The 101,214-nt window shown below is 36.0% G+C and overlaps 3 protein-coding genes across 6 annotated transcripts in view; 2 read left to right on the top strand and 1 right to left on the bottom strand.

The window, feature by feature from the left end:
• Positions 1-1,954: 1,954 nt before the first annotated feature.
• On the bottom strand, positions 1,955-46,997 carry LOC142348630 (uncharacterized). 4 transcript variants are annotated; one of them, XM_075400041.1, is made up of 6 exons: positions 46,857-46,976; positions 46,064-46,363; positions 39,432-39,588; positions 39,083-39,228; positions 38,241-38,363; positions 1,955-2,193 (listed from the first exon to the last, which is right to left on the bottom strand). In XM_075400041.1, the coding sequence occupies exons 2-6, from the start codon at positions 46,250-46,252 to the stop codon at positions 2,170-2,172; spliced, it is 639 nt and encodes a 212-aa protein (XP_075256156.1). In that variant the 5' UTR covers positions 46,253-46,363; positions 46,857-46,976; the 3' UTR covers positions 1,955-2,169. The 4 variants fall into 4 exon arrangements, with proteins under 4 accessions (XP_075256156.1, XP_075256153.1, XP_075256152.1 ...); XM_075400038.1 differs by lacking the exon at positions 1,955-2,193 and adding an exon at positions 34,441-34,935 and having other exon boundaries at positions 46,885-46,997; XM_075400037.1 differs by lacking the exon at positions 1,955-2,193 and adding an exon at positions 34,441-34,935.
• Positions 46,998-54,137: 7,140 nt separating this feature from the next.
• LOC142348629 (uncharacterized) lies at positions 54,138-81,615 on the top strand. The gene is made up of 2 exons (XM_075400036.1): positions 54,138-54,532; positions 79,020-81,615. The coding sequence occupies exons 1-2, from the start codon at positions 54,415-54,417 to the stop codon at positions 81,539-81,541; spliced, it is 2,640 nt and encodes an 879-aa protein (XP_075256151.1). The 5' UTR covers positions 54,138-54,414; the 3' UTR covers positions 81,542-81,615.
• A 7,854-nt stretch (positions 81,616-89,469) lies between these two features.
• LOC142348054 (uncharacterized) overlaps positions 89,470-101,214 on the top strand; it is a 21,093-nt gene continuing 9,348 nt past the window's right edge. The window contains exons 1-4 of the mRNA XM_075399220.1: positions 89,470-90,099; positions 90,898-90,992; positions 97,071-97,207; positions 97,610-97,866. Coding sequence (XP_075255335.1) covers positions 89,910-90,099; positions 90,898-90,992; positions 97,071-97,207; positions 97,610-97,866 — 679 coding nt within the window. The 5' untranslated portion in view covers positions 89,470-89,909. The remainder of the gene's footprint in view (positions 90,100-90,897; positions 90,993-97,070; positions 97,208-97,609; positions 97,867-101,214) is intronic.

Genomic DNA, 101,214 nt, shown 5'->3' with positions numbered 1-101,214 from the left:
AATTACGGGTTTTCGTTCAATCCCTTTTTACTGAATTACTAGAAAAAGAATTAAACTGACTAGACAATCTTGGGCGAAAGAGAAGTCACTTTAAAACAATTCGTTTTTATTTGCAGAAAAACTGCCAGTCCTCTGGGCCCAGGTTCGACTGCCAATTTCGAGAATTGACACTGTTTTTGATCTTCCGAGAGAAAACCATTGCTAGATACATCAGAAAGTGATCACCTTTTCTCAGCCGTGAATTTAATGATTTTTGAGATGATTCAACTGAAGTTATGGTTCCGGCGATTGCATATCTAAGGTCAACATTTTGTTGGTTAAACTTCGAACCTGAAATTATCTCATTGTTTGAAACCATATAGCAACAATGGCTTGAAAAGACTGGCTATAATTTGTAGTCACATCCAAAGAAAACTATTTTTCTTCAGAAATTTTAGAACTCGATTGTTAGTTAATTTACTGTGGAATATCTTGAGCGCAATAAAAAAATTAACAGGACAGACATGCATCTGTTCCTATCGAAAAGGCAAATTAATAGGTTAACCAAGCGTAAAGCATTTAAATCTTACATCGATCTGCAAGGGGTTGTGGAAAAATTTTAATGCACTATCGATGCTATACCAGCAGTTGTATAACTTACCAATTGATAATTTTGTTAGAAACCGATGAACACAACGAAGATTTGAAACAGCGCCAAAACTCTTGTTTTTGACTAGAGTAACTTTTTCAGCCACTCTTTTATCGCCACTGATATGTGAAGAGTGACCAGAAAATATTTCAGAAAAGAAAGATTCGCTAATAAGCTATTGTATGGCCTAATTTGAGTAACTGTTGTATCCGCAAAAAAAAGTTTAAAAATATTGTCAACAAGGCTTTTGATGACCTCCGTGGGTTATCCAACGTCTCGACTTTGCCTCGAAATTTGATAACTTCTTGATAACAATAGCAAACGTGCGCTCAATGCAGCGACAGGTGAAAATTCAATTGATTAAATAACTTGCCACCATGCAAAGAAGAGTATACAAATATCGTCAAGAATACTCGCGAAACACTTCTTTCGGGTGAGAATACTTTTTACGCTACTCTTTTCTCGCCACTTTTGCTACTTGATGTGGTCTTAAAACGAGTAGAAGATTTTTGCAATAAACGAGGCAGTACGGTTATTTATGCAAAAGAAAAATTAAGGTCACTAAGCTGAAAATTTATCATAATATTCAATACCTGAAGACCTTTAATGTCTATAGATTTTGGTTAGTCAGACTTGGTCAGATTGAGCTCGGCTTCAGGTCGTCTTTGTTTAATTACTCGTGGTTAACCGTGTGTGCCTCTACTTTTAGACTATTGGTGAGAGACACATTTTCTTTTTCAATCACCATAATGTACGCTTAAAAATAATTATGTCTACCTAGCCAGAATCCAGCATCTCCGTGCGTAGGAAGTCCCTTGCTGATTGCAAAATCTCGAATGTCTTCTAGGTAAACCTTGACAGCGGCACCATTTTAATTCTAGTTTATTTTGCTGGAAAAAACCGTGTCCGGACAAAACAGACAGTCCTAGACAAAAGAGTCACAGACAAAAAGTCTTCCCAAATTCCAAAATATTCCCAGACAAAACAGTCCCGGACAAAGTATTACAATTATAGCAAACAAAATAGTACCGAAAATATATGAAAACAATTGTAAATATAATCTACCATCAATTAACAAACATAGGCTGAGTTAACCTTCTGAATGCAAAGTTTTTAATCGAAAGAAAATAGGATTTGTCTGCTTTCTTGGTACCATTTTTTCTGGGAGTATATTGCTATTGGGGAGTTTTTCCGGGACTGTTTGTCTGTTCGGTGAGAAAATTATTGGGCCGAGGGCTTGTTTTCAAGTATCTCAGAACTAAATACTTTATAAGAAAGGTACCTTCAAAGAAAAAGCCATAAATAAAACGGTGCCTTTTTGGACATAACTACTGGAAAAGCTTTGTAGTACATATTTTTACATTCCTGGACTGCCTGGGAATACGTCAGAAGTCCTTTGGATAGATCCACTAGTCCATAGCATGGTGATAAGGGGGAGCCAATTATATTCTCCAGACCAGATCCAGGCGGGCAAGGAACTTTGTATCCGGACTCTTCTGTTACTACTATCAGAAATGCCAAAAAGATGCAGGCAATGTTAATCACTCGATGATGATGATGCATACCTGAAAAAAAGCGACGACTTTTTGCTCGGTAATGTGCGTTCATGCATTAAGTTCCGACCCCGCTCATTATTATTTTTGGCATAAATGTCTACCATTTGAGGAACCGAAAACCCACAAAAATTCAAGTATTTTCTTCAAAAATTGAGGAGTGAGCAAAGAATTGTCTCCAACGGAAATACTTCAATGAAGTAAAAAATGCGGCATTAGATGATGACATCTTCCGTTATTGAGAAAGCGAGGCAAGACGAACAACAAAAACAAACAACAACAACAAACATTAATTAGATCCGCAACTCGATGTCCATTAAAAAAAACTTAATAAAAAGTCAAGATATCGTCAGATGAAACTGAACCTGAACAAAATAACTTAGAAAAGATATGAAAGAAAAGATTTTAACTTAGAAAAAAAATTTAACTAGAAAAGATATGGGACCAGTCCATAATAAGGTTCGGTTACATTTAGACAAAAAAGAATAAAAATAGCAAAGTTAAATATTTAGCTGATATTTTCAAAAACAATTAATTTCAAAGTAACGGAAACCATTATTACCACCAATGCCTATATAGAAGGGCATTGGGACCTGCATGTATTTAATTTTTTTGCATTTACAAAAATAACAACAAATAGAGAAAACATTAAAAATTCAATTGGAACTTGCGAGAAAACGCCGTCGAAGAAGTAGGGCCATAAGTTGCCTATCAAAATAAGTTTGGTTGCGCCTTCTGTGATTGCCAAAATGTGATATGAGACCTGTCATTAATGTAATTATGTAAAAAGTAGACAAATAGAAGAGAAAAATGGGTAAAATTAGGAAAAATAAATGTATTTTTGGAAAACAATTATTTTCAAAGCCGTGAAAGCCATTAGAATACAAAATGAAATAAATAGTTTTTTTTAATTGTCCCAAACAAAAAGGAGATCTACAGTGGTTCAGAATATGTTTCCATTTACAAAAGAACCTCAGAAATAGATAAAAATCAAACATGAGTTTACTTTTTTCATACGAAAAACACGTGTCGAAGCCAGCAAAGTCATAACCAAGGCTTTAAAACTTAAGGTTTATGCACGTGCGCTTTCTCTTGCCGCCAATGTGTCTTGTTATGTGATCTGTAATTAACGAGACTACATAACAAAAAAATACAAAAAGAAACAAAACGCTGTTATGAAGAGTGTTTTTTAAAGCAACTGTTTTTACAGTCACGAAAGCCATCAGTCATGAAAGCCATCAGTCTTTTCAAATTAGACTGTAGGCCAGTCTTATCCTCCGTAAAAAGGCAATGACACCTGGCTTTCTCCACGGTTTTTCGAACGACCAGAAGACAAATTGAAAAAGTCAGTTAGTGATAAGAGTAAAAACAACTCAATTAAATTCTTCGAGAAAGTGTCGTCGAATCGTTTCAACCATAATAAGTACCTCTACTCTAAAACGATATCTTAACGCGTAGAACTGCAAAAAGGACTATATTTTAATTCAGCAGAAAAAAAAGAAACATTTTTTTGCTGACACTAAGCTACATGTTGGCAATCTTCAAAACCATTGTTCATTTAAAAATCAAATAATTCAAAAGAATTCAAAACAACCACAACGGTTTGAAGAAAAAAATACGAAAATTGCAACTGCGTAGGAAACCAGTTGGACCTATCACTAGTGAGTTTTGATTTGAATTGTTTTTTCTTTAATTTACATTGAAAAAAATTGAGATTTTTTGAGAAAAATTTATTTTGGATTGCAACAGTTCAAGTTAAGACGGAAAAAACCTTGCTATTGCTTTTCGTCCATTAATAGCACTTAATCGTTTTTAAGTTTTGGATACTAAAGATTTAGACTAATTGTAACAAGAAAATCAAGCTTATTGCTGCGTTATTGATAATCATCGAGAAAAAGTAGCAAAAGACGACAAAACTTTAATTCCAGATTACTCTCAATAGAAGTGGAAGTAGGACTAGCACCATTTGAAGATTACAAAGATTGCGTTAATGGCCTTAGGTTGAGAACTTCCAGCAAATTTAATCACGGTCGACCAAAGAAGCTGATTTTGTGCACCTTTCGATGAAAAAGTCTGGGTTTTAAAATTTTAGCTAAAACTTTAGCCAAAAAGCTGATCGTTAGAAAAAAATTCGGGAAAATTCGAACAAAAAGAACGCATATCAGTCTCAATGTTCACAAAAAATTAAACCTCGATAAATCTCTCTAGAAAACGAAATTCAAAAAATGCTTTTTAATTCCATATTCTACGCTGGACGGGCTTTTTAATGACATCATTAGCAACACACTACGGTTAAAATATCGATCGGTCAGAATTGACTGAACATTAAACCTATTTGAGTATATAGCTCGTCCCCCCTCTCTCAGGAGAGGTCAGATCAAAAAAATATTGAGACAGGTATTCAGATAATTCTGATAAACCTTGAATGCGTCCTGATCAAAATATTGAATTTCAAAGCAAATTTAGCGAAGTATGAGAAATTGTACAAATTTTGCAACAAGACTTCGTCAATTAAAGCACTTTCAGAAGCAATCCGTAAAACAGAGTCTCATTTGTGAGCAGCTTTGTTGGCTGTAAGCTTGTAAATCGAAATATAGTTAATTTTCATAGTCTTTGGTTTTGATATTATGAAAAAAAACCTTAAGCTGCTTATTTGTAATCAACAAAGTTTGAAATAAACAGCAGAAGAAGGCAAGGTCGATCGTCTATCTTTTTATTCAACTGGGGTTCTGCTGTGAATTTCTAATCGAAATTGTTTAATTTAAACGCATTTCAAAAACAACAAAAATTGGTTCAGAACTTTTTCGGAGACTGGTATCTTCGAGCCATATCAAAATTTTGCTCAATCTCTATCAATTGAACTTTTTGGAAGTGCTCGCGTTTTCTTGTGCTTCCTTTTGCAGAGCTTTTTCGGCAAGTCATCTTCTTCCGGTACGAAACGAAAACAAATCAGCAATAAAAACTGCACCCAATATTTAATCCAAGACTTGTCAAGTCTTGGCAAAAACTTGCTCGGGACTTGACCATTCATGGTCGAGACTTGCGCAAGACCTGTTAAAGTTTGTCCGAAGCTTGACTCAAGACTTGCCAAGACTTAAGACATGTTTAGGACATGCCAAAATTAAAGTTTGAAATGATCAGAGCTCTGATGCAGTACTGATCCAGGACTGACAATTTAACTGAATAGGTACTGGTTACAAGTTTATTTTCAGGACGGGTTTTTTAATTTTTCCATAAGGTTTTGCGAATATCAACAAAGTTCAGGAAAGGGACTCCTCTACATAAAAGTTGCAAAAGAAAAGAAGGCAGTTAAAAATGAAAATTACTATTTTTAGACAGGGAACCGATGTTTGATCTGACGTAAACAATGTCATTTTACCCGATAACTTTTGAAGATAATTTTTTGACCTTCAAAAAATCTTTCAATATCTCTGGCATAGAAATTTCATTTGATTTTCTCTTATTTACTTCACTCAAGGAAACATCACAAAAAACAAAATAAGGCCATTAAAAAGTACCAGAGCAAAAAGCTTGAAAACATTTCAAAAAACAACAGAAAAAATAATTGTGCAGTTTGAAATACGGAACTGCGCCTATGCATTAGGTATCAGTTGCATAAGAACTGTCAAGAGGGCATGTGAAATATCACTGGTGACTTTTGCACATCTCCATTTCCGAGAACAGATTTTCCAGTTCTATAACAAAATTACCATAATGATAAGAATAACAGAGACGCATTTTAGAGTGATTTTTTTCTGTTATGTATATCAGAAGCCGTTCTTCTCTTTTCAAGAAAAAATCCTAATAGCATATGTAAAGATGCTTACTTGTTTTTTTTTAGTTTTTTTTTTAAATTTATTTAGTTTCTAGACGAGGCTACTGATGAGGTTACCTTGAACAGATAACTGGTAGAAGTGAAACATTTTAAAGAAGCAATTCGCATAGTACACAGGCTACTAAAACTGAGTCATTAATATGTAGGTTAATCGAAAACGATTTTTAAAAAGAAAACATTTTGATTGTGCGAGAGTAACTACGTTTAAGTGAACCTAAAAATCTTTTTAGTGCAATTCAGGATACAAACAATTGCTGAAACTTTTATGTGCTGTTTTCACAACCGTTTAACTTAAAGTTCTGTCCATTCTGCTCTTTTAAATTGTCGGCCACAATCAAAATTAAGTTCTCAACTTGAGGTCCGAAACAATCTCAGTCTATCAATTTAGTTGTTTCGCACAGCGCGTACACTTAACGCAATATCGAAGGAGGATTCACTTCATCTCATACTTGTCTATTAAAGTTGATATAAAATGCAGTTGTAGATTAATTATTTGAATATGGCAACTGAACACGAGATGGAAAATAAAGAGAACGAATCTCAAAAAACAAGAGTCACCTAATACGCAAACAAATAAGTTCTCGATGCGGGAATCAGAGCAACAGACTTAGGTGTGAAAACATAAATAAATTGGGGTAGTTAATGTACTTAACCTGACTTCTGATAATCGTTCTTAAAAATGAGTACAACATTAAATTAACTACAATGTAATTGAATTTTTTTTCACTAAAATAAAATGAGTTTACTTTGTACAACATCTCCTTTTTTGACATATTTAAACAACCACCGGTGAAAAAATTTTACATAACAATATTGAACACATAACAAAATTTATTCACCGGTTTTATAACAATTAACAAAAATTGATTGGATAGGATAGCCGGTGAAAATACAAAATTAAATGAAGTTTAAGTTTTCAAAGTTATATTCCATATGGAAATCTCCCTCATCAATAATTAAGTTATCATCGGGACTGTTATCCGTTGGTCGAATTCGTGGGTCCGTGGGAGGTAATATAAAGATGACTGGCGAAGAACATGGATTTGGTATCGGCTAAACTTGTGCTGCCGTATCGATGATTGATTGTACTACTGAAGGCTGAATAGATTCGATGTCGCCCACTTTATATTTCCGTGTTGGTTGCAGTCAAAGTGGGGTGCACAAATTGAATTATTGAATTCGCCAGAAAAATTTTCTTGGTCGAATACATATTAATTAGGGCTCTTTCTTGTTCATTTGCCAGTTTTTGAAATGACTTATTGGCGAGACTCAGTAGGTAGGAGCTGAAGTCTATGAGATGCGCATTTCATGAGACGTAGGCGACAATTCTGGGGGAGCCTTTTGAGGAGCTGATGTTGATAGAACTTGCACTTCGTGAGATGCAGGTGATAATTATTGCGTGGTATTTGTTGATGGAGCTGTGATAATAGGTTGAGATTGGCCGGAACTTTCGGCATACGAACTCGCAAAGCGCGAGCAATGTTGGATTTGTTCGATGATACTCCGCTTGCTGTAACTCACTTGCCGTGCTTCATCTTTCGATTTTTTTCTGGATACTTGTAAATTCTTTTGTGTGGCTTAATAACTTCGCTTTTCTGTACTTCTCAGGGAGAAGATGATGTATTCTGAGAGCGTCGTCTATCTTTCATCATTAATACCAAGTTTTGCATTATCGCTATTGCGCACCGCAACATCTAGTTTTTTGGGTGCGCGATTGACAAGATGTTGTATTGATCTGTCTTCTGAACTACAGTTTCAGGGGCCAAAACCTCAAAAATCCGTCCAAGTTATTTTTGTGTCTTATGTTAGGGTGAGGTTTTTGGGCTATATTGATTTGAACTGCAGATTTTAAACAAGATTGCACAGTTTTGAGGAGCGAAGGAAACGGGTTTTCCTGTCTGTGGCGTTTCTTTCTCTCCTTTGGGCATCTTGTGTAGCCTTACACATTTTTCTTTCCAGTTCCTCATCACTGCGGTTTGCTCCCCCCGTGCTCTTCGGGACAAAATTTGTTGGGGTTTTTCGTTTCCTCGTCTCTATAGATTTAAAATTTTAGGTGTTGTGCTAATATGGCTAAGCGGAGTGTTGGCACAACGACAAAAGTGGGATTCGAAGCGCGAAGTCCCAGTAGTTTCGTGTTTGCATATGCTAAGCTAGTATATTAAGGTTTTAAGTGCTGCTTTAATGGTGAAAGAATTTGTTTCTTTTTGTGCTTTTTCAGTACATGCAGGGCATTGCTTCATAGTACAAAATAAATATCTTCTGTAAACTAATTCCCGGTGTTCCTTTGCTGGGGCTGGAATTAAATTTTTATGATTTTTTTGTAAAAGATTTCTACTTGCTTTTCTATAAGACAGCGAGGTTGGTCAATTCTTAAAGATCAAGGAACTCCGTGAAATTGTACATAATTGTCTAAAAATTTATTTTTTTTGAAGTGTTTGCTTTTTTAAAAAAAAACTATGCGTTTGAATATTTTGTAAAATCTGTCAATAAATGTTAAAATATGTAATTCCTGCTCTTTTCCATTATTGATAGGGCCTGCAAAATCTATTTGCATTTCTTGGTTAGGGACAATACTTGGTTTATGAGATTGATATTGCTTAGCTGGTATTACGGATTTAAGGTTATTACCAATCTCAGTGCAGGATTAACGCTCTATTGAATGGACAAGAAGATCGCTGTTCATGTATGGCCACCCAAAATGTTGGGCCATACAAATCATTTTCCAGCTGCCCTGGGCGACTGGTATGTAGGTCCTTGACGAGGGCTATTTTGAGTACATTGGCCAATTTCTCGTCCACACACACACACACACAACCACTACCAACTGCGAGGTCACTTCAATAGCTGCGTTTATAGGGGTTTACTTGTTTTAACATGTCCTCGTCGCCTCGTATCATACAATCTCTCACTCCCTTGAGCACTGCGTCTTTGCTCGTCAAAGATGCCATTAGATTCCTGTTAAACACTTTTCCGACCGCTTTCTCAAAGGACAAAACTTGAGGGCTATTTGTCAGAAAATTGCTTAGATTAGATTTTGATGGCGATTCGTAGGGCGTATTTGGTATGATGTCCGTAGTAAAAGATATGCGAGGCGAAGTTGGGGATGAAAATTTGGGTGCGGACTTCTATTTCATTGCTGAGATTTAGCTTAATGTTGAGGATTTTGAGGTTCAATTTTTTAAACAATTTTCCGACTTGTTTAAAGCGTTAGAATGAGCGAAAATTAAAATTTTATTGATTACTAATTAAGCACGTGAATTATTTAAAAATTTGAACTTTGGTGTTAATTAGGAAAGAAAAGTGTGCATTGAGCTTGACTGACAGATCAGAGTGGTTTATTTCATTAAATTCTTGTGGGTTTTGATAGATGGTGGCCGCTTGAGTACTATTTCGAGACGCTAAATTCGGTATTTAAGGGGTATTTGTAGTGTAGAATGAATACTATTAATAGTATACGCTGCAAGTGAGGGATTATTTGATAAATAATAATTGTGGAATGCAACATTGATTTTATGATTTGAAAATGATTTCCTTTTGTATTTGGACTGGAGTTTTGCTGGGCAAGTTCTAATTTAATTTGAGTTAAGCGTACTTGCGGTGCATAGTTGGTACCTAAATTATGATTTTGCGAATCAGATATTTTGTCCAAAAAGAATGTATTGTGATGAAGAGTGGAAAGAGTTTTTTCTTCTACACTACGTTTTGCAGTAAGTCAGCATCTGATTGTATTTCTGATAACGTAGAGACCAAAATTTCTTCATCAAATTTTGAAAAACTTTATGTTGGTTGATATGGGTTACGAGATATATAATCTATTAGAACAATTTTGGAGCCAAGTAAGTGCTCAATTTTAATTGGTACTGGTAAAAGACAATCAAACCACCGTGACAAACGACTATAATAAGATTTGTTGAATGATGTTCTTTTGAAATTGAAAGAAGAGCTTGATGTTTGGTTCAAAACTGAAAAGTCTTTTCCAAAAAGCTAATTTTAAAACTGTTCGATAGACCAGACTACTCCGAGAAATTCTAACTCTTTAATACTGTATCGTTCCTCATTAATATCTAAAAATCTAGAAGTAATTAATATTGGTTTCAAGCCATCAACAGTCAGTTGTTCAAGCGCTGCTCCGAGGCCGGAACGGGAAGCGTCACTTTTATCACGTGTTTCGAAAAGCGGGTTGTAGTGAGTGTTCTCAGTGTGGTTTGCTATGCAACTTTTGACGGCAATAAAACGAATCTGGTCTCCAGTCTAAGTATATCTAGTTTATTTTTGAGTTAATGGTCTTGGAGTGTTTCAGAGTAGAGCTAGGTTGGGAATAAATTTACTAATATAATGTACGGAACCGAGAAAAGAACGAAGTTTATTTAATTGTATTAGGAGGTTTAAAAGCAAGAATGGCAGAGGTTTTAGATTCGAGAGGGTATATTCCTGACTGAGTTATATTGTAACCTAACAACAAAATTTCTTCTTCAGCGAATTGGCTTCTTGGTAAACATATATGAAGGTTATGTGCATCTTATTTTTCAGGACAATCTGTGGCTAATTAAAAAGATTTTCTTCGGAACCTTTGCTTGCAATCATTATATCGTCAAGAAAACAGAAGGTGTTTTTGAGGCCTATGGGGTTAAGATCTATAGCTTTTTGGAACTCGGAAAGCATTTTGTTCAGTCCATAAAAAACAGAATAGGTGAATTTTGTATCGATACGTTCCCGTCATGTCACCACTTACAAAACAAAGATAGAGTGTTTTGCCGTATCAGTGTGAGGATTTAACTGACTATAGGCATATTTATTATCTAGAAAAGAAAATTTTATCAGATGGTTCCATTTTGTAATCTGTAAGTATTTGAGATATAAAATCTACCAGTGTTTCAATATTGGTCATCTGATGCATGTTTTGTTGATAAATTTGTTAAGAATTTTTTGAATCGAGAGCTAGTTTTATCTTTTTGTCACTTTTGACCGTAAATAAAATGGCTGAAAGACAATATTGATCTTAACACTTATTAAATTTTCTGTATGTCTTCTTTGAGTAGTTTTTCTCTTTAAGTAGTTTTTAAATTTCGGTATTAACTCTGACATCTAAATTGATAGGTCCTCTTCTACTTTCTTGATATTTTGATTGAAAATGATTGTGAAAAATTGACTTGACACTTTAAACATTAGATCGTCCAATAAGTGAAATAAACTTTGGAAGGCAGTTTGCTATTCTGGTTACAAATTCACACTGAAAAGTGATATTTTTGATCATTTTACTTTCGATTGAGTTTAAAATTTGGGTAACTGATATGCCGAGCGGATCAAACATATCTCTGCCAATGTGTGGTTTTAGGCCGTCTCTGACTACAACAACTCCAAACTCCAGGATCTTCAGTTCGTGAATTATTGCTTTCCATTGGCATCTGCATCATGACAATTACAGGAGTGGGCTAATTTCCTGAGGTTTTGATATCTCTAGAGGATGCAGTTGTCAGCGATTGTAAAAGAGGTGAGTTGTTAAAGATTTTGGAAGCAAGTGATTTGTTAAGGATACTATAAACACTTGCAGAGACAATTATATGGCGCACTTTTGATTATCCAGTACTTAGTTTCAATATGACGGGTATTGCTTGCAATGCCGGCCAGCATATTGTCATCAGAACTATGGTAATCGAATTCACATTCCAGGTAAAAATTCATGTTAAAAACAGCATTAACAGAGTTGTAGATTGTATTATCAGCAATTCAGTTCACATTGGAACGGGCAGTTTTTGTAGAGGTAGATTTGGGTTTATGACACACACGAGCAAAGTGGTTCTGGAGACCGCATTTGTAAAAGTTTTGCGCTTAGCAATAATTTTGTCCCCAGGGTTGTCTGACCAAGTGAGGCCTAAATTTCCCGCGCTGTTGACTCGACGGTCGAATTTGTACTGGAGAATTTTTTAACGTTTATTCGAATTACGAAATATGCGTTGTTTAATAGAGCATTCAATTGTAGATTAGACTGACTGTTAGTGATTTGTAGTTGGTTTTGCTCACCAACTCCATATTAACTGCCCAACGTCACGCTTGGAGAGATTTGACTGTTTCTTTCAATAACTCTTTCTGAATTTCAGAATCTTGCATGTTGGCAGTAAAGAGGTCTCTGATTAAAGTATTTTTTTTGGTTTCCAAGTTCACAGTTCTCTGACAACACCTTCAGTTTACCATAGAAATGGTCAAGAGTTTCTCCTTTTGTTTGTTTTCTTGTAAGAAGCATATCTCTAACAAATGTGATATTCCTTGGTCGAATGAATGCCTCCTCAATGATTCGCCAAAGTTCTGAGGTAGCCAATGTATCCAACTTGACGTGCTATATAAAATCCTCCTTCATTCTGTTCCAAGGCTAAGCTATATCATAGAGACGGATTTTCGGTCCGCTTGGTTCAAGGTTTATTACCACACATGATCCAAATTTCAATTTGTCATTGACAGCGATTTTCCCAATTAATCTTCATTGCTGCACTACTAGCTAGTCTCTCACGTTCTGATTGAACAGCTGATCCTTGAACGGTGTCTTCGTATATCGAATCGAGTGGAAGTTGTACTTGTTCTGGTTGAGGGCAAAATTGAATGTCTAAAGTGATGTTAACTTTAACTAGGAGGGCCAACTTCGCTTGTATCTGCCACTTTTCCCATTTGAGAGGGGATACGAGCTTGGTTTCTCCCAAATGGGCTCTATTCCTAATTGAATTCGTTTTTGAACAACTGGCTGCGCCATGTCGTACGCAATCAATATTGTGTACTGAACTTGAGGTGCGAACTGTCAGTCTATCAATTTAGTTGTTTCGAACAGCGCGCACATTTAAAGCAAAATCAAAATAGGATTCGCTTTATTAGCTTTAAATAGGATTCGCTTTTTTACGATTCGGTCTAGGATTCGCTTTTTTTAGGATATCGAATAACCTATATCACACTTGTCTACAAAACTTGAAAGCAAATACAGTCGTAGGTTAATTGTTTGAAATTGACAACCAAACACAGGATGCAAAATAAAGAGAATGAGTTTCGAAAAACTAGAGTCACTTAATACGTCAACAATTAAACTCCCGATGTGGCAATGACAGCAACAGACTTACGTGTGAAAACATAAACAACTTTGGTTACTAAATGTACTTAACCTGACTTCTGATAATTGTCCTTAAAAATAAGTACAAAATTAAACTGATTACAACAATGTAGATAAAATTTACTGCACTAAATTGAAATGAGTTTACTAGGTACAATATTACCCAATTTTTGGCGATTTTAAAAGAACACTTTTTAAAAAACTTTGAAAAACGATATTGATAACACTAATACTTACTCAACGGTTATATAACATTTAACAATATATTTGTGGGTTACCATAGCTAGTGTTAATACTCAATTATTTGAAGATAATTATTCAAAGTTATATTCCACATGAATATCTTACTCATCTATAATAAAGTTATCATCGGGACCGTGATCGGCTGCTCCAATTCGTGGGTCCTTGAGGGGTACTATACAAATTACTGGCGAAGGACATGGGTTTGGTATCTGTTAAACTTGTGCTGACGTAACGATGATTGATTGTACTACTGAAGGCCGAAGAGATTCGATATCGCCCACTCGATAACTCTGCCTGGGGTCAAAGTGGGGTGCACGAAATTGTGGATTCGCCAGACAAAATGTCTTGGTCGAATCATCCATAATAATTCAGGCTCTTTCTCAATCTTTTGCCAGTTTTTGGTATGATTTATTGGCGGCCCTCTCTAGGAGCTGAAGTCAATGAGACGTAGGCGATAATTCTTAGGGAATCTTCCGAGGAGCTGATGTTGATGGAAATTGCACTTCGTGAGATGTAGGTGGTAATTATTGCGTGGTATTGGTTGGTTGAGCTGTGATATTCGGTTGAGATTGGCCGGAACTTTCGGCATATGAACTCACATAGCGGGAGCAATGTTGGATTTATTCGATGATACTCCGCTTGCAGTATGACGTTTGCGATGCTTCGTCTTTCGATCTCCTTTCTGGATACGTGTAAATTCTTTTGTGTGGCTAAATATCTTCGCTTTTGTGGCTATCTATCTTCGCTTTTGTCTCAAACAGACGAGAACCTCGCTTGTTAATGTAATCTTGAAGCTTCGTCTTTCTTTCATCTCATATACCAAGTTTTGCAATATTGCTATTGCGGACCGTTACATCTAGTTTTCCGGTTTCGCGAATGACAGAATGGCGTTTTGATCTGTTTTCTGTACTTCAGGTACTTCAGGTCCAGGCGCCAAAACCTGTACTAAATTGCTTCATTAAACTTAAATGGGTCTACTATGTACAACAAAAACAACTATAATATAACTCAGAGCTCTTTTCTGGCTTGACTTGCTGCAGCTGGTGGACATTTTTGAAGGAAACATCCTGCTTTGCTGTGAGACAGAGTCAAGAGTTTCTTTCTGGTCACTTTTCAATCTAATTTCCTCGATTTCCGCTGAAACGTGAAATCTACTTTTTATCGGTATCAAGAAATCAGAAAAAGACATTTTCAAAGAACAACGAAGATAATCTTCAAGTTCAGTTAAAATCTTTTTACACATTTCATTCCTTTTATTGCTGAGCTTTAAGTTACATCATTAATTCATTTTTTAATTTGTCACTTAATGCAATCTTTATCTCGACTTTTTGGGTTTCGACTCCAAAACAACTTTGACTCCGATGTTGTTAGAAAACTTTTTTTAAGAAAAATATAGAAACCGTAGATATTTAAAAAACTGAACGCTTAATGAGTCGGTGCTGATTTGAACTCAAAATTTGGTTTTATTCAAAGTATGTGGCACTTTTAAAAGTTTTTCAGTCATACGTAGTTTTTTGGTACCGTAGTGCATGGAAATTTATAGTGCTGTTGCGTGGTATGCAAATTCGTCATTTGTTGAACTAGCGAGAGTTGATAATCAGTCATTTTTTTAGCCCCCATAGCTTATCCATGACACAAAAATGAAATTTATTTGTATAGGAAGGTTCTATGTTGAAGATATGACAGTTACATAACTATGCTTTTAATATTCTAACTCCAAAATGTTCGATAAGATTTTCAAGTACTTTTTGACAAAAAAATGCACTGACCGTCTCTGAACTATTTAATGACGCAAATTTCCACAATCTTTCGACACTAAAACCATTGTAAGTGGAATAGACGTTGGTTTTGTGAATTTGGCTAACAATAATTCACAGAGCTCATTCAATATTTCCTTAAGCAACCTGGAAAAAGTAAGTTGTTTATTTTAAATTTTAAATGTTTATTTTAGTTTTCTACTTTTGTCAGATTAACAATTAAAATATTTCTTTACAGACTAGTCAATATGGCACAGGTTAATAAACAAAAGCTAGCTCCGCTATTTGAAACCTTTGTTGTTTATTGTTTTACAAGGTTACAACAGATATCAAAGTTAGAAAACTTCTGAGAAAACAAGACTCACATTTCTTTTGCATTAAAAACAGAACTGTGCGCTCAATTTACAATTTATAATTGGAAGATTTTCCCCGTCCGCTTCATGAAAAAGAGACAAAAATACCAACAAAAGCAAGAAAAACAATGCTGACATTACAGCAGGAAAAATGTTCCTCCGTTGATCTCCTAGCCCCCGCTTTACGTACGCAAAAGTTGTCATTAAGCTGAGAAAAACGGATCCATTTTGTACATCCAACGTTAGTGGGGCATAATTTTTGTGTCCCCAATGCCACTTGTTTATTATAGGTGAATGCAAAGTAATCCGAACAAAAAGTCAGCAGAAGTAAAAGCTGTAGTATTACAGAGCTGCTATAAATGAACGGATATTTAATCCCTCCCCCCAAAACGTATTCACCCTCTTTTTTACCCGATTTTCTATCAAATTTATGGTTGAATTTCAGTACTTTCACTTTATTTAACACAATTTAAACCAAAATTCATCCCCCAAAACCGACTAGCACTAATTTTCATACAATTTTCAACAAATTTATGGTTAAATTTTGGCATTTTCCTATTAAAGAACCAAAATTCAATCGGATACAATCCCCACAAAACATATTCAACGTAATTTTTACCCGATTTTTATCAAATTTGTGAATGAATATTGGTATTTTCACACTATCTATCTAACACAATGTATGCCTGAATTTATCCAACCAAAACCTAAATTTGACTCAAAAATAATCTAAATTTGAATCAAATTTTAAGAAATTTACGGTTAACTTTTATCATGTTAACTGTAAAAAAACGAAGTTTAACCAAACTCCCCCCCCCCCCCCGAGTGCGTTCGGCGTAAAACATATCCAATTTTCACCAAATTTTCACAAATATAATTTTTTATAGGCACACCTTTAAGCCAAATATTAATCTGATTTTTCCCCCTAAACAACAGATATTCAGTCATTTATCACAAAACTTTGAGAAAATAAGCCACTTGGACAGTAATAATTTGCATTTCTGGCCAATTAATAAGCAGGTTATTGTAGAAGTTCACAATTTTAACGCGGATTTTATGCATTTGAATCTTATAGCATTTTAATTCCAGCAAGAAGGCTCGTAAAATAATACGTTGAAGCGTAAGCTAAAAAAAATCCACCGTAAATAAATGTTCATAGCACAGAACAAAATGGTAAATATACCGCTTTTGTAATTCCCATTGTATTAAAAGTCATGTATTAAAACATTTTAAAATTATTTAGTTAAACATTTCAAAAAAATAACTGAAAATAACCTTTACAAAAATTAAAATAACCCCTTTATAAGACGCATATACAAAAAGACGTTGATCATTTGATCATTAGAATTAAAAAAAACAACAACGCTAGTAAAGTTTCTTTTTAATGAACTAACTTAAATAACGAATACTTTACCATTTTCCACTAGTTACCAATAGATAATAGAGTACGTATTTACATAACATTTAAACTTTTAAATCCTAATTTTAGCCAAGTTGTGTAAGCTTTAGAAAGTAGTAACGCAGTAATAGAAAAGCACAGCTCTGTATACGTTTAATAATAGCCCTAGAAAGATGTTACAATTTGCACTGAAAGAAAGTTTACAGAGCCAAATTATTACAATACTTATAATAATTTTTTGAAAGAAAAAATAAAAAATTCAAGACATGGCTTGAGTTAATTATTTCGATATCTCGGTCAATAGGAACTTGAGAAACGGTTTCACTAAATACGTGAACATGGTTTTTCGCCCTCTATTGGCCCGACGATAATATTGAGAGAAAGAAGCGGGACGGAATAATTAGTGTTTCTGAGCTAGACCGCAGCAAACGGTCTTTTTCCTTTTTGCAAAAATTTGACTAAAAGAACTTCAAACAACATTTTTTTTTTAAACAGTAACAATAATTTTACAACTTTTTAATAAACCATAAGTTCATCTATTCCTTTTTTTCTAAGTTTTTTCGAACAAATCAACAATACATCAACTTGTAACAAAAAATATTGAACCCTTAACCACAGCAGCTTATCTCAATTCAACTACTCAACTGGTAATTAGTAAGAGTGTAGATTTATATAATTTTTTAATAAATTGACACTTTCAGTGCCCAATCGTTAAATTGAAACTTATAGCACAGACGGGTCTTAGGCATATATCTTCGATTTTCTATATCTTTTGTCAAGTTTGTGATATAGTCATATCAAAGAATCTGAAAATGAATTAAATTAATTGCTATCATAATATCATTCTTCCCGATTGTTAGCTTTTAAGTTATTTTTTGAGGTAAGTTTTACCTCCGACTAAAATGTCAAGTATTCAGATATGTTCACACTTCCCACTTTTGTTGCTAATACCAATTTCATTCTCTAATCAGTTACTCTCGAACTCAGTCGCTTGTCAATCTCTCCTGTTTTGAACTGAGAATAGTTTGTAATGGAATCGAGCCAGTATTCCCTATTGTAAGAATAGAGTACAGTTGTAATGCGCCTGCTCAGTTAGTTGAAAGCTGTATTTTCAAGCTCTACGCAATTTCAAGTTGATTCGCTCCTCGAATTCAACGTCATACAATTAGTCAAGCATTCGCCACTCAAGTGATTACCTTACTGTATAAGGTATCACATGGCTCAGTCAGCACCGAAAGAACAACCCCTTCTGGGGGTTGAACCGTTTTGGGAAGGACCAACACTAGAACACATTGAGACGTGAGCGATGGAGAATAATCCTGAAGTTGACAATAATCAAAAAAGAAGGCATTTCAATTGACATATTACAAGAACAACCCCCGGAGAACGTTATTTTTCCTTCGGAACCCATTTATGAAGAAAAGGTGGACAACAGCATGGCGCAAAGTGAGAGAGATCACAGAAATTGTAACGAGCAACTCAAAAATGCATGGCTGAACAAATGTCAGAAAATCGAATCAGCGGAATATTGTGGGGCGATAGAACGTAGAATTTCTGCGAAAACAAATCTGTTGCAATAACATACCTCAGTCTTGTCAGGGAAAGCGGAAAGATCTTTGGTTCTCAAGAACCAACGGTACAGATTGATCAGATCTCGACGAAGAACCTCTGGGAAGGCTTGAAAAATGTCTTCACTAAACAAAGGAATATACCGTTGTGCATTCCTCAACCGAAAACAACTCAAAGGGGAACCAATAGTGAAGTTTCATGAATGACTTCGAGAATTTTCCCTAAACTGTGACCTTGGCAGCCACGAGGAATCCATAATTGGAGATGTAATTATCGCCAATATGCAAGACGGAGAAAAACAAAGAGAATTGCTGAAGGAAACGAGGTCGGCTATGAAAACATTGAAACTGGCAATAAACATTGAAATGGGTATTGAAAACCAGTAGAAAGTATCGGAAACATCAGCCTACACTTTTTCGAATCAAATTACAAATACTTCTATCAATAGCGTCCAGAGTTCCTGGAATAGATCTAAATCGACAACGAATAACTACAAGCCCACAATTTGTCCTAATTGTGGATACGCTTGGTCAGCTAGTCCTCGTTAGAATTATCCAGCACGAGAAAAGAACTGCGAAAACTGTGGAATCACAAACCACTTTGAGAAAGTCAGTCGAAAATTGAAGATGCAAATGAAACCGAAATCACGAGTCAAAAATGTAGATGACACATGCTCGGAAGCTGCCACTATTGGCACATCTTGCAACGGTGGAGGAGCAAGTGAATCAGATTGAAGCAATGATGCAGAAACATACTATATATGATGCCAACCATGATTCTGACTGCGTTGACTTCGAAGACAACTGCGTAGCAATCATTTCTGATAGTGACAGCATCAGAGAAGTCGAGCCGGTAAACATGCATACTCAATTCTGAAACATTGAAACAAAGGCATTGTTGGATTCGGGAAGCGATTGCACTATTATAAAAAAAGCTTAGCAAACGCGGTAGTATTGAACAGTGAAAAAATCTACTTGGTACAAACAACGGAATTTCTCCAATTAATTAGTCAATAATATTGGGGTAATCAAAACTAATGTGAGGTGTAATGACGGGGAACCTACGAATGTGAAGTCCACGGTTGTTGAAGACGGTCACAGACCTATAATTAGCCGGGATTTGTTCCCACAACTTGGACTTTCTCTAATACATCTAAACAAAAGTTAAATATTAATCAAAATCAGTGCTTGATCAAAATACAAATAGCCCTTTACTTTTCAGGTCTTATCTATAGAACCCGTAAATCTCTAAAATATACAGTTCTATCTACATTTCAAAAAAAACTACACACCTACACATCAAAAAGGACGACGAGGCCCTATAAATCTTCAGACCTTTAGTAAATGCTGAACTGAAAAAATTGTTAGATGAAAAACATATAAAGAAATTAAAAAGTTGTTCGGACAAAATTACAAATCTCCAATTGTTACAACCGATAAGAGCTACCAATGTTAAATTAGCACTAGATTCCAAATATTAAATAAGTCAATTCATAAAAGTAAATATCAGATGCCTAACACAGACAACTTAATTGGCACGACACAACAAAATTTAATTACAAATGCATCACACGAAACATCATACTTTTCAACACTGAATTTGAAGTACGCATAGAGTCAACTAAAATTAGACCCAAAAACCGTTGGCCATTGCATATTTATATAGTTTGTTGAAGGCACAGGCAAAAATATTTTCATCACTGGACTTTATTGGCTAACTGATATACAGGCAGCATTTCAAAAAGTAATGGATTAAACCCTGGTTTCCATAGATAATACACATTGTTTTTTAAATAACATTATCGTTATTAGTCGAGGATCAAAATATGATCACTTAAAGTTAGTTTACAAATGTCTGAAAAAACTAGATGAAGACAATTTGAGAAAAAATCTAACTAAGTGTAACTTCGCCACAACAGAAATAGACTGGTTGGATTACAAATTTTTTCAATCTGGAACTGCAGCACTTGAAGCTAAAACATCAGCTGTATTAAACTTAACCGTACCTAAAAATATAAACCAATTGCGTTGATTTTTAGGCTCCGTACATTGCTTAAGTAATTTCATACCTAATTTTTCACAGCTTTGTCATCCAATTCGCCCACTTCTTAAGAACAAAACTGAATACATTTTGACTGATGAACTTGAATGTCACTTTCAACAGATAAAAGAAAAGGTAGCAAACGCTAGAGAAAACCCACACTATAAGCCCCACTTGGAGACCGTCATCAAATGCGATGCTTCTAGAGCTGGATTAAGGGCTGCGTTATAACAACGTTCAGTAAAAAGTTGGCATACAGTTGCTTTTGCGTTTTGATTTCTTATTTCAAATGAAGAACGGTATACTGTCAATGAACTAGAATTGTTAGGTGTGGTGTTGTATGTTGAATATTTTAAATATTATCTGTTTGGGAAATCATTCACTATCATTACTGATCATAGAGCACTCTTATCCATCATGAAAGAACATATATCCAACAAATTATACAATAGTCGTTTAACCCGATGAGTAGATCGCTCATTACTCTTTGATTTTAATATTGAACATATACCAGGCGCGAAAATGTGACTGCTAGATTGCATTTCTCGCCAACCAAATTAAAAAGTAAAAGTTAGAAACAAATATGATGAGCAAACTGCGGTTGCACCAATTACCCGCATTCGTGACGCGATTACACTAATTTATATAAATTTAACACCACGGAAGTGTCAATCAGCGCACTTTAACACAGTAAATCACACATATTCCACACGTGTCTCAATTGTTCAACAATTAAACAATTCTCAATTGCTTTCGGCCTTAAACACTCGAACAAATCAGTTGCTTCTCAATAACACTGTAAACGATCCACAAATCCACACTGAAAATACTTTTAAAACGAGTACCACAAATACAACCCCACAAAATCCTCATGCATCAAGAACTGTACGGGTAACTTTTCAATCAACACCTAACTCAAGGGTAATTTCTATCCGACCCTCAAACTAAGGCCCTACGTCCTCGAATCTTGAGTTGTCAAAAGAAGAGGTTTTTGAAAATAACCGTACACAACTATTCACGAAAAGATTACTAGCTGGTCTAACGCCCAAAGATAACGTGCTAAATGAGGTCAGGGATTGCATCTTAAAAGGAGATGAGCAAAGATGCAAGGAAGTGAACCCTTACCTCCACTCATACTGGCGCGACCTACATGTCCGTTCGTGTCACGTATGTTTAAACAAACGGGTGGCAATTCCAAACACCATTCAAGACGCAGTGCCCGAATCACTACACCTGACCCATCCCGGCTTTTGCGGCATGATTACGCTAGGACAGTATTCATTTGGGCCTTTTATGCATCGGGAGATCTTAAATAAGGCTGCAAAATGAAAACAATGTACAGAGCTTAATAATAATTTTAAACCATAATACCATCATCGAAATGGCTTCGATTAGCAAGCTGTTCTGAAACTAATGAAAAAATACAAATAGAATCTTGTGGACCATTAATAAGTGAAAAAGATCAAGATACACATTTTCTGGCTAAAGGTTCCTCACCGTGGAAGTTTTTGATAAAGCAAATGGACCTAATGTAGTAATATTCTTAGTTGAATATATTCAAATTAATGGAGTTCCCACGCTGTCTTATAGGCAAAATGCTAAAAATTAAAAAAAAGTTAAAAAGTTTGTTTAGGTGCAAACAAAATAATATTAACTTTGTAAACTCACCTGCAAACGATCATAGAGCGATTCGATTAGTGGAGTGGAGCGTTTTATACAAACATTTAAAAGAAGATTAAGGTGCATGAAATTAGCCAATAGAAACAATAATTTTTATTTAGAGTTTCAATAAAGTCAATAGTATACCAATTACTTATATTTACTCAACAGACAACAAATATAACACCTTTCCAAGCACACCTTGGAAAAAAACCGATAACACCACTTAGTAATATAAGTAGAGTTCCAAAACCAACTAATCTTTCTCAGGAAAATATTCTGAATCACTAATTAGACGTTGATACGGTCACGGTTGAAGACTATCTCGACGATAATGGGTGGGTGACCGGTGAACGCAGTGACATTCTTATTGAAGAGTTCATGAGCAAAACCCAAGTGGATTCCAGCCGCAGATACAAGGGTGAGAAGAACACAGCGGTATCCCGCTTAATACTTCACCCGAAACTCTCCAGCCCAATACCACTAACTGAAGCATCATTGGAATTGACACTGGCTAGGAAGGTGTTCAAAAGATCGAAACGACATCTTCGAGGTCTATGGGACACGTTGGCTCCTGGGAGTACGGAAGTACGTATTTCACCAACGACTACAGTAATCAAAGAACCAGGCGTTCCCGAGGTGAAACTACGCAACAGTGGCATAGCAAATTTGGTACAAAGGCCGAACGCAATAAAGATCTCTGACAACACGCACAAAGACGTTCTCTCCCCTACGATAAGCCCACAGAGGATAAAATTGCTTTCCACTCAAAAGAATTGAAAAAGAAGTACAGAGGCGGCATCAAGATTCGTCATCGACAGGCGGACAACACTACGGGAGTCTCATCACCGAACAGCAATATATTAAAAACCATGACCACGAGGAAACAATCTAAGCCCCAACCCTGCACAAGCCGCAGCCGAAAATCATCTGCAACAACAAACACCTCAACCGCAGCGTCTACTTCCAGCCCCACAACTTTGAAAGGCAAGCGAAACCGTCGAGCTCCATATTGCTATGGATTCGAAAGCTCAGTCTGTTCTGTGAGCGATCAAGAGTCAATTCCAATGCCCAAAGGAGCACGGACTACTAACCCTGTTATCGTGACTGTAATCCAAGAGGAAGCTTGACAACCGCCATTGGTAGAGTCTTCCTTTGAGCTTTCAGAAGTGAGCACACCGGGTTCACGAATCCGACCACTCACAGAAATGCCACCATATCATGAAAACGAATACGCTGATAACGAACAAGAGGGCGTATTTGAAGCTCATGCTAAGCTCTCGGTAGTAATCTGTGTATTCGTATTCCTGATCTGGTGGCTTTTCTGTGAGTGGTCGGATTCGTGGACCCGGTGGGGAAAATCAAATTTAAAACATTTAGAAAACAATTAAACCTAATTGTTCAATTAATTTCAAGTTCTTGCATTTTTAACTTATTTGTCAATGCTCAAAATTTTCGCTTACTCCTAATGCTTTTGATGTTATGTTAGCTTAAATTAAGGCAAATTTTATGTTAAAGTTAGTCAAATGTTCATTTCTCAAATCAATTTCATTCGTGTTACATTTTCAATATAAACTTTGCAGTTTCGTTAATTTAGTCTGTATATACGGTTCTAATACATTTTGTTTTACTCAATTGGAAAGCCATAGCTCTTTCAGTTTCTAATGTTGCCGTTTCAAACTTAAAACTATTATCTATACTAACAGTAAATATGTTCATATTCATATTTAAAATTTGATAACTTGTAGTATTCAAGTTTTGAACAAGCAAAGTCGCAGACATGTGATATAGTCACATAAAAGGATCTGAAATGTACTATACTAATTGCTATCATAATATCATTCTTCCCAATTGTTAACTTTTAAAATTTACCTCCGACTGAAAAGTCAAGTATTCAGATATGCTCACAATTCCCACTTTTATTGCGAATACCAATTCAATCTCTTATCAGTTATTCTCAAATTCAGTTGCCTGTAAATCTCTCTTTTTCTGAACTGAGAATAGCTTGCGACTCCGTATCCCTTACTGTAAGAATAGAGTAGAGTTGTAATGCACTCGCTCAGTAAATCGAAAGCTGTAATTTCAAGCTAGGCAATTTAAACTGGATTCGAAACTTGAATCCAACGTCATACAATTAGACAAACATTTGCTAATCAACTGAATACCTTACTGTATAATGTCTCAGAATGTCAGATCGGCATACATAAAGACATCCCTTATTTTGTGATCTGTAGACGAACTTTCTATTTTGATAAAGCGTAAAGTATGTAACCTTAAAAACTCACCTTGTTAACCGTTACCTACAAGACTGCGCATAGTATTTTGCGGACCCCAGTTTCGTAGTATATCAATACTGATTCATGCCCTTCCAATACTAGAAGTTAAATTAGTACTCGATCATGGTATTCTAAGTTGTTTTTTTTCTTTTGCAGTGTGTTCAGAATAAATTTGCTTCTATTGGCGAAATCGAATAAGCAATCTCAAAGAAACATGGGTGTAGAAATAGTTTAAGCGTGTCTAAATGTCTAAATCTTGTTTCAATGGGTTTATCATGGACAAAACACGATCCGATATTTTCGAAGAAAAAATTTTTATTGAAACTAATGTGAACATAATGAGGAATCAAAAACTTAATGTTCATTATAAATCCATTAAAAAATCAATTCTGAGTTTATTCTGAACACCCCGCTCCCCTCCCCCTTCCACTACCCATCCCCCACCTCAATCCCTAACCCCCTTTAAAATAGTACACATCGTTGCAGTGCAGATTTTTAATTCCTCTCTTTGTATTTTGTTTTTGAATACGACCAGCTGACGGTATACCTGCAGCATGTATCGATTCTCGATGGGCTTCATTTGAAACAACGGAACTAAAATTGAACGTTTTTCTTCGTTCTCAGATACAAGTGGCTTTCTTTTTCTGAACAATGTCCACCTTGGTCGCCGGCTCAGTTCACGCAGGTGACAGGTACGATTGTTGTAATCTATAATGTGATCCAGGCCAACCAACAGAGAAACAAAACCAAGTCATTGGCCATGCCTCTCATTCGCTGTTAGATAATTCCGGAAACTGCTGGCCAGTTATCGCAGCAAAGCGCGCCACCACGACAAATTATAGTACGGCTACTTGACCTCTTTTCCTAAATTCGACCTGATTGTTTTGTCGGATTTGTTTACTGCAACCCTTATTTTACACAAAACATATAAGACTCAAAATGAACAGAGGAATATGGGTGGCGCAAACAGCAGCGCTTGACAAAATCAAACAAAAGTTTGATAATTTATCAAACAAAACTCTTAAAAGATTATTCAAATATCTATCATTCCAGCTGCCAGAATTAAATAACAAAAACAGAAACAGGGCATACTCGGGAAAAAGCGAAAAAGCAAAAAAAAAAACAATACGGTAGCATTGTGCCAAGCGAAGCTATCATTAAAGCACTATTTTTTCCAAAACTTGGCTAATTTTGTAGGTTAAAAAAAAGTGTTGAAACTGCCTAAAATTGTCAATCTTTGAAGCGATTATAGATCCAGCAGTTGCAAAACTGTAATTAGAAATAAGTATAAAGTTAAATAACCATTCTACGAGCAAGACGTTGCCTCAGTTCTGCAAACTTGTTATTGAAAAAACAAAGAGAACAATCATGAAATTGGCAGAAAAAGGGAACAAGACAAAATATCAAGTAAAATTTTTTTAGTTTAAATTCTTGAGTTTTGTGAGAAGAGCACTAGCAAAAAGTTTCCCTCGCAAAAGTATTTCGACCTTAATTTCGAAACACTTATTATCAGCAACCCCGATTTAATAACCCCTATCTAATTTGTAATAGCCTTAAATTGACTACTACATTGTTTCACCAGGACTTTCAAAAGACTATGATTGATGAGAAATATGTCTAATTTAAGTTAAATACGTCCATTAGGATATTAAAATAGAAGTGAAGTGATTGAGGGATTTGAAAAAACATTTTAGCACCTCGGTCATTGCAGCTTGATTCTAATCTGTGGAATGATGGCACATAATTGTCAAGAGAACAAGACCAAGGACTCCATTACTAAAGCAAACTTTTTATCTTTAGAGAATAATTGTAAATGATTGAACTCTTTCCTGAAAATGCAAATAAAGGCAAATGAAAAGTGAACTGAAAACAAGAACATTTTTTGCGTTCTGATTGCAGCACAATTTCTGCCGGCTTTGAGTTTACCAATACTTCCAAAAAACTAATAATGATTGTCGAAAGCCATAAGCATTACATTAAAAAGGTACAGAATTATAACACTTCATAACTGCTCTTTAGATGAAAAGCTAAAAATGCCGGGTTTCGGCCTTTACACAAGATGGCCAGAATAATTGGTTAAACAATGAGCTCATACACTGCTTTTTGGGAGCACGGGCAAACGGAAAATCAAAAAGATATGGATAATTGAGTCGAACTTTAATGCCCGCAGCATCTAGAGCGTCCCTAATACTACCAATAACAGAATTTCTCACGAGCCAGTCCGTATTGTCTTGTGAGCTCAATTTATTTTAAAAGTTTATCTCAAAAAATACAAACAGTTCATGAATCCGCAGCAGGCCATTTTGATATAATCGAATTGTTATAAAAGCTTTGCAGTTTGACAACAGAAAATTGAGCAGTGTCGTGTCTTACTAATTCTTGATTTGTATTTGACATCAGTTCGCAAGTGTTCCCATTTGTGGCCTGTGAACAGAAATTTTAAGACAAATATTAAAAACTTCCATCAAAATTGGACCCTTCAAGCATACGTTCTTCATTTGTTCCTACTTTTTTAGATGCTTTTAAACCAAGTTAAAAAGAAAAAACGTACATCCGATTACTTGATGCCTTTGCAATCATTGCGTCAAGTTGTGAGGCCCATAAAAACTCCTGATTTGTCCTCACGTCTTCCCAAAAAAATGTGGAATAAGACAGAAGCAGTCATAGAGCTTTTCAACAAGAACATATACTGTTGGTGGTTAGAACTACGGAACACGAGCCTTGTTCGGCTGATCTCAAATCGAAATCTAGAAACTTCTGACAACATAGATGACAACGCCGTACAGAAAATTAACTTCTGAATGCCTCGGTCGGGCAAAATTATCCCAAAAAATTAAGGTTTCACAACTTGATGGTAGTCTACAACGGCAAAACTGTTATTCAACTAGTGCCATTGCGTCATATTTGTGAGCCTAAAACATCTTTGTCTTTATATTTGTTTTTCCTCTTTTTATTCTGAAGTCCAGCATAATATTTTTGAAGTGGAGCACTTTTTATCTCATCGCAAAATTACGTCGAGGCATCATATTGTAACTGGTAAGGGAACTGGATCCCGCGCGTCAACTCCTTGACTGGAACCCCTAAAAAAACACTGTGTTCCAGTTTTTAGGTTTTCGACATGCACAGCACAATCTCTGACAAAAATATCAATATTTACTACATTGAACTGCCTGTTAAACACAGGAGTAATTTTGTTTCAATTCGCTTTATTTCGATTACCCTGGAAAAAAATACATTATCTAAGCTTTTTAACTCTGAAAAAACCAGGCTGTACGTTTTCTTGACCAATTAAGCTTTTCAACAATTCCATTTTTTATTCTGCAATTTTGAACAAACGCAAGCTGTTTAATGCTGCACTCTTGAAACTCTGGTTTTGTGTTATTGAAGTCCTTTGAACTTGAGCGTTCCTAATTTTTCATATGGGCGCCACATTATATTAAAAATATCTGATTTAAGCCGGATAAGTTGCGGGGTTAGGTCACTCAGTGATGATTAAATACTATGTTAAGGTACAGGGCTTCAAATAAACTGGAGTGAAAAAAAACTCGAACCAGATTTTTTTATCACTGAGACCAGAGATAGTGAGCGTACAGTCCCAACAAGTTATTATATCATATACCAAAAAAACTGTCATTTTGAAATACCCAAGAACTCAATCTTTTTCTCATTTGTATATCTCAGGTTAAAAAGCGTTAAATTTTTATGAGCCGTTAAGAACCTCTCCTACATACCTGTACTAAAAATTACCTCTCCTTGACCAAAGCAGGAAAATTTATATTTGCGAACCTGAACTTAAAAACTAAACAGAACACTAGTTACTCGTTTGTTGGAGGTCCTTATGAGTAATATCTGGTCCCATTAAAATAGACTATATATAGCAGATATACAACTCAAATTGGGACCTTTAATTTTGACGCTATTCCCCTTCTGACTTTTTTCTGTCTACAAAGAAGTAATGTTGGGGGACAGAAACCTGACGTTCATAAAAACACAATTGCTCGGACAAATCTTTTGCACGAAATGAACAATGGGAGCAGAAATTATCTGGAACCTCCACTAGAAAAAATGCTGCGTGGAACCCCTTTAACCTAAAGAAAAGAAAAGAAGAAAATTCGAAAAACCAAAAAGTTTTAGGAATGATATTTTTCATAAACTGTAATCAATGAAATCTTTTAAATTGGATTGCCAACTAAACCGCTTCTCAAATTAAGAATATCATAAAAGAAATCATTTTCTACCCGATTATGTCATCGACTTCATAAGATTTAAGTGAGAGAGAACAAACACAGTTTTCGAAATCAAGAGTGTTGTAGCCAAAGTTAAATCATAAAAACTTAAATTGGAAAACATCTTGGAAAAACAACGACCTCCAAACTTGAACAACCATTATTTTTTGTGCCAAATTTCATTTTTGCTCTGTAAAATTATTGCATGCGTGTTGGGGGGGCGGGGGGTGCACATTGAAAATTTCCTCTAAATCATTAATATCTGCCTCACGTAGTCCTCCTCAGAGCCATCTTTGAACCATAAGCTTAGTGCTTAACGTTGTAAGAGAGCAGCTTAGAGACTTAAGGCCCCTAGAAATCAAATCAGTCAGGCAAGCATAAAATATCATAGAGAAGCAGTTGTCAAGAAAACATTCTTCATAAAAAAGACACACAAATTTATATTAACTGCTTCAAACTTATTTCAGAAGCAATATTGTTAAAAAAAAAGTAGATAAAATACCTTTTTTGAGACAAAATGTATTTCAGAATCAAAAAAAATATTCAATTAGTTTAACTGACACCATCTGCGTTTGGTGAATTTTGTTTTCTTCTGTTTTTATAAATATACTAACAGTTCAGATGCGTGTCCGTTACCAATCACGCAAGCTCAACGACGCATTCTTGGCTTCATCATATCAGGTCAAGTTTCAAAAATTAAACTAATTTTTTACCTTAAAAAGGATTATCGTTGTTATTAACATAAAAGAAATGAAATCTGCGGCAAAATAGAAGTTAATATTGGATATGCTATTTAATATTGAAATCAAAAAACAAACCACTTTGAAAAACCACATTTTTCCAAAATTTGAAACTAATATCTAACTCGTTCCTGTGTTTTTTTTTCAGAAATGTAGAGATGTCACCTTCATTATGTAATTGAAATTTATTTCAATTGCCTCCAAAAACCTCTTCATACTAAATTATTGATACAAAGAGTCTTTTTTGGATGAATTACCCGTTAGTCAACTCGATTTCGTTACTTATCATAACATCGTTAGCTTACATATCAAAATGATTGATTGCATTAATCCAAAACAAATTTTAAAGAAATTTTAAAATCGTTCCGCATCTGCTGGCAAGCCAATACAGAAAATTTTTAAATTTCTCTGCAGAAATTTTCAAATTGTTCCGTATCTTCTAGCAATTACATGTTTCGGTTGGCTCTATTATTCTAACTCTATCAGTTTTAAAAACTCCTGACAACCAAAAAAACTGCTCAAATGAAATCACTGAAATTGACTTATACCTGGAATTTTGCCAAAAATATCCACAATTGAATCTCATGACCCCAATTGACGCTAAAACAAGCCGGCGCATGAAAAATAATAACAGACCAACGTCGGGGGAATTGCTCTCAAACGACCAGCAAGTGGTTGGCTTCGGTAGTTGGCAGCTGGGGCTTAGGGGTGCTAGCATTAGGGAACGACCGGAGTGTTTACATGTGTGAGTGTGTGTGTGTGTTTGTGTGTGTGTGTGTGTGTGTGTGTGTGTGTTTGTTAAGGGGGCAAACGTTGGGGGGGCTGCTTCAGGCGATGGGGGGCAGGGTTGCGAAAGCTAGATGAGAGGGCGGTTCAAATCGACAGGGTGGACAATGGGAGTGTTGAGGGGAGGGGGGGGGGGGGGGGGGTAATGGGGAGGGGTGATGGGTGAAACCGCCCTTCACACCATGAATTTATCTCCTCAAACTAATTTTGGTGAATGGCATCCTTAGAGTTTAGTAAGGATTAGGGCTCCAATAGAACTCAATGCCCTCTGCGCGCTACCTGTTTATCCCGTTTTTTAGGACCGAAAATCAAATCGGTAGTGCAAAAAATGCATAAGAAAGACTACAGGGCTAATATAATTGCTACGAAGTTCGTTTGAGAGCAATTAATAAGAATACGATGGGTGTTTATAAATAAAACAGATGCAATATGTCTATTAGGTCCAATTTCGCTGCAAAAAAGAATCAATTTATCTGAACAAGAATAGTTGTTGCAAGGTTTTTGTATCTCAAGTCACATTCCCATTTTGCTTCAAACTTTCAGATTTATGCTCGCAGTTTTCAACTAACAATCTGGATAAAATAGAGAGCATTTTTCTTGGAAAAGCTCTTAGAAACATTTAGACAATTTCCTCCAAATATAATCTTGTTCTTTGCTAAATTCATTAGATCATAAAAATTAAACAACACAACTAATCCCACAAAAAAATTGTATGACTATTCAAGCTTGCAATTTTAGACAGAATTAATATTGCATTTTTTTGTTCCGACCCCACCTGTGAGGGGGAAATAAATACTCAAATGGGTTTTTTATTCAGTCAATTTTGGCTGATCGATATATTCGTCGTGTAGAATTGTGAGTGGTATCATCAAAGAGCTCATCCAACGTATAAGTTGAAACCGAAAAGATCTTTTGAATTTCGTATTTTTAGCAGTTCTGCAGGATTAAATTTATGTGTGAACACGGCATATTTGGCATGCTTTTGTTCACTTTTAGCGTAAAATTTGTTCTAATTAGAAATTTTTCTGTAAAATTGTTAATTCAAAATAGCATTCCACGCTACAAAATAAATCATTTTTGTGCTCTTAATAGGCAAAAGGCAATAAAAAGGCTATTTCTTGTCTCATAGGGAAAATTACTATCAAAAAAACCGAATTCTTTTTGAGAGCTGTTTCTTTAGAAAGTTTCCATATTTCTTTGCTTTTTCAGTCACTTAGAGATTAGTCACTTTTCATATAGAGGATCCATTAGTTACAAACTCATTTCCCTTAAATGATGCCCAATGAAAAAAAACTTGTTTTCAAAAATCAATCACGTTTTTTTTTGCTTTGACTCTTAGTTTCCGTATTTTTAATGAAATTTTGATTTTCTTATTGAGATTTTTTCTTAAGTTTTATGTCTATCCTATCGCATACACTCGTTAACAAAAACAGTAGGCTTCGCAGTGTTCATTAAGTGAACCTATCTAGTGCTTTGAGTGGACAGATAATGGCTGTTAAGAATTTAAAAATAATTTTTCGAAAAAAAAATATGAACATTAACAGCTCTTAAACTCTTTTTGTGAACTGTCAGCCAGTCTCTGTATTAACAGGAACACCTTCCCTTGTACTCTAAAGAAAATCGTTTTGGTTAATGGTTTCATCTTCTAACTATTGGTTTTATGAATTCGATGACACGAGTTTCAATTTTTTTATACTTTTTGATATTTTTCATAACTTTGGTTCCTTTTGAAATCCTATCACGTTATCTTATTATTGATAGTTCCCATTTGCTTAGAAAAGACTTTAAATATATCATAGATAAATTATTCAGAGAAAAACATATGGTTTAATCTTCAAGCGCTTTCCTATTGAATTTTTTGTTTTTGCCTGTATTTTTTTCATTTTCCTAGTCATCAAACTTATTATTATGTCTTATTGATACCTTATGAATTGAAAAACTTATTTTTATCCCATCGAGGCATAACATATAGATTCTGTTGAAAGCTATTTGATTTAATGCCGTTGATACAACGCGTTTTCTCAAAAATTTTGTGGTTTTGATATGTTTTTTTTATATTTCTTGACTTTTTGAAGTCATATTGTTAAAAAAAGAATTCCATTGTTGTTGAAAAAAAAAGTATATAAATGAAGGTAGAAATATTTTCTGAAAATTTCAATTTTTTTGGCTTCGACACTTTTCTCTCTTTTTTTTGAATATGCTGTTTTTTGCCGTTTATTATTCTTTATGTAGTCTTAACGCGCTGAGAGGCCTCATAAGCTCCTAATTGACGTTCGTTTGGATGATTTTAATCAATGCAACCTCTTAACGGCGATTGGTCTTAAAGTTTATGATAAAATCTTTTTCAAAAATTTATTTTTTTCAGTTTTTGTTGTTCTTTTCGTCAACTTGTAACTTAAACTCATCATTGAGAGGTCCCATCCAAATCTTTCTTTTAATTCAACAACTAACGTGTCAATTGATGTTACGTCGTAACTGAATTTTTGTTTGTACGAATATATTCGTTTTCATGAAATTTTGTGAGTGGTCAATATGTATGTTTCTTCTCTTTTTTAGCACATTCTCGTAATAACAGATCCCATTGATTTTCAAAGGAAACCCAAGTGGATTTATCTAATCGTTCAGAATAATATTAACTGAATGAACATAAAGAACAAGTGAAACAAAAACAAAACAAAATTCAGATAAATCCTACTGATTTTAATGGCTTCAAGAATTTGTATTTTCGCAAATTGCTTGTTTTTTTTTGAGTTTTTCTGCATCTTGAGACCGTTTCTATGGTTTATTCTAAACAAAGAGAGATCCTATTCGTTTTTAGATGGCGTTTTAGTGAAATTATCAAGAATTATTTTGTGAAAATCTAATAGTTTTTAAGACGTCTGAAATTATTTGGTTTAAAAAAATTGATTATTATTTTTCGCCTAATTATTTCTTCTTTTTGTTTAATTGTTACCTAGTCTCATTAAGGAAAAGTCCCACCTGCTGTGCAGTTAAAAAAAGTAGATTTTTGTTGTTAAAGTTTTATCTGAATGCATTTTGACGTTGTTACTAGGTGCTTATAACTTTAGATAAAGTTTTTGCCGTGAAATTTTTGTTTTTGCTTATTTTGTTGTTGTTTTTTTTCTCGTAGTATTTTTAATGGCAGATCTCGTGAGCACTGTAATGAGGTATGGCATTGTGTAATTCGATATGTAGTGTTGAGGAACGATCTTTTTCTAGTATCTCAAGTATCTATTTTTTTATTATCTCTGTATTTGGTTGACATTTAAAATGCAGATGAGCTCGGTTCACAACATCATGTGCGAGCGCACATTAACGAGCCTTCTTGTTTAATAATTATGTTTAATTCAAATTTTCATCTTTTTATCTTCATCAGCCAAAAGAAACGAAAACGTGAATGCAATGCCAAACTGGAGTTTGACTAGCTAGGGAATACAGGCAACCCGTTTCATAATATAACTCTTTGCCAATTTTTAGCAGCAAATCATTCCGCCAATTCCAAGCTCAGAGCGTGTGTTGGCTCTTTGTTTTATGTGTCTCAGTTCTATTTTGAATGGATTTGGCGATTAGACTCCTGCAACTTAAAGCAAAGGTAGATAGATTCGTATCAACACCAAAAAGCTGTTGGTGCTTGCAAAATTGAACTAACGGGTATCTAAAACTCTTCGATTGATTATAATGGTTCCATTTTTGATAGCATCACTTCTCAACATTGACTCTGTTCTTTTTTACTGCTTTGCACTGATGGCTCCATGAAGAGCGAGCAGAACGAATATTACACGCAAAATCGCGAAATGTTGAAAAATTGGAAAAATTAACAAAAGCGAAATTTTGTTTTAAAAAAGTAGCAGCGCAATATTAGACGACAGTGAAAATGACGCTTCTATTTAAAAAATTACAAGAAGGATTTCAATCCACATAGAATCAGAGTTTGAAGAAAGCAACGATTCAAAAGTTCAACATCGAATTCCGAGAAAAAAAATTGATATTTTCAGAAAATAGTTGACCAAAACATAGGATACCAATAAAATAGCTGGCCCTCAAAGTGACCGAAAAATTGCTCAAATCAACCAAAATCAACCAAAAACTAAGAAATAAGCTTAGGTAACTGACTGAAAAAAACACTTAGCCAGATAAGTTTTGCTCAAAGCTGGCGCAAAACCTGGGCAAAACTGGAGGAAAATCTGGATCAGAATATCAGCTGGAATATGTCAACTCCTCTTATCTTTCCTTCTTCACTTTTGAATTACCTCTGAATAATTGTGCTCAACGTTACGAGAAGACAGTTTGCTGAATAAAATGAAGCTGCGTTTATTGACTCAGCAAAACTGAAACTATGGCAATAACTATTTAAAATAATTAGAGAAAATCAAATCATTTACTAATGCAGTCTTCTTTGTTCAGTATTGTAACTCCAAATTGTTTTTCAAAACCTATATTGAAAAATTATAAAATTTGATGATTCATCATTGAGGCAGCTGGCTATCTTCATCATCAACATGGAGAATTGGATCCCACAGATCATCAGCGCCCCCTGGAGCTTTTGGTTTAGCTTTAGATTCTTCGGCTCCTGGTCGAGGCTTTTTCTTCTCAAATATGTGTTTGTTAAGCTGAGCTTCGTGATCCATTTTCCTCCGGTTGTTTTCCATTTCCTCATTTTCCAGTAATTGCTGCTTTTCAGCCTTATTTCGAGTGTTAGTTGTTTTGACCATGAATTCAGATCTCTTCTTCAGAATCGGCTTGACAGATTTGAGCGTGTTGACAATTTCGGCTCGAATGTTCTAAAATTTTAAGAGCGCACTGCAATTCTCATATCAGACACTCCGATGTTTCCGACGGGTATAAAGAGCAAAGAAGTTTATAATAATGATCCACCGATAAGAACTACAATCTTACAAAAAAGGTAGCTATCGTCACAGAAACAAAGCTGGTAGAATCCAGATATAGCTGCGATTGCTTTCTAGACAATTCCTAAAAAGCTTAAAGAAATCAGATTGGAGAAAACAAAAACGCTTGGCGTTTGGAAGGGTGTATGAACTCAGTTCCAATCAAAGACTGCGGAAATAAAGCAATTGAACTGGAGAACTTCAGTAACGACTGGATTAGCAGAAAAACCAAAATTAGGAGACAAAGCGATTTTTTTCACAAGCACCATTTCCTATTACACCTTATTTGACTGATATAAACAACAGATAACCTTAATTTATCTTGCAGTTGATAAAAACGCAGATAAACCATAATACTGCTCAGCTACTGTTATTGTAGCTGTTAAAAGGTTTCAAAAAACTATTCGTGAGCAAGCAAGTACCTTATCCGGTCTTAGAACTGAGTCGCTAAGTTTCCGAATCGTTTAAAAATATATCCAATTAAGGGCGGTCAATTTGCTGAAACAAAGACTGCCCAGCAGTTGGTACCAATAGCACCTAGCTTTGTCTTGGAGAGGTATGCTTAAAATTATAGAGGTGAAAGCGTAGAAAAGGGATGCATTAGTTGTTTTTTTGGGGTGGGTAGAGCGCATGAGCTGACGTGTCCCAGACAAAACAGTCACAGACAAAACAGTCCAATAAAATCATACAAAATAGTGCCAGACAAAATAGTCCCGAATAAATATCGAAACAATTGTATAAAATAATCTGCAAACAATTAACAAACAAAAACTGACTAATGTCAAAAAGAAATGCTCTCGAACGACAGGCGAGGCAATTTCATTCAGTTTTTGTAGCCTAGATTAAATCTTAATTATGGGGTGCAAAATATGTTACCACGCCAAACCATGAGCCTCCCAATCCCTCACCAGAAGCACTGCCCACTCGGCTAACAGGCCCTTATTTTTGCTTTGCTGCAATCAATTCTTTTAGTAACAAGATTTACTTCGGAAAGATAACAATAGAAATCACTCAAAAATGAAGAATGAAAACGTGAAAAAGTCCCTTGAGACGTCAAAGAAACTTCTAGAAGAAAAGTGCAAAAACCGTCAAGCAAAAAACATACACAAATAAACACCAATGCGTTTACAATAATTGCGACACACTTCTTCGAGAGCAATTAAACATAGTATATGAGTTATTTTTCTGATTGTATAGTTTTTAATTGATTTGAAGGATGATTATACCAAACAATTTATTAAATAAATTTTCTAAAACTAAGTTTTAGTATTAATATACAACTTAGTCTAAATATTTTTTCACTGTAGTACAATCAAATAAACAACTTAAGTGGTTCCTTTGTTGGTGTGTATATGTTTAACTATATTCATAGTTGGGACTATTTTGACTGGGACTGTTTGTCTGCTTTCTTGCGACTATTTTGTCTGGAAATATTTTGTCTGTTTCTTGGGACTATTTTGTCTAGGAATATTTTGTCTGGGAACATTTTGTCTAGGAATATTTTGTCTGTTTCTTGGGACTATTTTGTCTGGGACTGTTTTGTCTGCTTTCTTGAGACTCTTCTGTCTGGGACTGTTGTGTCTTGGACTGATTTGTCGGTTCACCGTCAGTTGAATGTGATGTGTGGGGGGGCCTCAGAGGCGAAGAATTAGAGGTTGTCGACGGGTGAGGGGGAGTGAGGTGGAAGGTGGTATGGAGTCAAGGCCGCAAAAAAAGACTGCCCTTTACACCAGTAGTTTATATTTCAACAGCTTCGGTGAATTATACACTTAGAGAAGAGTAAACCGTTAGGAGAAGAGCTTGGCGACTTATTTACTTACTTCACTTTCCGTTTTAACTACTAATTTGTTTTGAGGTCGTCGAGTCAAAAGTGTCAGACAAAAAACTGACCAAGCAAAAAGTCACTTTTAAGAGACGGCAGGACTAATATATTTGCTATATTTTCATTTGAGAGCATTTAATGATCTCCGAAGATTCGAGCTTACAATTGCACTCGTAAAGTTCAGGAAGTATTCTTTTCGAAATATTTGAGTTGTTTGGGTCGCATCTGAACAGTTTAAATGACCTAGGATATAAAAAATTTGTTACAATACTAGAGAAAAGTCTATTTCCCTCCCGGACTTGAGTCGCAGAGATTTTCAGCACTGAACCAGAAAATTTCAAGAGTGAAAACTTAATTCAGTTCTGAAAAATTGTATCTCCATAAAATTTTAAGTTTCTTTATGTGCAGTTTTTCTTCATTATGATAATTTTGAGGTCATAGAGTTCGCCCAGGCTAAACGTATCTCGTATAGTCTGATAATTACTCATACCCCAAAATTAAGTCTGAGCAGAGTAATGTCATATTTTTGTAGCTTATAACTGGTAATTACTATAGTAGTATATACACTATATATATGTAAGCTTGTTTGAAGGCAATTACAAACATAACCGACTAAACGTCGGAAGAATTTCTCTCAAACGACTACTGGAAGCTCTAATCAATTGCAGTCGGGGGAGCCTAAACGAAACTAAGAGGTTCAATAATGGGCTTCAAATAACCACATTAGAGGTTAACCTATAACACTCAAGATTTAAAGTCAAAAATCGCGCCAGTTTCGGCGCACTTTTCATTTGACTTTTAGTATTAATTTGGCCAATTGAGTTAAGCTGCTTGAAATTGTGATTGAGAGAGAATTTTAGATCACGTTTAACGCAAAATTCATGGGCGTACAATTCACTCGAAAAGTCAAAATTGTCAAGCAAAAATTTTGCATAAAAAAGACCCACACGTTTACAATGATTGCTGTGAGCTTCGTTCAAGAGCAATTAACAAAACCCATTTAGCTCAGTGGTTACGATTTGCTACTCAATTTAACTGTTACAAGTACCCACGCGCGGAAGTTCGAATCGAATATAGAGCAAACCTTGTTGGCGGGAGTTAAGCTGAACATATTATTTTTCATGAAGTAAATTTTACTCGAAAATCAGACTGGCCAGTGTAAATAGTGACATGAACAGAGCACTGGCCATCCTAAAAAACAGAATCTCTTTAGACTGATTCAACCCTGATTTGCTCTGCCAACCAACCTCCGGGCTGTTAACAAATCGCAAATACGAAAGAAATAACTCATTATAACCTTCGCCTCCAAACTCTCTAGAAATGCAAAATTGTTCAAAAATTCTAATAGAACAAATTTTATGATGAAAATTGATCATACCTGCAGCTGCACCTCCAACACACGTGCCTTGTCCATGTACTCTTTATGTTCCAACTCAAAACCCAATATTTCTTCCTTGTATTGGATTATTTTCCCCAATTTCTCGTTATAAGTTGACTGCAACTAAACAAAACAGACAAAATTAAATCGTTGATGAGTTATGATTGCGCCATTTAAGAGCCATTGAATATTAAATAATCATGCAGGAGCATACATACATAATTCAATCTAAAATCTCAAAGAATTTGCTTTGAATAGTAAAATAACCTGGAATGAAAACAATAAATCACTTTATCAACAACAATTTTAAGTGTTTTCAATCCAGAGGTTTAGAAGCAACCAATTGCCCAGAGACAATCAAGATAACAGCAAAGCATATAGAATCCAATCTAGAAAGGGAGCGACAGCATAATCAAATGAGTATAACTATCGAACGAGAAACGTTGCGGTGCCTCGAAACACTTTGAAAAAAACTATTTCCCAAGAAATTGACGTCGCAATTCGGAAAGATCTCAATAGAATTCTTCGAAAACCGAACTTACCGAATCTCTCTTACGATGTGCCAAAACGACATACCAATGATACCAAAACTATCTTAAGTTTAAAATCGAAGCTACCGACGTTATCTTACGTCGTTTATGTTTGGTATTCTGAACTAGTGTGCAATTCTCAATTTGACTCTGTTCGGTTTAGCCCGGAAACTGGGGAACAAAGGACAGATTACTTTTCTCGAATTCCTTTTACCATTGAATTACTTTGCTTGCTCGTATACATGCGCATGAAACGGATTTTTCACAGACATTTCAACAAAAATCTCGAGTCAATGAGTTGAGTGAATTTACCGTGTGAAGTCTCTTTTTGAGCACGTCTCCCTCCCGGACCAATTCCCTGTCGTACTCCTCAAAGCCTCCCGTCTGTTTCTCAATCTCCCATATCTGTCGCTTCTGCAATTCCAGCTCCTCGTCCAAAACCACGTGCTTCTCTTGTTCTACATTAAATTCAATTGATTCAATTCAATTCTCCTGATTCAGCTGCAATTCAATCCGTTCATTATTGTAAAGACCCAATTTTGCCTCAGAAAGTACTTCACCCCCCCCCCCCCTCCAAGAAGTGAACCCCCGCCCTGCACTTATATGTTTAAAATATCTAGGGCAAACGGGGCGGGGGCTAAAACAGCAAAGATTTTATAACCAAGATCGATTTGTTGATTGATATCGTCAATCTCGTCCAACAGCAACTTCATGTATCTTCTCTCAAACTCCACTCTCTTTGGATCTTTTCGAGCCCTGTCAATGACCAACTGACGAAAATGTCGTCTGTCTTCCAGGAGACGTGACATTTCTTTGATCTAAGCAATTTATCTTCAGGTAAGCTTTCCGTTTTTCCAGGTAATTGGTTCAGGAATATCTGCATTCCTTTGCGTATAGACGACTCAAATTTCGGGCAGCAAGAAGACGCGAGTCTAGACCTTGACATATGAGGAAACTTTGTAAGACTAGTAGAGGGGAGGCGGTAATATTGCCTATCATTGCACGATCACGATCATCCAGTAGCTAGTTCAAGTTGAGAAATAGTCTTTTCAATTCAGGGTTCGCGCTATGGTCTTTTTGCATTACGAGCATCTACCCGTCCCGAAAAAATCTATTTCCAAAAAAAACTCTGCAGGTGCTTACAGGTGCTGCCTTCCGTTCAATGCCAAAAGCGCTGAAATATTGCGAAGCTGGTTTCCATTAAGCAATTAAGAGCCCTAAAATTCAAAACAGGATCAATTAAATGTGAAAAGTGGGGTGATGTTCAGCTGCAAGGGCATTTCTCAAAACTTCAATTCTTTTAACCGTTTGGCCGCTCAATTTTACAATTTAATGTATTAAAATTACTAGAAAAAGGGTATATACCTGCCACACAATACTTTGCGGAACGTGCTTCCGTCAAACATATTTTGCGGTGAAAAGCACATTTCATTTCTCAACGTTCAGTGTAGATTTGAAAAACACTGTTTGGTATATCCATATAGGGCACCATTTTTTTCCGCGAAATGCAAAAAAAAATATTTCACACGCACAATGTATTGACATACGAAAGTAAGACTGCTTAATTTCGAGTAAAATTACTCGCAAAATTTCGTACAGGTAGACGCTCGTAATGTGTAGCAAAGTGAGGTAAAAGGGTCAATCAAGGGTTCTTTTATGTGCCGAGAATTGATTTTTCGAAAAGCTTAAATATTTTTGGTCATTTTATTCTGTGGAAGCGCAAGCAGTCACAATAAACGCAGTAGCATTACATCAGGAAGATTAACTTAAAAAACAGTTGACAGTTTGACAGAAAAACTTAAGAGAAATTGAATTTTCAAGATAAATTAGTTAGCATCCCGGAGGTTGGTGGCACAGCATATCATCGCTGAATCAGTCTAGAGACATTCTGTTTTTTAGGATGACCAGTACTCTGTTCAAGTCACAATTTACACTGGCTAGTCTTGATTTTTTGAGAAATATTTATTACGTGAACAACAATATCTTCAGCATAACTCCCACCAACAATGTTTGCTCTATATACAATTCAAACTTCTGCGTGGGTACTTGTAACATTTAATTTGCGTAGCAAGTCGTAACCACTAAGCAATTTTTTTGTGGTAATTGCCTACAAACCAGCTTAAGTACAAATGTTGTGTATACTACTATATTAAATACCAGTTATAAGCTACAAAGGTATGATATTATTCCGCTCACACCTAATTGTTGGGGTATGAGCAACTTTCAGACGAGGTAAGATAAATTAGCCTGGGCCAATTCTATGACCTCAAAATAATCGTAATAAAGAAAAACTGCACTTAAAGAAACACAAAATATTTTGGAGATACGATGTTTCAGATCTGAATTAACTGTTCACTTTTTGAATGTGCTGGTTCAGCGCTGAAATGCTCTGAGACTAAAGTCCAGGATAGCTCTAACAATCGTTGTTTCATCTGCCATAAGTTCAGTGTGTGAATTTCTTGCGAAGCTGATTGTAAAATAGAAAATATTTGATGTTCATCTTAGCAGATATCTCTATCAATTCACTGCAGGATGAAAATTTTATCAATTAACTGTCCTTATATCCAAAACCCGACAATTAGAGTTCATGAAAAATTGGTTGATTCAGTTTGAAAATTATGGTCAAGGAATGTCGGGATGACCACTTAAGTAGAACTATCAAATATTCGCGAATTTTTGAATTCAAAAACTGTCTTTTCATGCCTTTTATCTTTTTATCCAGCCAGATCTTTTCATAAGTTAAAACTTATACTAGAGGTTGGAGGAGACATTTTAATGAGCATTTATCTAACATGCAAGTGCAGGAAGAAAAAAATGAAGGGTTTGTTACTGTGAAATAATTGCCTATGAAACAAGAGGGTCGTCTTTAGCAAACCTTCATGAACACAGAAAAACAACGAGTGATAAATTCACTAATGCTCCGAAGTGTCTTAATGGCCTGAAGTGGCTTTTAATTCATTATTTTAAATTCAAATATAAAGTAATTTTCAATTTTAGAGAATTTTCCCTGCTATCTGCATAACTTTGTGACAATTTTTGGCCTCAGTTCGTTTACATGTAATTTTTCAGTTGACTTTACAGTTTTTGCTAACATGTAAAGCAAAGTCTTTTCTGAACTTTTCCAGTGTTCATTTCAAAAATGCGCTTTATCAATAAAACCCAGTATCATCAATTTGTATTGCTCATTGCAATATTCAAATAAATTCCACCCAAACGCATGATTTTTTTTCGTTTGCGCCCCCCATCGAAGCGGGCGCATATTAGTTGCACCCCAAACTCACGTGCAATAATTTTACAAAATGAGTTACTAGGTAATGGCACGTGTTCTAAAACTGGGGATGGGGGCATAACACAATTGGGGAGGGGGGCACAAACGGAAGAGATCCCAAAGTCATGTTAGGGTCAAAAACATTCTTTTTTCTAAACAAGTAAGTCAGTTTTTTATGCTTCTTTACACGGACAACATGCCTAAATATCCTTGAGACATGTTTAAATATTCATACAATACAACTTGCTTCCTATAATACAAAATTTTGATTGATTCTTGATTTTAGAAAAGGCATTTAGGTTCTCAGTTTTGTTGCGTGATTACATTCAAACATCAGATCTTCCGTAAAGGTTCTGTAAATGTAAGATTAAGATCTCCTAAAAATGAAAATAAAAGTTTCATTTTTCAGTTTTTGCGTTGCTGTAGAAGTCTTTATCTGCTGCATTGTAACCACTTTTGTTAATTAATTTTTTTCTGAGTCGGCAATATTTGAACACATATGGCATTTGTGCCAGCTAAATATATTGTTTCCAGAGCTCTATCATAAATTTGCCAGTTTCTTGAACACCAAAGCAGCCTATGGATACCTCCTTTGATAAAATTTTTAGAGAAATGCCGAATTTTTAAACGATTTTTAAAGCTATACGCAGCACTATCTTCCTATAATTTAGGGTATAAAAATGTGTCAAAAGACCAATTGGGCCGTCATCAGTTTGGACAAAAATTTGAATGAAAACGTATTCCCCAGCACACCACCCACCCAAGACCAGAGTCAAAACTACAAAAAAAACTGTTATTTTTACCTTTTACAGTTTATTAGGCGGGTTCCGATGTGAAATTAAAAAAAAAACTATGATAATTATTTTTTCAGGGGGCAGGGGTTGGTAAAAGACGAGATAAGGCTGACTTGAAATGAAATGAGTGCATCTGGAGTAAATCATCAAAAAGTGACTGATACCAAAACAAGTGCAGCTTGGGGTTTAATTTAGTTGATAGAAATTTGGATCTTTTCCGTTTGGGCCCCCAATACGTTACGCGCACCCAACCACCGAGCACGTAACATTATATAGTAAATCACTATCTAAAAGTATGGCATGTGCGTCTGGGGGTGCAAATAAAGTTACCCACTAAGCTTGATGCACAAACGGAAAAGATTCAGAAAAAATTGATCTAGCCCCATATTAAGTGGGTATATTTTTTCGCTCCCAGCCGTTTGTGCTATATGATTACATATAACTACATATAAAACAAGGAATCTTTTCTGTTTGTCCCCCCCCCCCCCAGTTTGAAAATAAAGAATGATTTCCCAATATGCGCCCACTAAGCTGGGGGCAGCTTAGTGGAAGCATATTATTTGCACCCCCAGTCGCACGTGACATATTTTTACACAATGATTTACCATGTATTGGCACGTGCTTTGTAACTGGAGGGCGCATAACGTACTGGAAGGGGCACAAAGGTAAAAGATCCAAATAATTTGTACGTGTGGGCAAAAAAAACTGACGGGGTTGGAAAACAGAATTTATCAAAAAAAATTAGCAGTGATAAGATATCGAAAACTGTTCTTTACCAACTTCAGAGTTATTTTGTATAATGAGAAATGGTATCTTGTCCGTTTGTGGCCCCAGCTTAGTGGGGGTCTATATATTTGCACCCTCAGACGCGCGTGCCCTATTTTTACGTAAAGATTTACCATGTAATGGCACGTGCTCCTTAACTGCAGGGAGACTAAGGTACTGGGGGACACAAACAGAAAAGATTCTTTTTTTCTCGCTTTTTTGGAATTTTGTGCCACCAAATTTATTTGTTTCCACAAAAACAATTTAGTAGGCCTTCGTTTTTTGATAAAATTTTACAAAAATGATACATTTCTGAACTTGATAAGTGCCATTATATGGTAAACCATTATGTAAAATTATAGCGCGTGCGTCTGGGCGCTGCAAAAATAAGCACCCACAAAGCGGGGAGGGGGCACAAACGAAGAAGATTCAAAAACAATTCTGCATTTTTGGGATCTTTGCCGTTTGCGTCCCCCAGTACTTTATTCTCACCGCAGTTAAGGAGCATTACATGATAAATCTTTACGTAAAAATATGGCATGCGCGTCTGGGGATGCAAGTAATAGGCCCCCCCCCTAAGTTGGGGGCACAAACGGAGAAAGTACCATTTTTCAATATACACAAATCACTCTGAAGTCGATAAAACCAGTTTTCGATATCTTATCACTGCTATTTTTTAACTTTCCAGTTCGCCCATCATACAAGATTCCTTGATTTCATACAAGGTCATATATGGTTTGTGTGATTTCCCGGTAATCATACAAATTTTGGGTCTTTCCCATTTTGCCCCCCCCCCTAATTAATGGTCAGTAAACTATAGCCCCCCAATCATAGTAATTACACTATAATGGGGGTCTAAAATTTCAGTTGGGCTATTATGGGAAAGACCGCATTTTCCATTCAAGGAAATGTAGTTCTGAACAACTTCAATTGCAACAGCTACGACGCTTAATCTGTAAGAAATACAACAGAGTCACCTTAACGACGAGTCGTTGAGTTTCATTTTTCCTGGTAATTATACAAGGTCTTATATGATTTGTATGATCTCCTGGTAATCAAACAATTTTCATACAAAAAAAGATAGCCGTAACATGATTTTTTGATGTCCTCGCATTTGCACAACGGTGAAATGCAATTTCGTTTAACTGACATACTTGCTCCAAGAGTCAAACGAAGATCAATTAGGAGCTCTTCTCAATCGTACAAAGATCTTTTATGATTTTCTCGCTACCGTACAAGGATCATACATGATTTCCTAGGAACTGTGCAAGGATCATATATGGTTTGTCCGATTTCATGCAAGAATCATACATGATTTCCTTGAGTTCATACAAGAATCAGATATGATTTACTTGAGTTCATTAAAGAATCATACAAAAACTCAGCATCATAAATGAATCATAGAAGGTTCTTTCCCATTATAGCCCCCCGTGAAATTATAACCCCCCATTATGGTTAATTACCATGTTTGGGGGGCTTAGGTTATCTGACCACTAAGCTGGGGGGGGCTATAATGGGAAAGACCCCATAGAAGCATCCTAATTGATTTTCTTAATTTCATACACTTTTGGCTGGTAATTTTTGCACAATAACGCCCAAAAGTGTCCTATTCCCTTTAATTAACGCAGTGACGAGCTATGATTTCCTTGATCTCATTCAAGGATCATATATGATATCCTAGGTTCCCTTCAAGGATCGGACTAGAAAACGTTATCATTTGAATGACATCATATTTCATGCTTGTATGGAACTAAGGAAGCGGCAACCCGGGTTAGCATCGTTAAACTTAAAGTTAAGGTAAAGCTGAGGCTACTATTGCTTTAATGAGTTAACCTTATTTCCGTTTTAGATAAATTGACCATAATTCATTTAGTGTGCAAGAGTTTTATGACCCCTAAGCTGCCCGGATCGAGGTGTCACCGCTAAAAACCGCTAAAAGATGTAAGATTTGTGGTGAATATGAGTAAAAGTGTAAAATTTGCGTTCAATGCGAGGAATGCGGTGAAAAAAAACTTTTAAGCGGTGAAAATTTCTCTTTCACTGCTTAAGCGGTGAAAAAAAATTTTACCGCTACCAGAAAAATGCGGTGAAAAAAAATTATTCAGCAATACCAGCAGAATGCGGTAAAAGCCGCACTAATTTCAACGCTTATCTTAAATTCACAGGAAATATCATAAAAGTAAGTGACAGATGGCGCAGTGGAATAAGAAGCTGTTATCATGCAGGAGGTGAGAGGTGCGCACCCATGTACGGTAGTTTCTTTGTTTGTAAGAAATCTGGTGAATGCGGTGAAAAAAGTTTTCACCGCTAAAACTGCAAAAAATCACCGCATTCAACACTAAAAGATGCCGGCGCTTTGCGGTGGAAAAAGTTTTTTTCACCGCTATTCACCGCTGTATCTTACATTATTTTTTGACCAAACCTTGCCCGGGTGGGGTGGCCGACGCAGAACAGATCCCTGCTCACCTGTTTGAGCAGAGTCTGTTTTCCTTCGTGGTAGAACACGTACAAGTCGTTCTTCATGGCCCTGTATTTCCTCTGCTGTTTCTCAAGTGTCTCTTCATTAACTGGCTCCTCCAGTTCGTTCATGATCTCCTGGAAGAACGGCTCACTCAGCAGATCCTGCTGTGGAATCCCAGTCTGCGATGACGTCATTTCGGGCCAATTGAAGTGTCGTGATTCTTTGGGTTAAAAATAAGGATTTTCTTCCACGTTTGAAGAGGAGTTGGATATTTTACGTTATCAGCCTTCGCCCAATAATGCGCTCTCCAATTTGCAAAGTATGGATGTGGTCTTTCCCATCATACCCCTCCCAGATAATTGATTATATAATTAACCCCATTACCCCATCATTACCCTAAATATACCACAATGGGAGGCAGCTGTTATTTTTTATGACTACTAAGCTGGGAAGGCTATAAAGACCCAAAGTAGGTATCATCCCATAGCACATAATTTTGTTTTAATACACAACTGTAAAGCGGTGGGGTAGAGATCCTAGATGAGTGCAGGGATCTTTTCAATGTGCCCCCCCCCCCCCAAAAGCTTAGTGGGTGCATATTATTTGCACCCCCCAGACGCACGTGCCATATTTTTACATAATGATTTACTATGTAATGGAACGTGCTCTGTAACTGGGGGGGGCATAACGTACGGGGGGCAACAAACGGAAAAGATCCCTAGCATCTTTTCCGTTTGTGTCCCTAGTACGTTATCTGACCACTAAACTGGGGGGCTGAGGGTCTATAATGGGAAAGACCCGAATTTTTTTTAATTAAACGTATGACATTAGAAGGCTAATTTTTTGCATTTAAGAAATGCTAAGGCCGGCTAACCAGCAGCGATTTATTATTTTGCACGTGGTTTTTCTGCTATGACCTGGATTTTTAACAAATATCGGACCTTTTCCGTTTGTGCCCCCCCCCCCAGTACGTTTGTTATGCGCCCCCAAGTTGCACAGCACGTGTCATTACCCAGAAAATCTTTATGTAAAAATATGGCACGTGCATCTGAGGGTTTAAATAATATGCGCCCACTAAGCTGGGGGGCACAAACAGAAATGATCCCAAATTTCATATCTGATGATTAAAACGCGCATGAGAAAGTTTTAAACTGCCAGATTACTGTGTTGCCAGATTCTAGAATGCCAGATTTGGAGTCCTTCCCATTATAGCTCCCCCACAAAATTATGAGGGTATAATTACTATGATCGCACGTGCTATTTGTTTTACATAGTAACGTGCTATATGACAAAATATGGTTTGTTACTGTAGAATTTTGTCTTTTGTCGTTAGAAGGCTTCTAGCTGAGGACTGGCTAGCGCCCAAAACTCTATCGATTTCAAAGGGTTTATTTGGTGGGTCGTCTATTTGCTGAAACTGATGTCTTTTGTCCTCAGTTGCTCTCGGCCGCCGTTCAAAAGTTCCGTTGATTAAATAAATTAACAGTCGAAAATAAGTAATCAAGCCAAAGTAACAATAACACCGGCAAGAAATGTTCTCAAATGCAATTAATTAATCAACCGAAACTGTAGATACATAAACTCAAAAATATTTACACTAAATAATGGGTTCACACTTCTAAAAAGAACTTTCATCAGCTTCTGTTCCCAGCTTCCCAGCTTCTGAAAAGTATTTTCCGTTTCTGAAAAGTGTTCCTAACTATTTCAGTCCTATTTTTATAGTTATCTCAAATTCTGCGTTTCCCTCTTAACAAAATCTAAAAGTCAAATTTGTTGATTGCAAATTGTCTCCTGGTCCAACTGGTCTTGACAAAAATTAGTCAAGCTCAACTTCCTTTTAAATTTTTCTTCTCTATCTAGAACCAACTGTTCTGTATCCTCTCTCTTTGCTCTCTTTGTTCTCTCACTTCGCGGTTTTCGCTTTCTACTCTCAATAACTTAGATGCAACGCCTTCTGCCACGTGGCATTAGAAATCGTTACCTGTGTGAACTACTGTCATTACACTTCTTTGTTAAACTACTCGCTCTCTTTGGGGGATGGTTGATTGCTAGCTGCATTGATTTCTTTACTTTCGCTCTTTTGGAACGCTCTTCCGAAGATGAACTCAACTCTCATTGGTCAACGAAACAAGTCACGCTGCACTACCCCTACCTATATCACGAAATATGCAAATTCGTTCACGCAATTACCAATCCGCCTACTAAATACCAAACGTCAAATGCTTTGCATAATATTAGCTCCTCCCTATTGTACTGAAGAAACGAATCACCTGACTTTTGAACCAATTAAAAACCAATGTTCGAAAATACTCCCCTACCATAAACCAAATTCATCAAAAGTAATCTGATAGAGCACACAAATAATCAAGGTCGTCATGCTACGATCACCCTTTGCAAGATTAAATGATTTTTAGGCCAACGAAATATTTGCGAATGTCGCAATTTAACCCGTACGTTTAAGAACTTTTCCCAACTTCTCCTGAATGTTCCGAAGTATTCCGTTCCGATGTACCAACCATTCCGATTCAAAAATGATAATCATCTTTCTGCTAACAGAGATTTTCTAGTTGGGTTAAATGGCGACATATTTCTCACTGGACCAAACGTCAATTATATACTTTTATCAAAACAAAAACATCAATAGTTGCCCTTTGTCTATCTTTAAAACTGCTGAAAATGTCAACCCGTAAAAAATTTCTAAAAGTAGTCTGAATTTCCGCCACGATCCTAATTTCGACATGAATGCCCTCCTGAAATCTCGCCTGTCGGTTTCAAAATGGAGTGGGTAACTTAGAGTCTCACTTCTCATTGTTCGTTATCTTCTGCATGCTTGAAAATACCATGGAAGAGTTCATTTGTGAAATCTGAGTAATCCGAAATTTATGTCGACATAGGGAGTGGGCGTTGATTTAGCCTATAATTTCAACATTATAATCTATAATATTCTTTTTCTCTTCGTTCCTACAATTTCGGGCAAATTTTTGTTGTTCAGGAGTCATAGTGTTTCCTCATATTGTTTCCCAAATTTCGCTATAGCGCAAAACATGGTGTAAACAGAGTGTGAATTCCATCCTTATTTAACTTTCTTATCCAATATAAACTGCATGTGCTTTTTAGAAAGTACACTTTGCCGACATAACTATTAAAACTTATTACCTTCCGTGTTCTCGGGTTTTTCATGGAAAAAACGTTTATTGACACAATTCTGGGATTTAAAATCTACTCCAATCAGAAGGACATACTGCCTCGGGCTCTCATCCCGATTTTGGTTAATTTTCAATGATTAGTTTGGAAGTTTCATGAGTTAAGCGTTTTCCCAGTTTTCCTGGGATAGGGACCCGGGAAAGACGATTTAAGTCTGTATTATGTTTCATTTGTAATTAGGGTACTTAGGGTTGCAAGTCCTGTGATTTCTAAGAGATAACAGTGACGCTAAGTATGAATTCTTCCTACTTCGACCTAACTCACTTTGGGCGCTAATAGCTCGGGTTCAAACTCTCATATCGAAAAATACCCATTGATAAGGTCCTATTGAACTCATCATTTCTATCCGCTCCCAAATTTTCATGTCTGTCACTTTCCTCGGAAATGGGGGCTGCTGAGGGAACTTGGTAGATTCCAAATTTCTTGAAAAATTTTCTGAGTTCTTAGTCAAATTTATCAAACTCGATACTAGTTCTCATTCATTCTGCTTTGCTACCATTCTTAATACCATACTTTTATTACAGCTCTTTTTTTATTCACTTTTTTATATACCAAAATAAATTCTTCTTTTTTTATCTAAACGTTCTTTTCTTTTCATTATTCATTTGGTTTCTTTTCGTTTATCCATGGACCGAAACGAATATAATCAAATTTCTGCCTACCATCTTAATAAGGCCACTCCCAATCCGTGTGTCGACAATTTATCCCGGAACGCTTTCGTTCGTAAGTCGAAACGCTATTATTTTTCTGATGGCGTTCTTCAAAAGAACGGAAGAACTGTTGTTTCTGCCTCAGCGGCATGGGAAACTTTAAAACATATTCACGATGTAACTCTTGACCATAAAGGTGCGGGAAAAGCATTAGAAAGTTTTGCCGCCGAACGTTACGACATTTACAAGTTGCGGGATATATGCCGCTCTCTTACTTCGTTTTGTACTCTATGCGCCTATCGACGTCTTGTTACTATCGAGGGTAAGCGAATTGTGCAAATAAGTGAGAAGAAGAGGATAACAATTTGTGGGGCATTAGGTTTGGAGCCTAAGGAGAAGCTTCCTTTTAATGTCAGAGATGCTCCTTCAATAGATCTGCCGAAGGAACTGATCGACATGAAAGATTGCGCGACTAACCGTTATAATTGTTTCCTTGCCTACATTAGTACACGACTTACAGGGTCAATCAATAATTCTGAAGCAATCGTTGTCGCGTTGGAGGTAGCTCGGGAGAGTTACCATAAGAAGTGGTACGCCAGTTACTACTTTCCGCGTATAGATCTTAAACAGAGCCTGAAAGAACGCGGTATCCAAACTATCGACTTGTTTGCTCTGGCTAAGATAATGGGAGTTCATATTATTGAGTACGATGCAGACAATGGGATTTGGGGTTATTATGCGGGCAATAGCCGGGGGAGCGAAAATGGCGCAATTTATACTTGGTTTGAAACGCGCAAGGATAACGTGGCTCACTCTATGCTTGTCGTGGGTGCCTTGAATAAACCCAAGGAAGCAAAACCCAAGAGTCGTCGCTATTAAGGCTACCCGGATTTCGTGACCGTAAGTGTAATTAGCCCTACTTAGACTTTTTGCCGTTTCTTAACAAAGGGGCCGTCTTTTTGTCTATTAGCTTTGAATAGATCTTGTTGATTAGTCGAAGTTTCTTTTGTTCACTGTTAATTAGCGTTTGATTGGTTGCATTGATAAAGTTTAATTACTTCTAGCTTGTGCTGCTTTAAAACGCAATTTAATTAACAAAAAAGTTGTTCATATCAAGTACGTTTATGTCTTTATAAGTATCTTTGATTTTACCTGGTCATTTGATTGATTTGCAAAATTATATATTCTACAGTTACGGGGGGCGTAAACACACTGGGGGCCAAAACAGAATAGATCCGCTTTTTCTCATAGAAACTGATTATTTTTTAGAATCTATTCTGTTTCGGCCCCCCAGTGTTTTTACGCCCCCCCCCCCGTTACCAATTTTTTGCTGTTATATAGCACGTTACTATGTAAAAAAGCACGTGCATTTGCGGTGCGTAAAAAATTTAAGCCCACTAAGCTGGGGGGGGGGGGGGGGGTGGGCAAAACAGAATAGATCCATTTTTTATTAATTATTTAATTCGCTTTTGATTTAAATTAGGCTTCTAGGATCTATTTTGCCCCCCCCCCCCCCCCCGCAGCTCAGTGAGCAAAAAATTTTTTTGATGACCAGGCGTACGTGCTATTATTTTACATAGTAACGTGCTATATAACAACATATAATTTGTAACTTGGGGTCATAAAAACACGCAACAAAATATATATATGTATATATATATATATATATACATATATATATATATATATATATATATATATATATATATATATATATATATATGTGTGTATATATATATATATATATATATATATATATATATATATATACGATGAATGAAAAACTAAGTTGGTGTGAAAAAGCAATTAATCAATTCAGTTTTGAACCCCCAATGTTTTTATATCCCATATCACAAAGTAGTTATCATGCGATGCAATACTATCTAAAGAAATTCGAAAAATTTATATTCCCGTTAAGCTGCAACAAGTCCAAATCAATTTTGAAAGGTAGAAGGATCTTTTCCGTTTGTTCACCCGTTTGTTGTCAGCATATGCCACTACATAGTAAATTTAAGTTTAAATTTAAATTTAATTTAGTAAGTTAAGTTTGACATGTGCGTCAGGGGTTGCAAATAGTATGCAACCAATGAGCTTGGAGGGGGCACAGACGTAAAAGATCCTGTAGAATTGTAAAATGAAGCCAGTGTATCAGAGGAAGTATAGAATAACGAAATGTGTTCCGCCAGATTTCTATGTTATAAAATTTCAAAAACTAAATTGCTTTTTCTTTTGGCTTTGAACCAAAACCAGAACACAACTACACAGCGGCGAAACTCTTGTAGCATTGAAAATACTAACGAAAACCACACAAAGAAATTCCTTCTATGTGCTTAAAAAATAATTGTTTATAGCGCAAAGCTATAAGGCTCAGTACGCCGCCTTAAACCCAAATAGTACTGGTGCAAAAAAAATCTCAACATAATTAATGGTATAGTTTCATCAAACCATCAGATTTTAAAGTATAGCTTCAGTTAGAAGTATCCCATGTTATAAACTCTTATCGGCATTGACTGTCCCATTTCACTAGCTTATACATACTGAAACCGTTCATCTGAGACCAGCAACTATTAGCAAGTTAAGGAGAAGAGATTAGTGCTACTACTTTTTGAAAACTGACGATTTTTTAATCGAAATTTTAGGCTTTTTTAGATTAATCTCATTTTGACTAATGTGTTGCCTTTAAAAACATATTAAACTTAGAACACTCCCGTATCAAGCCATATCATAGCATCATACTCTACGATAGTGGGCTCATTAATTGTTTTGCTGACGTCTGGACTCACGCTTTTCAAAAATATTTATTGACTAAATGTTTGTAAACTTCGAATTTGTTTTTGTATTTGAGATTACCAGCACAGTTCTGTATAATTGCAGAAAGCGCTTCTACTTCTTTCTGATTCGTTCCACCCCACATATCTTAAAATTTTGCAATTTTAACCCTCTATCTTTTCACCGCGCAATCGGGGTTAGCGGTCGGGGTTTCAATTTAATCCCATATTAGGCGTTAATTTATTCATATTAAGTCCCAGAGGCGGCTACGGAAAAGGAGGTTTAAAAGTAGGGGTGATAAAAAGGGGTTTGAGACACCCCAAAACAAACAATACAAAATATAAAACTTTTAAACGCACAATTGGATGCTTTATTAAATGCTTTGACTTTATAAGTTTTTTCATGATATCATATTTAACGATTTTTTTCATAATTTAGAAATTTCATGGTGATATTGTTGGATCTTTTCAACAATTGCCCCCCCTTTGGTACCTAGTAGAGAATCGCCTCCCCTTCTGTGCTATACTTTACCACAATATTAGTTGGCCTACAGTTTAGATAGCCGAATAATAGTTTAAGCGCAATTGCGGACCGCTGTTCACGGCCATGCCTCTCATGCGCTGTGGGATGTAATCCGGAAATCGCGGGTCGGTTATCGCGGCGAAGCCGCGACGCGCGCGAAGCGCGCCCACCGACCCGCCAGTCGGAAATTCTTTTCGCTTTGTATTCCAATTCGGCTAATTGCCCTAGCATGGCGCATTTTATTCTATCCAGTTTAACACAGTATGAGCATACACGGATACTTATCACTCGTCTCTGATTGGTTAATAAATCACTCGCTTAAATTCTATTCAAGAATAGCCCCCCCTTTTGCAAAAGGGGGGGCAATTGTTGAAAAGATCCATATTGTTTTACGGCTGTTTAAGGTGTTATTAGCTGACAACTCTTGTGCTTTTATTTTTGAGGCTTCCATTGATGTCATAGTCATACAAAGTCCACCGTTGTTTTTCTTCAGCAATTGGCCGGTTAAGTAACAATTTTTAATGAGTATACAAAATATTGAGTGCTTTTATTAGTTCAGAAAACTTTTTTTTATTTTAGTTCAAGCTTTGGGTTATCATATTGTTGTAAAACTTGAGAATTAAATAAGTAATCATCAGAAACAATTACAAATACAACAGAGATATCATCGAGGATCAGACAAATCTTCATAATACAATCCGTAGTCTTTTTGAAAACCTTTTTAACGTTTATCAACGTTTATGTTTGAGCATAAACAAATACATAAGCTCAATATTTAATCTGAGATTAGAAATTGATAATTCGAGAGTTATTCAAATTAACTCTCAAAACTAAACAGCAGCTGCACTTGAATATCTTTTAATGCTGTTTTTCAAATAACAATAGAGAGTTCTTGCGTTAAGAATTACAAATGTAATTTTTGAGCTCATTCAAGTTGAGTTACTCAATTTAGTTTATAACACAAACTGTTATTCTTAACTGTGGGTGCAACGTTTTAGATACAATTACCTTTATTAGTTATCAATTGAGTGAAATAAACTATAAAGTTCGCTTCAAATTACATATTTTCAATCTCTAACGCAAAACGTTTTATTGTGCAGAATGCAAAGTTTTGTGCCGAAAAACTGATTACGTTATTATTGAGACGATGAATTTGATTTTTGGCTGCAATACTTATCGAAAATGAGGCACACCAAAAACTGCCAGCTGATATGAACAGGAATCCGTCTCTGAAGGGGAAGAGAGGTAATTCTGGCGTGCACAAACGAGGTCCATCCAACGTGAAGAAAAAACATTGTACTCATGATGATAGTCTATCTGATCATTCAGGTGAGTAAAATTATCATTAAGAAAGAACAGGGAAAAAATCGGAAAAATATCCTGGTATTTTGCTAGTCAGTCTGATCTGAAATAGTCAAAGATCTGAATAAACTTCCAACTACTTGTCGTGTTTGTTACCTAGAATATGTAGTGCGGACAAAACGAACTTAGATTTAGTTACGGTGACTTTGAGGTGCGTTCCCTCAAAAACATTTTAGGTCGAAACCTGTTTGCAACTCGAATGGTATAACTCAACAAGCATAAGAAATCTCTACTCGACAGTTCATCAGTAGGTCCCAGGGGAGTAATGGGGGAACCAAAACACTAGGGACCAGAGGAAATAGGCCAAAAAATCAAAAAATAATAAAATTTGATACATGACTAATTTATAGGTATATATTTATTTTCACTATAAATTTAAAAATTAAAAATCATTATTCGAAATGCTTCTATATTCACATTAAATCTTTTCAAAAAGGAAGTAACACAATTAAAAATATGTCTCGTTTGTAAAAAAAATAATATAATAGCATTAATGAACTCATTTATCATGTTGTACAGGCTTACTCATCTATTAAGTCTAGTAAAATTCATAGACGATGTATTTATATGTGAAAATTGGTTATTACGAAGTCATTTCTAGTTCAATTGCCGCTGAGCTAACTTGTCTTGTTCAGCCATATGCCTGCTCTTCTTATTCCCGCATTAGAAATCATTATTTGTTCATGACTTTCCGTAACCATTGAAATTCATCCTCATACATTAAATAACAACCTTGCATCGCGCATACGTTTGCAATCAAAATATCCCTCACTCATAGCTAAAGTTACAAGTAAAAATCTTTCTACACTTATGAATAATAATTCAGTGCCAAATTCCGCGTCACAGAACTATATTCAAGCGTCTCTCGTTTACCAAAATCCACAACAATCTATGGAATTAGATCAAACTAAGCTGTTAATCAAATCCGAATCACACATTTCTTTCTATATTAGCAATAATAATTCAAATACTTCGAATAATTCAATTGCTAAATTAGTAAACAAAAAAGATAATTTTTATCTTTGTCTACCATCAAAAACAGTCGAACACTCGTCCAGACAACTCAGTCGTCAAAATATGTAAAAAAAAATAAAACATCATCAACCAAAGGAAAATCTCAGCCAACAACTTCAAATCGAACTTCGCCCCGCGTTTCGTTTTTACAGATACTGCACGCAACACGCCACGCCGTTCACCCTCTCGCCCCAATCTAAGCACTCCACTAAGACACTAAGAGGTAACCCTCAAGTCCTCTCATTCGACAAAGTAGTTGGAAAAGTGTATGCAACAAATATCTCATAGCGTCTCTAACAGGTAAAGCAGTACTTAAGGAGGTGGGAGATTGCATCTTACGTGACAATAAAGCACGAGATTAAAACAGCTAAACCCCTACTTTCATTCTTACTTGCCGGACATTAATGTTAGCAGTAGTTGCGTTTGCATTGACGAGATCATGGCAATTCACCATGCACTCAAGGGCGCACTTATCGAAGACCTTCCAAAGGCGACTTTCCAAAAACCAATCCGCGATAATTTTTCATTATGCAAAAAATTTAAGATAAAATTTTTTGATAATTTTTTTTCACAAATTCATGAATTAGCACAATCTTCAACACCAGATCAAGCTTTTTGTCTTATCGGTAATCAAGTAAAAATGTTATTTACAAAAAAATTTATAATTCAAATTCCAGCCCTGGCTGGTTAGTTGAACGACTTATTAATGCAATTAAACAACATTTTGCATGTATTAAAGAAGCAAATAAAGAAACCAGCTCATTAATATAAAACAGCGTTTCAGTTAAAAATTGATCAGCTCTGTATATGCAAAAAAAAACTACACAGTTTTCGCCATTCAAACCACACTTGCTATGCATCTCTCCCCGTGCTATAGATCTCTCAAAACCCCTGTCTTACTTTATTAAAATTCAATAGTCTTTCGCGAGAGCGGGTGCGCTTACTACTTTCAAAATTGTGATTCGCGGAGCAAAATCTTGACTTAACTATTCTACGCTTACTTGCGGAGTGAGTTTGCAATGAAAGATAATCAACTGAAAATGTATTGCAAAACAAAAAGTATGAGCTCAAGAGTTTATAGGCAAAACAAGAAGGTGTGATTAGACATGTCTGTTCACGAAGTGGGAAACCAAGAAAAGATGTAGTGCAAGAGTCACGAGACATGAATTGAACAAACTATGAAACGATAATGAAGGGCAAAAAAATGAAATAAATAAATACATCGTATGAAATTTTATTGCATCAAACAAATAAATGGGGAATAAAGTATCCCCGTGTATTGCATACCGTTTCTTGCAACAAAAGAAAAATTGTTAACAATTTTTCTTGATTATATAATAATTAACAATATTTACATATTAGTACTTGGTCCCCGGCTAACAATATATTTGCTGGTTATCTTAACTAATAATAAACTAATATTACAAATACGAATTCAGCAGTTTCTACAGTTTTATTGATGATCAAAATTATTCTTGTAGTTCTTGATTTTCGGCCTCCGGAACTGTCATTGATCGTACCAGTGTCGGGGTATCTTGATCAATTAGAGGTTGCACTTGTTGTGCAGGTGGCGAAACTTCACCGATTAGCGGAGAAAGGTTGCACTCCTCAGGTTGTTGTGTAGCCATGTATTGAACAGTCTCTACAACTGATGCGGAAGGAAGTTGGAAATTTGCTATATCCCCCGCTCAGCGGGGGCATTTGTGTGGAGCTGTAATTGCTGAGTCCGAAGATGAGTCGAAACCGTATCATGATGGGCTTCTTCTATTACGGTCCGGGGTTCGTTTGCCTTGTGGTGGTGCTGGGTCCACTTGCTGTAATGCCAAAAAAGAAGAAGCCGATTGTGCTGGAAAAACCAACCCGTTTGGCAAATCAGTTTGAGGCTCTTCAGTTTGATTTTGTTGGCCGACAAAATCAGGAAATTGCGGAATGCGCCCTCCCATGGCGCGTGATATATTGGAACGTGATATCGACACCCCTCATATAGGCCCTCCAAATTCTTCTTTGTTCTACGCTTTCCGTGAACTTTGCGGGCCAATTTGAGTTGCACTGTTCGCTCTGTCACTGGTTTCGGTCTCCATGCGATTGTTCGGATGAAACAGGACTCGCCGTCCGTACTCGCTTGTTCCCGAGCGTTTGCGTCCTGCGCTGCGCGAGTCATCCCAAGTTCCACCTCAATGTCACTGCGGTATCCGTTTACCCATTCATCTTCGGGAAGGATTGCCTCGGGTGTTGCTGTGTCGTCATCTAAATAATGATTGACAATATTCTTGTAAGAGAGATATTTAGCTTTAGTAGCAATTACGATCAGCGGGGTATTACGCTTACGATCAAAGTGTGCTTCGAATGGCGAGATCTTTGTTGTTTTCTGTCTGCAAATTGATTAAGGATTATCTTTAATGCATGTCTTGCATGGAATGTGTTATTTACTGATTTTTCTTCTTTTATGCATGCCATTCTATTCTTAATTGTTTGAATTAATCTTTCCGCTAAGCCAATAGAACGACATTAAGTCATTAACACTAAGCCATTAACTGGAGCTTCAATAATTTGAATGTCGTTCTTTTTGCAGAAAATCTTCACTTGATTTTCAACTGAACATTTCGCTTGATCCAGTCGAATGGAGCGGGGAGTTCCAAGATTTTCAATATAAATGTCCAAAAATTTGAGAAAATTTGGCCCATTGGACTTTTCATATATACATGCAGTTGGATACTTAGAAAATCTAGTTTTGGAATAAATTTTGCAATATAATGTACCGAGCCCAGAAAAAAACAACGGAGTTTCTTTAAGGTCTATGGAGCTTAAAGAGCTAAGATAGCAGACATTTTACTCTCGATGGGTGAGATACCCTATTGTGAAATATGATATCCTAGCGAATCGATTTCTAACTTCCCGAAATGACATTTTGAGAGGTTTATTCGAAGATTTTCTTCATCTAACCGTTTAAGACAACTCATGACAAAACTTTTATGTTCTTCCTCTGACCCCCTTACTTCCGACCAAAATGTCATCGAGAAAACAATATGTGTCTTTAATCCTATTAGAGTAGAATCCATTGCTTTTTGGAATTCTGCTGGCATGTCTGTTAACCCATATAATCCCGTTTGAAATCTGTATGTGCCGGTCATATCACCGCTAATTATGTTAAAATTACAATGGTTTGCCCTGTTCGAATCTAAGTTCAATTGCCTGTACTTGTACTTCAGGTCTAGCGTAGAGAAATATGTTGTGTTTTGCGACGCAGGAGCACTAATTTGTTGAGAGATAGACTCAATAAGGGTGTCGATATTAGGCATTTGATATTTATTTTTATGAATGGCTTCGTTTAATATTTTGGAATCCAATGCAAGTTTAATAGTTTTGTCTTTCTTTACCGTGACAACTATTGGTGATATGAAATATTTGTCGGGACAACTAGAAAGTTTTATTATATGTTTTTCGTCTAGCAGTTTTTTAAATTCATTATTGACTTTGTCTTGTAAATTGATTGATATACGTCTACCTTTCTGATGTCTAGTTTGCAAGTCTTTGCGAAAATTAGATTTAGCTACATGATTCTTAGATCTTCCAATGCGGGATACTAAATTCGGAAAAGTTTTTGCAATTTGTTCTTTGAATTCTGACTATGAGGAAATATTGTTGACGAGATTACCTTTAGGTGATGAAGATTGTGTCAAAGCTAGACCTAGTTGGTTGAACAAGTCTCGGCCAATCAGGGATTTGAGACCATCTGCGAGGACGGTGATTGTTGCTGGGTCGATAGTCCACCCGTTGCTTGTGATTGGGGACTGTATCTTTCCTTCGACGTGAATTGGCTCATTCGAGAAAGTGCTAAGTTGCGGAGAAGCCTTTCCGTGGATCCAGAAGCCCCGTAGACTGCTTTTTACCACTTGCGACGCGAGTGAACGATTGAGAATACCGCATGCGCTCCCGGAGTCCACAAGCAATGTGGTAGTGATATTACCAATTTTGATGGGCATGTTGAGAGGCTCAATTTTTGCTATGTTATTTTCAATTAGAGCAACCGTATTATCCTCTCCGCTAATGTAATCTGATTCGTAGAGTTTTGCTGGCTGAAAGAAATTCGCCGAATCTTCCGGGTGTGGGTCTTCATCCACAGTGTTAACGGTCCTTTTCATAGGGTTTTGCGGTTCCGCGTTCTTTGGTTTCCGACAATTATGCAAAGTGGTTTAGGAGTCCACAATTATTGCAGATTTTACCTTTTGCGATACTTTTATCGCGGTGATTTGGGAGCCAGATCAACCGCAATTTGAACAATAGAGTGTGGAGCGATTGTTTTGCCTCTGAATATTGTTCGAATTTGAACAATTCGGTGTTCGGGAGTTGTTTTGAAACTGTGTTGCGTTTACACTAGCTGGAATGAGGTTCTTGTTATGTTGTTGAATTTGGTGTTGATTACGCATGCCAAGTTCCATGATAATTGCTAACTCTAGTGCCTGACGCGGTTCCACTGTCTGTTTGAGAAATTCTTTTTAAATTTCCGGATCAATCAATTTAATAATTAATACATCACGTATCAGAGCTTTCTCTTTATTCTCAAAGTCACAATTTTCTGCTAAATCTTTTAGCTTACCGTAGAAAAGTTCTACCGTTTCCCCCCGGAGTTGTTTGGTTATGAGAAAGACGTGTCGGTCGAAAATGCTGTTTCGAGGACGGATGAATACCTCTACCATGATCTTCCCAAATTCTGCAGTGGAAAGTGTATCAATCATGATGTTCGGTTTCTTACAGTTTAAGATCCAACGTCCCTCCACCCCGATACTCAAGTAGAGACGAGAAACTGTTTTGCGATCAGCAAGTTACAATTGCTTTTCTCCACACATTATGCTAATTTCGCTTAGACGCTGGCACTTGTTTCGCCAATTCATCTTTTGCTGGGCGCTGCGAGCATTCTTTTCCCTTTCCGATTGTGCAGAAGAGCCGATTATGGTTTCCCCGTATATGGGCTCGAGCGGGAGGTCCACCATCTCGGTTTTAGGTCCAAGTAGAGTGTCGAGAATTATTTTCTCCTTTGCCAATAGTGCCAGTTTGTACTGCACTCTCCATTTCTTCCAGCGAAGATGGGGGGTCGTGTGTTGGTTTATCCCACAAAGCGTCGATCCCGAGCGGTGTACGCTTGTTTGCTGACTGTGCCATGTCGTATTTTATTGAAATTCAAAAGTCTCTCGCGAGGCGGGTGCGCTTACTACTTTCCAAATTGTGATTTGCGGAGCAAAATCCTACGCTTACTTGCGGAGCAAGTTTGCAAAGAAAGAGAATCAACTGAAAATGAATTGCAAAACTGAAAGTATGAGCTCAAGAGCTTATGAGCAAAACCAGAAGGTGTGATTAGACATGTCTGATCACGAAGTGGGAAACCAAGAATAGATGTACTGCGAGAATCACGAGACAGGAATTAAACAAACTATGAAACGATAATGAAGGGCAAACAAAATGAACTAAATAAATACATCGTCTGAAATTTTACTGCATCAAATCAATAAATGGGATATAATGTTTCCCCGTGTATCAAAGTCCCCTTAAAATCTGCCGTACAATTTAAACATGCACAACAAAGACACCCTCAAAAACGTTCAAGGAAGCCTGGACGGTTTCTTTGAAGTACTTGCACCAGGTCCGGTTGTGGAGAAAGTTGTCCAGTATACTTTGGTAATCCACGAAACGGGGAAGCTAGCTGTAACCGTTAGAAATAACAACAATGCGAATTCGGGACCCAAGACGAACAAAGAACAATTTTGAAAGAATAAGTTGGCAGAAGTGGCCTCCAACTTTTAGGAAAAACAACTGAAGCAAAAATAGCCAGCCTTATAAAAGAATTCTCGAAGCACAGAAAATCCGACAATGCGAATGGCATATCCTCCAACCGATCAAACGTCTCACCTGCAACGCGAGTGCGTATGCCAAAAATACCTACTAATCTTCTCCCCCAAACGCATGAACCAATCGAAAATTTCAGCTTCTTCGTATGAACAATCAGTGATCACAGCTCTGCCAAACAACACCTCACAGAAATTACAAACTCCTACTTCACCGGCACCCCGGGAACCATTGCAACAAATTCTCCCTCGATCTGGTAAAAGATCCGGAAAAAAACCCCAAATTTTATGGATTGGATCAATATGAGTCATCTGGAGAACCAATAATTTTTTACCCTCGCAATTGGCTGCACTCCGAACGGAAAAGACGTGCAGGCGGTATCGAGTCCTTTCGGCCATCAATTGTCCAATCAATTTTAGATACAGCGGCTCAAGTCAGACCATCCCTAACCAATTTCTTTCCCCTGTCATTGATACTGTCTTACTCACAAGGATTCACCCTGCGGATCACAGTCCCGACAAAATTCGATATAAATGATTGGAATACCAACATTGATTAAAACTGTATTTAATGGAAAAGACTTCATTTACTTTTATTAAATATCACTAGCTATCATAACCAGTACAAATATTTTTGGTTGTTAGATGACCGATAAAATTTTTTTTTAATGATGTCAATATGGTTACTTAATTTTTACATTTATGCAACTTCAACAATTTGTCAACGAGAGTGAAATGTTGTACATGCTAATTTAAATACTTAATCTAATGCAGTAAAATTCATAAACGATGTACTTATTTTATTTGATGGTCAGTTATTAAGAACTCATCTCTAGTTCCTTTTCACCCTAAATTAAATGTTTTTTATCCATATTTCCGGTGTTCATTTTCCCGCATTGAGAGTCATTATTTCTTCACAACTCTCAGTACTTACTGAAATTCCCTCTCTAACTTTTGCATCTCGCGTACAGTTGTCACATTCTAACACAATAAATCTATAAGTCGTCTCCTTCTCAAGTTTAGCAGACAAGTTTCAGTTAGAGAAATCTTAGATTTTTTAAACGAGAAAAAAAATTTTGCTCGAAAAACATAAATTTGATAAGCTCGTGTTAAAATGATGATTTCTAAATTTTTAGCCCATGGTTTGTGTTATATTGGCCAGCCCAATTTTAATTTAAAGTTGAACAAAAAAGAATAACACACCAATACAATCTCGTTGTATCTTATCATCAAACGGATCAATTGCGAGCCCAAATTATTCTTTTTTTTTCAATATCATGCTTATTACTTTCAATATTACAATTATTCACATACTTTTTCACATGCCTTTTCTTATTGAATACCGCATATTCATAACCTCCGATAACAATCTGATCTTTAATTGATTTGTTTAGCTTTTCCGTTTAGCTTTTTCTCCTCTTGAGCATAGCAAAATGGTTTTGCTTTAAGGAAACAACCTTCCTTAATTACCTTTATCGGTTGATTTATCTTTCAGTTTACACAACTCAGAAGTACTTATTATATCAATTTTCTTATCTATCTCTTTTTTATGGGGCCAATATAGAAACTATACGATTAATATCTTCACTATCAGTATCAGTGTAACCATAAAAACAATTTAAGTGTTTTTCAAAGTAATCATAATTTCCCTTATACATGAATGAACTTTTTCCCAGCTTTCTATGCGAAATAAAACTTATTTTATGCGCTCAGTATAAATACTCAAAACTAATTGGCTACCCAGGATGAAGTCCGCGACCCAAGACAGGTATTGGCCAGACCGACTTGGGTTGCGGACAGGGGGTCCGGTGCGACCATCCACAATGGTCTGGAAAAAATTTGGGTCGCGCCTTCCGTCTGGCCAATGGCAATTTTAGTCTGTTCGGTCTGGCGAATACCCATATTTCGGTCTGTTTGGTCTGGCCAATACCCATATTTCTGTCTATTCGGTCTTGCCAATACCCATATTTCGGTCTGTTCGGTCTAGCCAATAACCATATTTCGGTCTGTTCGGTCTGGCCAATGCCCAAATTTTGGCCTGTTCGGTCTGGCCAATACCCAAATTTCGGTCTGTTCGGTCTGGCCAATACCCATATTTCGGTCTGTTCGGTCTGGCCAATACCCATATTTCTGTCTGTTCGGTCTGGCCAATACCCATATTTCGGTCTGTTCGATCTGGCCAATACCTAATTTCAAGGCCAAGAGGTCCAGCCAAATAAGAGCCAAATTGTATAAATGCGTGATGTATTGATTGTTTTTCAAAATAGCAGCCCATAAATGGTAAACGACAATTCCTTCTAGATTATTGGAATACTTCATTAACCTTCTTTTGAAATTTGCATTTGTCTTTAAAACGACGGTTTTTTTGAATAATTTCTTTTTAAAATTTCATATTCATTTGTCATTCAAAAAAAAGAAATGAATAAATTATAAATTTTATTGGATGCTTATACACGTTTAAATGAGTCTGGCTAATAGTCTGGCCTAGGATCTGTTCGGTCTGGCCAATGGTCTGGACAACGATCTGGCGGATGGTCTGGCCTACGGTCTGGACAATGGTCTGGCCTAAGGTCTGTTCGGTCTGTCCATTAATCTTGACAACGGTCTGGCGGATGGTCTGGCCTACGGTCTGGACAATGGTCTGGCCTAAGGTCTGTTCGGTCTGGCCATTAATCTTGACAACGGTCTGGCGGATGGCCTGGCCTACGTTCTGGACAAGAGTCTAGCGTAGGGTCTTCTCGGTCTGGCCATTGGGCTGGACAATGGTCTGGTGGATGGTCTGGCCTACGGTCTGGACAATGGTCTGGCTTAAGGTCTGTTCGGTCTGGCCATTAATCTTGACAACGATCTGGCGGATGGTCTGGCCTACGGTCTGGACAATGGTCTGGCCTAAGGTCTGTTCGGTCTGGCCATTAATCTTGACAACGGTCTGGCGGATGGTCTGGCCTACGGTCTGGACAAGGGTCTGGCCTAGGGTCTGTTCGGTCTGGCCATTGGTCTGGACAACGGTGTGGTCGATGGTCTGGACAACGGTCTGGCCTAAGGTCTGTTCGGTCTGCCCAATGGTCTGGACAATGTCGGGTCAGTCTGGCCAATGGTATCCAAAGTCTGTTCAGTGGGGCCGATGGTGAGGCCAATACCTATCTTTGGGTATTGTCGGTCTGGTCAATGCCTGTTTTTGGTATCGTCGGTCTGGCCAATACCTGTTATGGGTCGCGGACTTCATCCTGGGTAACCTTGTTCTCAAAAATTTGTAGTTAAAAAATGACACACTAAAATTTCTCGTTAGATATAATGCATTGCTCATTTCATTTACTCAATAGCATAATATATGATATGTCAGAAATCTTCTTTGTCAAAATTGTCCTTTTTGAGTTCTGAAGTTGCATCTCAGCAGATAAGTTGGAATTAACACATCTGATCAAACCAAATATGTCGATGAGCATTCTCTGAGTAAATGCAAGAAGACGATAGTATTCTTCATGTCAAAAACACAAATTAGGCCCGTAAAAAAGAAAAACCTATTTCTAATACTTCTGGAACAAGGCGCAATTGTGTTTTCTGTAAAAAGGTCTTGATAAACACGCTTGAAAAACCGCGTTTTGAGAGACTAATTTTGGTTTTTTAAAATATGCAATAATAGGGATGACTTCGCGAGGATTAGCATAGAACTCATTTTTAAGCAGGTTGTCGTACGGTGATAGATACCTTTCTTGTATCTACACTCGTACTTTAATCTATGTATGTCTGAATGCTCCATTTGAAGGGCGAATGCCTATTTAGTTCATTTTGTTGCTAACTTCTTACTAACTTCCTCCCACTTTGCAAGTAATGTCTGTTCATGCTGTCTAATGATTTCATACTGTAAACAAATCTAATTTTACTTCCCGGATGTTTGATCAAATGTTGAACAAATCCATTTCTTCATTTTGTTTAACTCTAGTTGTCACTCTTCCCATTTTCAGCGCTATCGCTTAGTTGAATTAAATCTTTGTCAAACGCTTCTCAATTGAACTAACTAAATAGAAATCAACCATTCGCGACGCGATTGCCTAATCGCAACGTAATCGACAAAAAGTAGATAACACATTCGCCATTCGCGACGCAATTGCCACTTTCTATTTGGATAATACCAATCGCAACACAATTGACCCAACTCACATTGATCGAGTACAACATGGCGCAGTCAGCAGCGGACTCAAAGAAAACTCCACTTTACATAGAAGCCTTTTGGCAGAAACCCACAGCAACACCCACTCTAACGTGGGACAAATGGACACAAAATTGGAAACTTGCTCTTCTCGCCAAGGAAGGAATACAACTTGACACTCTCTTAAATGATCCGCCTGCATCAGTGAACTATCCACCCGAACCTACATATGAAGAACCAGTAGAAAACCATACGCAGGCCACAGAAAGAGATCGTAAGGTTCGAAACCAGCAGTTGAAAGTGAACTGGCAAAACAGATGCAAGAAGGCTGATGAAATTGGAATTCTCTGTGGAGACAAACCATGGACACTCTGTGAGCAGAAGACGATATCGCTGCTGTATCTAAGCATTGGCACAGAGGGGCGTCGAATCTTCAAGAGCAAATACCCACACTTTCAAGTAGAGAAACAACCTCTAAAAGATTTGTGGCAGGCAATGGAGGAGTCATTCACAAAGGTTCGTAACATAACCTACGATCGTTTCGTATTTTATTCATGCAAACAACAAAAGGGAGAGTCAGTAGAGAGTTTCTATGGTCGTCTCATAGAACTGGCAGAAAATTGCAACCTCGGAAGCGAAGAAACAACACTAATTCGTGATGCTTTCATACTCAATATGCTTGATCACGAAACTCAAAAGGAGTTGTTGAAGGAAACTGTAGAACCACCAAAAGCACTAGAAATTGCCATACAAATGGAAATGGGAGCACAAAATCAACAGAAAATTAGCCAAAACTTAATGACAGGTAATACATCTGTAAATTACATCAACAATAGCCATATTCGCAATCGCAACGCGAATGCACCTCCAGCAAAACGTGACTTCACACGCTATCCAACTGTCCCTACAAACTATCAGTATACAAGTGTTTGTACTGATTGTGGTCTTCGCTGGAGTCACAACCACAAACAGATTTGTCCTGCGAATGGAAAAAAATGCAACAATTGCGGTATTTTGGGTCATTTTGCTCGAAAATGTCGAAAACCAAAGAAGCAGCAGAATTCAACACAGAAAAATCAAAAAGCAAACGTAAATCAAATTGAACAATCACCAGAGAAAAGTGATGACGAGGAATCAGTAAACTATATAACAAGCTATCAACAATTGTACCAACAAGTATACGACTCAAACTACGACAGTGACTCAGACGACTACGTGGCAGCTATATCTTCAGATTCAGTTCATCAACTGGAGCCACTGAATGTGGAAGTACAGATTGGAGAAATACAAACATCGGCAATGATCGACTCTGGTAGTGCTGTGAGTATTATAACAAAAAGTCTAGCAAACAGAATCCTACAATCAACTAAATCTGCAAGATGGACAGATTCGTCAGAAAAAAGGAACCTAAAAACGTTCTCCAACGAACCAATCAAAGTCATCGGGCATTTGGAAACTACAGTGACCTACAACCATTGGAAAGATGTATCAGCAATGTTGACAGTGGTAGATGACGGCCACAAAAACATAATTGGAAGAGATCTGTTTGGCCCACTGAAGATTGCAGTTGTCCAACAACAACCAGAAACTGGTAAATGTGTTAATAACATCACTAATTCTGCATGTAAAATTAAAGAGACAGTTGCGACGCGATTTCCACATTTAGTATCAAGAATTGGTCTATCTAAGACACATGTAGCGAAATCAAAGTTTCATCAAAAGTTTACAGCAAAGAATCAAAAAGGCCGACGTGTTCCGATAAATCTCCAACCTCGAGTTACAGATGAATTAGAAAGACTACAGACAGAAGGCCATATTGAAAAATTATCTAGTTGTTCGGATGAAAACTTCATATCCCCAATCGTAATAACCGTAAAGAAAGACCAGTCAATAAAGCTAGCACTAGATTCAAAAGTTCTAAATAAAGCAATACATAAAAACAAATATCAAATGCCAAATATTGAAATGTTAATTGATACCATCTCACAACACTTAACAAGTACACACAACAGTCAACAAGCCTATTTCACCACATTAGACCTTAAATACGCATATAGTCAATTAAAATTACATCACGAAACAGCAAAACACTGTAATTTTAATATAATATGTGGTGAATCTACTGGTACATATAGATTCAAAACAGGTTTCTATGGTCTCACAGATATGCGGGCTGAATTTCAAAAAGCCATGGACTATACTCTAGTAGGTTTGCAAAACACATACTGTTTCTTGGATGATATAATAATCGTTAGTACAGGCACTGAAGCAGACCATTTAGCTTTAGTTTTCAAATGTCTTCAAAAGCTAGATGACGATAATTTGAGAATTAATTTATAAAAATGTCACTTTGCTAAATCAGAAATAGAATGGCTCGGTTACAAATTTACACAAACAGGTATATCACCATTAGAAAGCAAAACAGCTGCAATTCTCACAATACCACCACCAACAACATTAAAACGTCTTAGATCATTTCTAGGATCAGTCCACTATATCGGTAAATTTATACCACACCTAGCACAATTATGTCACCCTCTCAGACCACTACTAAAGAAATCAGTAAAATTCGTCTGGACAGATGAACACACAAAACACTTTAATCTAATTAAAGAAAAAATAGCAAATAGTACTGAAAATAGTCATTACAATCCCAAATTAGACGTTCGAGTAAAATGTGACGCTTCACGCTCAGGATTGGGGGCAGCTTTAGAACAAAATACACCAGAGGGTTGGAAGCCAATTGCATTCGCGTCACGATTTCTCAACACAACAGAAGAACGCTACAGTGTCAACGAATTGGAACTATTGGGGATAGTGTGGTCAATTGACTATTTTAAATATTATCTATACGGAAAAAATTTCACGGTAGTAACAGACCACAGAGCTCTATTATCAATACTCAAAGAACATCGATCTAATAAATCATATAACAGCCGTTTGTCTCGCTGGATAGATAGACTGTTACCATACAATTTCACAATCGAACATATGCCAGGTGCAAAAATGGGACTTGTTGATTACATTTCTAGAAACCCCTTCGCTAGAGCTAAAAAGATATCTACTTATGACAAACATTTTGTTGTAGCAACAATTTCTAAAATTCGTGATTCAATGAAACATCTTATAGTGAATAAAGAAACAACAACTAAAAAATTTCAGACCATAATAAAGTCAAATATGCCACCACAACAAATAAAACTTCCATTCGCATCGCAATTAACACTTAGAAATTCAAATGTTAACACCCATTTTGATCATCCATTTGCGCCGCAAATGCCACTTAAAACTAGCAAATTACAATTTGTACCAAATCAGCATAAAGTCAATAATTCACATTCCATTAGCAAATTCGCTGCAAAAGAGGTGCAAATGTCAGACAGTAAAGAATGTGAACAATCTGAACAATTAGTCCCAATTCAACCCATTAATGGCAATAAAGCAACTAATCCACCAAATAACACCAAATTAAGCGCGAAAATACCCAAATTCGAGTATAAATACCACACACCCAAAAACAAGTCGCTTTTTGCCCAAATTCAGCGTTCGAACAATTACTTCGTAAATAAAGAGAACGAACCTTTAAAATCAAAAAATACTATAAACAGCCTCAGAATTATGTCAAAATCAAAAGCAGTCCGTTCAAAATCAACACCAGCAAAAGCACGAGTCACCTTTTCTGATACAACCCCATCGACCCCAGAATCAAACAACACAAGCCGTACCGAAACTCCGACAGGTAGCATGATCGATGAAACAGATGACCTGATGTTTCACGAAACACTTCAAAAAGTGTTCAGCAAAAAATTCCTAGCAATATTAACGGGGAAGGATGCCATCCTAAAAGAGGTACGAGACTGTGTATTACGAGACGACGCAGAACGACTGCAGGAAATTAGCCCGTATCTCCACTCATATTGGAGAGACTTGAGTGTAAAAAACGGATGCGTCTGTCTAGACGAAAGGATAGCAATTCCCAAAGCTATTAAGGATGCTGTACTCGAGGACATACACTCTACTCATCCGGGCAGTTTTGCAATATTATCGTTGGCTCAGAATATCTGGTGGCCTTATATCCACAGGGATATATTGGCAAAAGCCAGTGAATGCAAGGCATGCACTGAAATCGGTAAGAATCTTAAACCAGTGATTTCGCACCGCAAATGGACACCTTTACCTAAGTGTAGTGAACCGAATGAGTAAATACAACTAGATTTTGGTGGACCAATTTTAAATGAGAAAGGCATAGAACAATATTTTATTACAAGTATAGACAGATACTCTAAATACCCTACGGCAGAAATAGTAAACAATGCATCAGGCCCAAATGTAGTTAAATTCTTAAATAATTATATATATCAACACGGAGTACCCAGAACTATTAGATTAGATCAGGCTAAATGTTTTACAGGAAAAAAGTTTGAGACATTTTGTGCTGAAAATAATATTACACCTCTATATGCACCAGCAAATGACCATAGAGCAGTCGGATTAGTAGAACGTATTATTCAAACAATTAAACGACAATTATCTTGCATGAAATCACAATTAAATAAAAAATTTCATTTAGAAAATTCATTGAAAGCAATAATACAACGATTAAGAATATCAAAACAAAAAACATTAAATATTACACCATTTGAGGCACATTTTGGCAGAAAATGTAATACACCTATATCAAATATCACTACTAAACCTAATAATAAAAATTTGAACTATAATGCCATAATTAATTATTATTTAGACGAGGACACAATCCCAGGTCGTTCGTACTTAACGGAGGAACAGTGGGCCGACACTGCGTTATGCTCCGACACCGAAATAGAAAAGGTCATTTGCGCTGCAAGTTCTCGCGCAAGATTGGAGCAAGAAAAACGCAAGGACGGAGAGACAAGATTCATTAAACCCGAAGCCATTTGCCGCGAGATGCCATGCTCCGAAAGAAGTATTCAAGTTAAATTGACCAGAAAGCGACACGAAAGCCAACTACAGAAAAAGAATTTAGACGATCTCTACGAAGTACTAGCGCCAGGGAGCACCGTCTGCAAAATAGCCCGACAACGAGCGTTATAAAGGAGCCATATAAACAGGAAGTTAGAGTCCGGAATTCTGACATCGCGAAATTTGGAACGCGAGCCGAACGCGAAACAGAATTAATAGAATACATAGATCGCCGCCCGAAGAAAATAACAGAAAAAACATTAGAGCAGAAAATTCAACTTCACAAAAAGGACCTAATTCGAAAAATCACCGGGGACAAGAAAATTAAGAGGAATAAACGACAAGCCGACGATGTAAGTATAGTTTCTTCTGGACGTTCTTATATTTCAACAACAAGCAACATCGCACGATCACTAAAGATGCGTATTCCGAAAAGGAATCCAAAATATGACACAGCTTTTCTAAACAGACCTTATTTAGTACAAGTGCTCAACATAAGTCCAATTGCCCATCACAAACAACATCACCGACACCTACACACCCGACACCAATTTTGAAGAAAACTTCAAAACGTAATTTAACCATAAGCGATACGTCGGACTCTGATACTTCATCTGTTAGAAGAAGTAAACGAACTCTAAAGAAAAAGAAGACCCAGACAATAGTTGAAAAGGTTCGCAATACCGAAGGATATGTCGACGATCAAGACATAGAAACTGTAGGAGATTCGTATCAGAGCATTGATGACCGACAAGAACAGCCGAGAGAGATGACCGTATTACAAGCGGAAACGGCTGGACAAAGTGACAGCGAATAAAAACTTTATTAAAACAAACTTCCTCTCTCAAACTTATATTTTACTTATTATTTAATATTTTACTACTTACTAACCGGTGAATATTTATTAATTTTCTGATTTTAATTAATAATTTATTTTCTTTCCAAGAGGGGAGAAATGTCGTACGGTGAAAGATACCTTTCTTGTATCTACACTCGTACTTTAATCTATGTATGTCTGAATGCTCCATTTGAAGGGCGAATGCCTATGTAGTTCATTTTGTTGCTAACTTCTTACTAACTTCCTCCCACTTTGCAAGTAATGTCTGTTCATGCTGTCTAATGATTTCATACTGTAAACAAATCTAATTTTACTTCCCGGATGTTTGATCAAATGTTGAACAAATCCATTTCTTCATTTTGTTTAACTCTAGTTGTCACTCTTCCTATTTTCAGCGCTATCGCTTAGTTGAATTAAATCTTTGTCAAACGCTTCTCAATTGAACTAACTAAATAGAAATCAACCATTCGCGACGCGATTGCCTAATCGCAACGTAATCGACAAAAAGTAGATAACACATTCGCCATTCGCGACGCAATTGCCACTTTCTATTTGGATAATACCAATCGCAACACAATTGACCCAACTCACATTGATCGAGTACAACACAGGTAAAGATTTGTTTAAACTGAAAAAAAATGACTTTTTTAGTTCGACATTTTTGTCAGGTTGCATTTTGTGCATATAATTTCTTTGTTGACACCAAAGGAGGGCTCGTGCGACAAGTCATAGTAATGTGACCATGTTTATTGCACAACGTACGCAACATTTAATTACAGTAAGAGATAACTCAGTTTTTAAATTCCTCATAGAAAGATTCAGATAAAAAAATAAACGTTCAACAAAACACATTGCGAGTAAAAGAAATAAGCAGAAATTCTGACCTACAAGTGTTGCATGCAGCATATTTCCATGGAATCTCTTAAAAGCAAAAGAAAAATTGTTATGCAATCGCAATTGGTGTTATATAGAATTCTGCTTTCCAGTACATTTTTCAATTCTTTTCTCAAAATCTTCAACCAGTTGAAAAAAATCTTCTTCAATTATGAAACCTAAAACAAACGTTTTGTCTCAGTGCTTTATACAATTTAAGATGTGGCGTAGCGTACAAGGTTCAAAATTTTCCAAGTATGTGTTTTACTTCTACCCAGATGAGACCGGATTGCTGTCTTGTCAAAAATTGCCAAACTATGGCAGGCATTGTTTACCTTGCGTTATCTTCCACCAAGAAGTTCGCCTTGCACCAATCAACAAGCAAACAAGAGAACCTTACCAAAATTCCAGCTCATTTAAGTACTTTTGCCCCGCATGTTTTTGCCTCCTGACTTGTTATATGTGGGATGCAGCTGGAGTGTAGTTTATTTGGGGCTATTGGGACTAGACAAAGTACATACCATCCGGTGAGATGGTTCCTAATACCCCCTCACCCCTAACTCCTCCAAGTAAGCTTTGCGGGGTGGTTTGCCTGTGAAAGCAATCCAGTCTATCCCCCAAGTTTTCTGGGACGGTTTGCATGTGAAAAAAATCGCCTTAAATTGCTTATATCAATTGGTGAAACGTCTGTATCAAGTAGAAAAACAACACACATCAGCTGAGTAACAATCCCCTACAGAGTTGTAAATACTTTTAAAGGCTCTTTTGGCCAGCTTGCCAAAACAATTGGCTTTCCCGGGAAAATGCCCCATTAAAAGAAGTGAACAAAAGAAACCGTTCCATACGACCAATTTCTCGCAAAATTCACCAAAACTGTATATATTGCTTCAAGTGCGATAATTTTTTTAACTCCACTTGTACTGTTTTGACGTAAGACACTTTTAAGGCCCTAGTAAAAATCAATGGAGCTTTTTGGGACCGTGAAAATTGTCGAAGCGAAACAATAACAAGGCAAAGCAAAAATAATTATTACGAAAAAAATTGAGATCGTCAAAAACGTTGCAAAATCTCAAATTGATTAGTTGAGACAGAAAATTCACCAGAATGTGGAACATCTGAACATTAATTTGCAACTTAATACGAACATGCAACAGGAAACTAACTCAACATGAGATAGAAACAAAAATGACAACTCGTATGACAACTACGACAGAAAATAAGCTATTTTTCTGGTTTATCGAAAAGTCAGGCCGCTAATGACAGCCGTCTGGTGATTTTGTAAACAGATACCAAATTACAAACTCCGGTTTGGAAAACTTGTAGAATCATTGGGAAAAATTATTGCAACACAAGACGCTTTTATTTTAGGAAATACAGCAACAGCAATCTAAGGAATGACCACTGGTTATTAAGAATGCCAACCACTGGAACTATGGCATTTTATTGATGTCGAAAAATAAATTGAAAGAAAAAGTATATATTTCAAAAATTTTTTGTGCAAAGAAAAATGGTTGAAAGAAAAGCAACTGCTTGATTGTCGATACAAATGTTCGAATTAACTAAAAATCAATCAAACAGGAGTACACTTTGGGGAAAGAAAAATGCATTATAAACAGCAAGCCGTTGATCTGGAGCCGGGGATAGAAACTGTCTGCTCAACACTACGGAATCAACTAACCAAACAATCTTGACTAGAAACCATGTGATGTGCTACGAATTGCAGCACTATATTGTAGTTACTTCTGACGATGCAAGTGAGCTTCGAGAGTTGTTTGCCTATGAAAGAAGCCAAATTTTTCCCCTAAAGTTTCTGGGGCGGTTTGCCTGTGAGGAAAAATTTCTAAAAAAAAACATTTTTATCAATGATGAAACGTCTGAATCAAGTGGCAAAAGAACACACATCAGGTGAGTAACAACACCCCCCTCAAAGTTTTCAAAGGCTCTTTGGGTAATTTGTCGAATGAATCGGCCTCCCCGCGAAAAATGCCCCATAGAAAGAAAGGAACAAAAAAACATTTCTATGCGGCCAGTATCTTGCAAATGGGAGCAAAAATGTATACATTGCTTCAAGTGCGATAGTTGGTTTCAAGTCACTTGTACTGCTTTGACAAACGAAAATTTTAAGGACCTAGGAAAATCAATGGATCTTTTTGGTCCTGTGAAATTTGTCGAAACGAAGTAACGACAACGGAAAGCGAACAAAAATTTCACCAAAAAATTGAGAACTTCAAAAACGATTTAAAATCTCAAATTGATTTGTTGAGACACGAAGTTTCCCTGAATATGGAAGATTGGAACATTAATCTGAAACCTAAATCAAAAATGCAACAGGAAACTATCTGAACTTCAGATAGTGCCAAATTTGAAAATTCTAAAACAATGCCAGAGGAAAATAAGCTATTTTTTTAGTTTATCAAAAAAATCAGGCCGCTAATGAGAGCCGTCTAGTGATTTTGTTGACAGATACCAAATGACACATTCCGGTATGGAAAACCTGTAGAATCATTGGGAATAAGTGTTGAAATACAAGAGCTTTTATCGTTTAGGCAAATACAGCAACAATAATCCAGAAGAACGGTCAATGATTATAAAAAATGCAAACCACTGGACTATTGAGTTTTATTGACATCAAAACTGTTGTGTCGAAAGACAAATTAAAACAAAAAGATAAATTTATCAAAAACTTGATACAATAGTTCGGACATACTAAAAATCAATCGATCAAAAAAATGAGATAACGAAAGTTGCATTATAAACAGCAAGCTATTGGTCTGGCAACGCGGATAGAAACTGCCTGCCCAACAGTGCAGAGTCAGCCATTTAGACAATCTTGACTAGAACCTTGTGATGTGATACGAATTGCAGCACTAAACTTAAGTCTCTTCTGAGGATGCAGAGACTAATGAAATAAAATATTCTAGCAAGAAAAGTTGAACCAGATTGCATTTATTTCACTGAAAGTGATTTGACTCAATTGTAACGACTGCGAGATGTTTCTAAAGAGCATTTATAAATTGCAGAAAAGGATTGGTAGACAAATTGGCACCCGTGAGCTCAAAAATCTGACCTTGAACTGGAAGAAGCAAAAACATCGACACTACCGAGAATTTTTTTCTTAAAATGCATTATATTATGGTCACTATGATTACAAAATATAACGATCCATTGAATAGTAGCTAGAGAATAAAGGGTAGTAAAATTTGTGAATCAATTAACTGTCTGATTGGGAAAAACGACCAATATGGGTCACAAAAAGGAAAAAAAGAACTGTCTGGTTGTGAATGATGACATGAATTTCTGCAACACAAATTGGGTGCAGTTTAATGAGAGCAAAGCCTTATCTCTCTTTAGAGGATTGAGTCTAAAAATGCTAATTGGAACAATATCGAGGAACAATTTTTTTATCTGCTGAATGAAAATTCTGGTGTCAACGAAGCAACCGAACAATTTTACAACAGTATTTTATCGGTAAGTAAGTCTGCAAAACCGTTGAAAGCTTGTCGTAGAAGGCTGGCACCTCATTAAATGTCTTCTTGGCCCATTCACTTAGAGAACAACCTTTTGACAGCAAGGCTACAAGAAATGAGTCGAGTCTTAAAATTTCAGCCAATTAAATCAATAGTTCTCCCAGAAGTATTTCAAAGGAACGCTCAATCCCAGCAAATATGATGTATAATGGAAAACAAGTCAATGGCGAAAAAGATATGTGAAGCTTTCAACAATCAATTCGCATCCGTTTTCAGTCGGGACGAATCGGTACTGGAAGTACCAAAAAATTCGAATAATTTAATCTGCTTGGATGACATCACTTTTTTCTAGGAAGTCTTGGAAGAAATCTCTAAAATGAGTTCGATTTCAAATTTTTTTGACGAGATGTCACCAGATTTCCTCGAAAAAGCAGCACAATTCCTGATAAACCATTTTTTATACATTTTCAGTTGTTCGATAATCAAATAGTTCCCAGACATATGCAAAATAGTTCATGTAAGACCTCACTCGATGAGTGGTAGCAAATTTGATATAAAAAATTACCAACCTATTGCAATTCTTACCAACTTGTCGTTAGTGTTTTTAAAAGTTGGAGTATAAAAAAATTAGGCAGCTGATTCAAAACCAACTCTGCAACAAACAGTATGGTTTTCGCATGGGTTGATCAATTATTATTCAATTTCTTGTTTATTGCAACTAACTGTATTCTGAGCTAGAGGCCAAAGGAAACCGATATAAAATCTCCTTGATATAGCAAAAGCGTTCGACCCAATTAATTTCTGAATTATTCTCAACAAATTTTCTCAATTTGGTTTTGATGAACAGTTCCTCTTGTTCTTCAAATCGAAACTTTTAGGCAGCCAGCAACGAGTACTTACTTCAATTTTTACTTCGAATTATATCAACGTTACCAGATGAGAACCACAACGGTCTTTTTTGCAGTCTTGTTGGTTCAGAGACCCAAAAACCATTTTTACAAAATGATATTGATTGCGTTATGACGTGGAGCAAAAAAACTATTTGAGTTTTAGTTTCACTGAATCCAAGTTTATGAAATTTTCTCTACAAAATCGCGTTGACTAAGAACTGTCTTTTCAAGCAGAGAACATCAAATTAAAAAGTTCAATTAAATAAGAGATCTTGCGTTATTTTCTGTCAAAACTTTTTGGAACTTTCACATTGACGTTATTGTAAGAAAAGGTCTCTAGAGGCGAACTCTCTTTGACGCACTTTACCTGCTGAAACAAAAGTGAATGTTAAGTGTGTTTTGTTTAAAAGTCATATAATTTCAGTTCTCTACTATGGATAACACATTTGGTTCCCCAGTAAAGTTAAACTACAGCGTCTGGAAAAAGTTCAAAGAAGATGTGTTAAATGGATCTGTAGAAAATGAGTCTCTCCGATACAGAATATTTCTTTCCAAGTTTGATTAACCAAGGTCTTTCGCCGATTGGTTACAAGCTAGTTCTCTCAGATCTCCTTCTTTTGAACAAATTATTTGATTGGCAGGCAATGCGGAAACCACTTTATTTGTGGGAGATCAAATCACATGACTGCAATACAGTATCCAGTGGAAAAGTCTTGATTTATGCTAGAGAAAAGAAACAGAAGCGGTGCGAAGAAAATTTTTTGTTCATGTAGCTAGGTATAACAATGCGCTTTCATCCTCCGAAAATCTCTTTTGGTATACTCCCTTGATGAATTGCAAAATTTTCCAAAGTCAGTTTTCAAAAATTTTTGTTGCGCAAGCATTATCTAAATTCTGATAACACTGTTGTCCTTCTGCATGGGATACATTAAAAACCTTAATCAAAATTGAACCTCTCCTATGCGGGGCAAAACCAAGATGGTTGAAACCATGTTTGGTTTGAATTCATTTTAAATATTATTATATTGCAATTCGTTCCAGTCAAGCTCCGTTTCTTTTGACTATTTTGATGCCTCATCTTTTTTCACAGAGCAGTTTTGAGATATATAGTTGCGAGTCTTTTAAGAGAATAGCTAAATTGAAAAAAAGTATTCTGAATGCGTGAATTTTAGTTTTAAAACAGCTTATGATGAGTCAGCAAAGCATTAAAAAAATTGTTCTACAGAACAGTGCAAACACAATTTGAGAACCTCTCAACAACTTAAAAATGTTCTTCTGTTATTTCTATATTTGAATTATGAAAAATTTTTGGTTTTTTAATTTTTAATATCAGCTTTTTGTACTGGATATAAAAATAGATGGAAATGAAAAGTGGTTTCTTTTCTTCATCCTTACATAATCTCATTTTGGAAAAGAACCTTAGGTTCTCTTATTGTAATAATTTTAGTTTGCATAAAGAGGACAACTTTGCATTAGAGGGAAAACTTTGCAGATTTTTCTGTAAATCCGTTCCATGTAGTAAAAAAGTGCTGGAAAGCACAGTTCTCGTCGAATGCTGATTCTGTTCGAACATATTACGATGAATTTCTTGTTCTCAGCATTGCGGTTGTAATAGTAGTTCTTGTAAGATGAATATCGCCTGGTAATATTATTGCAAGGCCTTGCTAGATAACTGTTTGAAATCAACTGAGGATATAATATACTTGAAATGTTGTGTGCAAAATTTACAAAAAAAAACTAAAAGAGGACAAAATTGTTTTTTTTTCTGCGGTTTCTAATCTCCATCCGAGCGATGAAAACATGTCCATTAAGAGGTGGAACCTCGTTGTTAACTAAGAAAATGAGGGTTGGCAATCTTTTCATGGTTCAAGCAGTTCGTATAATTCGTCAAATTCTCACGATAGATCTTTTGATCAAAATTGTTAACTTGTGCCAATTATTTCTCAATGGATTTCAAGTATTACAATCAAATTTTCCCTAGTCTGTCGAGCGTGTGGCGCGTTGTGTGACACACGCACTTAACAGCACTGGTTTACTTTTATTATTTTGCACCTGTATTATTTGGTTATAAATAATAGATAAACAAAAACAAATTTTTCTCCCGCTATGCGTTACTGTGCATTATAATTTGAATCGTTTTTTGATGGACTTAATTTATCCCTTGCATAAAACATGTGTTTTAAACACTTGTCTTTATAAATGCTTTTAAACCAAAAAAAATCGCCGCTTTTTCAATTAATTTACCAATTTACTACAGTGGTTTAATATTTTTTCAAAATTAATAAGTTATTCTATCAGCGACTTTTTCCTGTTTCAAAACAGCGTTTTTGACATCAATAAATCTGATCATTTAATGAATTATTGATTATGTTTGGTCTGCTTGGCATTAATAATGATTCTTTTTATCTTCGCAGGAGAAAATAATTCTTGAGTGTTCTTAGATTCCAATTGCGAATGTTACTGGTGCAATAATGACGAAACTCGACCAGCAAATGAGAACCCGGAAAATTTTATAGCCCAAAACATGGAAGCAGACATAGAACCCAATACTGACCAACTGGCCGAAAATGTGTCAGACTCTGCTCACTTAGCCGAAGAAGAGGTACTTTTGCAAGACGAACAACTAGATCCCGATCTGCAGGAAAATTTAAATGAAACAGAAGTTGCTGATGAAACAGAGACGTTGCTTAATATCAATCCTGACCCTAATAATAACATCATTCCTTTGCAGCAAACGTCTATGAGCTCGGTGTCAAGTGAGATTGGTGCACAAATTACTGATCGAGACACGCTTGATGACCAATTGGATGAAGGTGTGAACAAAAATGAAGTCCATAATCAGAGCCCTATACCTGCCTCACCGGGACTCGAACCATCGCCCGCTGAAATTAAAGATTTGAATACACACCTGCCAATATCACGCGAACATGAAGAGGATGAAGAGAATAGCGACGAAATGTTGATTGACGAAACTTTTGAAACACCAAACGTTGAAATTGATGACCAACCCGTAAACATCAGCCATGATTACGTAACAGGTGATCCCATAGATGACGTAACTTCCGACGTGACTACCGCACAAATAGCTGACGCTGACAAAAGTGAAAATCAAGCGCAATTACATAAGAAAGATCAACAACATAACCGTTCAAACAAAATCAAAAAAACTTCAATTGACGAAGCAAAAGCGGGTTTTACTGACGAAATTTACGAGCCATTCGCTCGGAAAACCTCAAAGTCTAAAAACCCCTCAGTTATAACTTATAACCATGCTGGTTATGAGCCCCTTCCCAGATCTGCAAGCGCAACATTTGTTAATAAAAATCAAAATGAATCGCTTTACCGAACACTATCACGTGAAAATTCTCAGCCGCTAAGCAACCATTTTTCACGAAACGCCAGAAATTCTCGGGGGAGCGAGGAAGGTACAAAACTAACCCCTCGGAAAATTTCGGTGACGCGGAGTGAATTGTCGTCTCCGGTGATGAAAAACTTAGAACAAGTCAATTTTCTCGAGCCTAATGAATTAACATTAGATGTAAATGATTACAAACCTGAACGATATTCGGCTTCTGTTTTTCAAGAGTCGCTTAACCGACCAATCAAATTGCCCAGAACCCAAACCGAAAGTAACTCAAACGCTACTTTAAGCAGTCAGTTTTTCGACGGATCATCATTCGCCAAGCAGCCAGATCCTGCAAACAGCCAAATTCCAATGAAAACTACATTGCCAAGTTTGAAAACTAGTTCGGGAGCCAACAAAAAGTCGCGGAACTCAACAAACCTGGAAGCAAATTTTGGAATCGTTCTACCGAATATAACGTCTCAACGAATGCCGACCAAAGAAGCATTAAATGTTGCTCGCGGAATTTTACGAGGCGAAATTCCAGCTCCAGCTGAACCAGAAATTACACAATTTGCAAAAATTGAATCACAGAAAGACGCGACAACTTCAAGCAGTTCAATGTCGACGACCAAAGAAAAAGATTCAGCCCAAAAATCGCCCGCAAAACGGGAAGTAAACACAATACGTGGACCCCACCCTAAGTGGTTATTAAACAACAGTCATCAAAAAATGGGAAAAGCCCCAATTATTTCAGAATGTTTACCTATCGAAGACCGCCTTATGAACAAACATAAGTTCATGAGCCGAACTAAACAGTTCCAAAACCCACTAAGCTGCCGGATGAATTTAGTTCCGGGTTTAGCTGAAAAAGACAACAGTTCCTTTCATGAAATCCGATTAAAGTTAGACAAAATTGAAAATAAAATTGGCCATATAATTAGAAATACTTCCCATTTATCAAGGTCAATAGACCGACCATTTAGTGATAGTTTAGTCGAAGCGCCAAAACAAATTTTAGTCCCTGAAAACCCATCGCTAACTTATTTACAACAACAAAGCGTTTTAATGAGCAATCAACGCGCTTATTTTCAAACCAAAGAACCCACAGTAAACAGATTTGAACAAAAACCCGAAGATAAAAAGTTACGAGTAGTCAACTTAGTTCTGGACGACTCCGAAATTGTAACGACATCGTTAAGTTTATCGGATACGGAATTCTTACCTCAAATTGAAGATAAATCGGAAAAATCGCAAGTTCAGCTGCAGCCGGTAATTCCGATTCGAAAGCCGGTTTTCGGGAAAAGTTTTCAAGAGTTTGGAGTTAATCACGGATTTATGACCAGCTCTCAAAAATTAAACCCCCGAAATGAGCTGACGCGGAGTTTTAAAACAACAACAGCGCACGTGTTTCCAAAGCCGCTGACGAAGGAAAAACCGAAAATTACCAAAAGTGTTTCAATGAAAAACGTGTCTTACGAAAAGAAGAATAAGTCACTACCAGTTTTGAAACGACAAAATGAGCTGTTTGAACGTATTAGTGACAATAGTAGCGAAGGCACGAGAACTCTTGATGAAACTGTAGTTTTGAGAAGTGGGGGCGAAATTGCTCCCTGGTAAAGACTTTAAACTATTTGCAGGGTTTTTATTTGTCTCCTTTTTATATGAATTTTTAATGAACATTTTACTATAAATATTTTTCATAACAGCACAAGAAAGCGAGTGTGATTTTACGCAAATCTGGCGTTAATTTTTTTGTTCAGTCAATTTTGTTTTTTTTTTCTGTTTCCACATATTTTTGAATGGTCTTCACGCGAGCCCCTTGAAATGTCTGAAGGAATTCAGACATTTCAAGCTGTGTTTCTCATTCTGTCAAACAGTTCAATGTTTAATTCAAATTTTTTCGCCGGTTTTCCAATATTTTGCGTAAAATTGTTTCGGCGCCTACTTGCTAGTTTAGTTCTTTTGTTTTATCGGATACGCAGTTAAGATAAAACCTTGCTCAAAAACAGTGAACAAAAATTTAAAAAAAATACCATTGTTGATAATTTTAGCAGCATAATTCAAATTATGTACGACAACTGCTTCAATGTTAAGGCAGATTCTCTTGTGAAACGGATTCTGATGGCTAGAAATGGGTTTTCCTGGAGAAATTTGCAAGCTACAATGTGGAGAATTGGTATCTGCTCTATCTTTCTTCAAGATTATTGGTCTGTTTTTGATTGTCGAAATAAAGCATGAAAACATTTCAATTTCCTTTAATTTTTGTTACTCGTCCAAAAATCCTAGTTTTTTACTCACAACTGAGTTCTTTTTGTATACACGAGTCGAAAACAGAAGTTAATCTTGTAAGATCTTGCAAGATTCTTGCAAAAAAAGTTAATGTAATAAAATCTTACAAATCAGTAATTCTTGCAAGATCTGGCAAGATATATTTAATCTTGTAAGATTCTTGTAAGAATCATGCAAGATTTAATTTTTTGGAAGAATCTTGCCATTAGGGTAGAAAACAGCCAGAACTTGCTAAAATGAGGAACTAATGGCAGTTGACAACACCATCCCGCAGAAAAAGAAGGTTAACCCACATGAAAAAAAAAACATTTCAGACAGTTGATTTTACTTTTTCAGACCTACAATCAAAAATTCTTTCAACTGACTTGGGTAGTCAAAATTAAATACTCCAAAAATCCCTCATCATATAAAACACATTTGTCTCCTCCTAAAACAGAAAGTGGTTTTCCCAAGTTCTTAGATCAACACTGAATCAGCTTTGTGTTTTTCTCAAAAACTTCAGAATTGGTTTTGAGTCATCCCAGCATCGTATTCCTCACCACCAAAGCAAACAAAAAAGTTCAAAAAGAAGAAAAAAGAAAAAAAACAAAACGTTAGAAAAGAGGACAAAAGCAACAGCGCGAAGGCCCTTCTCTGGTTCTCTGGTTGTTATAGATTGATAATACGATGCCTTTGTTTTTTTTTGTCATGCTTTTTTTATTTTGCTTCAATTTCAGTTAATAATATTGCCAACAATTTTCACGCCATAGGATTGGACGTTTGACGTTTTTTTCGGTATGTGTTCCTACAACGTAGGATAGGTCACCTTCGGCAATCCTTTGGCGCTTTTACCTTGGTTTCTAGGCTATTTTTTTCTTTAAAAAATTTGGCATGATCTTGCAAGAAAAAATTAATGTTCTAAGAATCTTTTTAAAAAAATTTATCTTGTAAGAATCTCGTAAATAAAAATTAATCTTTTAAGAATCTTGTAAAATTTAACAACGTCTTGTAAGTATCTTGCAAGAATCTTGCAAGATCTTGCAAGATTAACTTCTGTTTTCTACTCGGGTACGTAGGCAGTATCAAAAATCAAAAACTAAATTAAATTAATCAAATTTAATTGAAAATCGTAAAAGAAAATATTGAAAAACGAAGCAGAATCGGAACCATCAGTATCACACAAAAGAGCGAAACCGATGATTTATGGTTATTTTAGCACCAGACTTTTGATAACCTTTTACCAAAATATAAGGCCAAATAAGAGCTCTTTGGGAAACAAGCTAGTCTTCTTGTTACATATAAATTGATATTTCTATGAATAAGAACATGAGGCATGTTTCGTCATACTGATGCAGCTCTTCTGCTATATGAGATGCGACAATTTGGAAAATGTTGATGATCAAGATTTCTATAAAATGTACATTGATAGAAGGCACTGTCACTGAATATGTTGAAAATGCTTGCTTTTGACAAAATTTGAAAGGATGCAAAAACAAAAAAAAATTGTCAGTAAAGTCCCTTGAATGTAAAAAGTAGTTGCAAAAACAGAATGAATTGACGTAAAATTGACGTAGAACATTCACAGTTTGAATAAAAAATTTTAAAGTGCAATATATTTATTATTAATTTTTTTATAAAAAAATAAACTGAAGTATTTTGAAGTTTGTTTTCTGTACGGTCACCAAAACTATCACACCATGAGCAACAATGATTATTTCACGAAGTTTCAGCTTCTAACCGAAACTTGAACTCTGAAGAAACAGGTTATATAAAAACGTCAGGCACATGCGTGAAAAAAATTGAAAATGAAAAAGTTTTTAACTGCGTCAATTAAATATCTATTATATAAAATTATGTATTTCATATTAATTATATAGTTCATTGAATATCTCTTGTATCATTCATTATACGGATTCACATCATTTTACATTGCACGACAGTTAATTTCATTTTCCCAACACAAAATTTTTATTTTTAAATTTCTATGAATAAAAACGGGTTGCGAGGTCTTGTAGAAAGCTTGCAGGATAAACAAGATTCTTGCAAAAAAAGTTAATGTAATAAAATCTTACAAATCAGTAATTCTTGCAAGATCTTGCAAGATATATTTAATCTTGTAAGATTCTTGTAAGAATCTTGCAAGATTTACTTTTTTTGGAAGAATCTTGCCATTAGGATAGAAAACAGCCAGAACTTGCTAAAATGATGAACTAATGGCAGTTGACAACACCATCCCGCAGAAAAAGAAGGTTAACCCACATGAAAAAAAAACCATTTCAGACAGTTGATTTTAATTTTTCAGACCTACAATCAAAAATTCTTTCAACTGATTGGGTAGTCAAAATTAAATACTCCAAAAAAGCCCTCAAAAAATAAAACACATTTGTCTCCTCCTAAAACAGAAAGTCGTTTTCCCAAGTTCTTAGATCAACACTTAATCAGCTTTTTGTTTTTCTAAAAACTTCAGAATTGGTTTTGAGTCATCCCAGCATCGTATTCCTCACCACTAAAGCAAACAAAAAAGTTCAAAAAGAAGAAAAAAACAAAACGTTAGAAAAGAAGAAAAAAGCAACAGCGCGAAGGCCCTTCCCTGGTTCTCTTGTTGTTATAGATTGATAATACGATGCCTTTGTTTTTTTTGTCATGCTTTTTTATTTTGCTTCAATTTCAGTTAATAATATTGCCAACAATTTTCACGCCATAGGATTGGACGTTTGGCGTTTTTTTCGGTATGTGTTCCTACAACGTAGGATAGGTCACCTTCGGCAATCCTTTGGCGCTTTTACCTTGGTTTCTAGGCTATTTTTTTCTTTAAAAAATTTGGCATGATCTTGCAAGAAAAAATTAATGTTCTAAGAATCTTTTTAAAAAAATTTATCTTGTAAGAATCTCGTAAATAAAAATTAATCTTTTAAGAATCTTGTAAAATTTAACAACGTCTTGTAAGTATCTTGCAAGAATCTTGCAAGATCTTGCAAGATTAACTTCTGTTTTCTACTCGGGTACGTAGGCAGTATCAAAAATCAAAAACTAAATTAAATTAATCAAATTTAATTGAAAATCGTAAAAGAAAATATTGAAAAACGAAGCAGAATCGGAACCATCAGTATCACACAAAAGAGCGAAACCGATGATTTATGGTTATTTTAGCACCAGACTTTTGATAACCTTTTACCAAAATATAAGGCCAAATAAGAGCTCTTTGGGAAACAGGCTAGTCTTCTTGTTACATATAAATTGATATTTCTATGAATAAGAACATGAGGCATGTTTCGTCATATTGATGCAGCTCTTCTGGTATATGAGATGCAGCAATTTGGAAAATGTTGATGATCAAGATTTCTATAAGATGTACATTGATAGAAGGCACTGTCACTGAATATGTTGAAAATGCTTGCTTATGACAAAATTTGAAAGGATGCAAAAACAAAAAAAAATTGTCAGTAAAGTCCCTTGCATGTAAAAATTAGTTGCAAAAACAGAATGAATTGACGTAAAATTGACGTAGAACATTCACAGTTTGAATAAAAAATTTTAAAGTGCAATATATTTCTTATTAATTATTTTTATAAAAAAATAAACTGAAGTATTTTGAAGTTTGTTTTCTTTACGGTCACCAAAACTATCACACCAGGAGCAACAAAGATTATTTCACGAAGTTTCAGCTTCTAACCGAAACTTGAACTCTGAAGAAACTGGTTATATAAAAACGTCAGGCACATGCGTGAAAAAAATTGAAAATGAAAAAATTTTTAACTGCGTCAATTAAATATCTATTATATAAAATTATGTATTTCATATTAATTATATAATTCATTGAATATCTATTGTATCATTCATTATACGGGTTCACATCATTTTACATTGCACGACAGTTAATTTCAATTTCCCAACACAAAATTTTTATTTTTAAATTTCTATGAATAAAAACGGGTTGCGAGGTCTTGTAGAAAGCTTGCAGGATAAACATTGACCAGCGAAATCTAACTTGGTGATTTTTGCATATTGCTTAAAAGATGTTACAGAATTTCAGGTTTGGAAGTACTGAGTGCAGCGATATGGCACTGAAAATACTAGTAGTTAATTTTGTGAACATTGATCTTTAAACGTTTCCTGTTCTTGCTTCTATTCAATTGTTTTCATGGAAGCATTTTGATTAACTAAAACTTGAAGCAATACCTCTTCTAGTCATTATAGTGTCCAATGTCTTTGAGCGCTAATTGCTCTGTAATTTTAAAGAAGAAAGAGTATACAATTCAGGAAAATAAAGCAAATTTTCGTGACAAATTTTAATCAAATTTTTGCTATTTCGTTTCTTATTTCATTAATTTAATTGCCGGTCATCAGAATTTTGTTCTAGAATGTTTCATTTTTCTGGGCCGAAACTGTAAGAGAATGAGAAATCTCTGGTAGAGATGGCAATTTGTGACATTTAGCCACACTATAAGTCACGGGATATGTATCTCTGTTTTATGAAACTGTCCCAACTTTGTGTTTGAATCATTACTGAAAACGTTGCAGCTTCCATTTAGAACAATCTATATAGTCTTAATAACTGAATGCATGACAAAAAAATCCAAGCAAAGTCTGATAAAAACAAATCTATGACAATGCACAATTTTGTTTTCAGCAAGCAAACTCATGAACTTAAAAACAGAACACATTCTGGTGTTTCATGATCATGAAAGCATCGAATCCCGGGGATAAAAAAAGCTTTCAGATGAATTTCTATTTTTGTTGAAAAAGGTATAAATTAACAGCATTAGACAAAAATATCACAAATTTCCTTTAAAATATCACAAATTTAGGCAACGCTTTATGAATCACATATAACCCTGTATTAATGATTCTTACTGCTTTTAATCTCCCTTAACCTCCTACTTTAAGGAATCAAAAAACTGAATTATAATTTGATTAACTTCAGGACTTTCGTTTTACATGCATTAAAAGTCTGGTTGAGAGTCGAGTGATTAGAACAGTTTTTAGGGTGTCAAGTTACGATTGAATAATGAGTGCTTAAAATTTCAATTTTTTTATTAAACATTGAACGGAATGATAAACATAAATGACCAAGGAGTGCGTATTGGTGTATAATGAAAAGTAACCTCCCAGGCCGAGGTATTGACGCTAAAAAAGTAAATTTATGTAGGATTGGGGATGAATGCGTTGAATGCACGTAGGATTTACGCTTGTGGCATTATAAAGAAAGTCTGCAGGTTTCTAAGCAAAGATCTTACGTAATTTTGCATTTCTAAGCGTAGATCAAAGCGTAGATCAAAGCGTAGATTTCTAAGCGTAGTTTTTGACTTAGTGTGTAATTTTAAGTTGATGTTAGCGTTGATGTTATTTGACTTAGCGTTGATGTTATTTTTTTGCGTTGCAAATAGTGTTGATCTTACAAAATTTAACGTTTCAATTGTAGATCCTACATAATTTCGGCGTTTTTCAGGGTAGACCTTACATCGATTCCACGTTTAAATTTAAGTTTTTATTTTACATTGTTTAGCGTTTAACTTACCGTTGTACTTGCAAGAATGCAACGCTTAAGATTTTCGCATAGAAAAAGTACAAAAGTACCGTACCTGCCTAACAAAACTACGGAAAGTGCTTTTGGTTTGAGTGACGGGTCGGGAGTAGGTAGGTAGCTTGTAGGTGTAGATAGGCAGCTTGTGGTGTACGTAGATAGCTCTGCTCGCCACCAAACTCACACTTTCCAAAGTTTTTAAGCGGGTATTTTTTTTCTTAGATTGAACCATACTTGAATTTATGTAAGATCAACGCAAATTTTAAACACTGAAATATTCGAGAAGAAGACTCAATTTAAACGTTGTTTTTATGTAAAGTCTAAGCAAAATAACGCCAAAAACTTCTGTGAGATCTACGGTTAGAAACTCAAAAAAACGCGAAGATCTAGTCTAGTTTTTAAAAAATGGAGTGTTGAAGAAAACTATAGTACCTTTGTACAGTTGTAGAAGAAGCGACAAGCATGCAGGAGGAAATTTGTTCGAGTCTTACAGATAGGTTTCTAAGTGCTGAAAAATACAAGAGCAACGCGTATAAGTGCTAAGTTTCTGTAAGATCTACGCTAAGAAACGCAAAATGTGTGAGATGAACTTTAAATAGCGTTAACCATTTGGGGAAATCACCACAATTTCCTTTCCTTTTTTGCGTTGAATGCATTGAACTTACGCTGATCTTACGTAATTTTAGCTAAGATCTTCGGCCCGAGTTGACTGGTGAGGTTATTCTAGAGGCCTAATTCAAAGAACTGATCAAAAAGGACGCGATTTTTTAGTGAATTTGGTTTAAAACGTAAGAAATCGTCAATACACAGTTTTTGTTCGATACTGAAGTATGAGTTTTTAACTTATAATGTCTACAAAGGTGATTTTAGCGTTCTATTCGCTGGAGTTTCAAGCGCATGTTTTTGTAATGGTGTGCAGATTCATTGAGATTCGCTCTTGAGCTCTTTTACAAAAATGAACAAAGATCTTTTTTCGATGTAATTTTATGTGTAAATTTTAATTTAAAAAGGCAACACACCTGTTGAAAATTTGCCTGCATTCAGTTCATAAATTCTCGTTCCAGAATTTATGATATGCTCATGAAAACTTAATTTTGTTTTCTTTTGACTTCATGTGATTTCAAACCGAACATACCAATAGATTCCTTCGTTTAAAACGGAACTAACCGACAATCTCGTACTGTTGAAACCAAACATACCTATAATTTCCTACGTTTCAAATAGATCATACCAACTATTTCCCGAATTTAAAAACCAAACATGTCGATCATATCGAAAAAAAGGTAAAGGTTTCATCGTTTTCCTCTAACTAATACCGAGCTTAACTACGATTCTGCTACGCTAAAAAAAACTAGAATTACTGGATTGGGAAGTACTTTGAGAATCAGCGGTTTAACTTTGTTATAAAAAGTTCGATATACCGAAAGAACAATAGTTTAAGCCTAGAAATGTAGATCTCCGGTGCGATAGATTTTAATGCTCACGTTAGTGTTAACTCTATAACTCTAAGTTATAACTTAAGAAATCAAACGACGGCCGAAAGAGCACTTTAGAATTGATCACAGGTGTCTATCGGAGCTGGTTTACTTCAAAGGGCAAAATTGGTGTTGCAATAGAAAAATATTCTATTGTTTTCGTATATTTTTAGCCCACAGGTGACGCAATAGAACTGTGGTCATAAATAATTTAAAAGCAATGAATTGGTTCAGTGTCAACACGTTAATGTCAAACTTTCTCAGTTCAAACAAAATTTCTTCGACGTAATGATTTGCTAAGGCTAATACGTTGACATTACTATACCATGCATAGCCAAAGAATTACCATAGCTTACTGGTTAAGGTTAAATGACATTCAATCACTGCATGTTGTAAATACTTAATGTCTCAAAAGCTCTCGAAACTGAGTTTTGGAACATATCTTCAGAAATTGCTATTTACTTTACCCAGAGCAGCAAACTGCAGAAAAACATACATTTCGAAACGAAAATTCATCAAATTTTATGTTATTATTTCTGTTAAATATTTTACAAAATAATTTATTTAAAAAAAATTGAAGGTTCAAAATTGACAATTTCCAATTTTAAAAAGCTCTGTAAAAAATTGATTAATTGTTCTTTACTGAAAAAATTGCAATTTGTTTCGCGGATATAACCACCATATCGAAGAAAAAGAACTTCCACGCCCTCTTGAGACAATGGAACCCTCGGCTCCCCCTTTTGAGCCGGATTGCCCTCCGGCCTACGATTTCAGTTCTGCCCCTCCCAACAATGCCAACCCCGACTCACATTTTGTGCAGCCGGGTTACGACCACCCAGGGACAAGCAACCCTCCCCTGCAGCCCCCACGATATCAGAGTTATAACAGCTATAACAACTATGCACAAGGTAACTGGGTATATCAAACGTATCACACACACCCTCCCGGATCATGGAAACATAGTAACTCAGCGCTGAATCATAGTATTTGTTTACTACGCCTCAGTCTGAATTTTCACTATGAACATATTCTGATCATGTCACTTTTTACCATGAAAAGTTTAAATTCAGACAAAAAATTCACATAGCACTTTGAGAAATTACAGCCTACCCAAGCATACAGACCCCAAAAGATGTCCCCTATATGGTTTATTTATAGTATGGTATATGGCTTATAACCTAATCTTAGAGAATTTAAACACAATGAAATATTAACGACAGAGGTTTTCAACCGAGGTAAGTACACAAGCCGCTGCCCCAACCAAATAAAGTGCACCATTTGGTCCATTACCTCTTTAATTCCCCAAAAGGGGAATACATTAATACATATAAAAAAGCCTGGCAATTTGGAATATTGCGTCACAGGGGCGAATTTACTAATTGGCAATGATTTAAAATATTTGTCCGATGTCGCCAAATCCCACGAATTAGAGCAATAATGTTTAAAGGGGTGTGGCTCTTTTTGATATCATTCTACCCCTATATCACGGCCCATGGGATATGGAAATATCACAATCGAACATGGGGATAATGAATGAGCTTAATTATGAGAAAACACGCTTGTATTGTCTATTGATGTTTTGCTGGGTGAGGTGATAGAGGGGTGAAAAGATGTAAAACTAATATAAAGGTAGCCGGTTAAATTAGGGCGGAGGGGAAAAATTGAGAACAAATTTTTGGTAATGATGTAAAAATTTGGGTTTGCAGGTTATGAACAGCCGACGGAATTGAACCCTGGGTTTTATCAACCACCTCCTCCTCCCTCTCAGTCAATGCAGCCTCGATCTCAACCTCAACAGCAAGTGAGAAATATTTTTTTAGCATTAGAGAAAAATTTTCAAAACAGCTGCCGCAGAAAACGGTTGATTGAAGCTGTTGCCAATAAGTTTGCGGTAATTTTCGATCTGGTCAAAACCAATTTTTGGCATGTGGAAACCAATAAATTTGTTTCATTGGAACAATTTCGTAACCATTGTGTGTGAGAGATTGTGTCCAGATATATAAAAAAATATAAGCATTTTTGCAGATTCTAATTGCTTAAGCCATGGCAGATAATTAATAAATATAACGGGTAAAAAGAGAATGACTCATATTTTGTAGAAGGAATATACATACTGAACTCAGCTGGCAAAATAAAAAAAGCATCCAGTGCCCAAATTAATGCATTCAGTTCCCAAAAAGCAAAGAAAAAAAACTAAAAAAAACTTAATTTATCAATAAAAATAATTATAAGCCAAACTTAGAACTCGTTAGAAAAAAACCTAAATTGTTTTTCATTTGTCCAATTTCAATGAATATAAGTCTCAAATCATTCAAAAACTTTTCTTGCTCGAAAATATGTTGTGATTGAGTTTAGATAATTAAAAAATTCAATGTGAAAAAAAACGATGAGACTGAATTCGATTCCTATGTGCCTTGAAAAACAGTAAATCAATATGAAAACACATCTGACCATCTGTTTTGAAAAAAAAATACGAGAACAAAAAAATTCCCAATCGATCCAAATCAATTATCGTTGTTCGATATACAAAAATGACGAACTTCATTCCTTGAACTCATCGTCCTATGTCAGATATCCCTGAAAACTCATTGAAAGATTACTAAGACCTCGCGTAATAGAAAACCTACACCAAAACAAATTTTATAGGGTGCTCAGTTTTTCTTTCGTAGTCAGGTATATACAATTAATGGACTATTTTACGCAGCAGAAAAAAAGTCAATAAGATTGATTGATACATGTTTCTTCTGCCATCTTCTTTGATGGCTCAAAGCTTTCGATGTGATGGGTCAGCGAATATCAGAATTGAATTAAGATGTGTATGATTATAATAAGAGTTTCTTCAATATGTCGTCCGGTTGAAGGGGCAAGTGCGTCTGGTTGATCTCACAACTTCAACGAGCTAAACAAGATCTGAGAGAAGCTAACAATCCAAATTTGAAACTTTAGCACCCAAAATTGAACTCCCCTTTACTAAATCAGTGGTTGTTATCTTATAATTCTAATCTTCAACAAGAAGTCAAACCAGTTGTGCGTTGCTGTTGGGGGCTGAAGTGTTGACGGGTGGAACAACTCTGTCTGTTCCAAGTTGCAGACTCTTCGGTGAGATAATTCCAGTTTTTAGCTCTGTGCCAGTCCATTGTTTTCACATACACAGTTATTGCACGCTCAAAACTGAAGTACAATTTAAGAAAAAAAGAAGCTTTGACAATTGAAAATTCAACTCAGACATCAGACATTTTTCCAAGTCCGAGGTAAATCAAAACACAAGAAGGAGCCTAACTCAACAGATGACCAACCTTACAAAAGAAGTTTCCCAATTCACCTGGCTCAATTTTTTTGTTTATTCCTGAAACTGCCGACAAACTATTCAAAATGTGAGCATTATAACAACTTTTTGAAGAAATAGAAGAAGTTAGATACATTGGATAGGGCTCTGATTATAACTCATGGATCAAATCAAAATCAATATGGTCATAATGGTATTTCAAATTTTTTTTAGTAAGTTGAAAAGAATCTCGATCAACTGTACGATCTGCTAATTAATGCCAAGAGCGAACTCTATGTAGACGAGGCATTAGCTGGTTTGAACTCTAAAAGAGTTAAAACAGGCGGGAACCGTCCAGATTTAACAACGTTTCCGGACACTAAAGTCCGACTCTCCGCTTTTTCTCTATCAATGTTTGGTACAAATGGTAAGAGCTTCTCTCTGACGCCATTATTGATTGCATTGAAAATCCCAATACAAAACTGTTCGGACTCTCTATATGCATTTTCCGTGCCCGTAACAAAGCAGGGCAGAAACACAGGCGGAACAACGACCAAAGAGTTCTTGAAAGAATTGATTGTTGGAACAGTGCAGATTTTGCAGGGCTATGGGAGGAAGCTTGCTCTTTGAAACAAGGAAAACGATCAAACGAAATAAGTTCTGTACGAATTATCAAACTTGCAAAAAACTTGTGCGTCCAGGGCCAATATGGCAGAGCAGCAAACATCTTGGCTACTTGGCTTCTGATGGTTTGGCACCAGTCAACAAGGCAAATCTCGATACTCTGAAAGAATTGAATTCCACTGTAGAAAAAACTTTTTTAGCCTTTTGAGAAAAATTTTATCAAATGACTATCAAGCTAGTGAGGAAAATGCTTCGGACAGCTGAACTCGCTTTCTAGGTTTACAGCAGCTGGACCCTCTAAAAAGCTTCGCGAACATCTTTTGCATGCTGTACAGTGTGCCGCTTCCGATCAGTCAAAAAATGTTCTGAGAGCACTGACTAGGCTGGTAAACATAAGCTGCTGTAAAGAAAATACCTAATTTCTTTCAAAAGTTTTCTGTAGTGCATCCTTATCAGACTTGTTGAAAAGATAGGCGGTATTCGCCCTATTGCAGTTGAAGAAGTGTTAAAGAGGCTGATAGCAAAATATTTAGTCAAGAAGCAAATTCAGAATCAGAAGAACTGTTCCAGAGCTTCCATTTAAGTTTTGAAGAGCAGAGTGGAGCGGAAGCCCTGATACATTCGACTAAGCTTCCGTATGAAAAAATACTCCTCTTGTAAAGTTACTCGCGTATTTGCAAATTGAATTTGCTAAGCATTCAATTCGTCAAAACGCAGTTAAATGTTGAAAGCCGTTGTCAATTTCAAGCCCGGCATTGCTGCTTTTACCAGTTTTTATTATTCAAAACACAGCCAATTATTCTATGACAAAATTATGAAAAATTGTTCAGCAGTGAAAGTGGTGTTCGACAAGGCTACCCATTGGGCCCTTGGCTTTTTCTCTGACGCTCTGGCCGATTATGTAGAAAATTCAGGCATCATCGCCAGAGCTTCAACAACATTCCTGGTATCAAGACGACGGTGTCTGTTGGGCTCAGAAGACAATCTCATTAGATTTTGCAATCTTCCACGCGAGCTCGGACCTGATCGCGGCCTTCACGCCAGAGTCGATAAGCGCGAACTGCAGTCCCCGGTAAATTTAGGCACACTCTATATCGAAACAAAACGAATTGATATTTCGGGCCTTGAGGTTCTTGGAGCTGAGGTAGGAAGCCCGGAGTTTGTCTGCATGAAATTTAACAAAAAGATAGGGAAAACAACGGCACTTTTTGAAAAATTGGACTACATGGATGACCATCAGTGTGCCTTAAGTATCCTACGCCACTACATTGGGGGCCCCCAAAATGATGTAATCATTGCGTTGTCAAATGCCCACAAAACCAGTTATTAAATCCCTGAAAGAATTTGATGCCCAACAGCGCAAACGACTTGAGAAAATCCTTGGATCTGTTCTTCCAGAAGAATCTTAGACTCAAGCAACTCTGCCCATAACCCTATCAGGGTTGGGCGTTCGACAACGCTAAGACCAACTTAAAGCATCATATGTTCGTTTTGTTCTCTCCTCTGAAAACTCTTGCTTCAGAAATAACCGGTGAAAGCCCAAAAACTATAAATTTTTTCAGGATCTTTATTCGAGCATAGTACAACTGGACATTTCAAACTTTTCGCAAAAGAGGATCCAACAAGCTCTGGGTAAAGAAAAATTTTGAGGTCTTAAAGAGAATCTAGCTTGAGAAAGAGAATCCAACCGTCTTCTCTCAAAGTCTCTTTGACGTGCTGGAGCATGATTTTCTGCTCCCCCATTCCACCTTTGGGCTTCATATGGCACAAATTGAGTTCAGAATTAGTGCAGAGTTTAAACTGGGTGCCCTTCAACCGAGAAACAATAGTGTCTGCTAGCTCATCTGCCAATCCCTCACAGGAAGAGAAAAAAATAAACCTCATTCCGGAAAGCCAATCACGCCCCGGAGACATCTTTGTCCCGACTTGGAAACCGAGGAAACTTGCAGCACTTGAGGTAACTGTTACTCCGTCGCTGCAATCCACCTCTCTAACTAATGCCGCTACAAAGGCAGGATTCGCACATGATGCGGCAAATGAACAAATGTATTGCTTTCACGACAATAACTGCGCAAAATTGGAAGTCACATTTGTTCCCCTTGCAATCAAAGTCCTTGGTGGAATATATGCAGCTTTCTTAAAATCACTCAAGCGTTTGGCTGTGTTAAGTGACAACCACTCCTTCCAAACGCAAGAGTTGTCTGTAGCTTTCTGAAAACGCATGCAATTGTTGTCAATCACCGCTATTCGGGAATCAGCGACAATGTTGTTGGCACGTGCTCCCTAGTTGTCTATTTTAATTTTGGGTGCTCGCTCGATAAGAGGGGAGATTGCTTGATCCCTTATTGTTTCAATCCTTGTCAACAGTTATGGCCAAGGGTTCTGCCTCAAAGACTTGGTCTCAATTACCTGTGAGCCAGTTGCAACTAAGAGAAGCCTCCTTAATGTCTCATGACCTCTAATTGTGGTGGTTCCACTATCCCAACTAAAAAACTGAATGTGTGGGTCCGTTTTGTTCACCTGAAAACTCGATCATGTGGGTTCTTCTTATCCAATTGAAAACCTGATTTTGTGAGTTTTGATTCACATAATAGTAAATTCGGCATCAGAGTGACGAGGGGCCTTTAACTAGTGGCATGTCAATGAGTTAATAAAGTCGACTAAGAATATCTCACCAAACCATATATTATTTGAGTTCAAACTTATTTTGATCGAAAGAAATTATGATCTATTTTGAATCTGAAAGCGGACCATTTCACCCATTGCAGTTAATGGGGAACTGCCTTTTTGTACTTTTTTATTGAAAAATAATATCAGTTTTATGCAACACAGATATAATAACAAAAGTTGTGTCATCGATCAGTATGCAAAAATTATAATAGGCTTAAGTGATCCATAAAAAAAATCTTAAAAGAAGAATTTGAAATAAATAATCGAAAATGTCATATAGTACATTGGTATAATTATATAAAACTAATAAGGAAAAATAAATTCTTCAATGGTTGCAAATCATCATGAAAAGCAAGTTAAAAATTAGAAACCTTTGCAAATATAATTAATCAAATCCGATTAGATAGTTTGAAGGCATATTGTATTTGGGTTTTATCCAGTGATGTTAAGCGCACAGAATACAAAAGTTTCTACCAGTTTTAGATGTCAGTTTTCAACCAAAACGACCTTTTCAACCCGGGTCGAGGCCTAATGGTTAACTTGTAAAAACTTGCAAGTTTCTGGCAGAAACTTACAAGGCGATGCATGGCCTTGCAAATTTTTCTTCCAAAAACTTGCAAGTTCTTACAAGTTAACCATTCGACTTGCAAAGTCTTACAAGTTAAATATCTTTCGCAAGAAACTTGCATGTTCTTACAATTTAAACATTCGGTCTCGACCCGTGAACTTTGAAACTTTACGCAGAAACAATTAATTTTTACTATTACGATTTGGGTGAAAACAAACAATGTTCCTAGCAAAAAATGTTAAAAAAAACAGCTTTGCGAAACAAAAAATATTAACCTGAGCAAATAAAATAGTTGCTATTTCTATGAAAAATTATACTTTAACAAGCTGTTTTCCAAGGCTATGAAGCAAAGGCACTTAACAGAGCATTTAAACTAAATTTAATAGAGTCTGAAAACCACAAGTGGTTTTGTTTCTACAAGCAGAGCACGGAATTATTTACCTATATGAAATACTTATTTTATCCTATCAGTTTACAATTAGTTGTTTCGGATTTTGATATAAGATAAAAAATTTTGTCCAAAAGTTACTATAATAGATAACGCCATGTGATAAAAAAAACTGGCGACAAAAAAAATTTGACTTAAATGTCACGGAGTAGTTTTTTTTTAAAAAATGTTTGGGGTTGGTTTCTGAATGAAAATACGTTGTCAAAAGCATATCTTGTTCCCTAAAAACAGAAGCTCGGTAGAAGAGTTGTTTAGAACTTGATTGACTTGAAATGTCAAGGCTGATTCTATTTTTTTTGGGCAGGAAATTCAACCGCCGGTGGCCGCCCCACGAAATGTGGTGAATGTGAATGCAGTGGTTGTAGCCCCAGTAATTGTGAGACCTGGACAGGGTCCACAGCAGAGACGCCAGTCCATTACTTCTGTCAATACAGTCACCGAGTTAGCAATTTATATCACGCTATCATATATTACACTTGGTCGTGCCGTCAACATTTCAGTAGGAAGAATAATATTGAATTATAGATCGCACAGACTGAGTAGGCAAACTATTTAACTTATTTGAGATGTGAAATAGATGTTTTTGAGATGTGAATAAAATGTTTTTCAACTCCTGGGAAAGCCTATATCTGAGACAACTCCTAATGATTATCTTGTAAGATCTTAAAAGAATCTAACAGAATCTTACAGGAGGATTCACGATGTTACAAAACTTTCTAAAAGAATTCTACATGTGTTATTTTGGATAGAAAAACTAACACTATACAATTATCTTTGCAAGAATCTTACAAGATACCACCTCATCACGCCTATTATAATTTTTCAAAACTTCTTTTTTGTCAGTGGGGACCAAGCACACGAAGCTCTCAAATTTGACGCTTGGACAAAATGTTCAGCTGGAGTTCTAGGCCAGGCCAATCGTCTTTCAGCGACCTTCAACCAATTGAGACAAGCTAACAAGTTAATTGGACCAAGTTGTGCTAGAGTGTTTTTCTTTGGAGGATCTGGTTGCTGTGGCAGTTTCGTCTCTTTGATATTCGAGGTCATCACAGTCTGTGAGTTAATTATTAGATTTTTTGTTCATTCGACAGATGTCATCAGTAATTGATTTGTCTCATTGATTTGACACAAGGATCATATATATGATTACTTAATGACCGTTTTTGATGTCTATTAGTATACGATCCTAGTATGAAACCAAACAAACAAAATATGATCCTTGTATGATTACCAAAACGTTATATTTAGTTGTTCCGACCCCACTTGTGGGGGAAGGAACTGTATACTCAAATGGGGTTTTTTTTGTTCTGACAATTTTGGCCGATCAATATATTCATCGAAGTGAAATTTGAGTGGTATCATTAGGAAGCTCGTCCAGCGTAGAATTCAAAATTAATTTCTTTTTAATTTCGTATTTTTCGAGGAGTTATCGAGGTTTAAAGTTTTGTGTGAAAAAGTGATAAAAACATGATTTTGTTCACATGATTTTTGTTCAAATTAAGGCCTTTCTATAAAATATTATATCAAAATTACATTTCACACTACAAAAAGAAACCATCCTTTTATTTATTATTTTTTATTTATTATTGTTTTTAAGTAATAGAGACTTAGAGACTTAGAGACTAGTTAATATCATATCGAGGTTCAGTTAATGACTAACCTTGATTACAGTCTAACGATACTCATTGAACAAAAATGTTGTTTTCAAAGGATTCGCTCATGTTTCTTTTGTCTTGACTCATGAAATTTCGAAATTTTTAATGAAATTTTGACTTCCTTTTTGACATTTTACTAAAATTTTATGAGTCCTATGGCATAAACTCGCTAATTAAAAGTGCAATCGGTTTTCCAATGTGCATCAGGTAAACCTATATAGTGCTTTGTGTGGACAGCTAATGGCTTTCAAGACTTTAAAAAATAATTTTTAGAAATTTTTTTTGAACATTAACCGATATTAAATTTATTTTGATGAACATTAAGTCACTCTCAATAACAAAAGGACCCCCTTCCTTTTAATGCAACCAAAACCTAATCTGGTAGGCGCTTTTATCTTCTAACTATTGGTTTTATGACTTGCATGCCGCGAGTTTTCATAACTTTTTTAAAGATTTCTGGATATTGTTTTTGTAATTTTGGTTCCTTTTAACATCTTATTTCTGTATCCTCAAATTGATAATTCTTATTGGCTAACAGAAAATGGCACAAAAGTAAAGTTCGCAGAGGAACACTCATGGTTTAAATGGCTCCGACACTTTCTTATTGCGCTTTTCTACTGATTTTTTTGGTTTTTGCATGTATTTGTCGATGTTTTCATAATCATAGGACTTATTGTGATGTCTTATTGATGAGAATTTGATGAAAAACATCCTCTTCCTCCCATCGAGGTATAACGTAGTGTATTTTTCACTTCCGTTTAAAGATCTTGAATTTAATGTCTGTTAATAGCTTAAAATAAATTTTTAGAATTTTTTTGACACTAACCAATCTTAAACATTTTCGTGATCTGTGAGTCAGTCTCAAATATGAAAGGACCTCCTTTTTTTCTATTGCAACTAAAATGAATCTAGCTAGAATCTAACTATTGGTTTTATGACTTCGATGCGACGAGTTTTCATAAATTTTTTGAATTTTTTGATTTTTTTTTGTAATTTTGGTTCCCTTTAAAATTTTATCACATTATCCTGATATTGATAGTTCCCAGTGGCCTAGAAACTTAGAAAAGGCGTTCAGTGGACTAGAGATAAAGTTTTCAAGTGAAAAGTTTGTGGTTTAAATGGCTTTGACACTTTCTTGAAACTTTCTACTAAAATTTTTGGTTTTTGCCTGACTTTGTTGTTGTTTTCATAATCATAAGAGTTATTGCGGTACCTTATTCATAACTGTAAGATAAAAAACATCCTTATCTCTTTATCGAGGCATAGGTTTGCGTATTTATTGACTTCCGTTGAGAGCTATTGAATTTAGTGTCTTTTAAAACCTTGAAAAAATTTTGTGGACAGTAACCACTATGAAACCTATTTTCATGAAATGTAAGGAAGTCTCAATAATTACAGGACCCTCTTCTTTTTTTACTCTAATCAAAACAATTTGGTAAGGGGTTTTATTTGCTGACTAATGGTTTTCTGTTTTCGATGCCGCGAGTTTTCAATGTTTTTTAAAAAAAAATATTTGGATATTTTTTTTGTAATTTTGGTTCCTTTTGAAATCTTGTCTCATTATCCTAAAATTGATAGTTCCAGCTGGCTTATATAAAACGTCCAAGGGATGATAAATAAAGTTTTCAGAGAAACGCTTTTTGTTTAAATGGCTTCGACCCTTTCTTCTCGCACATTTCTCTTGAATTTTTGGTTTTTGCATGTATTTGTTGTTCTTTTCATAATCACAAGACTTATTGTGATCTCTTATTAATGACATTTTGATGAGAAACATCCTTTTCTTCCCATCTAGGCATAATGTAGTGTAGTTTTTCACTTCCGTTGGAAGATGTTGAATTTAATGGCGTTGATATAACGGGTTTCCTCAAAAGTTTCGTAGTTTAATTATATTTATTCATACTTTTCGGCTTTCTGAAGTCATATTGTTAAACAGAAAAATAACTTGTTAAAAAGGAAAAACTCCGTTCTTTACTCTTAAAAAGTTATCTGAGATTCGAAAAATTTTTACGAAGAATTTCTTTTTTTGGCTTCGACACTTTTCTCCTTCAATTTTGAATTTGCTGTTTTTGCCTTTTTTCAAATTCTTCATGTAGTCGTAAAATGCTGACTGCTTTAATCATCTTCTTAATGAGGATTGAATGAATGAAGTTGCTCAGTGCACTCAGTTTAAAGCGAATAGTATTAAACTTTACGATATTGTTGGCTCTCAAAGATTTTTTATACTATTCAGTTTTTTTTTTTCGTAAACTTGTAATTTATTCTCATCATTGAGAGGTTTCATCCAATTTAAAATTTTGTTTTTGCTTATTTTGCCGTTTGTTTTTTTTCGTGTAGTCTTTCTAATGACAGATCTTGTGAGTGCTGTAATGAGGCATGGTATCATACAGTTCAATTAGTAGTTCGGTTTTGTAACGATTTTTTAAAACTCAAACATTTATTTTTAATTATCTCATCATTAGGTTGACCATTGAGTCAAAAAAGTAGATGAACTCGGGTCGGAACATCATGTGCGAAGGCACATTAACGAGCATCATTGTTCCAGTATGATTGCAAAGGAACCATATTTGACCTAGTATGAACTCAAAGAAAGTTGTGTTATGGGTGACCAGGGAACCGTAAAGACAGAATGAAACTATATTTTCCATATAACTTATTTTTGCATGACAATTCCAAAAAGCTTGGGAAAGGGAAATTCCTTGATGAGAAAAACTGCTATTACTATACCAGACTATTTCTGCAAGTCAAATCGAAGTTTTTGTTTGATGCATCGTGCCCCAATGAGTGGGGTTATTT

Source organism: Convolutriloba macropyga, chromosome 10 (genome assembly GCF_964194025.1).
Source record: "Convolutriloba macropyga chromosome 10, txConMacr16.3, whole genome shotgun sequence".
NCBI lineage: Eukaryota > Metazoa > Xenacoelomorpha > Acoela > Convolutidae > Convolutriloba > Convolutriloba macropyga.
The sequence above is the reverse complement of the archived record's forward strand: the minus strand, read 5'-3'. Positions and strand labels throughout refer to the sequence as shown.

Coding starts and splice junctions, on each gene's coding strand:
- LOC142348630 (XM_075400038.1), bottom strand. CDS start 46,252: ATGACGTCATCGCAGACTGGGATTCCACAGCAGGATCTGCTGAGTGAG. Junction 39,589..46,063: donor AACAGACTCTGCTCAAACAG/GTGAGCAGGGAT, acceptor TAAATTGCTTAG/ATCAAAGAAATGTCACGTCT. Junction 39,229..39,431: donor CAATCAACAAATCGATCTTG/GTTATAAAATCT, acceptor AATTTAATGTAG/AACAAGAGAAGCACGTGGTT.
- LOC142348629 (XM_075400036.1), top strand. CDS start 54,415: ATGAACAGGAATCCGTCTCTGAAGGGGAAGAGAGGTAATTCTGGCGTG. Junction 54,533..79,019: donor TAGTCTATCTGATCATTCAG/GTGAGTAAAATT, acceptor GAGTGTTCTTAG/ATTCCAATTGCGAATGTTAC.